This window comes from Panicum virgatum, chromosome 2N, assembly GCF_016808335.1.
Source record: "Panicum virgatum strain AP13 chromosome 2N, P.virgatum_v5, whole genome shotgun sequence".
Classification (NCBI taxonomy): Eukaryota; Viridiplantae; Streptophyta; class Magnoliopsida; order Poales; family Poaceae; genus Panicum; species Panicum virgatum.
In genome coordinates, this window is record NC_053146.1 from 58,376,226 (window position 1) to 58,512,019 (window position 135,794).

Genomic DNA, 135,794 nt, shown 5'->3' on the forward strand with positions numbered 1-135,794 from the left:
GCTTGCTTCTCCAGTCGACACTACCCAACAACAGCTTGCTGCATCTTCTTCTCTGGTGATCTAGAGAGCAGCTCATGCTCCATTAATTTTCTTGCACGTTTCTTTTTCCCAAAAACTTGAGCAGACGAGCAAGCAGTCCATGGCCACCGAGCGAAGCACTAGGGCTCTCCCTCTCTATCTGCAATTTCTGTCTCTCCACAGAGAAAGCATCCAGCACTAGCTTAGTTCACTCGTGCACACCACCGTATCCCTGCTCCCTCCCTCGCCGAAGCTAGTAGCTAAGCAAGCCACTCCGATTTTCACAGCAAGCACGGGCTCCACTCCAAACATCATGCGCCAGCTCTTTTTTCTTCTTGGTCTCACCTGCCCGTCGCTCAGGATCACGACGACGGCCACAGCGAGTGCCGACGCTGCCGACAACACCTAGCCCAAGGAGGCGACGAGCCGGAGCTGCGCCGACGCCGCCGCAATGGCAGCCACGCCGAGCCGGAGAAGCCACGAGGAGTTGAGCGTTGGGCAACCGCCGTCGAGAGCTACGTCGCACGCCAACGGCCGTGACGAACGGAACCGCGAGCCCAAGCACCACCGTGCCGCACCGAGCCTTCGTCACACCAGCCACGCCTACACCGTCGACCCACGGTGAGCGCCGGCCGAATCTTATCCTTGCCAACCACCATGTGCTGCCGGCCGATGACCGATGAACATCGTAGTTGGCCCTAGGAATTCCCTGTCCTACCGTTCTTGTGCAGGAGCCGAACATCGTCGCCATCCATTTCCTGTTGCCGCCTGACGCCATCGCGGCCTGGCTACGCCGGAGCTCCGCGAGCGTCGCGGCGATGCCGCGGCCTTGGCTTTGCTGAATGCCCGTGCACGCACACGCTCGGTGCAGCAGTGCCAGCCCCTTTATTCCTTCTTGGCCACCACTGAGCACACGCGGCCGCCGTGACCTCGGGTTGCTGAGTGCCCGCTCGCGTACGCGCCGAACACCACCTGAGCCGGGACCAAAAGGCCCTGCCTTTGCCTCGCCATCGCCCGCATCCACCCTCGCAGTCGCTGGCCGCCACGAACCGGGATACCGGAACTCTCATGTGTCGGGACTGATCAATATGACCGGCTCCCCTCGCGCACTCTCTGATGTTTACACGAAGGCAAGTAAGAGCATCTTGCTAGTTTCACTCGGTGGATGGAAACACGCACACACACACTTGAGGAAAACAAATGCAGGAACACAAACTCTGAGAGGATCACTAACTCACACAGAAACTCTTCCGTGCTGCACACCAGCACTGCACTTGTATTCACCTCCACACACACACACAGTACAAGCTGATTACACAGTTTAAATAAACACACTCCACACCACTTCCGGTCCCACCACATGGCCGAGCACTCGTGGCCTGACCACGCCTCCCTGTATGCAAGCCACACTTACCTGCATGCAGATCACCACTAACTAACTTGTGCTAACAACTCGTACACGTTGAACAACAAGCTTCAGTCCACTGATGATGCATGCACCCAAATTAACAAGCTGACCTCTTCCTGCTCCTGAACGTGCGCCACCTCACCGCCGCCCCGCCTAGCCGCTGCCTTGCCACCATGCGCCGCAGACCTGGAGTGCCAGGACACTGCGAGCACATGCGCCCGCTTCACCCAGGGCCAAAAGACCGAGCCTTTCGTGGCCACGTGCCAACATCCTGCTCAAGGTGCCCCTCGCGGTGCCATCCCCTTTCGCTGAGCCCGCGACACGCGCGAACCGCACTCATGCAAGTCGCGACACTCTGGCCCCACGATGAGACCGCACATCAATGTCCGGCAGCTTTCGGTGCCACTCCGCACTGTGGCACCATGATGCTTTGCCGCCCGCGCTGGCTTTGACGTCTTGTCACGCGTGTGACGACAACGCCGCTCCTTGCTACAGCGTTGGCTCTATTCTTGCACCAGTACTCCATCACGCCGATGTCGGCCACTGCCTCCTCTTGTTCTATAAAAGGCGCATTCGCGTAGCTCCTCCATCACTCCCAACTCATTTCCAACCGACTCGGCCACCTTCCCAAACCTGGCTCACTCACCCCCTCGGTTCCACTAGAGCAAGATTTTGCTTGTTGCTCTCTCTCCGACCACCCTTTAGGGGAAAATCTCCCGAGCTTGTCGTGCTCTTGGCAAGCACTGCATGCTATCTGGCCTAATTCATCTTCCTAAATTTATCTAAAATCTAACTCTAACGGTCTTTGTTAGTTTTATAATTTATAAAGTTCAGTTTACATTTATCACAATTAAGGACCGAGTTGGTGTGTCATCTTACCTAACTCCATTATCATGCAAACCACTCGACCGTTGTATGGGCAATGGCTTAGCATAAACCCCACTAGTTAGTCTGATAGCCATCAGGAGAGCTGAGAGCAACGGGTGACCAAGGAGAAGGGATAGGCTCTGTGTGACTTATGCCCCGGTTAAACCTCGGTGTTAGGTCGACAACCACTTGGTGGATCCCGTGGGGGCTAGTCAGATCTAGCTAAGGTGGGTAATGACTTTGTTGGGATCTGCACCGATACTAAGATGATCGTGTTGTGGTACCCTGCTTGTGGGTAAAGTTGCACACCTCTGCAGAGTATAGAATCTATTCGAATAGCTGTGCCCACGGTACTGGGCAAGTTACGGTTTGGTCACACAACTAGTGTTTCTTCTGGGAATGGATGGGTTGGCGTGTGTGGTTTTGGAAAAGTGTCTGGCAGTTGTGCCGTGTGCTACGGCGGATGAGGAGTCCGGTAGCAGCTTAAAACTTGGATCCTGTGTGGGTCAACACTACGTGTTACTCGATACAAGAAAAACTTGCTTTGAAAATCCTTTCTTTCTAATGAACCCCTGCATAAAAATTAGCTTTTCGCAAATTAAACCCTAGCCTTATCCTTGATTTACCCTGTGCATTATATTCTGTTTATACCCCTCCGTGGGTGTGGTTGGACTTGCTGAGTACGTTTGTACTCACCCCATTCTTAATTTTTACAGAGGAAGATCCAGACTTCGTTCCCGAAGACGTTGAGTAGAGGTCCCGTCCTGCACCCAACTTTGCCTGTGGATAGGGTCACCCGCAAGAAGTTCCGTATGGCGCAAGACTCTGATGACCCCCTCTTCGTAGTTAATATCGTTGTGTGGGTGTTAGTTTTCATCCTTGCGATAGTGGCGCTTCACTGTCCCCTTCCGCGTAGAGTTGTACGGTGATGTACCATCTGATGTAATAAAAGTGTTATCAGCCTCCTGGGACTGATATTGTATCACTTTTAAGTCTTCTCTTATGAGGAGACGCTTCAGGAACGCCAAAAGGTACTACAGCAGAGAGTACGAGCACCATGGTACCCTCCGCTGCAGGGTGATCCTGGTCATCGCTAGAAGTGACCGCTACCCCGACATTCAGCCATGGCGAGTGACCGCTATAGGGTTTAGGCACCAAGACACCTATCCCTTAGCCGTCAGGAAGGCACTCCATTATCGGTGCCGGATTTTTGAAAGACACCTCGCCCCCACACCAATGAGATTCTTCCCTCCGGCCATTAGAACCCCAGTTTGGGAAGCTCGTATGAGAAGCCTGGAACGGCGCCGCCATGAAGAAGACCCCCTGTACCAAGTGGCTACCTACCTAGCCTCCTTGGATCAGCTCTTTGATGAGCAAGCCAGCATCCTAAGGGAGCATGTGACACCCTAGGTGTCTGCACAATAAAATTACATTTATTTCTTGTGCTTCATGTGTGAATTTGTTTGAGCAAGGGCTTATTTTAAAACTTTAAGGACCTTTGTGTAATTATGAATTGTTCCAAGGTTAACTTTATAGTTTTATTTGAATAGGATGTGTGATTATAGCTTTTGTGGAGGGTTTATTTGCAAAATGTAGTGTAATCATTACTTGGCAGGGAATCTTTCATTTCAGCCTAGATTTAAAGTGGTTTTGCATTGAAAAAGACAAAAGTCCTTTGAATTCAAATCCTCCTTATGTTTTCAAAAATAACTCTTTAACATTTGATCAAATAAATTTTTGCACAACATCAAAGTTGTAGATCTTGAAAAGTTGAACAACTTTCATGTTGGACACTTTTTCATTTGAGCCCTAGATTATAAGTTTTTGCTGGTTTACAGTAAGGTCCCTGGAATTTCTGAAATTGCAAATCGGTACAGATTCTCCTTCCTCCATCCTGCTACTCTGCTCCTCTCACCGCCACCGCGGTTCAGCGCCGCCGCCGCTGTGGAACGGTTGGGAGGCCACCTCCTGCTGCTAAGCTGCTCCACGCGTCGCGCCCAAGCTTCCATCGCCGCTTTTACCTCGCGCCGTGCCCCCTCCTCGCCTTGCCACGCAGCAGAAAACCCCCGCCGACCGCCACCTCGCCGTCGTCGTGGCCCGGCCAAGACAGAGCACGAGAGTTCGATTTCTCGCGCGCACCAGCACTACAAGAACCCCCTCGACCCGTTTCCCTCGTTCTTTTGCTGTTTCCCACTCCGCAACCCCGGCGAGCTCAAGCCCGCCGTCGAACCGCTTCTCTGCAGCTCCTCCGCCCGTGCTGACACTCTAGAGAGTTCCGCCTTGGCCTCGCGCAGCTCACCAACCCCTCCTCCTCGCCAATCCCTCACCAGAGACCCTCGCCGCCGTTGAACCTTCGCCGCCGAACCGCCTGCTTGCGTCGCGCCGCCGCTACAGCTCACCCCGGCTTCGATTCCGAGCACTAGAAGGTGCGCCTTGACCTGGTGAAGCTCCCACGCCTCTTTCCCCTCGCCGCCGCCGACCCCCTCGCCGGGATTAGGCCGATTAACCCCCGCTTCCCTCTCTGACCACGACCGGGGATCTCCCTGCTAGTATTCAAAGAAACCCAGGGGGTTATCTGAATAGCTCAAGACTCAAGTGAATAGTGTCAGCAGGGACTTCTTTGTTATTTTTGCTGTAAACTTTGAAATTCCATAGAAATTCATAGAAAAATCAGAAAAATATAAATCTTGATGTTTTGGAATCCTCTTGAAGAGATATTTGCAGTAGAATCATAATATGTTGGGTGTTAGTTGAGAGTTTTTGCTGTAAAAATAGATTTGTGTTACTAGTGTTTAAATGCTAGTTGTTTTTATCTTTTTCTTAACTGATGATTGAAACCATGTATTGCTGTGAAATTTTTATGGTGAGATGTTCATGTGACTATAGTGTTGTTATAAAAATTTCATGGTCATTCCTTCTGTTTAGCTATTTCTTTGATTTAATGCTTGTTAAGTGATCTTTAATCATGATAAATAGTTTACTTCTTTAGAAAATACTAGTAAAATTTGTAGAACCTTTTTTTAGTCATATGTTACTGTCTGTGAAATATGAGAACCAGTTCATGGCTAGAACAGAAGATGAAAATGAATCTTGTTAGATTGTTGTCAGTTTTGTTTATTTTCTCAGAATAAATTATATGCAGGTTAAATCTTGAAAATTTACAGTAGCTAAGTTATCTCTGTGTAGATCTCGTGTTAAATTTCTAGATTCTAGTTTGCTCTGGTCTAACCTGTATAATTCAATCTTGTTCTAGGAGTTGTCTGAATAAATGATTTGTCCTTGATAAATGGCTGCATATTTTGGTATGAAATTTGCAGGGTAGATCACTATGTTTACCTTCTATTTGATGTAATTTTTTATGAATTTACTACTGAATGTGTGCTGAGTGGTTGATTTATTAGCAAACTATGTTTTACTTGCTATAGGAAACAACTACCACTTGTTTATGAAGTTAGTGAGCTTCTTTTGTGCTGTTGATCATGATGCCTTGTGTAGTTAGAAAAGTTAGTTATCTACTCTATAAACGATTGCCCATATACTAAGTTGTGTTGTTTTTTGTAGACTACAACTTTACCATGAAATGAGCATGTTTGTAATTTCATCTATTGCATCACATATAGATACGACTGTTCTATCGGACGGAACATACGAGCTGGTCCCGGAGTCCGAAGGAGGTGATCACGAAGCCCAAGTGCACGCCGCTGTATTGACTGAAGACCCAGACCAAAGTTCGGAAGAGCCCCAGGCTAACCTAGCTAGCGACTACCGAGAAGGCAAGCCCCGGACATAACCTATATTTCAAATTATTACCATTTATTGTTATTACTTGCTTGTGCATTTACAGTTCTTAGGATTTGAATTGAAACCTTAGATGCATGATCCTAGGAACCTATGTACTGAACACTAGACCTGAGTTCGAATAATTGCTAAGCTTATAGGACCGGTAAAAGTCGAGTGATTGCCTGTCACTCGCGAGCTCTATAGGAATTGCTTGTTTACTTTCTGTTATCAATATAAGGACGACGGACGAGGTTGTGTTCGATATCATGACCTTGTGTGAGGCCCCGTCTGTGTTGATGAACTTGCTAAGGTCGCGGTGTATGGTAGTGCTGGTTAAGTTTTTGAACGTACTAGCCATATGCCGTAAATATGGTACGGGGTAAGCCTAGTAGCCGATTGGACCGGGGAGTGGATATACCTGTCACTCTCTCTTAGGGATAGGTTTTATTTATGTTTATGTTGCGCAACACCACGGCTTCAGGGACGAGGTTGGACCTTGGTGTCCTGTAGTCGGGGAGAGTGATCCTATCCACAAGCCGGAAAGAAAGGTAAACGGTTGTTTGGGAACGACCCGACGGTGTTCCAAACGTGTGTGTTAGGTCTGCCTGGCCAGGTTAACAAATTCGATTCAAATCGTCCGCTTCTCACGGTTTGGGATTGCTTGATCTCTTTGCCACACAGAGTAACAAGAGCAACATTATTATGATCAATTTTGATGTTTGCTTAAAGTTCTACCATGGTTGAATAGTAGTTGCTTACATAGAATGGTTAATCAACTAGAATCTTGGAAGCTAAAATTTGAAAGTAAGGACCTACTCTTTATTGCTTTTCTACAAAAGGAAAACCAGAGCCTCACAGAACCTTGCATAGTCTAGTTAGGTGGGCTACGTATACCCGTTGATGGTTAAGTCTTACTGAGTATTAGAATACTCAGCCTTGCTGTTGAAACCCTTTTTCAGGTATGAGTTTTGAGGACCAGGTCGCTAGTTTGTCTTGGCCCTGCTCTTTGCCTCCTGGCTGGTCCGTAGAGTGGGATCCGTCTTCGGCCGGCAATGACCCTGACGAGTGATACCTTGCTTGGGCTAGCTTGGTATAACTTTGCGATGTGTTGTAGCCATCGTTTTCTCTTTCCGCTGCTTATCAAACTCTGAACTTAAAGTTATGGTTTGTATAACTGTTTACTAAGTTTGGTTTTGTAATAATGTCTTGAATTGGTTGTAATCACTACTGAGCTTGTGTTGTAAAACATGTGGTTGTAATATCTCTGGACTCGCATTCGTGCGGGGTATGCTTGTTCGATCCGAGAACCGGTGGTTGTATCGGGACGTTACCCGACAGACCAAGAATTGTTCCGTTTGAAGTGCGTTTGAGCCGGTGTTGCCTTTATGGTGATGGCCTGCGCACTTGAGCCGGGATAATTCAGGTGGTTCTGCCACAGAGCAGACCCATCGAACTGAGCAAGCAGAGCTCACGGTGAGACTGCAACAGATACGGGCAGCCCAAGCCGAGGCATGAGCCGCAGCCGCGGTCAGCAGCGAAGGCAGGCCCGGGACCGGCGTATGCAAGAATGGACCAGAAGTAGAACGCCAATTCCGGCAATTAGGGAAGACCATGTTCTACTCGGGACGCCCGTCATAGGATGGGGACCACTCTTGAGAACCCCACAAGCCCCGCCCGAGAACCCTGAAGGGTCTACTGCCGCCGTTGAAGGAGAAGCTGCTGCGCAATCCCTAAAAAACGGAAACCTAGAGAGCGGCGAGCAAGGACTGTTCGTTCCCCTGGAAGCACATTCCGCTCCGGAAGAAGGCTCGCCCCGCGAGTAGAATGCCCGATGCCACCCTAGTGTTGTACTCTCCCAGCCCCTTTAGCTTAAGTTGTACCCTTAAGTGTGACCGTGTACCCGGACATGTAGTACGCGTTTAGCCTTGCCCCAGTGTTGTACCCCCCTCGCAGTTATAAAGTCATGTGTGCTTGTTGATTGCTAGTTTGTGTGCTTGTTGTTAGTCTGTGTGCTTTTCGGCGGAAGGTAGATTCTGCCTTTTTAAAAATACGAATTAAACAACTTAAACATCACTTAATCTTAATCTCAATCTCACAAAGACTCTACTCAATCTACAGATGGCTTCCCGAAGCGGTACGAGGGCCTCCCGCAACCGGACCCCTGCAGCCGCTGGCACGGGAGGACAGCCTAATGGACAGAACCCTCCCCAGTAAGAACAAGAAGTGAGCCAGAACGGAGGAGGAAATCAAGGAGAAGTGCCACTGCCACCACCACCACCCCTCGGGGACCTAGCACAGATAATACACAACCAGACCCTAATACTGGAAACACTGGCCAATGCCCTCGTCAACAAGAGGCCACAAGAGCAGACCATGAATGACAAGCTGACAGATTTTCTGAGGACCAAGCCACCCACCTTTGCCGGATCCAGCAACGCCTTGGATGCAGACGACTGGCTACGTGTAATTAATGGAAGCTTGAGCCGTTCGAATGCCAGGATCGAGACAAAGTTCTTCTGGCAGCCCACCAACTCACCGGGACTGCCTTAGCCTGGTGGGAGAATTACTGTGCTGCTGCCGAAGATGCCTCCACCATCACTTGGAAGGAATTTGAGAAGGAGTTCCACCGCTATCATATCCCCTCGGCCACCATGAAGCGCAAGGTGGATGAGTTCCGCGCACTGCAGCAAGGAAGCATGTCAGTAGAAGAGTACACCTACCAGTTCATGGAGCTGGCCCGATATGCACTAGAGGAAGTGGACGATGATGAAAAGAAGCAGGACATGTTCAAGAAAGGATTGAACCCAGAACTCTGGACCTTGCTTACCCCTCAGATCTACCGGACTTCAACACTCTGATGAACAAGGCCATTCTCACAGAAAGGGACAAAGCGGAAGAAAGGAAGGATAACAAGCACAAGTTTCTGGAAAGCAAGGCCCGCCAGCAGGACCGCTTCCAGAAACCAAAGAATTCCAGCTATATGGCACCAAGATATCAGGCCCCAATGCAGTATAGAACCCAGTCACAAGTGACAGGATCCCAAGCCCCTAACACACCATTTAGGAGCCAGAACACCATGAAGGCCCAGCAGAGCAGTGCAAGCCAAGTCACCACCAACAACAGCAATGCTAGGGCCTGTTTCAACTGCCGAGAGACAGGGCATTTCAAAGCTAACTGCCCGTATGCCAACAACAAGCCGGTAGCCTCAGCCTTCTCCAACTCTGTGAATGGACCAAGGCCAGTTCTGTCAGGTGCCAACCGAGTGCCCATCCGCAACAATAACAACACCACCAACAACAGTCAGTAGATGAGGCAGCCCCAGCAGTCATTTGGACGAGCCCGCGTCAACCACATCAACGCGCAGGAGGCTCAAGGAGCTCAGGGCGTAGTGCTCGGTGAGTACCTAGTCAGCTCAGCTCTTGCAACAGTACTATTTGATTCTGGAGCATCACACTCGTTCATATCCTCAAGTTTTGTGGAAAAGCACAATATACCTACGGTACTACTAAAAACACCCCTATTAACCCGGACGCCTGGAGGTGACATCAAGTGTCAACTAGGTTGTCTACGGGTAAGGATCAATTTAAGTGGGGTAGAATTTCTAGCAGACCTAGTAGTACTTAAGTCTAAAGGAATAGACGTGATCTTTGGAATGAACTGGTTAAGCCGACACAATGGTCTCATAGGTTGTTCTGACAAAGTGGTACACCTAACGAACCCAGAAGGAGTACGAGTGACCTGCCATACCCAGGGAAGTGGATCTGACCCAATGGTGTTTAGCATGGAAGCCAAGTCCTTGGAAGAAGTCCCGGTAGTAAATGAATACCCATATGTTTTCCCTGAATAACTTCCCGGAATGCCACTAGATAGGGATATAGAGTTTGTCATCGATCTTGTCCCTGGAACCTCTCCTATAGCCAAGAGACCCTACAGGATGGCAGCCTCTGAATTGGCAGAATTAAAGAAGCAGCTGGAAGAACTACAACGAATTGTCTTCATCAGACCAAGCTCGTCGCCTTGGGGAGCCCCAGTCCTATTTGTCAAGAAGAAAGATGGGAGTATGAGGTTGTGTGTAGATTACCGGGCACTGAACGAAGTTACCATCAAGAATAAGTACCCCCTCCCCAGGATTGATGACCATTTCGATCAACTAAAAGGAGCCAAGTACTTCTCCAAGATTGATCCGAGGTCAGGATATTTTCAGCTCAAGATTAGAGAAAGCGACATCCCAAAGACAGCTTTTGTCACCCGTTACGGGCAGTTTGAGTTTACGGTGATGTCTTTCGGACTCACCAATGCACCTGCTTATTTCATGAATCTCATAAACAAGGTGTTTATGGACGAGTTAGATAAGTTTGTCGTAGTCTTTATTGACGGCATACTTATTTACTCCAAGAGTGTTCAGGAACACGAGCAACATCTGCGGGTAGTATGGGAAAAGCTGAGAGTACATAAGCTATATGCCAAATTCAGCAAGTGTGAATTTTGGCTCGAGAAAGTAGCTTTCCTTGGTCATATTCTGACCGCAGAAGGAGTAGCAGTGGACCCTGAGAAGGTCAAAGCAGTCTCCAACTGGCAGCAACCGACCAATGTTAGTGAAATCAGAAGCTTCCTTGGATTAGCTGGGTATTATCGAAGGTTCATTAAGGGATTTTCCAAAATAGTCCGACCCAAGACAGAGCTGCTCAAGAAGGATAAAAAATTCACTTGGACAAAGTCATGTGAAAGAAGTTTTCAAGAATTGAAGAATAGGTTGACAACCACCCCAGTGCTGACCCTACCGGATATTCATCGAGATTTTATCATTTATTGTGATGCATCCCGACAAGGATTAGGATGTGTCCTCATGCAAGACGGGAAGGTAGTAGCTTATGCTTCCCGACAGCTCAGGCCTCATGAGCAGAATTACCCAACCCATGATCTGGAGTTTGCAGCCGTAGTGCATGCCCTCAAGATTTGGAGACATTATCTAATTAGAAATAAGTGTGAAATCTACACCGACCATAAGAGTTTGAAGTATATTTTCACCCAGCCAAACTTGAACTTAAGGCAAAGAAGGTGGTTAGAACTGGTTAAAGATTATAATGTGGAAATTCATTACCACCCTGGCAAAGCTAATGTGGTAGCTGATGCCTTAAGCCGGAAATCTTATGGACCCAAGGATGCCCATCTGCAGGAAGAAATGGCACGATTGAATGTGCACATTGTACCTTGAGGTTCCATTCGCAAGATGAGCATTCAACCCACTCTGGAGGATAAAATCAGAAAAGCCCAAAGTTCAGACAAGGACTTGATGGAAATCCGAATGCAGAATGGAGAAAATAAAGCACCGGATTTTAGAGTGGATAATGAGGGAACTTTATGGTATAAAAATAGGATTTGTGTGCCCCAAGAAGGAGACTTCCGGCAAATAATCATGGATGAAGCCCATAACTCGGACTAATCCATCCACCAAGGATCCACCAAGATGTATATGGATTTAAAATAAAAATATTGGTGGAAAGGAATGAAGGCGGATATTGCACGGTTTGTCGCCCATTGTGATACTTGTCAAAGGATCAAGGCCGAACATCAGAAGCCAGTAGGATTGTTGCAACCCCTACCCATCCCAGTTTGGAAATGGGATGAGATAGGAATGGACTTTGTAGTGGGTTTGCCCAGAACACAGAAAGGACATGACTCCATATGGGTAATAGTGGACCAACTCACTAAAGCGGCTCATTTCATACCCGTGCGGACCAATTACGGTAGAGAAAAGCTAGCTAAGCTTTATGTGAAAAATATAGTAAAGTTACATGGTGTGCCTAGCAGAATTGTTTCAGATAGAGGGACTCAATTCACCTCTAGGTTTTAAAAAAGGTTGCATAAAGCCATGGGCACCAAATTGGATTTCAGCTCCGCCTATCACCCACAAACGGATGGCCAAACAAAAAGGGTGAATCAGATTATGGAGGATATGTTGAGAGCATGTGTCCTTACCTATGGCAAGGATTGGGAGCAAAGTTTACCCTATGCGGAATTCTCATACAACAACGGTTATCAAGCAAGCTTGGGCATGTCACCATTCGAGGCTCTTTATGGAAGAAAATGCAGAACTCCCCTGATGTGGTCAGAAGTTGGAGAACGTGCCCTAATTGGACCCACACTCATAAAGGAAGCTGAAGAAAGAGTAGCTGAGATTAGAGAAAAGTTGAAGGCTGCCCAGTCTCGACAGAAGAGCTACGCAGACAGGAAGAGGCGAGAAATAAGCTTTAACCCGGGAGAGTTCGTCTACCTTAAGATTTCACCTATTCGGGGAACTCGAAGATTTCAGATATAAGGAAAGTTGGCCCCTCGATACATTGGACCGTACCGAGTTCTGAAAAAGGTCGGAGCCATAGCATACCATTTGGAGCTACCAGAAGGAATGTCAGATATATACCCGGTGTTCCATGTATCCCAGCTAAGGAGATGTTTGAGGGTACCTGAGAAGGAGCATGTGCCAGAAGAAGAAATAGACCTACAAACAGACCTTCGGTACCAGGAAGTACCTGTCAAGATTTTGGACACTGTCACTAGGAGGACAAGAAACTCCGAGGTACGGATTTGCAGAGTATAGTGGAGCAGACACGGAGTAGAAGAAGCTACATGGGAACGTGAAGATGCTCTGAAGAAAGAGTTTCCCCATCTATTTAGAAGCCAGCCGAATCTCGAGGACGAGATTCATTTTAAGAGGGTAGGTTTGTGACATCACGAAAAATCTACCAAAATAAAACATGCGATAAAAATAATTTTCAAAAAACTTTTTCATCGTTGAGCTCAATCATCCCTAAACCCTTAATTTCTTCTCATAAATATTTCGCCGTCCCGACACCCGATTACAATCGTTGCCCCATCTTTTCCTTTTCCTCGTTTCGCGCGACGTGCTGCGTGTCACCCGACCGCTGTAACACCCTAATTTAAATTTCAGTATTTATTAATAAATTTAATTGGCTTTATTTAATTTTCTAAGGTTTATTGTGTTCAGTTGGCATTTAATCTAATTTTTGTTCCTTAATTAATTAAAATTTATCATAGGTTTAAATTTTTGTTGCATTCATGCTGGTGCATAATTTTATTTGAGTGTGGTTTGAATTCAAATTCAAATTTGAATTCAAACTTTGCTTGAATTAGATTTAGAAAGGAGAAGAGTAGGAAAAAGAAAACCCAAACCCTTAACCCAGCCCAAACCCAAACCCAGCAAACCCCAAACCCACCTCAGCCCAGGTCTCCCTCTCCCTTCCCGCGGGCCCACTCCGGCCCAGCAGCAGCCCATCCTTCCTTTCCTTTCCCCGGCCCAGCTCACTCCTCTCTCACTCGGGCCCGATCCACCCGCACGGCCCAGCTCGCCGCGCCCACTCCTCCCTGCTCTCACGCCCGGCCCGCACGCCCCGGCCTGCTCCCACGCCGCGAGCACGCTCCCCTGCCTTACCCTGCTGACCCCCCCGGACCCACTGTCGGCGCCTAACTCCGCAAGCGCCCGCTGCCGCTGACGCCGTGGCCCCAGCTGCCAGCTCCGTCTTCCTCGCGCCCAACGTCCGCGCCGCGTCCCCGTGATCTCCGGCGGCCTTCCTAATCGGGCGCGACCCCCCAAGATCCCCGGCGTCCCTCCTTTTAAACCGCCCTGAGATCCCCCTGCACCCATCCACCCCTCGCGCCGCCCCGCAAACCTAGCTCCGCCCGCCTCGCCTTGCCCTGCCGCGCAGAGCCCCTGCTCCGCCGCACCGGGCCTCTGCGCCTCCGTGAAGCCGCCGCCCTGCCGCTCCCTAGCCCCCGAAATCCACCGCACGAGCTCCGCCCGGAGGCCAAGAACATCTCCGAGCCCGCCGTCGCCCGGCCCCGACTCTGCAGCACGTTTTCGACCGCGCCACCACCTCCGACCGGCCGTCTCCGCTCGACCTCGCCGGCGACCCCCCTTCCGCGACACGCCCCACCCGTTCCAAGACTCGGTGAGGACATTCTCCGCCCGTGCTCCCTTTTTTGGCATGTTACCGTAGTCCGCAGCCCACTCTCGCGGCCCGAGCACCGCGCTCCGACGAGCTCCGTGGCCGCCGAGCCGCCCTCGCCGTCGAGGGCCATGCTCCCAGTCCCGCACCACCTCCCTAGATACCCCAGTGGTTTAGGCGTGTCGCCTAGAGGCTTATAGACCCCAGCCCCGCTCGATTTCCCCCGGGAAGGCCTAGATTGGCGTCTCCGGCGCAGCGCCGCCGCGGGAGCAGAGCTCCGGCGACCCAGCGCCGCCGCCCGCGCCCCCAACCGCCCGTGACCGCCCGATCCTGAATCAACGGCCAAGATTAGATCTCGAGCCGATCTGTTCTAAGCCACCCGATCCGAATCCAAGCGCCCAGATCTAAACGTACCGGTTCGGCCTGCCAGTTTTGCTAAAGAGTCCCTGAAGTTCCTGGGATTCAAGCCGCAGTCTGTGATAGTTCAAAAATATTTCCAAATAGGTCCTGTTTTTAACGCTTAAGCCCCTGGCCTTCTTAGAAATCGAACCCGCGGTCCAGAGTTGTAGTTTTTGCACGTTGGACCCTAGGTCTTTAGTTTAATTGCGTTTTAGTCCTCGGTTTTAGCAGAAAAGTCCCTGGAACTTCAGTTTTCTTACAAATAAGCCCCTAGAACTTGTTTTTGGCCTAGTTTATGCGTTTTAGCTCCGTTTTTAGCGTTCTTTCTATCCACGCGATCGTTGTAACGCGTAGAATAGTTTTAGACTAGTTTTGTGCGCTGTTTTCATGTATTGTTGTACTGTTTCTTAGCTTTTTGTTAGTGTTTGCCTGTATGCTTATTTTGTGCATTGTTTTGGCCATGTGTTCGTGAGTAGACGCTGAGCTACCTGAGGAGCCCCAGTACCAGTATCCGGAGCAGCCGTCTTCCGAGCACTTTGAGCAGCAGCCAGAGCAGTACGAGGAAGGCAAGTATAACATGAACAACCCATCACTTTTAAATACGTTTTCATACTGCATTTTAATACTGTATGCCTATAAGGACTGTCCTAGCCACTTTATATCCTTTATATATATCCTTTGGGTTGCATTTTGGTTAGTTGTGCTAGGTTGCTGCGCTATAACACACTCTGGTCCTTTTTAATTAATTTGATTAATGGTTTACTTGAACTTAATTCTGAGAGTGGCCCTCTGTGTGGATGAGTGGCTCACGTCTCGTTAAAAGATGGTTTTTGTAGAAACATGGTTTAGGGGGCCAGCACGGTGCTTACTGCCCGGTTGGCCACTCTCCATAAGGACCGGTTCATAGAGCGACAACCTGGGACAACAGCGCTACCACAAGGCTAGAATGGGATAGACTTGGCGTAATAACTAGATCTTTTTGGTTTGGAGTAACTTACCTGCGGGGCAAGAGTAGTAAGCTTCAATGGTCCCTGCTCCTCCGGCTTGGTCTGTGCTTGGATTGCGCTCCTGTGCTTGTACCCCCGGAGGTGGGCCCCATCGTCGCCGACCTAACTCTCGCGGTTACGCCTTACCAACGAGATTCTTTCTAAAGGCCTCGTAGTGAGTCGCTGGCCATCTCACCTAAGGAAGTGTGATGAACAACTGGCGTAGCTCACGACTTGTGGGTAAAGATGTGCAACCTCTGCAGAGTGTAAAACTGGTATACTAGCCGTGCTCACGGTTATTAGCAGCCCAGATCCTCCTTTTGATTAGTGAAGTTATCTCCTTCCGACGAGGGAGGTGCTTCTCGGGGTTACCTTGGTGGCTTGGTCGTGGTTTGGTTTTCAGTAGTAGCATGATTAAATTTGATTAATTACTATGTAACTGGGTTAATGGTAATTCATCAACTCGTAGTAAATAGCTTTAATAAAATTTTGCCAACACTTAAAAGCTAATGCAGTTGAGTCAGCCAGCCTAGAGCCTCATAGTTTGTGTTATACTTGTTGAGTACAAGTTGTGTACTCACCCTTGCCTCTTCTCTACTTTTTCCTCTTGGCTACGCTACTGCTGCTCAGTTCCTGCCGACACGAGGGAGTTCGTCCAGCGCTACCAGGACTACGAGGACTTCTAGGTGCTTCGTCTCCCAGTCGACGTCCCTGTGGCGCCCTGCTTCAGCTTCGGAGAGCTTTTATCGTATTTTGTACTTCGCTTCCGCTGTATCAGACATTTTTGTCATTAATGTAATAAATAACATTCGTATTCGCTTTATTATATCTTTTTACGTGATATGTGCTATGATATACTGTTCATTCTGTTGTATATACGTGTGACTTGATCCTGGCACGTATATGATTGCTCGGTTTATGTTCTTTTATAAACCGGGTGTTACAGAGTGGTATCAGAGCCATATCGACTGTAGGACGAAGCCTAGATAGAACTGGTCGAGTTTTAGGACTTCTCCTCACCATTCCTTGTCTGCTGAAACTATTTTACTATTATACCCCTTGACTTTTTTGACTTTTTACCCTTCTTGCCTTGATTTCTCTCTCTGAAGAATAGATTTCGTAGATTTTGGCCTGAATCAGTCATCTGACCACCATGAGTTAGCTAGGTGACCTTTTTATAATAATACGATAGCATGTTCTGCGACGCGTTGTGTTAGTCGAGTCTATTGCTAAACTCGGCTAAGTCGTGAAAATTGTCTGCTTGTTATTATGCTACATGCTTGATTTGGATTTTTGGAATGATTGCATAGCTTAGTAGCTTAAATTTGTTTAAAGGAAATCACTCAGATGTTAAAGTTAACTGATTAATAAAATGAGTTAGATCGTTGGGGGTAAAACAGTCCACTCTATCATGTCTACTTTATCATGGCTGAGTCTTTTTCCGCAAAGAGTTATCATATCCATCTGAATTTATTCCTGCAATATCCTTACTCGTGAAATCTTTTGTTCAAATCAGATGGTGAACACCAGGAGCACCGGTTCCGGTTCTGGCCAGCAGCAGGGTCAGAACAACCAGGGTACTGGGATCCCGATGCCTCCGCCCTTGACTCCAGAGCAGTACTTCCAGCTCCAGATGCAGATGATGGCTACCCTGAACAACACCGTTCAGGCTCTTCAGCACGCTCACACTCAGCCTCCGCCTCCTCCACCGCCGCAGCCTCGCGACAGGCGTGCTGAGTTCCTGAGGGGTCACCCGCCGACGTTTTCTCACACGTCCGACCCTCTTCAGGCTGACGACTGGCTCCGTGCAGTGGAGCGTCAGCTGGACATCGCCCAGTGCGATGATCGTGAGCGCGTCTTGTACGCAGCAGGACAGCTGCGAGGGGCAGCTCTGGACTGGTGGGAGTCCCACCCAGTTCACGACCGCGAGTCTCTCACTTGGCTCCAGTTCAGGGAGCGTTTCCGCAGCCACAACGTCCCCGCGGGCGTTATGAAGATGAAGCAGAAGGAGTTCCTTGCACTGAAGCAGGTAATCTTAAATATAATCGTTCAGCGGTTTCTTTTGAGCTAATGCCCCTTGTTCTATCCTTATGAATCTTGAGTTAATCTTTCGATATCTATCTGTCTGTGAATTCAGGGGACTATGTCGGTCACGGAGTATCGTGATCGCTTTCTTCAGCTGGCTCGCTACGCCCCTGCCGAGGTTGCGGATGACCGTAAGAAGCAGGAGCACTTCATGGAGGGTCTTGAGGACTACCTCCAGTACGCGCTGCTCAACCTCCGCTTCGACGACTTCAACCATCTGGTTGACAGTGCGCTCAACACTGAGCGTAAGCACCTGGAGATGGAGGACAAGAAGAGGAAGGTTGTCCCCGTTGCTTCCGGCAGCAACACTCGTCCCCGACTCTAGCAGCCTCAGCCGTACCAGCAGCAGTACCGGCCTCCTCAGCAGTACCAGCAGAGGCCACCACAGCAGTACCCGCCTCGACAGCAGCAGGCAGGTCAGGGCCAGAGGTTACCGGCACCTCCGGCTCGTGCTCCACCAGCTCCACCGGCACCGCAGGCTCCACGTCCGGCAGCTCCTACCGGACAGCAGGCTTAGGGACCTCCTCGCACCTGCTTTCACTGCGGCCAGCCGGGGCACTACGCCAACGCTTGCCCCCGGAAGGCGCAGGCGGGACAGCAGGGGCGCCCAGCTCAGCCCAGGGCGCCAGCACAGGGCAGGGTGAACCACGTGACGGCCGAGTCAGCGGCCGAGGCTCCCAACGTGGTTATTGGTACGTTCATGGTTAATTCATATCCAGCTACAGTGCTTTTTGATACTGGTGCTACGCATTCCTTCATTACTCAGTCTTTTGTCGAGCATCATGGTATTCATACTAGCACATTAAAGAGGTGCCTGTTAGTATCTTCACCGGGAGGACAGTTGAGGTCTCACACTTACTGCCCGAGAGTCAGTGTTTCTTTGAGGGGAGTAGAGTTCTGTACTGATCTGATGGTGCTAGACACCAAGGGCATTGATGTCATTCTGGGAATGGAGACTCTGGCCAAATGGGGAGTTCGGATAGATTGTGCTCAGAGGACAGTCTTGCTATCAGCTTCCAGCGGCCAAGAGGTTGTTATCAGTGCAGTAGAGCCTTCTGGATTTCTTCATCAGATGGAGGCTAGACCCACGGACGGTATTCGCGTGGTGTCTGAATTCCCGGATGTCTTTCCGGATGATCTGCCAGGTATGCCGCCTGAACGCGCCATTGAGTTTTGTATTGATCTCTTGCCTGGCACAGCTCCTATTGCAAAGCGGCCCTACCGTATGGCGCCTATAGAGCATGAAGAAGTCAAGAAGACTATTGATGAGTTGCTAGCCAAGGGCTATATCCGTCGCAGCTTCTCTCCTTGGGCTTTTCCATTATTGCTGGTAGATAAGAAGGATGGCTCGAAGAGGATGTGTGTGGATTATCGTGAGCTGAATGCAGTCACTATCAAGAACAAGCATCCACTGCCCCGTATTGAGGATCTCTTCGATCTGCTTCGAGGTGCTCGTATATTCTCGAAGATTGATCTTCGTTCGGGTTATTTTCAGCTGAGGATCCGTCCTGGGGATATTCCGAAGACGGCATTCACCTGCAAGTACGGGCTATATGAGTATACAGTCATGTCCTTCGGCCTGACTAATGCCCCGGCTTACTTCATGCATCTGATGAACATGGTCTTCATGGATTATCTGGATGTCTTCGTGGTGATCTTTATTGATGATATTCTGATCTTCTCCAAGACAGAAGAAGAGCATGAGGAGCATCTGAGACTCGTATTGCAGAGATTGAGAGAGCATCAGCTGTATGCCAAGTTCAGCAAGTGCGAGTTCTGGATTGACGAGGTTCCATTCCTCGGACATGTTATCTCTCAGGGAGGCATTGCTGTTGATCCGAGCAAGGTGAAGGATGTACTCGAGTGGGAGACACCGCAGACGGTGAAGGAAGTCAGGTCGTTCTTGGGCTTAGCAGGATATTATCGGAGGTTCATTGAGAATTTCTCCAAGATCGCGAAGCCTTTGACTTCCTTGCTAGAGAAGAATGTGGCATTCATATGGACTGATGAGCGTCAGATGGCCTTTGATGAGCTGAAGAAGAGGTTGACTACGGCGCCAGTCCTGACTCTGCCAGACCAGACCAAGAGGTTCACGGTGTATTGTGATGCTTCGAAGGATGGTCTTGGATGTGTTCTGATGCAGGAGGGCAGAGTGATAGCTTATGCTTCACAGCAGTTACGTCGGCATGAGCTGAATTATCCTACTCATGATCTTGAGTTAGCCGCGGTTGTGCATGCTCTGAAGATTTGGAGGCATTACTTGTATGGGCAGCGGTGTGATATCTACACTGATCACAAGAGCCTCAAGTATATTTTCACGCAGAATGAGCTGAACATGCAGCAGAGAAGATGGCTAGAGTTGGTCAAGGACTATGATCTGGAGATTCACTATCATCCGGGCAAGGCCAATGTTGTAGCAGATGCTCTGAGCAGAAGGAGTTATGTCAACATGGCCGTTGCTTTCCAGATGCCTCCAGAGTTATGCGAGGAGTTCGAGCAGTTGAGTCTGGGTTTCTTGCATCATACTTCCAGTGCAACATTCGAGGCAGTACCGACTCTAGAGTCAGAGATCAGGCAGCATCAGAAAGATGACGAGAAGCTGCAGGAGATTCGTGAGTTGCTCAAGAAGGGCAAGGCTCCTCATTTCAGAGAGGATGATCAGGGTACCTTGTGGTACAAGAATCGGATCTGTGTGCCAGATGTGCATGATCTCCGGAAGTTGATTCTGAGTGAGGCCCATGATACAGCTTACTCTATTCATCCGGGCAGCACGAAGATGTACTATGATCTGAAGGAACGTTTCTGGTGGTATGGGATGAAGCGTTCAGTGGCAGAGTACGTGGCTATATGTGACACCTGTCAGCGTGTCAAGGCTGAGCATCAGAGGCCAGCAGGTCTGTTACAGCCTTTGAAGATTCCAGAGTGGAAATGGGAGGAAATCACTATGGACTTCATTGTTGGATTGCCTCGTACTCAGAAAGGGTACAACTCCATATGGGTAGTAGTGGATCGATTGACGAAGGTTGCTCACTTCATTCCAGTGAACACTACTTACTCCGGTGCTAGACTTGCAGAGTTGTACATCTCTCGGATTGTCTGCTTGCATGGTGTGCCCAAGAAGATCATATCTGACAGAGGGTCTCAGTTCACGTCTCGATTCTGGGAGCAGCTCCATGATTCGTTGGATACGAAGCTGCGTTTCAGTACAGCTTATCACCCTCAGACGGATGGGCAGACAGAGAGAACCAACCAAGTGTTGGAGGATATGCTGAGAGCTTGTGCTATTCAGTATGGTACTAGTTGGGATAAGTGCCTGTCATATGCTGAGTTCTCATATAACAACAGCTATCAGGCCAGTCTGAAGAAGTCTCCCTTTGAGGCATTGTATGGCAGAAAGTGCAGGACTCCTCTCTATTGGGATCAGATTGGTGAAAAGCAGCTCTTTGGCCCTGAGATCATAGACGATGCAGAGCAGATGGTTCAGGCTGTGCGAGAAAATCTGAGGATTGCACAGAGCAGACAGAAGAGCTATGCTGATGGCAAACGGAGGGATCTGACCTTCAGTGTTGGTGATTATGTGTATCTGAAGGTGTCTCCGATGAGAGGAATCCGCAGATTCAATGTCAAGGGAAAGTTAGCACCTCGGTATGTGGGGCCATTCAAGGTGCTAGAGCGGAAAGGCGAAGTTGCTTATCGCCTGGAGTTACCTCTCAGTCTCTCAGGAGTTCATGATGTCTTCCATATATCTCAGCTGAAGAGGTGTCTGCGAGTACCTGAGGAGCAGGCACCCCTGGATGGAGTAGATGTCCAGGAAGATCTGACATATACTGAGCATCCGGTGAAGATTCTGGAGACATCAGAGAGGGCTACTCGGAACAAGCGCATCAAGATGTGCAGAGTTCAGTGGAGTCATCACAGTGAAGCTGAGGCTACTTGGGAGCGAGAAGAGGAGTTGAAGAAGACATATCCAGATCTCTTTGCTAGCCAGCCCAGCTAAATCTCGGGGACGAGATTTCTTTAAGGGGGTAGGGTCTGTAACACCCTAATTTAAATTTCAGTATTTATTAATAAATTTAATTGGCTTTATTTAATTTTCTAAGGTTTATTGTGTTCAGTTGGCATTTAATCTAATTTTTGTTCCTTAATTAATTAAAATTTATCATAGGTTTAAATTTTTGTTGCATTCATGCTGGTGCATAATTTTATTTGAGTGTGGTTTGAATTCAAATTCAAATTTGAATTCAAACTTTGCTTGAATTAGATTTAGAAAGGAGAAGAGTAGGAAAAAGAAAACCCAAACCCTTAACCCAGCCCAAACCCAAACCCAGCAAACCCCAAACCCACCTCAGCCCAGGTCTCCCTCTCCCTTCCCGCGGGCCCACTCCGGCCCAGCAGCAGCCCATCCTTCCTTTCCTTTCCCCGGCCCAGCTCACTCCTCTCTCACTCGGGCCCGATCCACCCGCACGGCCCAGCTCGCCGCGCCCACTCCTCCCTGCTCTCACGCCCGGCCCGCACGCCCCGGCCTGCTCCCACGCCGCGAGCACGCTCCCCTGCCTTACCCTGCTGACCCCCCCGGACCCACTGTCGGCGCCTAACTCCGCAAGCGCCCGCTGCCGCTGACGCCGTGGCCCCAGCTGCCAGCTCCGTCTTCCTCGCGCCCAACGTCCGCGCCGCGTCCCCGTGATCTCCGGCGGCCTTCCTAATCGGGCGCGACCCCCCCAAGATCCCCGGCGTCCCTCCTTTTAAACCGCCCTGAGATCCCCCTGCACCCATCCACCCCTCGCGCCGCCCCGCAAACCTAGCTCCGCCCGCCTCGCCTTGCCCTGCCGCGCAGAGCCCCTGCTCCGCCGCACCGGGCCTCTGCGCCTCCGTGAAGCCGCCGCCCTGCCGCTCCCTAGCCCCCGAAATCCACCGCACGAACTCCGCCCGGAGGCCAAGAACATCTCCGAGCCCGCCGTCGCCCGGCCCCGACTCTGCAGCATGTTTTCGACCGCGCCACCACCTCCGACCGGCCGTCTCCGCTCGACCTCGCCGGCGACCCCCCTTCCGCGACACGCCCCACCCGTTCCAAGACTCGGTGAGGACATTCTCCGCCCGTGCTCCCTTTTTTGGCATGTTACCGTAGTCCGCAGCCCACTCTCGCGGCCCGAGCACCGCGCTCCGACGAGCTCCGTGGCCGCCGAGCCGCCCTCGCCGTCGAGGGCCATGCTCCCAGTCCCGCACCACCTCCCTAGATACCCCAGTGGTTTAGGCGTGTCGCCTAGAGGCTTATAGACCCCAGCCCCGCTCGATTTCCCCCGGGAAGGCCTAGATTGGCGTCTCCGGCGCAGCGCCGCCGCGGGAGCAGAGCTCCGGCGACCCAGCGCCGCCGCCCGCGCCCCCAACCGCCCGTGACCGCCCGATCCTGAATCAACGGCCAAGATTAGATCTCGAGCCGATCTGTTCTAAGCCACCCGATCCGAATCCAAGCGCCCAGATCTAAACGTACCGGTTCGGCCTGCCAGTTTTGCTAAAGAGTCCCTGAAGTTCCTGGGATTCAAGCCGCAGTCTGTGATAGTTCAAAAATATTTCCAAATAGGTCCTGTTTTTAACGCTTAAGCCCCTGGCCTTCTTAGAAATCGAACCCGCGGTCCAGAGTTGTAGTTTTTGCACGTTGGACCCTAGGTCTTTAGTTTAATTGCATTTTAGTCCTCGGTTTTAGCAGAAAAGTCCCTGGAACTTCAGTTTTCTTACAAATAAGCCCCTAGAACTTGTTTTTGGCCTAGTTTATGCGTTTTAGCTCCGTTTTTAGCGTTCTTTCTATCCACGCGATCGTTGTAACGCGTAGAATAGTTTTAGACTAGTTTTGTGCGCTGTTTTCATGTATTGTTGTACTGTTTCTTAGCTTTTTGTTAGTGTTTGCCTGTATGCTTATTTTGTGCATTGTTTTGGCCATGTGTTCGTGAGTAGACGCTGAGCTACCTGAGGAGCCCCAGTACCAGTATCCGGAGCAGCCGTCTTCCGAGCACTTTGAGCAGCAGCCAGAGCAGTACGAGGAAGGCAAGTATAACATGAACAACCCATCACTTTTAAATACGTTTTCATACTGCATTTTAATACTGTATGCCTATAAGGACTGTCCTAGCCACTTTATATCCTTTATATATATCCTTTGGGTTGCATTTTGGTTAGTTGTGCTAGGTTGCTGCGCTATAACACACTCTGGTCCTTTTTAATTAATTTGATTAATGGTTTACTTGAACTTAATTCTGAGAGTGGCCCTCTGTGTGGATGAGTGGCTCACGTCTCGTTAAAAGATGGTTTTTGTAGAAACATGGTTTAGGGGGCCAGCACGGTGCTTACTGCCCGGTTGGCCACTCTCCATAAGGACCGGTTCATAGAGCGACAACCTGGGACAACAGCGCTACCACAAGGCTAGAATGGGATAGACTTGGCGTAATAACTAGATCTTTTTGGTTTGGAGTAACTTACCTGCGGGGCAAGAGTAGTAAGCTTCAATGGTCCCTGCTCCTCCGGCTTGGTCTGTGCTTGGATTGCGCTCCTGTGCTTGTACCCCCGGAGGTGGGCCCCATCGTCGCCGACCTAACTCTCGCGGTTACGCCTTACCAACGAGATTCTTTCTAAAGGCCTCGTAGTGAGTCGCTGGCCATCTCACCTAAGGAAGTGTGATGAACAACTGGCGTAGCTCACGACTTGTGGGTAAAGATGTGCAACCTCTGCAGAGTGTAAAACTGGTATACTAGCCGTGCTCACGGTTATGAGCGGCCCAGATCCTCCTTTTGATTAGTGAAGTTATCTCCTTCCGACGAGGGAGGTGCTTCTCGGGGTTACCTTGGTGGCTTGGTCGTGGTTTGGTTTTCAGTAGTAGCATGATTAAATTTGATTAATTACTATGTAACTGGGTTAATGGTAATTCATCAACTCGTAGTAAATAGCTTTAATAAAATTTTGCCAACACTTAAAAGCTGATGCAGTTGAGTCAGCCAGCCTAGAGCCTCATAGTTTGTGTTATACTTGTTGAGTACAAGTTGTGTACTCACCCTTGCCTCTTCTCTACTTTTTCCTCTTGGCTACGCTACTGCTGCTCAGTTCCTGCCGACACGAGGGAGTTCGTCCAGCGCTACGAGGACTTCTAGGTGCTTCGTCTCCCAGTCGACGTCCCTGTGGCGCCCTGCTTCAGCTTCGGAGAGCTTTTATCGTATTTTGTACTTCGCTTCCGCTGTATCAGACATTTTTGTCATTAATGTAATAAATAACATTCGTATTCGCTTTATTATATCTTTTTACGTGATATGTGCTATGATATACTGTTCATTCTGTTGTATATACGTGTGACTTGATCCTGGCACGTATATGATTGCTCGGTTTATGTTCTTTTATAAACCGGGTGTTACAACCGCCGCGCGTGGACGTCCGTCGCCGCGATCGGCGCCGATGCGATCTCCCTTTCTCTCTTTTTCTCTCTCTTTTTCTCCTTTTCCCCCTTTTTCTTTTCTCTTCCTTTCCTTTTCTCCCTCCTCCTCGCTTCTCCTCTCTCCTTCCTCTGCTCCCTGCCCACGGACGCCCGGCCCCGGCTCCCCGACCATGCCATCCCACTCGCTGCCGAAGCAGCTCGCCGCCGTCCTCTCCCCACGCGCGGCACGCACCTGCTGCCCACGCGCGCGCCCCTGCGCACGCGCGACGCGCTGAACGCACCCGCCGAGCCGCTCGCCGCTCCCTGCCCCGTCCACGCGCACATGTGCGCGCCTGCTCCTGACCGCCCCACGCGCTCCACATGCCTAGATGCCCTCCGCGCCACTCGCCGCTGCCCGACCCATCCCGTCACACTGAGCTCGCCGCGCCGCTCGGCACAGCATCGCCGCCTCGCCGCCTGAGCCCCGCTGCTCGCGAGCAGAGCTCGGCGACAAGCACAGCAGCAGGCCCCCTCCTCCACGTGCACGCCGACGCCCTCGGCGCTCACGCCGCTCCGCGACGCCGACAAGCACAGCAGCCCACCCCCACGCCATTAATGGCGCTATGCCGAGCCCGCCGGCCGGCCACCGCCGTGTTCCCTTCTCTCCACCGCCTTCCACGCTTATAAATAGGCCCCTACGCCACTTCCCCACCACCACAACGCCGACCGCCACCTCTAGCCTCCTCCCCGAGCTCCCAACGCCGCCACCGCCCACCATAGCCGCCGAGCCCCGCCGGCCACCGCGGAGCCGCCTCCTCGCTCCACCTCTGCCCAAGGTAAGGGGCGCAATAGGATCCCCTCGCCTCCCTTCCCCTTTTTCCCTAGCTTCGGGCCGCCGCCAATCTCCACAATGGTGCCGCCACGGTCGCCGTCGCCCGCCGCCGCCCGCCGCCGCGTGTGGACGACCGTTGCCGCGATCGGCGCCGGTGCGATTTCCCTTTCTCTCTCTTTTTCTCTCTTTTTCTCTTCCCCCCCTTTTTTTCTTTTCTCTTCCTTTTCTTTTCTCCCTCCTTCTCCCTTCTCATCTCTCCTTCCTCTGCTCCCTGCCCACGCACGCCCGGCCCCGGCTTCCCGACCATGCCCTCCCGCTCGCTGCCGAAGCAGCTCGCCGCCGCCCTCCCCCCACGCGCGGCACGCGCCTGCTGCCCACGCGCGCGCCCCCACGCACGACGCCCTCGGCGCTCACGCCGCTCCGCGACGCCGACAAGCACAGCAGCCCACCCCCATGCCATTAATAGCCCTCCGCCGAGCCCGCCGGCCGGCCACCACCGCGTTCCCTCATCTCCACCGCCTTCCACGCCTATAAATAGGCCCCTACGCCACTTCCCCACGACCACAACGCCGACCGCCACCTCTAGCCTCCTCCCCGAGCTCCCAACGCCGCCACCGCCCACCATAGCCGCCGAGCCCCGCCGGCCACCGCGGAGCCGCCTCCTCGCTCCACCTCTACCCAAGGTAAGGGGCGCAATAGGATCCCCTCGCCTCCCTTCCCCTTTTTCCCCAGCTCCGGGCCGCCGCCAAGCTCCACAGTGGCGCCGCCACGCTTGCTGCCGCCCGCCGCCGTGGCCAAGCCTCCATGGTCCATCTCCGATCGAGCTACGGCAGGGGATCGCCTCCTCTCACTCCCCTCTTCCTTTTCCCCTCCTCCCGGCTGCCCCGAGGCCCAGGCCGCCGGCGAGGGCCACTGCCGGCGACCCCGCGCTGCTCCTCTATTTTCCAGCGAGGGGAAGGGGAGGAAGAAAGGCAATTTTTCCTTTAGGCCCATGCCTTTCCTTTTAATTTTTAAAGAACCCTCCCACCTCTCTAGTACTCTTACAAAAGAGACCTTCCTATTTTCCTATTCACAAATAAGCCCTCTACCGTATAAACATAATTTTTATTATGCCCCTGCCCTTTTCAGAGTAACCCGATACTTTTTGAAAATTACAATCAAGCCCTTGCCCCCTCATAAATATTTACAAATAGGCCCCTGATCCCGGTTTAACCCCTAAACCTCCCTGTAACCTATCATTTCATGCGCCAAACAATCTCCGATTGATCTGAAACTTTACCACGCCCTTCTTAACATAATTTTGGCCATGCCATTAGAAAACTACCCAGAAATATTACTCCTGTCTCTATATCTTAATTATTTCCGATTCGAGCTCAGCGATAAAACCTTTATTTCTTTTTCTTGATTGTGTGCTTGCTTGTGTGCGTCGTAGATCACGGTGTGAATGAGGGAGAACCCATCGACGAGCAGTACCGCGAGCTAGTGAATGAGGACCAATTCCGCGACCCCGAACCCGAAGGACAGTACCTCGATTAGGACTTCCCGGAAGGCTTTGAGAACGGCAAGTTCAATCTCATCCTTTGATGCATGTTTTGTTCCAGTTTTTATAAACACAACCTATTGGCCTATTTTATAAAACTGTATATATTTTGTCTGCTGAAAATATGGTTGGATAGCCACCCCTTGATTTGTTATAACCATTCCTTGACCACCTAGATTAATGTCTGAATGTAATTTGTTTGGACGTTAATTGCTGCTAGAATGCTTAGGACCTTGAACTCGGTACCACTTGTTTTATAAAAAGGAAATGTGTGAGTGTGTGTGGGAAGGGAAAATGTGGAATTTTCGAAAGATGGGTTTAGACAGGATGGATGGCATTTCTGTGTGAATTGCCAAATAGTGTGCTCGTACCTGTGTGGTTGAGCGAGGAATGGAGATATCCATCTTGTCATAAGTAAGGACTGAGTTAGGGTGTCATCTTGCCTAACTCCACTATCGTGCAAACCACTCGACCGTTATATGGGCAACGGCTTAGCATAAACCCCACTAGTTAGTCTGATAGCCATCAGGAGAGCTGAGAGCAACGGATGATCAAGGAGAAGGGATAAGCTCTGTGTGACTTATGCCCTGGTTAAACCTCAGTGATAGGTCAGTGGCCCCTTGGTGAATCCCGTGGTGGCTAGTCAGGTCTAGCTAAGGTGAGTAATGGTTTTGTTGGGATCTGCACCGACACTAAGGTGATCGTGTTGTGATACCCCACTTGTGGGTAAAGTTGCACACCTCTGCATAGTTAAAACCTATTCGAATAGCCGTGCCCACGGTACTGGGCGAGTTACGGTTTGGTCACACAACTAGTGTTTCTTCTGGGAATGGATGGGTTGGCGTGAGTTGTTTTGGAAAAGTGTCCGGCAGCTGTGCCGTGTGCTACGGCGGATGAGGAGTCCGGTAGTGACTTAAAACTGGGATCCTATGTGGATCAACCCTACGTGTTACCCAGTGCAAGATAATGCCTTTTGAAAACCCCTTTCTTTCAAATAAACTCCTGCATAAAAATTAGCTTTCCGCAGATTAAACCCTAGCCTTGTCCTTGGTTTATCCTGTGTATTATATTCTATTTATACCCCCTCCGTGGGTGTGGTTGGATTTGCTGAGTACGTTTGTACTCACTCCATGCTTAATTTTTACAGAGAAAGATCCGGACTTCGTTCCCGAAGACGTTGAGTAGAGGTTCCGTCCTACACCCAACCTTGCCTGTGGATAGGGTCACCCGCAGAAAGTTCTGTATGGCGCAAGACTCTGATGAACTCTTCGTAGTTAATATCGTTGTGTGGGTTTTAGTTGTTATCCTCGCGATAGTGGCGCTTCACTGCCCATTACCGCGTAGAGTTGTACGATGATGTACCATCTAATGTAATAAATGTGTTATCAGCCTTCGGGGACTGGTATTGTATCACATTTAATTCTTCTCTTATGAGGGGACGCTTCACGGGGACCTCCCGCCACCGGGGAGAGGCGCGGCCACCGCGGAGGGGCTCCCGGCCGGGGAGGGGCGTGGCCGCCGTAGCCTCCCGCCGCCGGGAAGGGCGCGGCCGCCAGGGTCCTCCCGCCGCCGGGGAGGGGCAGGCCGCCGGGGGCCTCCCGGTGGGGAGGGGCGCGGCTGCCGGGGGAGCTCTAAACGGGGAGGGACACGCGCTCGGCCGTCGGCCTCGTGCCGCCTGGGCCCTGCCCTCTCCGGCCGGCCGCGCCGCTCCTTGCTGCCACGCAAGGCCTAGCCCCGCCGGCCATCAGGGAGAAGAGAAAGGGAGACTGAGTGGAGAGAAAGAGATAAGGGAGAGAGAGAGGTGACGGGGAGATGAGAGGGCAAGATAGATAATAAAGAGGCAGTGGGAGCTGATGGTGGGCGATGAAATTTTTCGAACATTGGGCGTGCTCTCCACGAAAATTTTGGGACACTAGCGGGTGCATACATGGCCCGCCAGCACACATGAAGGCTATTTGTGCTAGCGGGTGCTTGTGTCGTAGGCCCAGATCCATTTATGCTGACGGGTGACAACAATGACCGCCAGCATGGTAAATAGAGCACAAATCGTTTGTGGCCTAGTGTGCCCTTCAGGTATTTTGAAGAGTATTGTCATAGATGACAATAACTATTCTATGTAATTTGTAGGTGGACCGTTATTGCTTGTTAAGCATAGCATAACACGGTGTTTTCACCTTTCCCTAACAAGAATTTCAGCTTCCTTCGGGCCCTCGGAATGCTCTCTCTCTCTCTCTCTCTCTCTCTCTCTCTCTCTCTCTCTCTCTCTCTCTCTCTCTCTCTCATAAACAAAGGATGACCAACAGGGGACCACTTCATTCTCGATGAACTGTTTGATCAAACCAATCAATCACTCACGCTAGCAAGTGGCGGCGAGGAGAATGACCTGATTGTTCAAGAGAACGAACAGGTAGGAAGGGGGCGAAGCCACATTCACTCTCACTGCAGGTGCACATGTACCATATGGTGAAAAACAAATTCCTAATAGTTGACTCAACTTTTACCATGTACTAAATTATACCAATTTTGTTCTATGTCATGGAGAATGCACCAGGATCCTATCATCTAGATATCCAGGTCCAGGGTGGGTCAACGGTCGGTCTGGCTAGCTCTTGTCAAAATGCCCAACGCGCGGCCTCCGGTCGCTCCAAGCCATTCATAGTTCCATGGCGCCTCGCCTCACAACCATGCATCTAAAAATGGCATGCAGATGGTCGGCCGGCGCCCACGAACGAGTATATAGCTTCATCTAGCTTGCTAGATTTGCTCGTTGATCGCCCGGCCCAGCCATTCATGTCTGCAGGTTCGCCGTGGACAATGGCGCCGCCGCCTCTCCTCGCGCCGCTGCTGCTCGCCGGGCTCGCGCTGCTGGCAGCCGGCGGCGTCGCGGAGGGCAAGCCCCACGTGAACCACGGCAAGTTCAAGGACGGCCCGTGGACGGTCGGGCACGCGACGTTCTACGGCGGGCGCGACGGGTCCGGCACCACGGACGGCGGCGCGTGCGGGTACAAGGACGCGCTGGCCAAGGACTACGGCGCGCTGACGGCGGCCGTGAGCCCGGCGCTGTACAGCGAGGGCGCCGGGTGCGGCGCGTGCTACGAGGTGAAGGGCGCGGAGGAGGGCGGCGGCCCCAACAAGTCCGTGGTGGTGACGGCCACCAACCAGGCCCCGCCGCCGGTCAGCGGGCAGAAGGGCGAGCACTTCGACCTCACCATGCCGGCGTTCCTCCAGATCGCCGAGGAGAAGGCCGGCATCGTGCCCATCTCCTACCGCAAGTAGTGTACAAAACCCCAAGAGCAACACATCAATGCGTGCCCTTCATTTGACGACGACGATAAAATTGGAACGATCGCACCACATCCAATCGCAATGCATCTGCTGATCGATGATTTCTCCAATCCAACCAGGGTGGCGTGCGTGAGGCAAGGCGGGATCCGGTACACGATCACGGGGAACAAGAACTACAACATGGTGATGGTGACGAACGTGGGCGGCGAGGGGGACGTGGTGGCGCTGTCAGTGAAGGGCAACAAGCGCGTCAAGTGGACGCCGATGAAGCGCAGCTGGGGGCAGCAGTGGACGACGGAGGTCGACCTCACCGGCGAGTCGCTGACGTACCGGGTCATGACCGGCGACCACCGCAAGGCCACCTCCTGGCACGTCATGCCGCGCGACTGGCAGTTCGGCAAGACCTACCAGGCGACCAAAAACTTCTAGGCCGGAGCGCTGCTAAGGCATATGCACCGTTGCATTGTACCTCCTCTCATGCGTAACGATCGACATGCATGAATGGCCTGAACCTCCGTTGCCGCGGAGTTAAAGGGAAAACTAAATAGAAATGCTAAAATCCAATTTAAATTCGTGTTCTTGTGTTGTGCTCACACGCGTCTTCTCCAAGACTCCAACGTATATATAGCAAAGTTTCTTGCAATGTTAAGTTATTAATAGAGTCTGAAAGATCTGGACAGGAAGCCGGCGCCGCAGGCTAAGCCATGGTAGTGATGATTGAGTCATTGAGACATCGCAGAAAGTGGGCGGTACAATTGGTGGCAGGGGTGTCAATTAGTGATTGGTAGGTGCATCTCCAATTTTTTTAGTTTAAATTTTTGTACTAATTCTTCAAAATTTTGACCTCTCAAAAAAATTTCAAAATCAAATCTCATTTTAAAAAATTATTACAAAATTTTAAACTAAATAAGGTAGTCACCAATTTACACCCCGGTAGGTGGGTGGAGTCGTTAACTGATCCAGAATTCCAGATAGATTATGGAGAAAAAGCACTGGGCTTCCATGAGCACAGATCATTTGTCCTCCTAGTAGGCCTCGCGTGGCCCATGAGTTACGGCCCAGTTCACCAATCGTTCCCCCCGGTCGTGTCCCTTTTCTTCCACCCACCAGAGTCCAGCCGAGCGTGAGGGCAGCCACTATTCCAGTACGCCGGCGCTGCTACCCTGCCGCCGTCCGGCGAGGCGGTGACGATTCCGGCAACCGCGCGGCGCGCGACACGTGACTTCACATTCTACGACCCAGGGCGCGAGCTGGTAACCACAGACGCTCTGATCTTGGTGTGGGTTTGTGTTCCCCTTTGATTTAGTTAGGGTTTTCGCCGCACCAGTTGCCCAGTTTCCCCAGTTCACCACCCTTATCAAGCCTCAACATTTTCATTTTTACTAGAGGTTATGCCACGCGAGTGGTTTGGTTCATTCCAATTGGGGTGGGCTGCTGATCTTGCTCCGAAATTTAATTTTTGGGTTCGGCTGGCATAGGAGGATCGATTAGAGGCGCCATCGCTTGGGGTACTGACGTACTGTATTGTGTAAACCTGATGTATTGGGGGTTGGCTGCCCCTCCTGGATCGACCATCACAAACATATCCGATCTTTGGTTTCCCCTAATTTTATTAGAAATGTGGGAAAATGCTACAAGTTTATGAACCCATTTGGATCCAAGTGATAATGGGTGTGAAAGTGCTAAACTTTAGCACTAGCTCATCCAAACGGGAGTGCTAATGGGGTGGGCTATACTTTAGCCAAGACTCAATATCTATCTTTAGCATACATTTGAGTGTTAATATGTGCTAAAGTTTAGTACTCAATTTTAGCTCCTCTAAACGGGCCCTATATCTGATGAACACAATACAGTAGGCCAGATGCTCCAATAGTTGATGTCTAGTGTGAATGCCTATCCCCCATGTAAATTGCACTAAGAGTCTCTGCTTCCCCTATGTACCCCAGTTCGCTGTATTACATGGCTCTTAACTCTTAAGAGCCCCTATCAATGAAAATCAGGTGGGGAGCCTCCCCCTGACCGTAAAAAAATCCTTTTAGTTGACACTCCACAGTGGGTATTTGATCTCTTATTCTCTAAATGCAAGGTGAATCTCTTTATTTGGAATGTTTAGATTTAGATTCAGTACGTGCCGCATGTTCTCAAGTACGAGTAGGCTTTTGGAATTCACAAGGTAACTAGGTAATTATGTGGGCGCATGCATTTGCGCCTAGAAACAGCAGTATCAGCATCACCTATGTCTTGTGAGGTTGGGTTCGAGCAGCTGTAATCACCTGTAGCCACTTAACCACTTTTTCTACATAAAGTACAAAGAGCCATATATCCAAGTTGCTACAAGCAATGGATATGTATTTTAGCGTAGAACCTTGCATCCGTTGGCTGTTGTTGTATTCCTTAATTATGTTTACTATGATACAAGGATGCAATTTGGCTCGGCTATTCACAGTTATTATTTTTTCCTGGAGCAGATTTCTTTTTGCAAGATGACACAGGCAGTGCAGCCACAATCCTGGTCAGATCTCCCAACAGAGCTTGCTGTCCAGGTTCTCTGCCGCCTTCCTGCCTACTCTGACCGTGTCCGCTTTGCTGCTGTATGCCGCCATTGGAGCTTCTCTGCCACACAGCATTGCCTACCTCCACCTGTGCCACACAGCATTGCCTACCTCCACCTGTGCCATGCTTGGCGTTCCCTGATGGTACCTTTTTCAGCTTACCTCACAGAGAAGCCTTCCAATTTCCCGAGAGCATGGGCTATCACAGCTCCTGTGGCGAGTGGCTTGTCTTCTTATGTGATGTCACCTACTCCTTGAAGAATCCCTTCTCCAAGGTCACCTTGACACTGCCTAAACTATCTTGTCTCTGCCCCATTGAGGAGCCTGAGGAAATTGTCAATTTAACTGTCACCCTGGAGGGAAAGATGCCCCAAGAATCTCTGGACATGGATGCTGAGATGTCAGTGTACAAGTTAGTTGTGTGCTCATCCCTCCTTGCTGCTGCCATTATTAACCTTGGGCCTATGTATACCATTGCTTTGTGCCGGCCAGGTGCTGATTCATGGTTTGTAAGTAGACTTCTCAGGAGAGATCAACTCATAGACATGATGTTCTACAGAGGTAAGTTGTTTGTCCTTGATGAGTTCAATAACCTTTTGGCCATTGATGTTGGAGAGGACAACGATAATGGCAAGCTAAGAATCTCTCAGGTTGAGTGCCTCATTGAGACTCGGTCTATTACCATTTTTATGCCGAACGGCGTGTCTTATATCAATGATGTCCTGGTTGAATCACACGGTGCATTGCTTATGATCCGTACAACGTTCTTTGGTATGCCATCTGATGATAACACGGGATGTATGTCAACTAAACCAGTAGGGATTCAATTCAAGGTGTTTGAGGCAGACTTCCATTCGTCGCGGTGGGTGGGTGTGACAAGCCTGGGTGATGACCACACACTGTACATCAGCCAAAGCTACTCCCGATCTCTGTGTGTGTGTCTCAGTACAAGCTAAGGGGGAACTGTATCTTCATCCTGGATGATGGCACTTGCGACTGGTTCTGGAATGGCGAGACAAATTCTTACGTTGTGCACAACATGAGTGCTGGCAGGACCTACATACTGACGCCCTCAGGTTCGTTCAAGGGTGGGAAGGCACCAGTGGCATGGCTCTTCCCTACCTCGTTAATGTGAGAAGTCTTGGAGTTGCAAGTGACCATGTGGCTGATGTTGTATACTATCCGGACTTTCCATTGGCCATTTACTTTCTCCGTATCATATCCCAGGATAATGTAGGAGCTCTGGGCGCTTTGTTTTGAGCCTTGTGGTACTACTGAAAAAATGGAGGCTGGCCATGACCGTCTTCCGCAGCATTTTTATTTTCGGTCATGTGTTGCTATTTGCTACGTCAAGAAGCTGATGCTTGTGTTCTTCTGTGAGCTAAGCTGGATCTGAATCAACTGGTATCAATGCTTAATGCTGTTTGTCAATGATGCATCTGCATGTGTCTGTATAACTCATTATTACTGAATTTGGCTTCATTGCTTCAAGGCACCAGCACTATTATTTACTGAATTAGACATGTCCTTTCTCATGAAATGGCACCAATGAGATTTCATTACTCAATTATAACAGGATGTGCAGAACCACCTTGTCCCAATGACCATTAAATACTTCCCTTACCATTTTTTAACCCAATTTATGGATGTTGTTGCCTCGATTTTTTTAGTAGTCATCTCTCTGATACAAGTTGCTATACTTTGTATCTTTCATATCATTAGATCTGTAACTTGGCCATTTGGACCGAGAGGTTCTTTCGCTGCTTTTACTAAGGACAGATGTGTTAGATGGATGGAAGCAATCTGGAAGTAATCTCTTGGTGATTCTCTAACAAATGCAGCAGGAGTGGCAGTCACCTTTCAGGTTTGGATTCAGAAAAATGCGATGAAGAAAATTGCTGCAAGTAATTAGACCTTAAATTGTGATCAGACATTTATTTATGCAGAGAAGGATGTATATACTGAGCCAGGGAACATGAACACTGGTGCTAACTTGCTTAGCCGCCACCTTCCTTGATCGCTTGCAGGACCAGAAGGCTCTGATGTCCTACTACCTACACTGATGAACTACTGATATACATTCACTGAACTAACAGCAAGCTCTTGCGTAGTGGCACGGCATAGCCATGGTGCTCAGGAACGCCTGCTCTAGCTCGGCAGAGGCGCCTCTCCTGAGCAAGCACATGGCGTACTCCATGACCGCGGTGTCACAGGGCAGCGTGATCCTGCCGTCGTCGCTGCCCCCTAGCCGAACTCCCGCGACATCTGCAGGAGCTCCACGAAGACTGCCGTGCCAAGGCATGCCAATGGCACCTCCAACCGCGCCCCGTCGGCGGTGTACACCGCGCAGTGGCCTTTGCTCGCCATGGAGGTGCAGCACTAGCCGAATCGGCTCCCGTTGCCACCGCCATGGTTAGTTCTTTCTTTCTTTTCTTGGCTGGAAACTGGCGAGCTCTGTTGAGTTCGAAATGCTTTGTTTGAGATGGTGTTCGGAAGCCACCTGACTCTGAATATATAGCTCGCTCGACTACACGGGTGGGATGATTGAGCACGGGACAAGGCCATGAGCACAGTGAGTGCGATGTCGATGCGGTTGCGGGCCAAGGGTTTGGCGCTTGCCGGTGCCGGTGCCAGTAAGTAGTGTTGGAGCACGACGGCCCCGTGCTAGTTGGAGCCAACATGCCACTATGCTGGGTTGCTGGTCGTTGAAGCCAACATGAAGTGTGAGCCTGTGAGGAAGGGACGAGGATCCCATGCTAGTTGGAGCCGACATGAATTGTGACTTGTGAGGGCCACACTCGTTCAGCCAGCAGTTGTGCCATCAGATGCATCAGATGCCACTATTTCAGAGCTGATTTCTTCAGGCTTAAACCGAGGCACTGCACATAGGAAATGGAGACAGGGAAGCATGGACACTATCGCTTGAAAATTTCAAATAAAACGGAGAGGCTGAGAGCTAGTTGTCGACCTGAAATCTTTTAGGTCCTTGTAGGGAACTGACGAACTGTGAGAAGGAGCGGCGAAATGCATGATGTGCTACTGATCCACCAGACCGCAAGCTGAAGAAGTGATATGGAGCTGTCGAGCAACTTGTCTGGGGCGCGTTGAACAGACTTAAACCTGATCGCTCAGAAATGATGTGTTGTGGGCACAAAAACTTTCAGATATCTTAAGATAGGGCACAGCAGAAATCACAGCTAGCAGCAGCTGTACTGACAAATTGGACCCGATACACATGTGGTGCTCAACTCCTTATGACCCATGAGACATGGCAGTATGGCAGCACATTGTGAACTTTGTGATATCCTAGCGATCCGAGTACTTGTACTAGTGGCTCCAACAAGTGCCAAACAGATGGCCCCAGAGAAAATGAGATCAAAATCACACGCTGCTTCTTTCAACACTGCATGTTCCGACTCCATGGCCTTGTCTCTTGCTTGTCTGATATGATTGCTCCACTTGAATTCAATCATCTCCTCTTTGCCCTGACTTATAAATCCGTCATCTTAGCACCCAGCAGTTCACCATTCCATCAGCAAGGCAAGCACTACACCTCTGGCAGCTGAACACCGCCTGATACAAACCGAAGTTCTCTGAATTCTCAGCCAAAAAACCCCGGAGCAGCAACCATGGTCAGTGCCAAGAGGCTCGTTCAAATGGCGAAGAAGTGGCAGAGGATGGCTGCCCTGGCGAGGAAGCGGCTCACGTCGTCGTCGATGCCGCGGAGAGAAGCCGAAGGCTCGTGCGGCGCATCAACGTCGTCGGTGGCAGGCCAGGGCCACTGCGTCGTGTACTCCTCCGACGGGAGGCGGTTCGAGGTCCCGCTGGCGTACCTCGGCACGGCGGTCTTCGGCGAGCTGCTGAGCATGGCGCGGGAGGAGTTTGGGTTCGCCGGCGACGGTGGCAGGATCTCGCTGCCCTGCGACGCCGCGGTGGTGCAGTACGCGATGTGTTTGCTTAGAAGAGACGCCTCCGAAGAGGTCGTGAGGGCGTTCTTGAGCTCCATGGTCAGGCCCTGCCACCACCACACTGTCAGCGGCGTGGCGCCGTCGATGGGACTCATGCGCCAATCAGCTGTTTGTGTATAGCTGTCATTAGCAACTGTGATGTGCAGTAGTAGGTTCCTTGTTTAGCCGGATGTAAGATGATCTGATTGTGGAATCAAATGTTCCTTCATACATGTTCGCAAAAAAATACATATCCTTTTCTGAACTCATCTTGTCCTACCAGGCCCAATTTAACTGCACTCGCAGCCCAAACACACGAGTACATGGAGGAAGAGGGCACACCAGAGTGTTGTTGTATGGGCCGGATGGAGATAGGCGGGCCCACCGATGCAGTCAGCCCCCCTCTTCTCTCGGATTTCAAATCCACCGATCAATTCCAGTTCATCGACGGCAACGGCCAACGGCACAGCATCGCACGGCCTCCCGCCGCCATGGAGGACAGCGACCTCGACTCCGCCGCGCTCTGGGCCGCCGTTGACTACGCCGCCGCCAAGGTCTCCACCCGAGTCCGCGGCGCCGCAAGCGACGATGATCACCGCGGCGAGGTGCTGCAGCCCGCCCGCCCGTTCAAGTCCCCGCGGCTCGCCTCCGCCTCCCACGCCACGCCACCGTCGCCATCGCCATCGCCGCTGCCCCTGCCCCTGGCCCCGCCGACTCACGCCTCTCCTTACGCCACGTCCGACTCGGCGGCGGCGGCGGCGGCGGCGGCCAGGAACCGGCTCGCGGTCGTTGAGAGCCCGCCTCCTCAGCCCTGGTGGTTTTCCACGGGGAGCCCCATCACCACGCCCAACGACGGTGGCCTGCTCCCCTCCCTCTCCGTGGACAACTTCAGAAAGTACCAGGAGGTAGCCCTCTCGGTGAGTCTCTTACTACCCGGGCTAATCAAATTCATTTGCTCCGTGCTCGTGTTCCGTACTGTCCCTGCCGAATCTTACTTTCTCTCGTATCCTTAAAATTTGCAAGCGCATAGAACCTAATTCAGGGATTTAGTTACTGGGAAAGTTTCATCGGGCTGGGTTTTTTACTAATAGTAAGTAATGACATAATTGCCGAGATATGAACCCGTAAGTGGAATTTGCAAATAACGCGATCATACAATCTCCACTGGGGATCATTCACGCCTGACGCCTCGCATCGCAGGTTACAGTTGTGATTTTTTGTATATTGAAAATCAGACAAACAGTTGCACCTCGTGTTAGTTATGTTCTGCTCTGAATGATGACTCAAATAAATGAAGGAGCTTCACTTACTCTCTAGGATTTTCTTTTGGGTGGTATAGAAGTTAATGCCTTACGTATATCCGCTTCTTCTTAGGTGCTGTAGTTACGTATTATCTGTTTGTAGTGATGTTAGAGTTGAGACTAATTATCTGTGTGAATGGTCTATAGCTATATTTGTTTGCTCATTGGGGGAAAAGGCATATTATTAAACTTCTCTACGATATGGTAACTTTCTAAAGTTCAGTAACAATTAATTTTGGTTTAGTTTGCTGCATTGTCTCAATATTAAACAAGATCTTCTCTCATTGCCTCACACGTATGCATTCAGTATGTAATCTTCTGCACCCAACTACATCTTGGTAGCATTACATACAGATAAAAGGTCGAAGTTGGACTATCTGCTTTCTTGATATTATTGTTCCTCAGTGGACATGCTTATTGTTATTCATTGAATCTGACAGCGGATTCCATGTAGCCTAGGATTCTTCCTACTTATGCAAATTCCTAGAGCAGTTCCGATCCTTTTTTTTTAACTTTATGAGTTACGACAGTCGACAACAACAAATATTAGGTTCTTCTGAAACTCTATGTTGGGTTATAACATATTTTCCCCCGCTCATATTCAGATTCTGGAGAAAAGTGACTAGACCTCTATTAGTGGGAATCCATACATAAAGAAATCAGGTCATTAACTTTATTCTAGTGTGACTGTGAGTTGTGATTTTTTTAATGGAATCATCATGATGCTCACTTCTCCAACTCTTTCTAGGGTGGAGAAAAATATCTTGCTTCTTCAGTATATCATTTGAAATCAAGGACCACTCCATTGAGTTTGATGAAAACCGCAATGTCAACCGTGCTGAATTTCTTGTTCGAGCCTCCATGATGTATGTCCTTTTTTTGTGCAGTTGAGAATAATTTTCTGTCAAGTTCACCTGCCCTTGCCACTTCTATTAGCATGTTTTACTGGACACTATTGACTCTTTCTTCCTATTGTATTTGAAGTGGTGGCAGGTTCTCAGATGGTTGGGGCTCGTGTGATCGAAGAGAGAAAAGGTTTAACAAACCAAACCATGACATTCCCAGCACAGCTGAAACCAGAGCTAAGAACAAGGCTTGCCAGGTAAGGAAGAGTTCAACACTTCTCCACATTTTTTGTTTTGCCTCGTTTACTTGATGCTCCCTCCAGTTTGTGATGTAGTTTGAACAAGCAGAAATTCGTTCTTGAGATTTGTTTATATGAGAACTTCCGCACACCAGTAATTGAACAACACAGTGATACTAGGATGTAATAAAGACAACCAGGGAGCAGATGGTCTATTTCCAATCATCAAAGAAAGAATGCCATCATATCTTATATTGTGGGTAAATTTTTTTGGTTCAAGACGGCACCAACTAAAACACTATTATGAGATCAATGCAGATTTTGAAAGACCTAAGGAGCTTTGCCCACAGATTCTTGCTAGATTCATAGTCACCCAAGTTCAATGGAATCTTGCAGGAATGAATGCACCATCTGACTTCTAACTTTATATATTGACATGATTTTGGTACGACCATATACTGATTACATTTGTAGTGTGTGCATACTTTGTTTTTTTTTTCTATTCTCTACAGTGATGTGTCTTCTGACTAGTATGATATGTTTTTCTGTCAGAAAAATCCTTGGAAATAGGTTTTGACAATGTCTATTGTGCCTTAATTGAAATTTTGTATCAACATATTTTGTTTTATTGCATAACTACAAGCAATGTTTGAACCGATAATCATTGTTGTTGTAAATATCTTACTAGGATCTTCTTGGCACTGGAAATAATCGTCCAGGGTGAGATGTGGAAGAACCTTGATGACAGTTTTGGTTCAGATACGACCTCTTCCACTACTGGTCTACTGCCAGAGACTGATATGGCAAACCAAAGGTATTATTGCCTTATACTGGGCTAAATTTGTCCTCTCAGGCCCAGAATGGAACACTAAACATGAGCTGATGCAAACATATGGATACTGCAATGTGATTACTCTTTTTGGATGGTAGAGTAATATGTAAATGATGTTTATTGGCTTTTATATGGGCGTCTCTGTTGAAGCAGCTAGTTGTATGGCACATCAACTGCAGCAGGTGCGTGGAGGCATTTTTTTGTCGTTTTGGCCTGGAAGTTTCTGGAGTTACAAGTTGAGTTTTTTGAATGATGTTGACTGAATGTGGTTTCTGAAAGTGATTAGAGAGCTGTGTGCTAGTATGATGATAATTGCTAAAAATCTATTAAGGATGCATATGCAGGCATCGATAGATTTGTAGTGTGGATTGGATTGTGTATTTTTAGGCAGACTGGATAATTTGGGGCTTAGCTAGGATTGATCTCTCGTCTGCGTCAACTGATGTACTACAATAAACTGGAACCTCCCTGTCTTAGCGGAGTTGATTGAATTGGAGGCTTCATCTTAACCACGAGGAGGATCTGGAAACACAGGAATAATGTATTCAGATGGTATGATCCGATCGTTACAGCACTTGTTGTCTTGTTCAGAACATCAAAGAGGGCATTCTGTTAAGGGAGTTCTAGAATGTTAATTCGTCGTGTCTTTTTTTTTTTTGAACGGCTTCCTCGTGTCTGCTTCTGCTTGTTCAGCTTTTTGTTGACAAATCTTTCTTCATTTCTTGTACATATAACAATGACCAAATTGTACTATGAGGTCCTGATTTTAAAGTGCGAAGGTACGTGTGAAAGAAGTGCAAAGAGACGATTGAGAAGAATCCATCCAAGAAATAACCGACATCCAGTGTCCATGGGAGCACGAGCTTGACCTCCGACAACCTCCCACTTGTCCTTTTTGTACTAGTAACCTTTTCTCCAACTTTTTTAAAGTTATAGCTTATGTAGATGACTTTTTACACGCAACTTATTTGAACTTCTTCTCTGGAGAACTTCTTAGGACAACTTTCTAAAGAACTTTACTAATGAAAGTTTATTTGTATAACTTTCACTATTACAAAAAATGATTTACTGTGATTTTTTTTTTAAATTAACCAAGGCGGTTAACCGCCTCGCAAAATCAGTTAACAGAGATGGTCAGTATTAAGATGATCGCCTCTGTTAATACTCATATTTCCAGAGGCGGGCACGTTATAAAGGTCCGCCTCAGTTTATGGACCGACCCAATAGAACCTCAAATAAACCCGGTTGCTAAGAGTACATAAACGAATCAAAATCCTAACCCACCCACCCCCTCCTCTCCGGCTGTACTCCTCCCTCGGCTCTCTCTCCCTCCCTCCACAGTCCTCTCTCTCTCCCCCCCCTCCCTCCCGCGGATCAGTGCAGCGGCGGGCGCGGCGCAGGCGGCCATTGCAGCAGTGCCGACAGCTGCTCAGGGCCGCAGCGGGCGAGCAGTCCACGCGCAGCCGTGGCGAGCGCGGGGTCGCGGCGAGGGAGCGGTGACGTCACAAGCATGCACGGATTCGGCGAGCGGCGGCCCCAAGCGATCGCGGCTCGAGCGGCGACGACCCCGGGGGAGCGGGTCCGACCGGCAGGGACGCGAGCGGTGGCTCGAGTGGCGACCCCAGTGGCAGCGGCGGCCAATGGGCTTGGCGGGCTCGTGATGGGCTCGATGGGCTTTTCTTTTTCTTTTGTTTTTTTCTACTCGATCAATTGAGGCAGGCAAGAAACCGCCTTAGAAAATAGCTTATTTATTGTGACATTTCCTCAAAGGCGGTTAGAGTTGACCGTCTCTGTTAATAGTTTTTGACCGTCTCAGTAAATGTTTATTGTAATAGTGTTTCTAAAGAACTCTGTCTATCAATATATTGTTTTATAAATTTGGTCAAGAGAAAACTAAAATGATTTATATTATTTTAGAGTGGATAAATTAGCTTAACTAAAAAAAATGATCAGTTGCTCTGCTTTAGTTGATTTCATGCAGTCATATATATTGCTTAAAAGTTTATGCTTTCGTTGGCTTTGGCTTCAACTTACCATTTTAGCTTCCGCAGGGAGGAGTATCACGGTGCATGGGGTGAAGCGCGCGCATCTTATATTCTTATAGATATTAAATACTATATCGTACGCCTATGTTGTCTTAAATACTTATATTTATGAACGCGGAATAGTTGAGACAACATCACTAATTGTCGTCTTCAGTCCAGCAGATGCGGATGCGATAGCACGTATATATATGAGACTACCCACAAGAAGAACAGTAGACTTTTTTTCGAAGGGTGAACAGAGGGGGAGAGAATCCCCCACCTGCTAGCATTTCATTCCAGTGGCTCCGAATAGCCGGCATTCTTTTCCACAGCTCCCAGCAGACTAAGAGCAAGGTCAATAATTTAGCTAACTGCTGACTGTAAAAATTCTTGTAGCCTGCCTCTCAGCCTACTTGTATAGTGGTTTAGTTCTTCATCATTACTACATGGCCCACATGTCTCTCTCACAAAGTTTTTTAATTCTTGTGTCGAAACCGGCTGTAAGCTTACATCCCACTTCCCCTCTCTCTCCTCTCCTCTCTCCACCTCATCATTCAGTCTTCTTACAGCCTGCTATAATACTGACTCTAAGGCCTCGTTTTGTTGTCCGTGTAAAATTGTAAAAATAAAATCTTTGCACATTTGAAGTATTAAACATAGACTAATCACAAAACTAATTACAGAACTCGTCTGTAAACTACGAGACGAATCTAATGAGCCTAATTAATCCATCATTAAAGCATGTGTACTATAGCAATTACTGTAGGCATTTAGTGTCTAATCATAGCCTAATTAGCCTCGCTAGATGCCGCCCCTGCAGGCTTCACGGAAAAGCCCTACGCCGCTCCTGCCCTCCAACGCTGCCGCCTACGCCGCCAAGGCTCGGTCCCCTCTCCTTATTCTTCTCCGGTGTGTCTGCTGGAGACGAGAAGGGGAGGGGACCCATCCTTTTCCTTTTCCCCTAGTTTTATAGTGTCTTAGGGTTTGCTAAATAATTTTTCATTGAAGTCATATGATTCTCGGTTGGGTTTGTGTGATCTGCGATGATTTCGGTGATTACCACGACGAGATCATCGTTGCAAGCATCGATTTCAGCGGCAGGCGGCCAATTTGTGGCCATTATCTGCAAGGGCAGGGGTTCTTCTGGGAGCCCCCTACGAAGACAACGACTCCGGGTCATCGATCTCATCGTCGGTGGTCGCGGAGAGGAAATCATGTTTTGAAGGTGATAAATCTGCATCCCTATGTTATACCCGATGATGCAACCGCCGATATTCTTTCAGCGATTTAGATGTGTTTTGGATTGGTTCCGAAGCGTTGGATCTTGCGGCATGTCCAATGTTTTGGGGTTGGTCGTCGGATTTGGCATAAGGACTGCACTTTGGCTTCGACATTCGATGGCAGTCATTAGGGAAGAAGACGATGGAAGAATCTGGATAGAATATTATGTATTTTATATTTCAAATTTTTTCATGTGTAATTTGGGGATGTACTTTGTCAAGATTTAATATAAGTCTCCTTTCCATTCGCAAAAAAAAATAGCTTCATTAAATTCGTCTTGCAATTTACAAGCAAACTATATAATTTATTTTTTATTTTGTCTAGATTTAATACTCAATGTATGTAAGATTCTCTTTCGATGCGATAGATTTGGAATTTCGAATTTCACAACTAAACAAGTCCTAAGATGACGAAGCTTTTGAGAAGGGGCTGTCTGGGACATGAGCCGGCCGTGGTAGCTTGTGCAGTTCTTGCACCGTGAGGCCTGCAGGTACTTGGAAGCCCAGGGATGACAGAGGCACTGGGCAAACTGACACCTGAACATGATGTGATCTGCATCCTCCACTGGCGCTTGGCACAAGTCACACGCTTCGAAGTGCTTACAATTTGGCCATAAATTCGTAGAACCAGGAAATTAAATGAAACTACGCCAAGCTAGCAGCAGCTCTGATGGGATCAGTAGCGTATCTAGGATTTGGAGAAGAGTATGCCATAATAACTTTTTATATATAATTTAGTATAATCTATATATTACTTGGTAATGGACTCTTAATTTTATGGCTAATGATCTTAGATTAGAATTTTAGGTATGACATGACATATATGACAACCCACTAGAAACGCCACCGCTGGGGATAGGAAATTGTGGGCTGGTATTCGGCATCGAGGAGTTCCACCAAAGATCAGGATATATTGCATGGAAGTTGCATGTGTCGGGATATCCTTCTGGCAAAGAGAAACAAGTGCAAAAGAAAACTGGAGGTGGATGATACTTGCGACATATGTGGTATGGATGCAGAATGCAGTTTCCACGCTGTAATCGTATGCCCAAAAGAACTGCAGCAGCAAAATGCGCCAGCATTGAAGTTTGCCGAATGAAGAATAGTTCCCATATACACAGGCCCGGATTGGCTTCTCTTGTTGCTGGGTCGATGCAAGGATAAGGTTAAGGAAAAAAAAGTCTACATAATCCCTCAACATATATATATATATCGAGAGTCGACTACATCACCCTTTCAACTATTTTAACTCCAACATCTTTGCAAAACCGTTTAAATAAAGCACCCCTAAGACGGTTTTGTATGGTGCGCTGATCAGGGGGGTTGATGATTTCTTTTTCCTCTCCCTCCCTTTCTTCTTCCTTCTTTATTCTCAAAAATGGAGGGAGGGGGAGGGGGGCTCGGGAGGGATCCATTGTTTATAGGTGGGTCTAGTTTATAAGTGGCAGATCATGCATCCCTCTTTTCTTTCCCTTCTCTCTCTTTGTCCTAGCTAAGGAACTGGAGCGTGGAAAACACCAACATAAGGTTTGACTAAGATCAATATAATGTCTTTTTTGCTGAATGCAGGTGTTGGACTTTACCAAAATAAGATCTAAAGACGGTTGGAGGGGCATCTAAGCAAGGGTCATCAACTAACACCCATGTAGGGGGAATCTGGTGGCTAGCAAGTCAATGGTGGCAAATTAAACACCAGTCATCTTCGAATCAGATTTCAAGAGAGTTGTTGACGGGGTCGTAAAATTAATAAGATACTGGACAGGTCAGCAAGCCAATTGGCTTCACAATTTCTGAAGGGAAGGAATTTGCACAAGTACTTGTGAATGGAAAGTTCATCAACAGGGTAAAGATGGAATAATGTATCAAATGAAATGAATTGGATATATATTATTAGCTAGACAGAACACTCATACGACTGTGGGCCAAGATCCAGCTGCACGACGGCCAGCTCCTCCGGATGAGGCGCTCGAAATTCCGACGGGAGCACAAATACCATATTCACATCAGCCGACGGTTTCTCATCGGCTTTTAAATGCTTGGGACGCCACTCCCTCCTTGGAGGGTGCCTTGCCACTTTTTGCGGGCGCCTGACTTGCCCCGCGAGATTCGGGCGCGCCTTCCTCAATACGTCGAGGTACCTTGCTTCCGCCTCTTCGAGATTGCGTAAGCGCTGCACTCTGCGCTTCTACGAGCGACTGAGTCCGTCAGGACACCATCGTGGACGATGATACTTATCCTCCCCTTCGAGCTCAAGATCATCCCTGGATGGCCACTCAACATGGTCGTCGTGACGCGCTTTGGGCCCCAAGCGCCGGAACACCGACGTCTCGCCTGACTGGCGTCCCTGAGGCCTGCACTCCAGGCAATCATCGATAGTAGGCAATCGGCTCATGCCGGAATTCCAACAGTACCTGAAGAACGGGCAATGCTAGTGGTCGCGTATAGCCTGGCGCCTCCCCAGCGTTCTCCCCGTGCGGTGCTCGTACTCCTCCTCTTCCGATTCATACCGACAACGCAGCTTGTACTGATACTAGTATTTTTCAAGAAGCCGATTGGAAGCTGGGAGTTGATTGCGGATGTGACGCACTTGTTCTTCAGTAATATGTTGCTGCTCCGACTCGTCTTCATCCTGGGGCCGTTTGCCAGAATCGGCCTCTTTCCTCTGCTCATCACGGCGGCATACGGGTCCCATCATGTTAATCTGGAACACAAAATTCTGGCCCTCAGGTCTAAGATCTGGCAGCCCCACCACGTTAGCCTGTGGGAACGGTTGACTGTCAACCTTCATCGTGTGTTGGGCCAGAATTAATCGGCCTTGCTCAATAGCCGATTGGATCTGCCGACACAGCTCCTTGCAGTCATTCGTGGCATGGGTGAATGAGTGGTGCCACTTGTAGTACGGCCTCCCCCGCAGCTCTTGCGTCGTTGGCAGCTTGTGATTCTCTGAGAGCTTCAACTGCTTTTCTTTGAGCAGTAGATCGAATATCTGCTCTGCCTTGGCCACTCAAAGTCAAAGCCCCTCACAAGCCCCTTCTGTTTGACCCACTTGCACGGAGCGGGGTTTGCCCCCCGGGTCCACTCTGCCACAGCCACTTCTTGTTCTCCGTTAGAATCATCAGAATCATCTGCTTGGGCCATATTCACATAGCGCTTGAATTTTTCCTGGTACAGCTCAAGGTGATAGTGTTCATACGTCGTGAGCTTCTGCACCATGTGTGCCAGAGAGGTGAATTCCAACTGAAAAGCCAGATCCTTGATCGGCTTAGCGAGCCCCAGAACTGCCAAATCGACTGCCTCCTTTAAAGTGATGCGCAATGAGTAGCATCCATTCTTAACCTCTCTGAAGCGCTGCACGTACTCCGACATACTTTCCCCTCGCTTCTGCTTGACTTGGGCGAGGTCGGCAATCCCGGCTTCAACAGCCTCTGAGTGATACTGGGTGTGGAACTGATCTTTCAACTGCCTAAAAGTGCGGATTGAATCTGAGGCCAATGACATGTACCATCCAAAAGCTGAGCCCGTGAGAGACTGGCAGAAGAACCGGACCCTCAGAGGATCCGATACTGAAATCATTCCGAGCTGCGTTAGGTATCGGCTCACATGCTCGATAGAGCTGGCCCCTTCTGACCCGCTGAACTTGGTGAACTCCGGGAGCCGATACTTGGGTGGCAGCGGGATCAAGTCGTAGTCGCTTGGGTACTGCTTGGAATAGCCGATCGCTTTTCTCTTGGGCAGAATGCCGAACTGGTCCCATAGTATTGCGCTGATCTGCTCCACACTAAGAACTCCTGGGGCCGAGGGCTCAGCACTCGGCCCGGTAGCGTACTTCGCTAGCCATGCTTGTTTCTTCGCATCTGCCCCTGAAGCTCCTGTACTCACCAGCTGTCCCATGCGTGTTGGGTTGATGTTCTCAGGTATGTACACGCACGTGTAGCCGTGCAGGATCTCCTTAGGCGGTTCGCTCAGGAACTGGCCCTCCCCGGGATCACCGCCGATCTTGTAGACAACGTAGATCGGCGAAGTCTGCGGTCCTGGAGTTGTGAGCGAGTATGGCATTGGCAGCCTAGACTGAAGTGGGGCTTCTCCCCTGTGACTCCCCAGGATTGGTCCCGATGGGGAGTACTGGTTCTTGATCACCTCCTAGACGACGCGATGTGCCGCATGCTCGAGCTCGTTCACCAGGCTTTCTGGGTGCCGATGAAGCGAGTGAGCCACCATGTAGTTCATCTCCTGGCGCAGGGCTCTGGTGCGCTCCTCTGACGGTACGGACAAGTCGACGTTGTCGAGAGCGCCTTCGGGTGAGAACCCCTTCCACCTGATGCCGTGGCTGCGGGTCCATTCGAAAGAGCCGATGAGATCAGCTTCGAACTGAGCTTCGACCTCATCATACTTCTGCTGGTGTTCGGGGGTCAGCTCTTCATACGTGACAGGGTTGGTGGCCGGCGGAACCGGCGCTTGGTTCTGAGGTCCAGTCATCCCGGCGGTGGACGTTGTTGCTGATGAAGGTCCCACCGGACGTGCCAGAATGTGTTGTCGGTCAAAACCCACCGGTGAGTAGCAACAGGCAAATCGAAGAGCCGGGAGGCTGCTGGGGCGCTGGCTGGCACCGGTCCCTCGGTCAACGGCCCAGATCCTGGCACATGCCGACGCTTCCGGAGATGCAGGGCGTGCCACCTGACCTATACCCGATCAGAAAGGTGCGAACGTGCTTTCGACGATTTGCCTGCATGCGCAAACACGTGTAAACATTAGTCCGAGCTGTGGTCGGCTCCCCGGGACGACTCTTGCATCGGCTTTAAAGAGCCGATCGAGTCCCGGTGTCAAATCAGATCTGCATATCCGGATATTAATAGATAAAGCAAATAACTGCAAAAACTGCTTCACTTAGATCTAGCTAATCCAATCCACGACGGTAAAAAGTTTCACTGCTAGATCGGAACATCCTACACGTAGTTAGGCCTAACGAGCGTAATAGATAAACAAACCTTAACCAGAATAGAGGCCTAAGAATAAGCGAAAGCCGATTCCTGGATCAATCCCTATTAAGATCAAGGCAAAGCATCTAATACGTCGCTGGATCGTCCAACCCGTTTGCAAGGCCTAACCTAGTAGATATTAAGCCGATTCTTAAGTATAAGAACAAACCATAACAGATTAGATCTACTAGATAGAAAAGAAGCAGGGCGTTATATCTACGCGACTAACTCTATACAACGAGAATTAGCGTAAGATTAATAGATGATCACGCAGATATAACATGATATTCATAGATGATAAACAACAAGAGCATGATAATTCTACTAAAGGTCATGCTACGAACATCAGGATAACTAGCACTACTCGCCATCAAAAACACTTCAGTACGAGTAATACCAAGGTAAAAGCAAGAACAATGCTGCCCTGATCGCAAGAAGTGATCAGGACAGCATGGCGCTTACTTGGATGAAACCCTAGGATTAGGGGTGGCAGTGCGCCGAGAATTATTGTTGCTAGACGTGATGACATTCTTTTTTTACGAATATCATAGGGTACATATTTATAGTCCGGAGACTTGGAAAACAATCTAAACCAACGTGTCCAAATCGGACTCTATCTCTAACCCAAACTGAACTAAATCTAAAGATACATGGCCCAAACACTCACGCAGGAGCCGATTCACAAGCCTTCTTTAATTCCTGCTTTAAGCCCAACTTGCTCGCGGCCCATTAATTAACCCTGTTAATTTATGGTGATAACAGCAGCAGATGCTCGCGGCGAGGCATGCGGATGCAGCGGCGGCATCGGTCTCCCGTCCACCGTTTGCAGCTGGGTATCACTGTTTGGTGCACACGTCTATGCAGCTTCTGTTTCGGTTTATCGGTATTTGTGTGTCTTGGGCAGGGTTCCCCAAACTGTCGGTAACCGGACCGGTTCCGGTTTGGTCCGGTATGAAACCAGTCCAAATTCAAAATTTAAATTTAAATTCAAAAAAATGAAAAATTCCCAAAAAATTCCTAAAAATACTTCAAGGTGCGACGAATCTATTGGTGTCAAATTTTCTCAAAAATTCGTTCATTTAGTATAGTTTGCGGGGATTTGAAGTTAAACAAAAAAAAGCGTGCATACAAAAGTATACAAATACAATGTAAAAGTAGTACAAAAGAGGGTTGGAGGGTTCATTTAGACTAAAATATGTTATACAAATATTTATTTAGTATACTTTGTGGGCATTTGAATTTAAACCAAAAAAGAAAAAAAATTTGAATTTGACCGGTTACCAGTCAAACCGACCGGTTACCAGCCAAACCGGCCGGTATACCGGACAAACCGGTCGGTATACCGGTCTAACCGACCGGTATACCGGTCGGAACCGGTTGAACGGCGAAGTTTGAATTCAAATTTGAATTCCACCGGTTCCGACCGGTAACCGGTCAAACCGGACCGGTATACCGGAATCGGAGCCCGGCGGTTACCGGTTAGCGGTCGGATATGTTAACCCTGGTCTTCGGTGGGGGGGGGCTCCAGCCCCCATACCCCCATGTTGTCCATTGGAGCCCCCATAAGCCCCCCAAGATATTTTGACATAGTGAAGAGGAGGAAGATGGAGAAGAGAGGAAGAAGAACAGAAAAAGAGACCCCCCCATCTAAGCTCTGGCTCCGTCCCTGCCCGTGTCATCTCCGGCGACCTCTCGGTGAGGTTTGTCTATTTCTGCCTAGGCTTAGCGTTTGGGTTGGAGATTCCAGTCCCCTCTTTGGGTTTTATCCATTCCGGATTGCTAGCTCGATCTATTGGCGCGACAGATTTTCTTCTGGGCCACCACTGCTTATTCGTGGCGTGTGGTTCTAGATTGGATTTCTTCCCCAGCTGGTGGAGACGTACGGTTGCTGATGGTCGTTCACTGTCTCTTGCGTGTGCCGGAGTTCCCCAGCTGGTGGAGATGTGTGGGCTGTGCTCGTCTGCACACATATATTGCGGCTTTCCAATGTTTGGGATCGTTCTGCTAGCTTGGGAAGAGAAGCTGGTCCCTTGCCTCGGTGGTCTCCTGGGTCATCGGGCCCTGGTGCTTCGATTCCAGCGAGCTGCGCTGGGCCAAGAGGGATCAAGTTGAAGGCGACGGCCCTGCAGGTTACGTATTTGTGTTTTCGTTCTAGTACTTCAGGATGTTATTGTCCGTAATACTAGTTGAATACTCCGTGCGTTGCTGCGGGATTTCAGGGAAAAAATATTGAAGTTGAGTGTGTTGAAAAGATAGAGTTATGAAGTTGTAGCCAATTTTAACATTGCAGATATATGGCATGTTTATATATAAGAAATGCTTAAATACGGAAGTCGATGTACGTATAAGAAGTTCTAGTTGCATAAACTGATAAAAAGAAGAATCATAATAGTTATGATAAGGATGCGTAAATTTTATTTCGGGAGGAAATGGAAATATCCGCATCATTTTGTGAAGCAATAGATTGGACTTTGTATGGACTCTCTTGGATAAGTGAAGTTTCTATATTTTTTTAAAAAAAATTAAGTGTGAGCAACGCAATTGTGTGAAAAGTTGATAATCGGAAAGAATATATTTTGTTTAATAGTTTTATTAGTACCTATGTTTCATTGGACCAATGTAGATATTTTGAATTGGTTATGGATTCTCCACCATCGTGATCTGTATTACTGTAGTATAATAGGATCTTAGGAATGGGTGTGACAAAAATGAATGAGGGATGTCAGCACTTACATTATTTTGTTAATATTTTGTTGCTAATTCTGTCATAAAAATTATTCATATGGCAATATAAAACCAAGTAAAAATGTAAGAAATTTTAGTGGGTTGCGGAAGGCCAAGATATGAGTTTTCATTCAGATCCAATGGTTGAAATAAAAAAACGATGTGGCTTCACCACAAGTGAGAGAAATAGCTATTAATGACTTTTAGTGGGTTGCACTTATATAAGATATATAGATGGGGTATTTTTTTTGAAGGAAAAATATGGTGTGTGTATTTAATATAATAATCTCCACCCTTCGCCAAAGAAATTATCACTCCCAGTTTACAATGTCATGGCCGGAAATAAATAATGGTGCTTACCTTCTCTCTCTCCTCCCTCCTCTCTCTCTCGCTCTCGCGCTGTCGTTCCCTCCCTCCCGACGACCGAACAAACTGAGCTTTCGTCCATTCATACGAGACCTGATGCCACTTTAGCTAGCTGTTACGTACAAGAGTTTGTCGCCCAGAGAAGTGGATATACGATTGTAGCAATCTGATGGACTTACTTCAGTTCATTCAGCTTACACCTCAAGATGATAAGGTTGAATGGGCTCTTGACAAAACCAAGTCTTTCTCTACTAAATCCCTTTATAGAATGATCACACACAGGGGTGCATGTGTCTCTGAACGCATATGTGTGGAAAACAAAACTACCTATGAAAATCAAAGTATTTGCATTGTTTGGCAGCTTGCTCATAACAAACTTTTTTTTTTGCGGTAGTGCTCATAACAAACTTCAATAGTACAAGGGGGTGGATGGGGGGCATTGGTTGCTGTCTCTGCGGGAGACCGGAAACGGCTTATGACATCTTTTTTACTTGCTCTCTTTCACGGTTATTATATGGAGTTGTCTCCAATCTGCTTTTGGCTGGGGAAATATGCCTAGAGTCCAAAAAGGTTGATTTTAGGATCTTGCCAAAAAAATTTGGGAGATTAAAAGATCCTCTCACCCAACAGTTCCTAAAAATTGGTCGTAAAAAACATAAAAGTTGTGCCAATTCATGAGACCAGCTCTTTGATTCTTTTTTTCGCGGGAGAACTACCGATGGAAGTATGGAACCATCGCTTGGAGTCTTGCAAGGCAACGGCGCCATTAACTGCACGGAGTGCTTTTTTTTTGCGGTTAAAGAGAGCTTTATTAATTAGATCAAAGGAATACAATCGTTTTTTAGAAGATCATGAACGCACACAAGCGCTTGATCTCTCCAGACTGCCGAATGAACGTTCCTTCGAGCTAATTGTGCTAGCTCATGTGCTACTGAGTTACACTCTCTTTTAACCTTGGCTATACGCCAACTACCAAGCAACTGCACGTGTTCCTTCGCCTCAGAGATGATGAAGCTGTGAGACGACCGATCTTCAGCTCCTTGAAAAGCTTCCACCATACGTGCGCAATCCGTTTCCAGGATGATCGAGTCCTGGCACCACAACTGCACGGAGTGCTGACTCGATGGACAGGGTGCAAATTGGTAACTCTCGGGTGCACCTCCAACCCTTTTTAGTTTAAATTTTGTACTAATTCTCCAAATTGATATATCATTTTGAAAAATTAGTACTAAACAGATTTAGAGAGGCATTAAGGGTCACCAATGACACCCTGATGGACGGAGTCGCAGTCCTAGACACGACGACAGCAGGCGCCACCATGGACTCGATGACCCGCAACGGCAACAGTATATCCACAAGGGTCCGGCGGCCTGGTGATCTGTTGGCGCAGCAATCTAAAAATTGGTGCGCGCACAGACATCGATCCTCGGTGCCGGAGGATTTCGATTTTAACGGGGATCAGCTATTGGGAGCGTACTAGAGCTGCGGAAATCTGGCACACTTGACCTTTGTTTTTTGGACGCACGGAAATATTGAGAATACTAAGATGCCCAATACATGCTTCCAAATCCGATTCTGGAAACTAATATGAAAAAAACAGCTCCAACAGTAGCCTAATCCAGTTCCCAATTTTCCCGTACGCCCAAAAATGAAGGTCTCTCGAGCCAGATTTCGTCAGCAAGAATAAATAAAGCTTTCAAAAGAAGCAGAGTTCGTCTCTTTCAAAAGAAAAACTGAGCTTTCGCCTCATGCATCCATGATCCATCGAATCCTTGTCGCGTAGCTTGTCTCTGAACCGTGCTGGCCGCGCTCGGCGCCAAGGGATCTCCGAGACTCCGACATCCAAGTCAAAGCACGGCGGCAGTGCGTTTCTTCAGAGTTGCTTGATCCGAATTCGATTTTCATCATCATGAGAACATACAATCTGAGCATTCGTTTGCTATTGTTCTCAACCATTAATTGCTTCCATCGATTTTGCTAGTTCTTTTCTTGCTAGCATTGATCGTGGCGTGGGAAGATATCGTCAAATAAAAGAGAGGAAAAGGTAGCTAACATATTGCAAATTTCGCTTGCATTTCACCTGAATATAGAGTCAGGTGGAATTGATTATTAGCTTGTACAATCTTTTTTGTACTTGCATCCACATAAACCAGGCCTACAAAGCACAGTGCCAATTCCGCCCAACTAAAACCAGCCAAATGCACACCAAAGTAGAAGGCTAGCGGCAGATAAATTTGCCAGACTGACCACAAGCATCAGATGGTCCTACAATGTACAGCATCAGCAAGCTACGGCTGTTCCTTCCAATATACAAGAATTAGAAGAACTAGCAACCTCTACAATGTATGCCAGCCCTAACTACTGTTGACTGAACTCCACCTGCAAAATACAATGGCAGGCACAAACGTAAGACACAGCGATTGCAGTGCCTACAAATTAAATCTACTTAGTGTTTTAATTCCATGAGCAACTGCCCAGTTGAAATCTTGTATAGGGATTCGGATTTTGCGAATCTGACTATTCATGACAACTAGAGTAGGCACATATTCATACAGCAGAACAACAGCAATAGTTGAAAGCACTTGTTCCTGTGAACCCAACTTTTTCGATAGAATGAAGCATTTTCAGATGTTGGTCAGTATCAGCAAGGGTGAATTCCTTACCTTGGCCTCCTCATGAGCAACCTTCATCCTCCGGTACTCCTGTTGTGCCCGGTGAGAACGAAACAGAGCTTGGACACGTACCACTGATCTGTTAAACCTGTCCTCAGCTTGTTGTCGGCCAACCTGGTAGTAATCCTCCTCTGCAGTGCTTGCTGCTTCTGTATCTGTAGACATTGCTACTGGCATTCCAGTTGCAATGCCACGCAGGCCTTTTCTCTTCTTCCTCCATCGCAAGATAGCTTTCTCCACGACTCCAACGGACCATATTACCTTGCGGTACTGCCTTCTCACTTGGTGACCTCGGTATGCAGCCTGAGCAGATGTTTGAGTCATTAGATCACACGATACATGAGACACATACAGGATAACAGGTTGTAAATTTTTTCAGATGGCAGCGTCTGGTGCTTGCCAACACATTAACAAAATGAATCCCTGGAAAAAGGAAAAGTAGCAAACCAAAACACACAATAATAACAGAAGCTTTACTTGTATTTTTATAGCTTGTCTTCGCATGTTCATGAAGTTCCTCCTCATCTGCCATGTTCGGAAATGACTTTGTATTCGTGCGGCAGCTCGCATCATTTTCTTTCTGTTGTAGTTCCGGAATGCATGCTGAATCCTCATTGCAGCAACTATCGTAGCTGCTTCAATCTCAGGATTGGCCAACTCAATTGCTTTTGTTTGAAGCTTAAGAGTTCGTTCCCTAAGAGCAGCTTGGATATTGTTGGCAGCATCAGCAGCATTACGGTAGGCTGCTAAAGATTCTCGTAAGCACAATTCTTGTTCAGTAAGGTTTTCAAATTCCTTGGAAATTTGTTTTATTGACTGTGTCCTTGATGTTGATCTCTTATCCTTGGATAGTGACATGGCTTCAAAATGAGCAGTCAACCCTTTCTCAGCAAGATATGCAGCTAAGCCATCAAAACCTTGTCTTGCAGCTAGATCAGCAGCAGTGTGTCCACCAGGGTCATCATGAGTAGGATCTGTAACCAAACTCGGATTTGCTCCAGCAGACAAAAGAGCGGCAACCATTTTTTCCCTGGCAAAGGAATAATTAAAAACAAGTAAGCACCAGATGACTATGAAAAACTAAAGATAATTTGATCCCAACAAAAATGTGCCTGAGATAACATATTGTCTACTACCAATAGTAATCACCATGAAGATCAAACAGATGTCCATTGATAGAAAACAAAGTTTTTGAGATCCACTTAATTCAGACATTCCTAACTTAGCAGGTTTTGAAACTAAAGTTTGGCCCATGATTCCTACCAACTGGTATGGTTTCTTGTAAGTTCTGACTAATTGACTATGTTTGACTTCTATAATATATAACATCCAAAGTGCAAGAACTCATACAATACAAGACATGATCTTTTCACATTTTTTCTATTTCATGCAGGCATGTGATAAACACACCCCAGTTGCAAGGACTCATACAAAAATCAATATTTTCTTCATTTTTTTCTGTTCATGTTAGTCTGAGAAAGTAAAGGCGTCAGGAATATCAGAAAATAGAGGATACCTCCCATAGTACGCGGCCCAGTGCAGAGCTGTCCAACCAGAAGAATCGCGAAAATCCAAGGAGAATCCTGACAAAGAAAATAATCGAATGGCCCAGGTATAGCCCAAGAAAGAACACAGATGTATAGGTCCTTGTCCTAGATCGTCACGGTCTGTTGACTTATGTCCTTCAATTATTTTTTCCACAAGCCACTCTTGTAATTTATTCCGCAACACAAGTTCAAGCAAGCTCTCAGTAGCAGGAATGTTAGTGCCTTTAGAATCAATAACGTATTTGAACAGATCCATCCATTCTTTCTCTGCCGATGCTGATAAGAGATTGGAAACTCTGCTACCCTCTACAAGGAACTTTGGCGGTATCTTTTTCTGGCTTGTAGAGAACAATAAACGAGCTAGTCTCATCTGCATCTGAAGCTTCGACCTTTTGGGTTCATCATCATCTGAGCTGCCAGGCATTATACGGTACTCAAAACTCAAAACCTCGCTAATTGGAGTTTTCCCATCCAAAGTCAAATAAAGATTCACTCGTCCAGGCACATGTGGTCTAGCCATGAAACGGTAAACTCCAGTTTGGACAATGTCTGCAGTAACACATTGCTCACCAATAACACAGTATAGATTGGCCCCAGCCAGATGTTTGTAGTTGTCAAGGAAGTATCCAACCACGAGGACCTACAATTAAGTTAACATTAACATTTTTGCATAGTGGTGAAATATAGATCTAAAAACTGATAAACTCACACAGGCATGCATGTAAATTGCTCTCTAAGACTTTTAAAGTATGCAGACCCCACCTCAACCCCCGCTCCACCCAACCAGGAGATACAAGATACTGGTTGTTGTTACAAAAAGCGACCATTTGAGTGGTTCATAGCATATGAAGGTGAAGTAGAACATTTTCCATGCAAACTGACCAACTGACGCGGGGGGGGGGGGGGGCAAGGAAGCATGAAAACTCAGTATGGGATGAAAGGGGAAAAAAACCTTTGTATCATCTGTACAATAAGCCCACTCTGAGGAGATCTCAATGATGTGAAAAGGCTTTTCATCGATCACTGGTCGAGTGATGGGTATGGCTGAGCTTGGATTATTCACTAAACAAGTAATATCATCATCCAAGGACTTCCACAGACCAAGACTGTTCTGCCTAGCAGGCACATCACTAGGCATGTAACTATCCACTGGAGTTTTCATAATAGAATTTGCATGTGGCTTTGATTGAGAATCCAGATCTGATGTTGAAAGGGATGGAGATTGGTTCACTTGGTGTTTCAGAGCTCCATAGTAACTCTCTGATACTTGATTGAGGCCAGGATTGGCAGCATAAGCTTCTGAAACTACATTAGCTGGTGAATAAAGGATAGCCTGCAAAAAAGAAAACAGAGATGCATCTGATCCATCATGGCAGACATAGAACGATACAAGAAAACAAACAATCATGAACCCACGCCAGTGCATAAATACACCATTCTCGAGCAAATTAAGGGCCACAATTGAAGTGCACTAAGAAAAGTAAAGAAAGCTAAAACGGTGAAGCAAAACAAGGGACATAGTTATGCGAATTTCGCAATGCAATGAAATAATTCCATGCAAGATTTCAACTATAAATGTTGCAACTTAAAAATCTTTAATTACTGTGTCTCACTTAAAATACTAGTAGGAAAAAGTATAGAAGAAGCAGAAATTAAGAGTCAGAGTTATAGTGCTTTTGGCAATGTGAGGAAGCAGAGTAACTCCATGCAAGTTTTCATTCATGCACAACTGCAATTGAAAAACCTTAGGTTATGGTGGCAGACTTTGCTCACTTACATTACTTGTGGCATTGGTATTCAAGATATTATTTCCAGAATCCCTCATCCCATAATTAGTCTGCTGATTGGGTGTCAAAGATCCACCTATTTTATGTAATAAGCAGGATTACAATCTTTACAACAGTTTACACCAAAATATTTTTGCAGTTATGTCAAAAAAAAAAAAACCCACCACGGACAGAAGTATCATTCTTCATAGATGACTCCAACAGATCTGCCCAAAATGATTCGAGGCTCGAATCATGATCGTCTGTTTCTGCAATATCACCAAAAACACCAAAACAGGTACAGTAGTATGCCTCTCGGAAATAAAGATAAGACGTAAAATAGCAGACTTTAAAAATTGTGGCATCCATAGGAAAGTATCATAAACTAAACGCTAAGCAGGTCTAGTTATCGAAAACTGTATTTACATATTTCAAAATTTTCAAAAAAAAGTTATAGATGTAGAAACTGGCATAGAAGGACACGTATAATCAATAATTAAGAAACGTTTGGGATCTAAGAATGTCTCACCAAAAGAAATCGCTCTGCCACCATGTGAGTTAATTTCTTCTGGTGCAGCAGCAGCAGCACAAGAAGATAACTCAGTGCGAGCAGAGGCCGAATCTGTTGATGTTAGAGGAGAGGCGTAATGAATAACATTGATTGGAGGCACTTCTGCAACTTCAGCTTCTATATGTGATGGTGGTATGGCATTTTCCTGTTTAGTATAAAATATATTAGCAGACAGAACATAATAAAACATGTACTCCCTCCGTTCCAGAATGTAAGACATTTCAGTTTGTCTAAGTCAAACTTCTTTAACTTTGACCAAGATTCAGAAAATACATTAAGATCTACAATACCAAATAAATGCAGTATCAACATATAGTATGGTGGATTTAATGAACTAAAAGGATGTTGCAGGTGTTGGTGTATTACAAAAACAAGATATAGGTAGAGAAGGAACAAACCAAACCTCAGATGTTTGACGATAATGCACAAGAACTATGCGCTCCAACTCTCTGAATAAGAAACAGCCAAGATTAATGTCAGCAAAGATAACTGGCATGGCATCTGTACCCAAGTTTGCATCTGATACAGAGAATGCAAAAGACTCAAGTCATAGTTGTGGTGGAATAATATAAGGAAATACATGCCACCATAAGCTTCATATTATGCAATCCTTCAACAAAACTCTTGTCTTACTAACAGATCAATTCCACTCAACTGAACATAATGTGACAACAACATGCACTCTTAAGAACTAGCTGGATGGCTAGACATTACGACTTACGAGACATTATCCATCTAACAGTACCGATATTTATCCGATTAATGTATAACTTTGTGCTCTGGCTTGCCAAAGTAAGCAATGTCGAGCCTTTTCCTTTTTCTACCAATTCATGATATTGAATTTACTTAATTTATTTACCACATAGTCCTTGCGGATGTTTCAAGTCTGCAAGTGGACAAGAAGCATAAAGGAATCAAACTAAAATATCGATTATGTTGCATAAAGATAATTCATGATGTCCGCGTTCCGGCATGCTACCTCTAGTATGAAACTATTTTTCAGCTTAAGAGAGTAAGAAAAAAATAAATCTGATTGCTCGTATACAGGACATAAATAAGATTCAGTGGTAAAAAAAAAACTCAACCACGGGCAGAATAGGTCCCCCTGCCTTCGTCTTAAGAGAGGGGAGCATCAAACCCTTTAGGGAGGTACTCAAAGCAACATGCGAGAACCCAGATTTGAGCCCGGGTGGGCTACCTTTCTACTGGAGGCTCCACCGGTAGCTAATCAGTTCTGAGGCTCAGTGGTATAGACATAATCTTGAAAGCTGGGGTTGAAATCTTACTTGTCAAGCAGCCAGTAGCATCTACGAAAGAAATTTGGATCTTCCTCACCTCGAGCATAATAAACATGAACCTTTTCTTCATTACCAATCTACAAAATAAGACAAGTTACCAATAATGGTGGGAGGTACCAGAATAATGCAATGCAACAATAAGCAACCAGCCAATTTCAGTCATTTGCACAAACTACCTTTAATTTTTCATGGGCTTCTTGGACAGTCTTGCCATCCTTCTTTTTCTTCCAATTATGGCCATCTTTACGGAAGTTTCGGACAACTTTACGATCATACAGAACAACAGTACCACCTGATTTAAAAGAAAGTTACAGCGGTTTGGAGTAGCAGACCAATTCTCTGATAGAAATATGGTGGAACTTAAAGATGTAGTCATTATCTAAAGGTAGTGCAATCAGATGTACACGGATGTAGGGACAACTAAGCATAGGAATAGTGGTGCAAAAATATATACAAGTAGCACAAAAGGACAAAATGATTCCCCCATGCAAACCATCTTGTTATAGAAGATAATACAAGTAACAGTGAAAGTGAAAATTTGTTTTAGTGACAAGTATCTGCAAACTCATGGAACAAGTAAGCAAATGAAAGACCAATGTCAATGTGAACAAGTAAAAGTCCTTTCACAGCAAATGACATAGCACCAAAAAAGATCATAGCCAGCAAAGTTAATCTTGAATTTAGTAATTGACAATCAACAACAACAACAACAATAACAACAACATAGCCTTTTGCCCCAAGCAAGTTAGGGTAGGCTAGTCTACAAGCGCTCCTATCCAAAACTACCTCTTTAGAGATATTCCACTCCTTAAGGTCTCTCTTAACCGACTCGTCCCAAGTCACTTTAGGTCTACCTCTACCCCTCTTTACATTATCGACCCGCTTTAGAACCCCACCACGCACCGACGCCTCAGGAAGCCTCCGTTGGGTCCAAAGCATCTCAACTGATGTTGGGTAAGTTTCTCCTCAATTGGTGCCACCCCGACCCTATCCCGAATAACTTCGTTTTGAACTATATCCCTTCTTGTGTGCACGCAAAACCACCGCAGCATCCGCATCTCTGCTACACTCAGTTGCTGGACATGTCACCTTTTTGTAGGCCAACATTAAGCACCGTATAACATCACCGGACAAATCGTTGTCCTATAGAACTCCGCCTGTGTTGACTGGAAGACTTTCTTGAGTCGCCTCAACATAGCCGGTCCCAAGCCCGGGTAAAGGAGGGTTGTGTTAGGTTTGGCGAACCAGTGTAAAAACAGCCACTCTAATGGATATGAAACCCATAAGAAACTCATTGGGGCGTAACCCTCTTGGTAATTGACAATCAATACCATAAAAAAACATGTATATTTCAATGTATGTTTGATCTGTTATGATCCCAGCTATGGTTTGAAGAGTAGAAACTAAAGCACATAAAGACATGTGAAAAAATCAGATGCATAGCTGCTAAACATGAAGGCAGAAGATTATCAAACAGAAAGGAAGAAAACTTTTAATAATTAAGACATGGAAAAGACTGATTGAAGTCAATAAAGTAGGTCTCTCCCGTCCTCCAGAAAGGAAAACGTGCATTCATTCATCTCATCTCTTGTGAATACTAGAACTAGATCAGCCATAGCATTACCTCTCTAAACAATAAACTAAGTGGCCTTGAACTGAGGGATATAAACTATTTATTCCACAAACGAATCAAATTATTCAGCCTCAGAAACACAACCATTGTACAAGGTAATTCACACATGCACACAAACTTCAGTTCTGTTCCCTCTTATTCACATTTGCCATGAATTCAGTTACAGAAACTAAACAATCACAGGTGCAGGGTGCAGCAAGGTCAGGGTTTCATGGTGAATGCAGAACACATACTTGCGGGCTTGTCGATGGGCTGTGCATGGACCTTGAATCTGGCATGGTTCGCCAGCACTGCATAGATCTCATTCGGCCGGAACCAGCGTGTTCCGGCCTCAGCCATCAGCTTGTCAAAGTTCAAGTCTGTTCAGCAGCCACCATGGAAACATACACAAGCAAAAATTTAGTACAAGCAGCAGCGCAAAGCTTACTTCTTTGAAGAGGACATGATTGGAAAGAAGGCAACATAAGTTACTTTTATTTTCATTGAGCAAAGAGAGCTGCCAAATCCCCAAACTTAAGTTAATCGCGAAGATGTTAACTAAGCAGACCAAATTTGGGGAAAACGGACCAAAAAGAAGAATGTGATGGATGAACTGATAAAAATGAACAGCCAGACGCCCATAACGCATTCGATCATCTTCCGACAGAAGCACACGAATACTACTATTCCAATCAAGGGACAAGACCGAGAAACAGGTCGAATCATCGCCAACGCCCAACAGCAAAACCCATACAGCCCGAAATGGGAAGGCACGTGAGCAGCGGCGACACTTGGAATTGGAAGATCCCCGGGACCCCAAAAGTGCCAGCCATCAGATGGAACTAGCTCCGGAGCTCAATCGAACCGCATAAAAGGAAAGAAGCTTAACCCACTGGAATTACAGAACCGCCAGCACCAAACAGTACCGAAAGAAAATAGCAACAAGCGACGAGGAGGCGAGCGGTGAACACAAAACCCGCGCTCGAGCTGGGGGGCGGGGTGGGTCGACCTGCGAAGGTGAGGAAGCCGTGGATCTCGGAGGCGACGAGCGGGTCCCGCGCGCCGGCGCCGCCCGCCATGGCCGCGCTCAGCTGCTGCTTCCACACTCTCCTCCTGCGCGTTTGTCTCTCGCTCTCGCCGTGGGGAGAAGACGACGAGGAGGAAGTAGACTTGAGAAAAACGCGAGAAAAGTCATAAAGGGAAGGGGAAATTTCACCAAAAATAAAAGTACAGGCGATAACCATAATAGAGTAAGAAATTAATAAACAGATTTTTGCTGCTCTGTGTGGGGCCTGCAGGCAGACCCGGGACAGTGGGACCCATATGTCAGGAGGCGAGTTGTGTAGTGGGTGGTTGGGTGCATGTTTGGCACCGACTGTCTTTTCGGTGAGAGCACATGACCTGGCAGTTGGCACGGGAGATCACGCTGACACACTTGAGGCTGGGCTCACTTGTCAGCTTCAAACTTGTGCACAAATAGGGTTTTAAGATTTTTTTTTTCATCGTTTCTATAAGCAAACAATGTATGGTCGCTTACACTACGAAATTCCTTAAAAAGCACTACTTCAATTCATTAAGACTCAAGAGTGTGTTTAGTTGCTTGACCTCATCTATTACTCATTTATTCTACCAAGTCTTCACTGGGATTTTTTTTGTCGTTTCACATCTTAGTTTGCTTTCGATTTGGTTTTGTTTCAGTTCAACTTTGCTCCCAATAGAATACATACTGATCTTATTACATTGACCTCATGTTTATAAGAAATATAAATGTATATTTATCGTCTATCCTCCACATCCTAATTTATATCCATTATATATCTTCCGCATATGAAAACAAAACACCAGAATAGATCGGATCGAAGTACAATGTGAGTTGAAATGGGGCACTATATAGATACTCTAAGTGCCCTTAAGTGGGCCCGCTATGCACCTAATTCATTTGTAGCGGAATTTTGTTTTCTAAATAGGGGAGTTTTTTTTTGCCACTAAACCAGTCATTCATCTCGCATAATTTGGCCTTTGGGCCCGCACTTCAGTGAGATATGCTACTGTAAATAAAGCTAAACCTAATAAAGTAATAAGAATCTTTTTTTTCTCAAAAGCACAGTGGCAGAAGGTAGGAAGCTCATCCTTTTGACCATGAAAAAAAATGTGCCCAATAATTGTTGAGAACAAATATCACAATAAATAATGTAGAACTATTGATGGAACAAATAAACCGATTTGACGAGAGAGAGAGAGAGTATGCAACAAAACAAATGGATGGTGCCAGCATTCCGCGTGGTCACAGCCCACGGATTTGTCCAGCGACGGCCGACGGGTGGCAAGACAACGATACCATAGCAACCCCGGTAAATGATTTTGGGAAAATTCGATTCATGCCACCACAACTCCGTGAATTTTGGTTTTATGTTGGCATGGATTTCAACATGAAATCCAACTTCAAGAAATTGTAGTGGCATGGATCCAACTAACCCAACGATAAATGGGGCAACATGTAGATTTTTTTTTATTTTTAACCTATTTTTCAATTTTATTTTAAAAATAATCCACCTGGATATATATTTGCAGATCTAACTCTTTTGGTCGCACCGGTCTGCGTGGCGTGACAAAAACACGCTGTCGCGCCACATGCATTGGCGTGACAAGATGTGCCACGTTGGCACGCTTCGGAGCGATCGGAAGGCGTCTGCCAAATCATATTCCACGTGTCAATCTTGTCACGTCACTCCCACCGGCGTGACAGTACAGCCTTGTCACGCCACCCCCGCTGGCGTGACAAGGTCTGATTTTAGAAAAATCATGTCTTTTTCATACGAACTCGGATGGAGATGATTTTTATACAAAAATTATAGCTCTCAACGAGGTCTACAACTTTATAGTTTTGAGTTTTTTCATTTGAAGTCATTAAGATGGTTAAATAATTAATTTAAACTTTTGACAGCATATTAAGCATTTTACCTCTATCGGATCATCTCTAACCTGACATATTTATCATGGTTCTATCTATATAATATTTGATATATATGAAATAATATGGACTAAATAATAATAGCTCGATAAGAGATACAATGAGAAATCAAACTATATCATCATTGAATACGGAATATAATGCAACACTCTAGGTATTATTAAGTATAGGTTTAACTTATGAGTTGGTCCATACTAATAGCGTGGCTAGTTTTGTTTCATTTTGTTTTTTTATTATAAATACTTTGTTGTAGCAGGCTATTTTGTTTGTTCCCCTAGAGTTTGTTCTTCAACCACTATATATCACTAAGTCTTATTATACATATTTTCACATTGCCTATCAAATTACGTGCATATACATTATATCTATTTTGTACAAATCAACTTCGAAGTTACATGTGCATATGTACAACCGTTTTGCCACCACCACCTGTATGGAGACTTCTCTACTACCGTTGTGCCGGATTTCTTACGGTCCCTGACGTTGTTGGAAGCCCATATACAAATAAGCATATAAAACAATCAATAATTGTGTCATTCTTTTGCATCCATATATTATGTTGTTTTGACCCATCATCATGCCCCATCATTTTACTTCCATCTATCAGGATCAACCTGACGTGCCATACGGCGTAGTCTTGATTGGGTGGGAAAGTCTGACGAATTTTTGTATTCGGCATGGACTCTATAATTATATTCTAATTTTTTTAATTCTTTAATTATGAAATTAGATATTTTTCAATTGTATATGATATGGCCTCTTGAGTCAGTTTAGATCATTAGTTCTTCGTAAAATTTAATGGTGTAAATCTTTCTCCTTTTTAGATTAATGTATAAATTTTTAGACCCTCTCGACGAACGTGGTGGCTCTCTTTTTTTCTATAACAACACATGCTTACTAATATAATATATATCTAGAGTGGTGGGACTATGGAGACACCTTGAGCGATGATCTTGGCTAGCCAAACCAAGCAGTGCAATCGATAAACGTTGCGCTGACCAAAGGAGATACAGTGAAAAAAAGGCCATAAGATGGAGAATAACAAAGTACTCATTTCGTCTAAACCACTTAATTACTAGTATAAAACTTACACATTTGTACCTTTTTCAAACTGTTATCATATTTTAAGATCTTAATCATTCAAAAAAATACTTGATCTAGCTTATAGCTATAATTAATATCTAAGGTGTTGCATTATATTTCATACACAAGGATGATATAGTTTGATTTCTCATTGTATCTCTTATCGAACTATTATTATTTAGTCCATATTATTTCATATATCAAACATTATATAGAACTTAATTTGTAGAACAATGATAAACATGTCAAGTTAGAGATGATCCGATAGAGATAAAGTGCTTAATATGCTGTCAAAAGTTTAAATCAATTATTTAACCATCTTAATGACTTCAAATGAAAAAAAAATTAAAACTACAAAGTTGTAGATCTCGTTGAGAGCTACAATTTTATATAAAAATCATCTCCATCCGAGTTCGTGTGAAAAAGATATAATTTTTCTAAAGTCAGACCTTGTCACGCCAGTGGGGGTAGCGTGACAAGGCTGTACTGTCACGCCGGTGGGAATGGCGTGACAAGGTTGACACGTGGAATATGAGCTGGCAGACCCCTTCCGAGCGCTCCGAAGCGTGCCAACGTGGCACATCTTGTCACGCCAATACATGTGGTGCGACAGCGTGTTTTTGTCACTCCACGCAGATCGGCGCGACCAAAAGGGTTAGATCTGCAAATATATATCCGGGTGGGTTATTTTTAAAATAAAATTTAAAAATAGGTTAAAAATAAAAGAAAATTCCAACATCTACCGAAGTCTGTCTGAAACCAATCTTGCGCGAGTACGGAGAAACAATTACTTCTTTGCAGGAAAATAGTCTTCATAATTTCTCTTGCAATACGATAGTTTGGACTGCATACCAGCTAAGGAAGCGGATCAGATTCGTACGAATATATATTTAATAATATATTTAGATATTTATTTTTCTATTTCCTTCCCAGTTCCGTAGCAACTCTACATATGAAACACCAAACACGTGCCATGGAGGGACTCACAGTACTAGTGTTCCAGTGCTCGTCACTGCACGGTGGCGACAGTGCTCTACGTTCAGACATGCATCTCGAGGACATGCAGAGACAACAATAGCGTGGCATTCAGAGCAGCGTCCTCTTGGACTGTTGGACAGCGGCGTGCCACAGCTACCAGTACAGCAGCGGCATGTTGCTGATTAGAAGTAATGCCGAGGCTTGATTAAAAGCATTGCTTATTAGATGAACAAATCAGCCGACTTGTAGTACTACCAAGTACCTGCAGTGATTTCACTTCAGGCATGCTCAAGAGTAGAGCAACTAATAATGATATATGAGTGCACTAGTAGTGTAGCGCACAAAGCTCTAAATTCTTCCGCTCGTATTAATTTGGCTTGTTAGTGGAGAACATGATTTAGGATGACATGGAGCTATTCCTAAAAAATCTTAGCTCCCTCAAGTTTGTTTTTTTCAAAAAATAACTGCAAAGGAGAAGTTAGGTGGTTGTTCAGATTTTGTGCTGCACACAATATAATTGGAGAAAAAGTGCATCTGCACTCTACAAATAAAGGCAACAACGGCCGGCTAATAAATTCAATAGCGGCGTGCATGGGTAAAACCTTTGATTTACGGGATAATTAGGACAAATATATGAAATCTGATGTGCACGTGGCGTGTGTGACTAGGCGAGACGCATAATTAGAACAAATCTCACAATAGTTACTGTTTAGTACTGTAACAATCCAAAAATTTGGATTCAAAATAAAGAAATTTTCTTACACGTGGCCCCCACGTGTCATTCTCTCTCCCTCTCTTCTCTCTGTTTCTCCCTGTGCTGCACGTTCGCAGTAATGGCGCCGACGCCTCCCGAAGCCTCCCCACCGCTGTGTCGTGGCCGTCGTGGAGGGCGATCCCGATTTTCCGGCCGCCGAGCGTCGCCAAGTCGACCACGCCCCTCTCCCCGAGCTCGCCACCTGCCTCGCTCCCTCATGCGCCTCGCGTTCCTCTCCTTCTCCTCCCTGAGTTCGCCATGGACGGCGTTTGAGCAAGCTCATCGTCTCCACCCGAATCCGCGAGATCCGCTCCACGGATTTCAAATCCACCGCAACCAAAGCTCGACAACCTTCCTAGCTTCCTCATCGACCCCTCCTTCGCGAGCCTCATCGACCAAATCGCCGGGAACCGAAGCTTTTCCGGCCGCCAGCCATTAAAGCCGCTCGAGCTCCACTCCGCCGTCGAACTCCTACCTCCGGTCCCCGTTCTCTTCGCCCAGCAGCTCAAATCGACCTTAGGTGAGCCACTGGTGCTCATGCTCTCCACGTTCCTTCGCGTTCACGAGGTTTCCACGCTCGTTCGGCGCCATGCCGCCGCCGGCCGAACTGCGCCGCCGCCGCCGTATGCCGCAGGCCCTGCTAGCGCCGCCCTCCCGCCCCGTTTGCGCGCGCACCGGAGTCGCCCAGCCGCGCTGGTGCTCACCCCGCGCCGCCCCGTCGCCGCTTGGCCCCGCCGCCGCCGGCACGAGCCGCGCCGCCGCCTCCTCTGTTTAGCGCCGCCGCTAGGGTTTGCCGGCGCCGACCGCCCCGCCGCTTGGGGACGCGTGCGTGGGTCCTACCGCGCTGCTGCTGTTGCGCCGCCGCGCGGGACGCCGCCGCCGCGCGAGGGCCCCTAGTCTGCGCCTAGCGCGCCGCCGCACGCCGCGCCGTGCGTGGCCGAGCAGGGGAAGAAGCCCCTCCCACTGACCAGTGGGGCCCGCTGGTCAGGGGGGTAAGGGGGGATTTTAGTTATTTTGTGTTTAATTTTGGCTGTGATTTATAAATTCCATATAAAATCAAGGAAAAATGTGAAAAATATGAAATAAATTTTGTTGCATTTGTTAGAGTAAGATCTATGAAGGAAAAATATCCACAGTGGCAAAATGACCTTTTGACCCCTGCAAGAATTTAGATTGTGTTTAGTCTTGCTTAATTAGTTTCTATAGATTTGTTAATCTAAAAATTGTGAAATTTTTGCAGTAGCTTACTTTAAGCATGAGTGATCCACCATAAAATTTTCATACACATAGGACCTAGTTTAGTATATGAATATAAAATGTAACCAAACTTAATATGTGTATAGGAATAATAATATTTTTACATGTAAATTTTTATACAAATTATAAGAGGCAAATAATAATGTCTTTGCTAGTCATATTTTATTTTATAGTAAATCATGCTCTAATTGATAATTTGGCCTCTAATTATTTCTAGCACTAGGGTTAAAGTTATTTATCACCATACTTGCATCCTTTTATGTAAATTATTAATTTGTTTAATGATTATCATCTAATGGCAAAGTCATGTTGGCATTTACTCGTTGTCTCATACGCATGACATTTACTCATTGTCTCATATGCATACATATAGAATCCGCGACCGAGGAAGTCGTATACGAGGTGATCGCGGAGCCGCAGGAGCAGACGGAGCCAGCCCAGCAGGCGTTTCGTGACGACCCGGCCCAAGGCCCAGTGGACCCTAGCTCTGAGCAGCAGCCCGCAGGCAAGCCCCGGAGCATAACCTATTATCTTAACTTATGAAATGTTATATATATATTTACTTGATTATGCATTAAGTTTCTAGGCGTTGGATGAAACCCTAGTTGCATGATTCCTAGGTTCCATTAGTCGGAATACTAGTATGTGTTGTCGTTATCCTTGCCATGCTAAAAATAGGATCCGGTAGAAGTCGAGTAATTCCTGTTACTCGCGAGATATAGGATGTCTTTATGATTTATTTATGGATTATTGGAATATGGATGAAAGGAAATGAATTAGAGACTGGGCGGGAACTGTCTAGCCCCGTCTGTGTCGGTTAAGGACCGTTCGTTGTCTGGCCCTGTGATCGAGTTTTAATTGTACTAGCCGCATACCGGGAGTAGGAGGTAGTTGAAACCGGTAAGCCGAGTACTGCCTCGTTTCGAAAGTACAGAACTTCATCACCACCCCTTAGGGCGAGTCGGGTAGTCGCGGAGAATTGGGATGCATATGTTTACTTTTGGTGGTCTCTCGTTGAGCCCGGCTGACTATATGTAGGTGGGGCAGTTCTGTAGTTCGAGGCGGGGAGGGGAATGGTTGGTCCGTATGGTCCGACGGGGCCAATACGTGCCGTGTTGGTTAGGTCCACCTTGCAAGGTTAAATCGGATCGATTCGCCGACAGTCGCTCTCGGATATGAGCACCTTTATCACAGCACCGCATCGTAGTAATGTGATGGAATTTTAACGTATATGTTGAAGGAAAGGTTAAGATTACTAATTGATCTTCTATTATGATTGTTCTAGAAAGGGGTTCTGCAAATGTCTAGAGGATATTAATTTATATAGAATGTGAGCTAAAATATTGAAAGTAAGGACTCACTCTTAATTGCTTTTCCGTAAAACAACCCACAGCCAGAAAGCCATGCATGTCTAGATATTGGGCTATGTATACCTATAGTCGGATAAGTCTTGCGGAGTATTAGTATACTCAGGGTTGTGGCTCAAACTATTTCAGGTCAGGATGGGATCGACTTCTGCCCTTGTTGTGCTAAGTTTATATAGCTTGGCGCGGATGGTTGGGAGGTGGCCGGACCAGATGTTTAGTCCTTGCTAGTTACAAAATCACACACCCGTGGGCTGAGTGTGTGATTCGATACTGCGTTTCATGTATTATAGACGTCAGGTTTCCATATCGGACTTTGTTTTAAAATAAAATTGCTCTTGTATATTATTTATGTAATTAAACCAGGTCCGTAGAACTTAATGTACTCTACTCGGTATTGTAATCGTATTTATATGTACTCGTTATGTCTGTACTGCCTGCGCTCACCTTCGTATGGGACTACTGGTGTTTGTTTCGATCGGAATGTCGGTTTCGAAAGGACTGCCAAATTAAACCGTTAAGCCAAATATGTCTGATGTGTTCAAATGATGGCCATTTAACTTAATTTGAGTTTTAATTTGGCAGTTCTGTCACAAGTACGCAATAGGCGTAGAAGCTGCACTGCTGCAGTGCCCTCTGTTTCTTCTGTTTAATACGAGACAACTTCTTAAATGATTCGTTGTGTCCTGCCTTGCGTTCAAAAACAAAACAAAAAATCTTGCGCTGCAAAACGATTAGAGTCGGGGGGCTGCAGTGCCCTCTGTTTCTTCTGTTTAATACGAGACAACTTCTTAAATGATTCGTTCACCCTGTTCGGTTGGTGGACAGTCTCTAGCCTCTATAGTATTTTTCTCTCAAACAATTCCAGTTCCAGCCTCCAGCCACCAGCCAGGCAACAGTATTTTTCTCTCACACAACTCCAGCTCCAGCCTCCAGCTCCAGCCTGCCGAACAGGGTGGTTGTGTCCTGCCTTGCGTTCAAAAACAAAACAAAAAATCTTGCGCTGCAAAACGATTAGAGTCGGGGGCTAACACAGTTAGAATAGTTCTAATAATAATCCTGTTATAATTTCAAATTTTTCTACATCTTTTCGTAGCTCTGTGCATTCATTTTTGAGACCAGGACCCAGGCTACAGCCCTGGCAGACCGGGCGTGGCTCCGCGCATCCTGCTGCCCCGCCACAGGGTCGTGCTGTCACGTCGGTTTCTGTTTCACACGGCACATGGCCAGATTTCTTCGACAAATGGAGGAAAAAGAGCACGATAACGACTGTAGCGAAACAAGGAATGGGGCCCCATCTACTGGACCCTGTGAAAGCGATCTTAGCCTGACCGCATCAACTCTTGTCACCGCAGTCCTTTTTTTCTTAGAACATCGGGCAGTTTGTTTGGCTTAACTCACGCAGTCTTTTTTCTTAGAACATCGGGCACTTTGTTTGACTTGTCAGCGAACCGGCCGGCCAGCAGTACTACTCTCACATACTAAATTAGCATCAGCCAGCAGCTACCAGCCAGTCAACAGTACTGTTCTCTCATAACAAATCAGCACCAGCCACCAACCACAGCCAAACAAACACATTAAAATGAGCTTGAGACCAATCCCAGAAGAACACCAGAGATTGGGCTATAATGTAAGAGCCTACTTACATGTTGACAAAGAAAGATGGCAACAAATCTTGCATAAGGTTCGCATGATGATTTAGAGTCCGGCAAGGTCGTTTGCCAACTATCTCAGGCTACTCAGCACGTAAGTTGAACTTTTAAAAAACTTTGTGCGGGTATGTAGCATGTCTCGTAGTATTATAAATTAAACAAACTCAGGTGACAACTTCAGATAAGCCTGATTGCATTATTTTCCCAGATCATCCAAGCAACCACGGCAGCCATCACTAGTACATATTTAGATAACACATCTGTAGGGTTACTTCTCTACACCTCCCATTGGAATGATGATCAAGTCCAAAACAGCCAGGGAAAAGGATTGCTAAATAGGGGGGGGGGGGGGGGGGGGGGAGGCTCCGTTCTGGTGGGAGGACAGCTACAGCAAATGGATCGCTTGCATAAGATAAACAAGATGAACTTCCTATCTAGAACGAGGTATATCCATCAAAAGTTTCGATCCAGAAGACCCCAGAATAAACAAGTGATGAATAAAAAATCATGTTATTTGTGTTGCTGAGGGAATGATAGGTATCCACTGATCCTGCTGTTTACCAATCTTCACATGAAACACCGATGTACCATGGCAGTTCATCGTGCAGGCTTCTTTGGGCTGGGACTGGGAGTTGGTGGCAGCAGGGTTGTGAACTTGAAGTTTCCAGAGAACATAGCATCTTTGTCTGGAGACGAGAAGTATACGGTGTGTTTAATCTATTCAAGAAGAATATGGTTTATGCTTTTATATGTGAGAGTTGCAGAAATCAAACCAGTCAATGATAAACAAGTTGCCTCCCTTCGTGTGTATCTTGCCAATGCCTGATAATTAATAGAATAAGCAGTTTCAGATTTGTCAAAGATGACTATGTTTTGATAGGGCAGTTGTCCCCGTCAGGAAAGGAACTTACCTGGACAGCAGGGGCAGCAGCCGCATCCATAGCCTCTGAACCTTCGTCAGCATAAATATTCCTAACATTCAATAGACATACCCATCACATATAATGTCAGAAGACTTCTAATGTGAAAGAAAGAATGACCAAAACAGTTTGCTGTCTCGATCACTCAAGGGACATTTGGGTAAATGTCCATGGAGGGCCATTGGGAAGTGCTGGTTAACACAGCCTGATACTTACAGCATCAGTGTTACAACCACAGTCAATTGATATATGCCACGTGTGGGCCAAAAAAACGAAGGAAATAATGCTCAAAATTGTTAGGTATGTCCAGGCAGAACATTCCTTCTGTATTGAACCTAACCTTGCAGTAAATTGCTACTTGGGCTGCTAGGTAGAGACTGGCATAATTACCTCCAGATGACGTTTACAAGATCATCCTGACGAGCCTCTGGTCTTATCGCAGCATCGTACTTCACAATGTTTCCATAGAATATTTTCTCTAGCTCTTTCATCCATTTTGTCAAGAGCAAGTTAACCTGTAGATGCATTACCATGTCATCAATCAGCTTTCACAAGAGGAAGAATGCACAAAAAGTAAAGAATCCTCTTATCGTTCAAGAGGAACTGAAGATACGATTGAACACAAGGACTCGGTGCTTTTAGCATTAGGAGTATCGTTCGTGATTAGGAGACAGGTGGTACTAAAAATATGAGAAATATACACATTTCTGTTCTTGGTTTTCTACATGAAAATGAATTACATGAAGCAAACTAATGCTAGTAAGTTGCTATCAGTTGAGCATTCAATCAGTACTGAAACTGCAGGTGATTGCTGTTTCCTTTTTGCTATGCAATCATATCCGAAAGCAAAAGCAAGGGCAGCAAACATTGAGAATCAAAAACAAAAAGAACGGCAGGACAATTTCCACTGTACAATATCCAAATGTTGGTATTCGGATGTGTATGAAAACTATGAATACTGCAACCCCCCTCACCACAAATCCGGTATTCAAGAAATTATCAAACTGTATGTAGGATGGTAAAGCATATTTACCAATCAACAGAAAGCTCATAACAGATCAAGAATCAAGATGATGTAGTGCATACAATCGAACCATATGCATCAGTTCTATAAGAAAACAGCCAAAGAGCTTACCCCAGCTTTTGAAACTCTGATCTCCACATCGTGGTTGTACATTTCATAGATGTACTGTCCAAATTTAACACCATCCTTCCCTTCTTCCTTCAAGCGGCGTAGAACAAGCCACATATGGAGGACAAGCAATGAAAATGTTGTTTTAAATGTTTTCTCCAACTGAAAAACTGCAAAAGTACATAAAACATATTTGTGTCTCAATATATCACGATCATAAAAGGACAAAAGAAGTTAACAAAAGCTCAATCATCATGATACCAATTTCTGCCTGAACAAAGATCACTCCTCTGGTTTGGTAAACAAATTAAGAATTAACTGAGTCCATTGTTCTCATTCAACTTCACTACACCTAATAGCAACTTATAGCGCATGTTGCAGAGCAGGGATAATAGCATTCTTTCATGAAAAAAATTTGTGTGCCAGTAGCAGCTACATATTCGTTGGCTTGTGCCATCCCCCAAAAGCTACTAGTTTTTCAGAGAAACAGCTAGTAAACTTCTGCCAAACAGCTCAGAATGCACAATTATGCATCCGCATATGAATCCCAAGCACTTCAGCGCACCAGGAATTCAAGATCAAGTTCTTATTGCTCTAAACTGATGTAGATCAATCATTCAGATACTCATTTTCACCGCTAGCATATTCTTCTTACAAATAATTAACAGACAGTAGTATTGTAATAAAGAAGAATGAAAGACCAAGAAACAGGCACCAAATGCAAAAACCCTGTAATAAGCAAGAAAGAAACTTGCTTTCAAGCAGGAAGATTTACCATCATAAATAGCAGGAGAATCAACTTGAGAAGTGATTCGATCATAAACAACATTTGCTCCTCTAATGGCCTTGCTTTGCTTGCTGTAGAACAACAACAGTGTGAGCATGAAACGCTTGATGCCTTCATACTGTGGATCTGCTGCTCTAAGAGGGGAGTCAGGTGGCAACGCTAATGAACAGGGCTTGGACAGAAACATAGAATTCAGTCTGACCTGCCAAAGAGAAAAGTAAACATTGGAGTTAAAAATATAAATGTTGATCAAAACTTCAAATCCTTTTCAAAGGGAGTAATAAGTAGCAATGAAAAAAATGGTGATGTATAAGGAAGTAATAATATGTTGGACTCCATATCCTGTATTCCTGTTACTGTAATCTCACATCAAATGTGCATCTTACATGCCATAAGCTTCAAAAGTATATCAAGCCTATGCACATCTCTAGAAGCCATTGAACAATCTAATGATGACAAGGTGGAAATGTGCAGTACAGGTGTCCTTTAACCAAAACAATGGAAGCAACAACATATACAACCGGAATTAGGGCAATACAGAAGCACAGCATTGCCATTTTGCGCACTTTGATCCTGTAAACAGGGTGCAAGCTTCATCAAGGACCTCGTAAGGATGTAAATGTGCACACCACACAGTCCTCTCAATATACAGAACACTGCCGATTTGTGCTACTAACCAAGTTCCAGAATAATAAACCACCGGTTGCAAATAAACACTGGAGGAATTCACGCACCACAACGTGGAATTTTCTGAAATTTCTCCAACTCCACAAGCCAACCTTTCCGCACGAACAGGCCAACAGAAACAGGTGATCCGATAGCTACCTACGTGGATACGCTACAAACGCAGCCTACAATGGCGAGCTCAATTCAACTCCATCCCCTAATCTCAGTAGCTACTCAGAAAAACGAGCTCACCCTAACCATCCAGATCACACGGGCACACACAGGCTGGGCATTGGGCACCCAGAGACCCCAAGTGGCGTGCACCGTGCACAAGATGGGAGAGCGGCAGTACCTCGGGCCTCGGCCCGGCGGAAGCTGGGGCGGCTGCGCCAGGGCCGCGTGATGTGGCGGTGGCGGTGGTGGCGGCGGCGGCGGCGGACTTGGAGAAGGTTCTCGAGAGGGTTTGGAGCGGAGGCGGCGGCACAGTCGGAGATTTCGCGCAGGCCCTGGAGAGGACGCGGGACTCCGCCGTGGCGTTCCGGGATGATGCGGCGGCGGAGATGCGGCAGGCGGCCGCACGCCACCGCGACATGGCTTCCTTCCGCTCGCGCCTCGAAAGCCCCTCCCCGGCGATTCGGCGGACGGCGGCTGCGAGGGGGCGGACCAGGGCCCTGTTGGTTTGGTTCAGCACACGCAGCACAAAAATTTTGACCAATAATTAGAGATATTAAATAAAAATAATTTATAAAACTAACTCTACAGTCATGTTTTACTTCGCGAGACGAATCTAATGAGGTTTTTGACCACACGATTAGAGGATACTTACTGTAGCATCATTGTAGTCAATTATCGATTAATTACTGTCATTAGATTCGTCGTGAAAAATTACACTCATCCGTGAAAAAATTTTATAAATAAACTTCGTTTAATACTCTATATATGTAAAATTCTTTCCTCAGAAATTGTGTGCTACGCTAGAGCTAGATAGGGAAACCAAACAGCGCCAGAAGGAGGGGGGAGATGGCTACGGCCTATGGCTCACCACCAATGGAAGCGTGCGTGGTCACGCGACGCGGGGTCCACCAGCAGATGCGACGCGGCACGCTTCCCTCACTAGCACGTGGGGCTTACCGGCGTCTCCTCCGGAGCCTCAACCTGCGGCTGGGCGCGGTCCACCTCGGCCGGTGTGCCGAGAGCCCCCGCACGGGCTGGAACTGAACGGAACGGGCTGGGTGCCGTCCGGTGGGCTCCTCATACTGGAGGCGAGCCCAAAACCCAAACCCGCCGATCAGCTTATCCCCTTCCGCGCAGGGGGACATATCCTGTCCAATCAAACTTATGGTGCAATCACCCATCCGCAGCACACGACGAACTGCGACTGCGAGACGAGGAGGGGGAAGGCAGAGGCAGTGGCGAAGGAGACAATTGGGGAGGACATGGAGCCGATGCCCTCCTCCCGCTCCGTGCTCTCCTCCTGCGATCGTGAGCCTTCCTCCTCCTCGCTGGCGAGATTGCTTGTCTAGATGCGCACGGTCTTGCTCGTTCCTCCGTTTTCATGCACCACTCCGATTCTGAAAATGGAAATCTGGCTTGCGGTTATTGCAGGGATAGTTGTTCTTGCTCCGTCCGGGAGAGTATCCGCGAGTGCGAAGCGGAAGGAGAAGGGAGTAGTATGGTAAACTGCAAACCCTCGTTCAGCCATTGGAAATGCTTTGCTAATGCCATGTACCCATGTGTGTCGCTGTTGCGCAGTTTGTCTTGGTTGATAACATGCTTTGCTTGGTAAATGGAAAGTGTTTGTTCTTGGCACACATGACACATATTCGTAATAATTAACTGTTCTGTCCTTGACACATCGAGAGACCTCCACTGCACACCCTCTTTTTTTTAATGAAGAATTGCAGTGCTGTTACAGTGCACAATGGTGTGCTGAATGGACATTATTGCTGTGGAAAAACTCTCAGTATTTTGGGTGGTGAGAAGGACGTGGAAGAGGGGAGGATCCGGAGGAGAGCAGCATTTTCCTTGCTGCTGGCTTCGCCGGTGTTGTCAGTGGCGTTCTCGGCCTATGCGAAGAGTAAAAGCATGAACCCTTACGACGAAAGGCGGCTGCTTCAGCAGAATAAGAAGATTCAGGAAGCCAACCGTGCCCCCGAAGACTTCCCAAACTTCATCAGAGAAGGTGAGCAATCGTATTCCTGGTCGTGGCTTACAAGTTATGGGCCATAGACTATGTTATATTGTACGTACTTAGATTGGATGTAATTATATGTTTTAGATGGATTGGATGTAATTCTAGGGAAAACTTGGTATTAAGCAGACGATTTTTCACCACCAAACAAAGTCTGTAATCATGTAGAACTTCTTTTCTACGGTTCTACCCATCGGCTGTTGCTAATGGATTTATGAGTCATAAGAGAATTCGGGAATATCATATTGTCCAAGATTATATATTTTGTAGTTTACGGTGTCACCTTTAATAGTCCCTAGTTTTATATTTCAGTATATGAATGACATGAAAAATAACATGGAGACAGTATATATATGTACTACTGTGCATTTATAGTGAATGCTATCTTGCTGTCTGCATATTGATAAAATTGTAGGTACATCTACTTTTGGTTGTGGTAATAGCGCAACATAATATCTGTTACAAAGTGCATCATTTTTTTGGAAAAACTAAAGAATTTGCAAGTAAGATCAAATTTGTAGTGTCACAAGAGACATTTGATTCTGGGAAACTTAATGATAGTATTATTTTTCTTTCTGTTAAGTGTCACCTAAAGTTTCCATGTAGGAATGTTAGGGTAATACAATGCATTGATATCTCTAACAATAATCTTCACTGATGATCTCTGCACTATGCAAAACAAATGGTAGTGTTTCTTTTTACCTTCAGAATGAATAGAACTGTAAAAATTAACACAGGGCAATGTAATGCATTTCAGGTTTTGAAGTCAAAGTAGTGACATTGGACAACTGCATAACACGGGACTCTGGACTAATGTATGAGGACATAAAAGTTGGTACAGGCAACTCTCCAAAGGATGGTCAGCAGGTTCTTCCTCCAAAGCGTCGATCTTATTTTCTTCTGTTCAGTTACTACTTATTAATGTCTTCTAGATCTATATAATCTTAGTGTTCTGGGATATGAATTAGATCGTTTATTTGTCTATTATTTGATATGGTATATTTGAAGATGTGTGGTTGTGTACCAAAAGATTGATTTGCGCACTTTCACTGTGTTACTACTTGTTATGTTTTGGCTTAGTTGGTTTTATCTAGTGTTCTCCTTAAGGATGGTCAGTGTTATCACATTTTCTGTAAAAATTAGAACTAAGCAAATCATTCTACATTGCTGCGAAATATGTTACTGTTGGAGTATATTGAGCCCATGTATACCATGTATAGAGGCCCATGTATAGGAACTATATATCCCACCCTTCTAGGGTTTGGAATAATACAATTATTATTCTATCTAACATGGTATCTTTTGCCTAGGTTTTTCTCCTCTCCTCCTCTCCTACGTCCCAGGGCAGCCGCCGCCGGCCGCCGGCGCCGGCCCCCTCCTCCTCCTTCCCTCCTCTTTCCTCCTCCTCCTCCTCCTCCTCCTCCTCCTCCTCCCCTGCGCCGGGCGCTGCCTCTGCGTGGGCTGCCGCCGCGGCTTGGCCTCAGATTTGCCCCGCCGCCACCCTGCAGCCCCCTGCCGCCGCCTGGGCCCGACCCGCGGGGTCCCGATTCGCAGCCGCCCTCCCTGCGCCGGACGCCGCAGCGGCGGGATCCGCCCTCAATGGGCCGGGCGCTGCCGCCCACGCGGTGGCCCTCGCCGCTGCAGCCGCCGCCGCAGGTCCGCCCCTGCCGGATCCCGCAGCTGCTGCGCCGCGGGTGCTGAGGACGCGGGGGGAGCACCGCCGCCCAGCAGCAGGCGGCGCCGCGCCACTGCAGCAGAGCGCCGCCGTGCAGGCGCTGCAGGCTCCCCTGCAACCTCCCCTGCAGCGGGCGCTGCAGGCCGGCGCTGCTGCAGCTGCGGCCGCCGCCCAGAGCGCCTACGCTGCCGCCCAGCGCGCCGCCGCCGTCGATCCGACCATCGCGGCGCCCTGGTCACCCGCCGCTGCTTGGCCTGCGGCGCCCTGGCTTCCCGCCGCGGCCCTCGCCGTCGTCGAGACCCTCCCCAACCCACTCCTCCCGCCACCGGCGCCCCAGGACGCCGCCGCCGCTGATTCCGCCGCCCGGGCGTCCCTGGCCGCCGCCGCCCCTGGCGCAGCCGCGACCGCCGCTGCCCACGGCGCTGCCGCCCTTGGCGTCGCCCCTGCCCCCGACGCCCCTCCTCTTGGCGTCGCCCACCCGGCTCCCGGCGCGGCATGGCCATGGCTCCAGGGAGCCGCCGCCGCGTCCTATGCTGCTGGCGGCCCGCCGCCGTGCCAGCGGCCGCTCCTGCATCCCTCGCCGCTGCGCAAGCTCAGGCCGTCGCGACAGCAGACTTGGCCGCCGCCGCCGCCTTTGTGGCCGCCGTCGCGCACGCCGCGCGGGCCGCCGCCTCCCTTGCCGCCGCGCATGCCGTCGCGCCTGCCGCGCACGCCGCGCAGGCCGTCGCACCCAGGGACCCCGCGCGGGCCGCTGCACAGGCTGTCGCGCCCACCGCGCGCGCCGCGCAGGCCCAGGCCGTCGCGCCCACCGCCCAGGGGGGTGGCCCTCGTTCTCAGCCCCAGCCGGCGGCAATGCTCGCCGCTGCTGCTCCCCTGTTCGCGCCATTCTAGACCCCGCCCGCTCCACCCAGCCAGCAGCCGACCTGGCCTGGGGGGTGGGACCAGGCCGCACTGGCGCAGTCCTTCAGCGCCATGGGGCGGACACCGTCGGTCAGCACCGAGTGGATCGCCGACTCGGGTGCCTCCTTCCACACCACCCCACATGCCGGTATCCTCTCTTCTGTTCGATCCCCACACCCCTCTTGTCCTTCTTCCATCATGGTTGGTGACGGGTCTTGCCTTCCTGTCACCGCCGTGGGTTCTGCTCCTGGCTCTTTTCGTCTTCCCAATGTCCTTATTGCTCCTCAGATGGTCTATAACCTTCTTTCCATTTGTCAGTTTACAGCTGACAATTCTTGTTCCATCGAGTTTGATTCTTCTGGCCTCACTGTAAAGGATTCGGCCTCCCGGCGTCCGCTACTCCGGTGTGACAGCACGGGGCCCCTTTACACCCTTCGCCTTCCTCCTTCCGCTGCAACACTCTTGCCTTCTTCTTCGCCCTGGCCGTCTTGGTCTGCCGCTTTTGCCGCGACACCGTCTTCCACCACCTGGCATCGCCGTCTTGGTCATCCTGGCCGCGACGTTCTGGCTCAGTTCAGTCGTAGTACCGATGTTCCTGGTACTAGGGCTCCTGCTGAGCCCCTCTGCCATGCGTGCCAGCTCGGTCGTCATGTACGGCTCCCTTTTTCTTCTTCTTCGCATGCGACGCATGAATTTGACCTTGTTCACTGTGACCTGTGGACCTCTCCTGTACTTAGCCTTTCTGGTTATAAGTACTATCTGGTGGTGGTCGACGACTTCTCGCACTACTCTTGGACGTTTCCTTTGCGCGCCAAGTCTGAGACCTTCCCCACCCTCCTCCACTTCTTTGCCTGAGTGTCCACTCAGTTCGGCCTCACCGTTAAGGCCGTCCAGTGTGACAATGGGCGGGAGTTTGACAACTCCACCTCCCGTTCTTTCTTCCTCTCTCGGGGTGTTCAGCTGCGCATGTCTTGTCCGTATACCTCTCCTCAGAACGGCAAGGCTGAGCGGATGATTCGCACGACGAACGACGTCGTGCGCACCCTTCTGATCCAGGCCTCTCTGCCCCCGCGCTTATGGGCTGAGAGCCTCCACACCGCCACCTACTTGCTCAACCGTCTTCCGTCCACTGCTTCTCCTGCTCCCACTCCACACCACGCTCTCTTCGGTACCCTTCCCCGCTACGACCACCTTCGAGTCTTCGGGTGTGCGTGTTACCCTAACACCTCCGCCACTGCTCCTCAAAAGCTGGCGCCCCGCTCTACTCGTTGTGTGTTCCTCGGGTACTCCCCTGGCCACAAGGGGTACCGATGCTTTGATCTCACATCTCGCCGCGTCCTGATCTCCCGACACGTCGTCTTTGACGAGTCGGATTTCCCCTACTCCACCTACACCACACCTTCTCCTGACCCCGAGCTGGAGTCTCTGTTTCCGACTGACCCAGTGGTTCAGCCACTTTTTCCTGTCTGTCCTTTCTCTGCAGGTTTTCCCGGTACACCGGCACCGTTCCCGGTGATCCCTGCTGTGCCGAGCGCGGCCTCGGTGCCCGCGGTCGCGCCTCGCGCGGCCCCCGGACCTCTGGTCGTGCCGCACACGGACCCGGTGTCTCTCACTGCGCCACGCGCGGCCCAGGTGCCTCACCCTGCACCTGCGCGGTACGCTCTGCCGGTGCAGGTGTACCGGCGTCGCTCCGCGCCGAACCCGGTGCCGCAGCGGTACGCCGAGCCGGTGCAGGTGTACCGGCATCGTTCGGCGTCGACACCGGTGCCGCCTCCTGCTCCGGAGTCCCCTGCGACGCCGGAGCCGTCGCCGCCGCCGCCGCCTCCTCCGGCTCCTTCTCGAGCCGAGCCGGAGGTGTACCACCCGCCAGTCATCCATCGGGATCCTCGGCATATCCATCCCATGGTGACTCGGCGGATGGCTTCTCAGGCCGCGACTCTCTCCGCTATCGAGGGAGAGCCTCGGGTCTCTCCGGTACCCTCCTCTGTCCGTGACGCCTTGGCGGATCCTCACTGGCGTCGCGCGATGGAAGAGGAGTACGCGGCTCTCCTTGCCAACCAGACGTGGGACCTCGTGCCGCGTCCGTCTGGTTGCAATGTGGTCACCGGCAAGTGGATCTGGACGCATAAGCGTCGAGCTGATGGCACACTAGAGCGCTACAAGGCTCGCTGGGTTCTCCGGGGGTTCACCCAGCGGCCTGGTGTGGACTACGATGAGACCTTCAGCCCAATGGTGAAACATGCTACTGTGCGCACGGTCCTCTCGCTCGCGCTCTCTCGCTCCTGGTCTGTGCACCAACTGGATGTGAAGAATGCGTTTCTTCACGGCACTCTGTCAGAGACAGTGTACTGCTCTCAGCCGGCGGGATTTGTGGACTCGAGTCGTCCGGATATGGTCTGCCGGCGCAACAAGTCCCTCTATGGTCTGAAGCAGGCTCCTCAGGCTTGGTACTCTCAGTTCGCCACGTTCTTGCTGACTTTGGGATTCACCGAGGCCAAGGCTGACACTTCTCTGTTCGTCTACCGCCGTGGGAATGAGACTGCCTACCTGCTGCTCTATGTTGATGACATTGTGCTCACCGCCTCCAGTCAGCAGTTGCTTGAGCGTGTCATCTCCTTCCTTCAGCAGAAGTTTGCTATGAAGGATCTTGGTCAGCTCCACCACTTCTTGGGTGTTACTGTTGAGACTCGCCCGTCTGGCCTGTTCCTTCACCAGCGGCAGTATGCACTCGACATTCTAGAGCGGGCTGGGATGACTGATTGCAAGCCATGTTCCACTCCTGTCGATACTCAGGCGAAGCTGTCTGCTGATCTAGGTGATCCCGTGGCTGATTCTACTGCCTACCGGAGTCTTGCCGGTGCCTTGCAGTACCTGACCTTCACCCGGCCGGATCTCACCTATGCTGTTCAGCAGGTCTGTCTTCACATGCACGATCCCAGGGAGTCTCACCTTGCTGCGCTGAAGCGTCTCCTCCGGTACGTCCGTGGCACTGTTGGCTTCGGCTTGGTTCTTCACCGCTCTCCCACCTCTGAGCTGGTGGTCTACACCGACGCTGACTGGGCTGGCTGCCCGGACACTCGCCGCTCTACTTCCGGCTACGCCGTCTTCCTGGACGGCAACCTGGTCTCTTGGTCGTCCAAGCGGCAGCCGGTTGTCTCCTACTCCAGTGCTGAGGCGGAGTACCGGGCTGTCGCTAACGATGTCGCGGAGGCGTCCTGGCTTCGACAGCTCTTGGCGGAGCTCCACAGCCCGCTCGCCAAGAGCACGCTCGTCTACTGCGACAACGTCAGCGCCGTGTATCTCTCCACCAACCCCGTCCAGCACCAGCGGACGAAGCACGTGGAGATCGACCTACACTTCGTGCGCGACAGAGTCGCCGTCGGCGATGTTCGGGTTCTCCATGTCCCGACCACCTCCCAGTTTGCTGACATCTTCACCAAGGGACTGCCCTCCTCAACCTTCTCGGAGTTTCGCTCCAGCCTCAACGTAGCAGGTGGCTAGTTGTGGCTGCGAGGGGGGTCTTTGCCCTTTGTACTTTCTTCTGGTCCAGTCTTGAACACCGCTGCGTCGGTAGTTCAGACTGCGGGGGGTGTTAGCTTTCTTGTTGTCCAGTCTTGAATACCGCTGCGCCGGTAGTTCAGACTGCGAGGGGATGTTGGAGTATATTGAGCCCATGTATAGAGGCACATCTAGAGGCCCATGTATAGAAACTATATATCCCACCCTTCTAGAGTTTGGAGCAATACAATTATTATTCTATCTAACAGTTACTAATATTGTTCAGTCCTTTCAGTTATATTTATAAGCAATTTTCTTTTGCATGATACTGACTTCCGTCAATTCGATTACAAATTATATTTCATTATGTGGGCTACAACGAAGCGGGTCGAAGGATAGATAGCACCTATATTCAAGGTTCCCCTGCAAAAATTCGGTTAGGGAATGGAACACTGGTTCCAGGAAAGTATTCACTGTCTCATTAGTTTCCCCCCCTAGGCCTGTGATGCAACTATCACTATTCTTAGTGCTTTCTGGTTTTCTGCATTTGTAAAACCAGCTTGAAAATATAGCCCTGATGAATTTTCTGCAATGGGGAGCTGTAACAGATTACAGCTGATTTTAGACATTGATACTTCAGGTTTTGAAGAAGGCATACGGGACATGAAACCAGGCGGTAAGAGAAGGATTATAATACCTCCAGAGCTTGGTCCTCCTGTAAGTTACTGTCTTTGTTTGCTTAGCATGCTTGAACTTATTTACTTCCCTTATATAAGTATGGTTGCTTTGTCAGTAATACTCTTTACCCTCTTCCTGACATAAGATGACGAGGACGACAACAACAATAACATAGTCTTTTGTCCCAAGCGAGTTGGGGTAGGCTAGAGATGAAACCCAAAAGACACAAATGTCATGGTTCAGGCACGTTGATAGCTAGTCTCCAAGCGCTCCTATCCAAAGCTAACTCCTCAGATATATCCCAATTTTTAAGGTCTCTCTTAATTGACTCGTCCCAAGTCAGTTTAGGTCTACCTCTACCCATCTTTACTTTATCAACACGCTTTATCACCCCTCTACGCACCGGCGCCTCCGGAGGCCTCCGTTGGACATGTCCAAACCATCCCAACCGATGTTGAGTAAGTTTCTCATCAATTGGTGTCACCCCTACCTTTTTCCGAATAGGTTCGTTCCGGACTCTATCCCTTCTTGTGTGCCCGCAAAACCACCGTAACATCCGCATTTCTGCTACACTCAGTTGCTGGACATGTCGCCTTTTTGTAGGCCAACATTCAGCACCGTATAACATCGCCGGGCGAATCGCTGTCCTATAGAACTTACCTTTTAGCTTTTGTGGCACCCTCCTGTCACAGAGGACACCAGAAGCTTGACGCCATTTCAACTAGCCAGCTGAGATTCTATGCATAACATCTTCATCAATGTCGCCATCCTTTTGTAACATCGAACCTAAATACCGAAAAGTGTCCTTATGGGCCACCACTTGCCCATCGAGACTAACGTCACCACCCTCATGTCTAGATGCGCTGAAATCGCACATCATGTACTCGGTCTTGGTCCTACTAAGTCTGAACCCTTTTGACTCTAACGTGCGTCTTCACAGCTCCAACTTCCTATTTACCCCTGCTCTACTCTCGTCCACTAGCACCACATCATCAGCAAAGAGCATACACCAAGGGATATCACCTTGTATGTCCCTTGTGACCTCATCCATCACCAAAACAAATAAATAAGGGCTCAATGCCGACCCCTGATGTAGGCCTATGTTAATAGGAAAGTCATTGGTGTCGCCACCACAAGTCCGGACAAACGTCATCGCATTCATGTACATATCCTTGATGAGGGTAATGTATTTAGTTGGGACTTTGTGCTTCTCCAAGGCCCACCACATGATATTTCTCGGTACTTTGTCATACGCCTTCTCGAGGTCAATAAAGACTAGGTGCAAGTCCTTCTTCTGCTCCCAATATCTCTCCATCAATTGTCGTATTAGGAAAATCGCCTCTATGGTCAACCTTCGAGGCATGAACCCAAACTGGTTTTGGGTCACACTTGTCACTCTTCTTATGCGGTGCTCGATAACTCTCTCCCAGATCTCATCATCCTTCACTAGAAGTTGATCCGTCCTATCCTTGATGCATTTGATTTGGTTGATGTCCCGTGTCTTCCGCTCGCGGATCCTAGCCATCCTATAAATGTCCTTCTCCTCTTCCTTCGTGCCTAGTCGCTGATACATAACGCTTTGCAGCCCTTTTCGCTAATTTATAGTCCTCGATGTTGGCTGCATTCTTGTCAAGGTGGAGGCGTTTGAAACATTCCTTCTTCTCCTTAATAGCCCTTTGCACCTCGTCATTCCACCACCAGGTGTCTTTCCCTTCCTGTTTGCCTCCCCTACTCACGCCAAGCACCTCTGAGGGTTAAGAGAAATTCTGTTAAAGAAATAAATCATCATTATTCTAGTCTATGTGACATGTCGGCTGCATGAATGGATTGATGTGGCATTTTGTTAGTCTTACTATATTTTTCTCTTTTTTTCATGTTGAAACATTAGGGGAAAGACCTTACTGAAAGGATAAGCGAAAGGACACTTGTTAAAAAGATTTTTACATCAAAAGAAAAGGAAAAGCGGAAACAACAGATAATTTGAAAAGTTTCCAGACTGTTTGTACCATGTCAATGTCAACCTCAACAAGAGGAGACTCTAGATATTAAAACAAGAACAATATCCTCACTTAACCTGTTTGGAAAATGTACAGGTATGTGGACATCCTATTCTTTATGGTACAGGCCAGGCCATCTGAACTAAAAAATGGTTTCCTAAACTAAAGGGATTGGTTAAGTAAGCTCAAGCACTCATCTGGACCTGGTTTAAAGAAGTTGTCCACTGTACCTGATTTAATGCTCCAAATTGATTGGCATATGTGGCTTTTATGGTAGATTGATAGTGAAATTATTGATAGGAAGAACAAAAATAAGTACCAAAAATGAAAGAGGACATTAGCATCTGAGAAATGAAAGAGGAAATTATTTTCTGGCGTACAATGACTCCAAGAGAAGTTTCTCTGTCAGATTATCCCTTTTGAGACCTACCTGATTCTAAATATCATCTCCATAAGTACAAACAGAACTAACGAATTATTAGCTGTCATCATGGTACACTACTCCTGATATACCCATCACATCTGTTACAAGGTCGGGCCATCGACATTCTTCAGCGCAAAGCAGTTTGAGGTGTTCGACGTGGAGCTCCTGGCGGTGCAGGGCTGCCAACAGAGGACCATAGCCTTTTATTCAGATGTTGTGTGCAGCTGAGCATCTGATATCTCATCAAGCCTCCACTTAGCAGCACATTTTACGTCATCGTCCTGCATCTTTGGCTGCTTACAGGATTTTTGCTGGTGGTCGGGGTTGTTGAGTAATTGTATAGCCATCAGTTGTTTCTGCTACAGTAAAGGTTACTGATCCATAACATTGGTAGACTGGTAGAGTATTAGCTCTTCATTTTTGTCCTAAATGTTTGGCTTATCTGTTTTCATCTTATTCCGACTTATTCTCTCTCATAAACACTATTGAATCAGCCGAAATCAGATCGGCTGAATACCCTTTGTTCAGCTGATAGTGGCATATGTGCGCATTTGGTGCGTATTTTTAGAAGGTGGCATGTGTACCTTGATGTTGACGTTACTACTACGATCGAGCTACACACCGTCTCAGCTCCTTACCTATTCAGCTCTGGTCAGTTGTCTTGAACTTCTTGAAGTTACTTACCTAGATTTTTCTTTTGTTGAATTGGGTGGTTTCAATCACGGAAGGAAAATGCTCCTACTCTGATGAGACCAGTAGTATTTCCGAATGGTTTGACCACCTCATAGCAAAAATTCCCCGAACATTGATTGTGACTTGTTTTGAATCTCGTACTACTTCAAGGACTCCATTTCTGAATTGTGGATGACACGTACGTTTGGAGGTTTTGGATTGTGGATGACTCGTACTACAGTCAGTGCTCCTCCACTCAATTATGCGAGGTGCTAAATCCATGAGATAATCCACGAGCGCTGAGGGGGCATCAGATCCAATTCCCATGGAAAAGGCAGGCACGCAGGTCAGCTCGACTGCTCGAGGCGCTTTCCAAAGGATGGTGGATGGATGTGCCATGGCATGATGGCCCTGGGTGAGGCGTGAAAGCGATCGAGAAGGCCCTTGTCCGTCCCATAGCGACCCCGTCCCCGGAGCCCGCCACGACGCGCTATGTACGGGCCCGATCTGGCGTGGGACCCACACGTGCACAAAAGAGTACTACGTACGTACATACGCTAAAATAAAACACCTTGCACCCCTAAAAAAACCAAAATAAACCGTGTGCATCACCGTATTATTTCATATGAAAGATTGCAAAACTCATACGTTGCAACTCGCTCTCTTTTGTTCCCGTATGCCTTTGTGAAGAAAAGTCATTGTGCGTAAAGAGAGTAAAGCTAAAGTAACCATCATCGTCGTTTTGTTACTAAAAAAAGTAACCATCATTTTTTACTCTGGTTTGACTAATCTATGATCAGATTAGATTCTTAGGAAACCATCCACATACGTGGCACGTGTAAAGAGGAACTATGCAGTACACTGTACACAAACAATGAACTGATGTATGAACGCTCGACAAGAAATAAGGAAAAAGCCTAGATGCATTGGGACCTCTCTCGATCGAGCACTAGTCACCGGATATATTCCGACGCACCAAGTCTAACAATTCTTTCCACGAGATTCTACACTCCCATGCTCCAGTCTTGCCAATGGCGCCTAACAAAATTGCGCACACGCTTACGAGCTTCTCTCCAACCGAAGATTGTAGACTCCATAGTGAATACACCAACCAATCTACCATACCAAGCAGAGGCTGCAGTTGCACCGATGCAACTAATATACTGCTAGCTTCAGTTGAGCAGATGCGGATGGCGATGGGTAACCCAACTCAGCCCGTGGTGCGGCAACGGCGAGGTATCGCCAAACCGACAGGCTGGTGACGCAGATCCGCGTGCGTGCAGACAGCGACCACATGACCGCCGCATCCCACACTGATCGCTGCCTGATGACGGCCATCACTGACCGGTGACGCTACCGCCCGGTCGGCGTCGGCTTGATTAGCAGAAGAGGTGCCCGCTTTTGCTTGCCGGTAAGCTCAATTAACTTAACCCTAGGCTAGTGATTAGCGGACCCGAGTCGGTTGGTTCTTCTTAATCTCGTGCCACTCGTCAGTGCGGCAGCAGAACCAACACCTTCTTTGCACCTGCAACATTTTATCTACAGTACTCCCTCCGTTCTAAATTATGAGTTATTTTAAGAATTTTGGAGAGTCAAATTTTTTTAAATTTGACTAAATTTATACTACAAAATAATAACATTTACGAAACCAATTAAGTATCATTAGATTTTTTGTTAGTCATATTTTTATAGTATATCTATTTAATGTCGTAAATATTTGTTTTTTTTTATAATTTTAGTTAAATTTTGAAATAATTTGACTCTCCAAATTTTTTATAATAACTTATAACTGGAAAGAGGGAGTATCTTGCTTGGAGATCTCGGCAACATCTACTACTTTCCGCTGCTCTCCCATCGAGCCCTTCCATCCCCGCGAGGCCGCGATGCGACGCGACACCCACACCCCACGCCGTGCACCCACCCTGAATTTAACCCCCCGCACGCGCCGCACCAACGACCACCTCTCCCTGCCGCCGGGCCCAGCGGATGACGGACTGGTTGGGGCCACAAGTCAGTGACTCTTGCAACGTTCGCTTTTACCTTTCGCCCCCAACGGCTGCCGCTTTCTAAAGCGACGTGGTACCTTCTCTCTCTCATCTCACTTGTCACTTGTGTACTCGCTGGCAGTAACCACTCCGGCCCTCCGCTCTGCTTCGCTTCCACTCTACTCCTCCACTGCGCTGCTCAGCTGCTCGGCTCGGCTCCCTCGAGCGCGCAGGGCGGCGCGGCGGCGCGATGCCGAGCTCACGGCGGACCACCGGCCGCGGCGGCGCAGGTGGAGGCGGCGCGGGGGCGGGTGATGCAGGAGGGGCCGACGCCGGGGACGTGCCGCCGTTCATGGGCAACAACCGCGACCACAACCCGCGGGAGCTGCGCTCCTGGGCGCGCCGCACGGGCTTCCACTCCTCCGCCTTCTTCTCGGGGGAGTCCAACTCCTCAGCCGCGGCACCGCCGCCTCCGCCGGCCACCTCGCGCCGGCCGGCGCCGGAGCGGCGGCGGGACCCGCACCCTGACACGCAGGACGACCTCGAGCCCGCGCCCCCGCTGGACCTGGAGCGCGGGCCCGCGCCCGGGCGCGGACGCGGCGGTGGGCACGGGGGGCGCCCGCGCCGCCGCATCGACCTACGCGGCGAGCTCGAGATCCCGCCGGGCTTCGGCCACGAGGAGGCGGACCCGGACGCGGGGAGGGGAGGAGGCGGGCGCGGTGACGCGCGGAGGAAGAATGGCGGCGTCGAGAGGGATCAGGCGGCGCCCAATGCGGGCCGGAATGGGAACGGCGCGCTCGCGGACGCCGAGGCGCGGAAGAAGGCGGAGGAGGCCGAGGCCGAGGCCAAGCGGAAGGCGGAAGAGGCCGAGGCAAGGAGGAAGAAGGAGGAGGAGGAAAGGGACGCCGAGCTGGCCGCGTATTACCAGGAGCAATGGGCGAACGAGGAGGAGGAGGGGGCAGCTGCGGAAGCTACCGCGGCCGAGACGGCGCCACTGTATGGGGCGTCGGGACTCCGGTGCGGCGTCACCGAGAACCCCGGGTGGGGTGAGTTCTTCGGTCCCCCAACTTTGTATTGCTCCATTTTGCATCGGGAGATACTAATATAATGGCAACTTGCAAGCTGCATTCTGCGCGAGTCTGATGACACTGATGTTACTAGGAGTAATTACTAGTCCCCCTGATAGTGATAGTGGTCATACCTACTGCAATTCATGTCCAGTTATTTGCTACTTGTCGAAGTCGGTTTTGTTGATCATAATTGTCAGTGTCACTGGTTCCCATTATATTTCCTTGTGCCTACTGGGATTCAAAAAAGTTGAAAAATGGAACAAGGTATGTGGTGCAAATTACCTGTAGTTTCTTTAAACTATAATACCTGAAAAGCATTTCTTAGTATAAGAAACTAGGAAATCACTAATTTTAGCTGTGCATTTCCGCTCTATTTGACTATGCATAACATATCTAACATTTTAGATTATGTCATGGAGTAGGCTAGTCCTGCATATACCCGATAGGCTGATACTACTTGAATTCTTTAAATTGCTGTAGTTATTTTGAAACATCAGAGGGAGACCAGCTATTTATTGATCTGTTGATGTTGCCTAGATATCAAGTCTAGTAAACATAGAGATATTTATATGGATTTATATTTCATGTTTTATTGATATAGGGAAAATGATTGTCCATATTTGACATGTGCTTTCAGTGTTTGAAAATTTTGATGTCAATCCAATTATAACTGCTGGGATAACTCTTGACATAATTCTGTTTTTCAATTGCAGCACCCCTTGTATTTTATGGCATACAACATTATCTGTCAATAGCTGGTTCACTTGTTTTTGTTCCTTTGATACTGGTACCAACAATGGGCGGATCTGATGTATGACTCTTTCCTTCCTTTATTGCTCATTTGCTCTTATTTGGATTAAAACTGCATTCAAATAATAAATTCCTTTGATGTGGCAGGAGGACACTGCAACAATCATTTCCACCATGTTATTAGTCTCTGGTCTCACTACAATACTTCATACTTTTTTGGGTTCTCGGCTTCCACTGGTTCAAGGAAGCTCTTTTGTATATTTGGCTCCAGCGTTGGTAATTGCGAACTCCGAGGAGTTTAGAAATCTTAGTGACAATGTATGATTCTATCTTAGAGCTCCTTTTATTTTACTTGCACTTTGCCTCTTGCATCATATAAGGGATTTCTGAGAGATTCAAATGGGATGTCTCATCTCTCATGTAGCATGTCAAGCTCAACTTATCCTGGGATATAAAATGCCAATATATTTTGGATTCAAATTGGTGGCTGTTTGTAAAGTGGGGATTGGATCCAAATCTTTAGGAGTTAGAAGGATTCCTGGAGCAATCTCACCCTTCATACAGAGCCCTTTGTGTTGATGGTGGGAAAGCATCCATTCTTTTTCGTGTACAAGCTTTTCAGACAATGGTGCAGACTATAGAGCTAGCATGCTTAGGTATCTCTGAAGGGAAGTAGTAACTGCATTAAATATTGCAAATGGACATGATATCTCTGAAGGAAAGTGAACAAAAGAGCTATTTCGCAAAGTGTTTGTGCTGCGATAAGTTATGCTTCAAGTAAAAACATCTATTGACACTCAGTTGTTAAATCTTGACACCCTTTCAAGTTTTTGTACTTCCCTTCAAATATATCATTGACTTATCAAAACTGATGGCTAAATCCACTCATTCTTATACTCCTAATTTTGGGGTGATGCTCAACCTCATGTGTCCCTCTCGCAGTAGGACAGCAGTTTATCGTTCACGCTTTAAATTTTTTCCATCTCTACTCCCTAACGACCCTAACCAAGATAGATCCTCACGAGCCAGATCTTCTGACAACAACCACTACCTTCATATAATGATGTATTTATGTGGTCGTATATAAAAGGCTTTGTTGCATGTGGAGTCATGTTGCAAGCCCAATAAATGATGTGAAATGGTTTGTGTTTTGCATTGAGCTATGCTTTAACATTCAGTAATAGTATATTCATCTAACTGAATAAGGATTTAGCCTTGAAGATTGTTACGAGCAAACATTTTCACCTTTCTGATGACAAATGAGTCTAATAATTTAAATTTGTTGTGTGTGATATGCAGAAATTCAAGCACATAATGAGAGAATTACAGGGGGCTATACTTATTGGTTCAGTATTCCAGATATTGTTAGGATATACTGGTCTTATGTCACTGTTTCTGAGGTATGTCAAGAAACCTAGGCACCCAACTTTTACAGTCTTGAACACACAACACAAAATATGGAATATCTTTAACACCTAACTGCATCTTTACAGGCTAATAAATCCAGTTGTTGTGGCACCAACAATTGCTGCAGTGGGTTTGGCGTTTTTCAGTTATGGTTTCCCTCAGGCTGGCAGTTGTGTAGAAATCAGCCTGCCCCTCATTCTGTTGGTTCTGCTGTGCACTCTGGTATATTCTTGCTACTTTTGTTTGATATGATCAAGACTTTTTAATATTTTACCATTTTATCTTCCTTGCTTCTGATTGATTAATGTTTGTTTGTATGTTAATCGTTTCAGTACATGAGAAAAATATCCCTGTTTGGCAACCGTATTTTCCTTGTATATGCGGTACTTTTCTAACCCTGTCCTGTAGATTCATATTACCATTTATGTGGTACTAGGTTGTGTTCTGATTCTGACTGCATTGGGTTTGGTATTGGTAGGTGCCCCTCAGTGTCGCAATTGTATGGGCATATGCATTCTTCCTAACTGCTGGTGGAGCATATAACTTCAAAGGCTGCAGTTCAAATATACCTAGTTCAAACATACTGTTGGATTCATGCAGAAGGCATTTAGAAACCATGAAGCGCTGTCGCACTGATGTTTCTACTGCATGGAAAACTGCTGCCTGGGTGAGGGTTCCCTATCCGTTCCAATGGGGCCCTCCTACATTCCATTTCAAGACGGGTATCATCATGATAGTAGTCTCGCTAGTTGCTTCAGTTGATTCGGTAAGTAGTTTTTATTAGCAGGAGAAACCACTCTTCAATAACTGTTGAATAATGCTTAGTAGATGCCCATGCATTGACATATCGGTACATATGCAGCTTTCATCATACCATGCTGCATCGCTGCTAGTAAATTTAAGTCCACCAACACGGGGAGTTGTCAGCAGAGGGATTGGGCTTGAAGGGATTTCAACTTTCATTGCTGGAGTGTGGGGTACAGGTACCGGATCAACAACATTAACGGAGAACATACACACCCTTGAAACAACCAAAATGGCCAACCGGAGGGCTTTGCAGCTTGGGGCTGCCTTGTTAGTCATCTTCTCATTCTTTGGTATGATGTGAAACTTGTGTATTGCATTCATATCTCAACATTTCTTTATTAGTTGTGGGCTTCCTAAACCTGAATTCCTTGGTTGCAGGTAAAATCGGAGCTCTCCTTGCCTCTATACCTGTTGCCTTGGCTGCCTCCGTTCTGTGTTTCACTTGGGCACTAATCGTCGCACTCGGCTTATCCACATTGCGATACACCCAAGCAGCAAGCTCCAGGAACATGATAATAGTTGGGTTTACCCTCTTCATCTCACTGTCAATCCCTGCATATTTTCAGCAGTATGAACCCAGCTCCACTCTTGTCCTGCCAAGCTATCTTCTTCCATATGCGGCAGCATCCAGCGGACCAGTCCGCACAGCCAGCAGTGGGGTGAGCTCTCTCCCTTCCTCTCGTCTAGCTGGAAAATCTCCCCCTCGAATTACTGCTCTAACAGTACAAATCGCCTTGCAGCTGAACTATGCAGCAAATGCACTCCTATCCATCAACGTCGTGGTGGCTCTCCTTGTGGCGCTACTACTCGACAACACGGTGCCTGGCAGCAGGCAGGAGCGAGGGGTGTACATCTGGTCAGACCCAAAGTCCCTGGAGGTGGATCCTGCGACCTTGGAACCCTACCGGTTGCCCGAGAAGATCTCGTGCTGGTTCAAGTGGGCCAAGTGCGTTGGCATCTAATGGCTATGTGCATATTACTGATGAGATGCAAGGCGGTGAAGATTCTATTTATTCCATTGCTACCACTCTATTGTAGGATTCACTATATGGAAAAATATATATATACGGAGTACATTGGGGCCTCTCTAGCTGCGGTTAGCTTCAGGGCCCTGTTTTCCATGGTTAGGTTAGGACAACCCTTGTAAAGTTTCTATGTTCTATTAGAGAGGAAATGTTATTGCACTTCATCGTTTATGTTAGAGCGGATATGATATTATTGCGTCTCGCATCTGTCTACGAGACGAAGAAAAGCATGGTGAAAACTCACAAACACCCTGCAAGATTCAGGGGCTTCAGGGGCAAATATAGCCGTAACAATTATGAGGCACACCATAATCCTATGTTTTCAGCATTTCAGAAGGTATACGTAAAATCAAACATCACGAACAGAGGAACAGGAGAAACGTCTATGCTGTTTACAGTTTACAAGACACCGGTCACAATCTAGGGTATAACAATATTTCGACAATGAACAGAAAGGTCAAGTTCAGTTGTTGGTCGGGGTCGGCTTGCTGTATGAGCATCCTTTCCTGTTACACACCGTGCGGAACGGGTAGTTCAGGTTGTTGCACTCTGGGCAGGTCCAGCTTCCTTCAGGGGCATCCTTGTCTTTGCGAGATGAACTCATGTTAGCTCCCTGCAAGAGTGGAACAGTTATTACCGCAAAACATTTAAACTTCCTGCTAATTTGCACAATGTTTAAAACTGTAAACTTTTAGTTCATAATGGTTTACAAAATTCATCCATACTGTGACGCATGAAAATACTACAGTAAAACATGGAACATTCTTTAGAAAATAAAAGTTAGTTGCATTGACCATAGTTATAATCATGCTTACAGGAGTTGGCCTCGGGGCTCCACATTTCTTCATGTTGCAGGTGTTTCTGAAGGAAAAGTTAATATTGTCACATTTTGGACAGGTCCAGTCACCCTCAGAATGTCCATCAGGGCCTACAGATGAGAACTCACATAAGAAATAGCTGAGAAATCAAATGAAAAATGGGACAAAACCTATGTTGTTATGCTGGGGGGCAAAGGGGGAAAGAGAACTTCAGCAATTTAAATATGAATGAAATATAACAACAGTTCTAACACAAATGAAAAGGGTAATCTACTCCCTGCAACTCTCAACACAGTGGCCTGTGGAATGAACCGATTGACTAAACATACTCTAGGCTTCAATTATACCTAAAGGCTGCAGAATAATGAAATATGCTTTCCTTTCACCAAATCGTTAAACTGTTAGCCACCAACTTCTGATAATGCAAGTAAATATAATTTGATCTTCAATGTTATGATGCTTATATGTGTCCAAGACATGCTGCCACATCAAGACCGAACTAATCCACTAGACAAAAGATAGAAATTAAAGCATTTAAGGCTGTTAAAAATCATATGAACCATGAGGTTGTAAAAAAATTGTAATGCATAACTTGATGTTCAGCAAGGTCCCAAACAGAGTTAATCAATAAATGCAATTAAAACTACACAAAGGCTGGTGAACCAGAACACAAGGAATCAAAAGTAGAATGACATGAAAAGGAGATTTTTTGCTTACCTCCACGGCGCTTTCGAGAAGCAATGTTATCATTGTTTTCCACTAATGCTCCACCAGACCATGGGCTAGAAACCTATTGCAGACATAAAGCACAATTGCAAGTACGCCCAAGAAAAAGAGGCCAATATAACAAGTTTTGGGTTATAATGAAGACAAACCGGCATTGGAGATCCTCTAAACCCATAGTTATATCGGCCCATCTCAGGTCCAGGGCCATATCCCATGCCTGCAGCATTACCAACAAGAATCATAAGCCAATCAAGTAACTGTTGAATAACTGCAATTATCAACTGTGAAGGAAACACAAACCACCCATCGGTCCAGGTTGACCATACGATGAGAAAAGGCCATATGAACCAGGAGCTCCTACTGGTGGACCATAACCATAACGCATCCCAAGGTGTGGATATGGAGCACCATAGCTACCAGATCCAAGAGGGATTGGAGATGGCGCCCCACCACCCCCTCCGTAAAATAGAGGTGACCGATCATATCCAGCAGGAGGAGGTGCTGGCATCATTCTCTGTACAATAAACACAAGTTAGTAAAAAAGAAAACCTCAAACGCGTTGCTGTCATATAGAACACGCCAATTTTTAAGCAATCAGTGCCATAAGTGTTCATCATAACTTCTTTACTAGTAGATGATGGCAGTTGCTCATATATATCATAAATAGCAGAAGATTTCTAAAACTGTGAATAAATACAAAAACATACACGCGCATAATTTCCCAGGATGCAAAAGAAAGGGGGGAACAACCAAATAAAACTCTGGACCTCCAGTGTTTGACTTATGTTCGCCGAGACACTACAGATCATTAATGACATTACATGGGGAGAAATCTATGACAACTTACTGAACTTGGACTCGGTGATGGACGGGGTGCACCGCAGGCTCCACGGTTGCAAACATTTCTAAAACTGAAGTTGACATTACCACACTGAGGACAATTCCAGTCCCCCTCCCTTACAGACACTGAAAATAGTAGAACCTTTTTGTAACCACCAAGACTCAAGTAAAACAAGACAGTGTAATTAGTTTGCTTTCCCAAAGGGGTGGCAGAAGAAGACAGTAAAATACTCAAAGGACATTTTAACTCTGGGAGTTTTCCTCCCAACAATGCTAAGTAGACCATGAAACTGACAATCAAGTATGAACTTTGCATAGTGACAGAAACCACTGCAAACTAAAGTTGGCATTTCATTATATCACACTCCTCAGGTGATAGCCTCTCAAACTCGAGAAACTAATTTACACAGATATGACATTAACCAGACGTGTGCAATCCACAAGCACAAGGACTATTCAGAACTAAATTTGTTAAAATTCATGGTGCCACCACATATCCGTTGAACAAATGCAAATAATTCAGCATGAGGACTTCGTGCAAAAATGAATCAAGTAAAATGTTGAGCAGAACCCAGAGACTGCGTAACGAGCCTAAGATAAACAAAACAAAACTGAATTCAATGACACGAATCCCCCCCCCCCCAACACCTTACAGAAGACCGGCGAATTTAAGCAATTAAGCAAGCCAATTCTCGAGCACTCATTCTCTTCAGTAAGCTGAACTATTTGCAATTCCCAACTCCCAACTTTAGTCCTTGACAGCAGAACCCTACGCGGAAGGATCTCCAATTCCCAACTCGACCAAACCCTAACCTAACCACAAGGGCGTAGCAGCGAGCGAAAACAGATCACAGCGATTCAGCGAAGGAGTTCCCCGAGAATCTCACCGTCATTGCGCGACCTCTTGGACAGCGCGCCTCGGTTCTCCACCTGCGCGACAGCACCGAACATTACCCAGATGAATCGATCAAACAGACAAAACGTCAGATACCAAACCCTAGGCCGAGGCCAGGGCCACAACCGGTCGGAATTGGAACCGAAGGGCAGGGGAAGTACCTTGGCGGAAGCCATCGGCAAGGCAACGGAACACGGCGGCGGCGGCGGCGGGCGGCGCGAGGAAGGTAGGGAGGAACCGCTGCGGGAGAAGGGGGACGAGAGAGAGAGACTCACAAATTTATTTGTTTATTTATTTTATTTTTATTGATTGATAGGTTGGGGAACGTGAGCTGTACGTGGATTCGCTGCGCTGGCCACGCGCCGAGCCGTGGCGGCGCGGCGCGGTGCCCGTCGCCGGTGAGGTAGTGCGCCGCATCTAGGGTCCCATCTGTCAGTGTCGGTAGCCGACGGGAGAAGCCGTAAGCATATGCATGCGGGCACGGACAACGGGCGTCTTTTTCCCGTGTCCGTGTTGATTTTTTTTCCCAGAAAAACCCCAGCCCAGTCGAGAGACGGCCTCCCCATCGTCTCGCGAGGCGACGCCCCTGTCCCGTGCTCCAAGGCGGAGGAGACAACACAGCTTTCATTGTACGGCATCGTCTCCCAGAGCTGATGGCACACTCGAATCCTGTGCGGGCAGTAACCGATGGCCACACTCAAGCAGATTTGGGCACGCAGGAGTTTTCCGTGCCAAATCCATCTCCATCCCCCCAAATCCATCTCACGGCTCTGACTTCCCCCAATCCAAATCCATCTGCACCTCAATCTGGCCATCACTTCCCCAATCCGCTCATCCATATACACCTCGCACCCTCCTCGTCTCCGATTTGGTACACCTGAGATGTCCAAGCAACTTGCAGCAAGGAAGAAGAAGGGATCCCCACCCTCTGCGGCGGCGGCGGCGGCAGTAGCGGCGCCGGCCGCAGCCTGCACCCTAGGTCGCGGTGGCTTATCGACAACGACAGCTTTCTCCCTCGGCCATGGTGGCAGCTCGGCACCGACGGCCCGGTCTCTCGGACTTGGCGGCGGGTAAGCAACGGCAGCAGCCCGCCCAACCAGCGGCGGTGTCGGCATGGGCGCGGTGACGGCGCCATCCTCCATTGATGGATCCAGCGGAGGTGGCTTCCCCAGCTCGTTGTTGTCCATGGATAGATTTCCGTTCCCTCCTTCACCATCTCCAGCTTGGTTTGATGCGGCCGGCGCTGATCCCTCCTCCTGGATCATGGTAATTAGTCAAAACTCGTACATCACACTGCACTTTTTTCTGTGTGCTCTCTTATTTACTTGGCAGTTGATGTCACCATCTCCATGACAAGCAAGCACATTTTTCTGTGATTATTACTCCACAGTATGTTATCTGATAATAATATACAGCTCATTAGTCTGCAAATGGTTTCATTTTCATCCTACCTGATTATAATTTACAGCTCATACAAATAATGGCTCATATATGCTGCTTCCATTAGCATTTGATTTGGACTATAAAAACAGAATTGGTTATGTGTGTTTGCTTATGGTCGTTATCTTTGAAAGTTGTTTTTTGCTTATGATTTGGGCTATGAAAACAGTCAGGCTGTTTGCATACGGGCAGGTTGTTTGCATGTTTAGTCGTCATTCTCTGTTCTCTGATTTGAGCTATGAAAACAGACAGGTTGTTTGCATGTCTTTTTTACAAGAAAGCTGTATGCTTTGCTTATGATTTTTTTTGTTAAAATAGAAGTACTATATATGTTTCCTGCAGGGACAAAGATCCACGTCCATCTGGTGGAACTTGCTATGTTTTTTTCTTGCTGAATGTGTCCAGGAACTTGCTATGTTTTTTTTGCTGAATTTGTCCAGGAACTTGTTATTTTTCTTACTGAATGTGTCCAGGAACTTGCTATGTTTTTTTTTGCTGAATGTGTCCAGGAACTTGCTGAATGAGAATCCAAGTGCGACCATAGTTCTCCCACCTGAAGTGCGTACAAGCGACAATCCTAATCCATGCTTCGCAGAGGTACTCCATAGAAATTCTGCTATCAAAGCTCGGCCAACACATAGGAAACTCAAGAAGGATCTAATCGAGCACATATGGCAACGCTATGGAAACAAAGGAAAGTAGACCAGAAAGTCGTTTGAACTATGCATAATATAATTATTATTGATGTTTCTAAAAAATATTGTAATTCTGTTGCTCTTATTTATGCTCCATACATTTCTATCAACTAGCCACACAGTGGTATACAAAAATTTACTTACAAGTTGATCCTACCTATATGCAAAGCATTAAACAGCTTTAAAGACAGACTCGGTCTGTGGGTTGTATCATCTATCTTTATATCTGTCTGTATGGTAGATTCGATGGAACCCCGTCTGTGGGTTGTACATGCCCTGATTCATTTTAGGAAGCCATTTAAGTGAGGGGGCATTCAAAAAGAAAGTCCTGCTCCTCTCTAGATGCGTGCTACAATTCGAAGGTAATCTAGGTGCGGCGATTAGAGCAAGTATATTATAATACAAAATATTATAATAGAAGTCTGATACGTGAAGGATAGAGAAACAAAGAGAGAAGGTGACCGGTGTCTCGTGGAGACACTACGCTGTACGCTCGTAGCTATTGGCTGAGCTTGCTGTTGTGCATTAAATTTGCAAAATATGCATTCTGATCCTTCAACTTCATTTCAAGAATCAAGCTCCCTCAAATTTCAAAAAAATCAATTGAGTTTCTCATTTTTACTTTTAGGTCAAATTCATCCATATACTTATGTGATGCTTCGGAATACGAGGGACGAGGGTAATGTATAACATCCTATTTACCTTTAATTATTTTCTCTCCTTCACAATTTCCATGTTGAATACAAAAGAATGCTTCAACGAATACAAGACACAACAAACTAGGAGACAGAACGGTGGATCTATTGTGTCATATCATTATATCCCTTGATTAATTATAGCTGTACAACAATGGAAACTAAAAATTAAAATTCAGTCGTTTGCTATTTAACTATTTATTCGGACTAAATAGCTATTTAAATGAATTAACAGCCATCAAATGGATAAACGGTTGATCAAATAGACAGACCAACTACTGTGGCGTGTACACGCTAAACAGCCGTGTAGGCGAATATTGTTTATGGTGCATCATATCAGTATAAGGATGAATTGATCGAAAAATAAAAGTTAGAGATTAAATTAATCTTTTAAGAGTTAAGAGACGAATTTGAACTAAAGTTGGAAGATCAGTATATCTATTATAAAATACTGGCTCGTCCGCCACTATCGCACGGTGATTTGGCGCGCGTCGCGTCACAGCCGGCAGCCGTCGGCCGGCGAAATCATAATTCTTGCTCTATATATAAGGCGATTAATTTGTAAGACGTGCGTGATTTGGCATATTGCCCCTAGCGCTGTCCTTGCTCCGTGGTGGCCGCCTCCGCCGCGTGCTCGATGCCGCCGCCGTCGTCGCTCCCCTGGCTCTGCGGCTGCTCGGCGGACTCCGTCGCTGCCGCCGCCTCGATCGCCGTGCCCCGCACGAATAGCCATGCGGCATCCGCGGCAGCGGCGGCTTCTTCGTCCTCGGCCGGGCTCGCCTCCGCCGCGCGGCAGATTAGGCAGGTACGCCGGACCGCCTGAGGGCGGACTCCTCATGCTTCTTCTCCCCCCCCTCGAAGTCAACTCGTCTTGATGCTAAGTTGCGAGCACGATAGCATCTTTTCTCTTGGTTTTTTGCGCGATCACACAAGGTGGGTGCACCAGCAGTTTTGCGCGGGGTGGAGCATCGGTTTAGTTCCCTATGTCAATGAGACGGCACGTGAATTTTCTTCCAAGCTAGCACGAGTCTGCATCGCATCTTGCTTCTGGTAAACATGCACGCCTCATGATAAGGCAAAGAATTCTAGTACACGCATGGCCATAGATCACTCTCATCTTCTTCCTGCAGCGATCTTGTTACCATGAAAAATAGCATGGTTTTTGTTTATTTTAGGAAGAAGAGGAGCTTCTAGATCCAATAAAAAAATAGCGAGAGAAAACGAAAGCCAAATATTGACAAAATGGATGTTCGAAGGCCAGCACGAAGCGGCCCGGCCCACTTCTGCAGCCACCAAAAGCCCAGAGGGCCCCCGGCTTCTCGTCTCTTCCGGCTTTCCATTTCTGCCCTTTTCTCTCTCCGTCCCGGCCGTTGCCGTTGCTCTGCGCCGCTCTACTGTCTCCCCACCAGACCACCAGTAGCCGCTGCGAGAGTAGACCCGCCGCCGCGGACATGTTCTCCTGGATCCTCCGCGGCTGCCGCGACGAGTGCTCCGCCTCCGATCAGCTCAAGCAGGTCTACCTCCTGCCCCCGGAATCTGTTTTCCCCATCGAATTTGAAAAAGTCAGGACAGGAAATTTACGCTCTTTTTTCATGTTCCTTTCCGCCATTGGAGAGTGTAGGGGTAGAGACTGACTTCTACATAGATCAGTCACTTCACTCCTCGCCAGACCAAATGAAGGATTTCTGGTAGTGTCCACCCGCCCGCCCCTCGGATTCCTGTTTCGTTTCACCTACTCGGTTGGGGGAGAAATTAACCTTTCTTGCTGGTCTTTTCCTTATCAGACGAAACGCTTTGCGCTGCTGTTGGCCGATGCCATTGTACGAATTGAACAAGGCCTAGATTTGTAAAACAGGAAAAGCAGGCACCCACTGCATGTGTAGATTAGAGCTGCTACATAGGCAATGTCCTGTTCTCTCTCTTTTTCCCCTGCTAGATCCATGTGTGGGTCTTTCTGCTGTTCCAGTTTCCGTTGTAGCTTGTGGCGTTCAGACTTTTAGGGTCGGTACTCGGTACATGATGGTGATGTTAAATTCGAGAATGACAAAAGGTACTAACAGCCTGCAGAAAAAGAAAAGAAGGAAAAAAATGTACTGATAGCTGAGATCCAGCATTGCTGACATAAATTTACATAGTTGTGTGTTCAAATAACAGGTACAAGGAAATAGGGTACAAACATTTTTGTTGTTTGTCATTCCTCAGGCATCCACCATGCAGTTGTTAGGTTTTGTTATTCTTGATCTGAAATGTTGTTTGATTTGTTTCCCACCCTTAACATAGATTGCCTCCTGAGTACTGCTCTCCTGCACTTAAGTTTACTGAACTGAAGGCCCTTTTCATTTTGTCATTTTGTTGAGCTTCTGCGTAAACCTGAAATTACTGACTAGGTCAAGGAATGAGATCTGATCTGATCAATGCATTTCATTTCTTACTACTCAATTGGTCGCTTATAGTATGCTCTGGCTCTGCAGGCTCGTGATGTCTTCGTGGCAAAAGAGGCAGTCTTGCAAAAGAAGATTTCACAAGAGATGGAAAGGGCCAAGGAGTTCACAAAGTCGGGAAACAAACAAGCAGCAATGCAGTGCTTGAAGAGGAAAAAGTACTATGAAAGCCAAATGAGCCAGGTTGGAAGTGTCCAGTTACGCATTAATACTAAGGAGAAAATGATCGCTGATCACATGGGAAACAAATAACACAAAGTGAGATCACACCTCTGGAACTAATGTCTCAACTCACCTTTGTTTTGTTCAGATACGCAATCTTCAAATCTTGTGAAAAGTCAATTGTTGCTGTTCTCTTCTACACTGACACCAAGATTAACATTAAGAGTAAAATGCACCGTGGGCACCTAAACTTGCAGCGCTGTGTCAAATAGATCCATGAACATAAAAACCAGACATCTAGCCCCTCGAACTTGCGAACCCGTTCACCCCAGGTCCAGCCCGGTTTTGCACGGTACTGTGCCGCCGGGATTTGCTACAGTAACCGCGGTTTTGTTTTTTCCTTTTCTAATTTATTTCGGCTGAATCTTCAAAAAATCATACCTCTTCGATACGACATCGGATGAAGATGATTTTTATATGAACATTGTAGCCCTCGACGAGATCTACAACTTTCTAGTGTTGAATTTTTTCATTTGACGATGTTAAGGTGCTCAAAAAAATTATATAAAATTACAGCACAATAATAATCGTGTACTTTTGCTTGTCGCATTAGAAAATTAATATATTTTTTATTTGTTGTCAAATGAAGACACTTTGTATACCAAAATTTTAACACTTTTAATGATCTAGATTCTTGTAGTTTTGAGTTTTTACATTTGAAGTTGTTAAGATGTTGATAAAACATTATAGGGTCAGTTGGATCCATGCCACTCCAATTTCTTGAAATTGGATCTCATGTTGAAAATCATGCCATTGAGTGACATGATTTTCAACATGACACCCAATTTCACGGAGTTGTGGTGGCATGAATCGAATTTTCCCAACATTATAAAGCCTCAACGTCTTTTGCGTACTTAATATGCTGCTTTATATTGTTTTATCGACATTTCAGAAAAGACTTTCCGATTACGTAGCAAAGCAAGACTTATTTGATAGATGATGCTGTTGGATTTGCAGTGATATATAAAAATGTTTTTGAATCCAAATGAGTGGCCCATCTCATGTGTACAGTGTTCATGCTGTGAACCCCAATTACTGCCTTGTTCATCTAGATAAACTGTATTTTAACCGAACGCAAAGTCCATCTGATGGTTTAGCTTCTTTGCACTCTCTATACAGCAAGGTTGTGAATATGGTGTTTTCTTCACTTGAGATGAACGGTGTATATTCCTCTCTTTGCAGACGCTCCTGGGCAGCAAGCGAACTTCCATGACTAGTATAAGTTGAATTATGAAAGAATCAGCATATGATTAGAGCAGGAGTTGCCGACTTGGATACTTGTACTGTTTCTATCTAAGCATCAAAACCCTGAATGTGAATATGCCACCTGAGTGGATCTATTTCAGCCTCCCCTTCCAAATCTGCATTTCCTTTTTTATTCTCTACTGTCTCTGTTTCTGATGCATGCCTTGTGGTGCTGTACAGCTGTGCTACCAGATTTGACTCCATTTTCTAATAAGAGAATGTCCAGCACTTCAACCGATCTTAGACATGTTCTTCTCTTTTGGGTTTTAGACTACAAAGTGCTGAAAAGGGAATTTACTTGAAATTTATTCCAAAACTACTTATCACTTATTTGTTCTTTAGCAAAATGATCTGCAAAATATTATGCTATGTTTGTGTACACCTGCCATTTATTATCCAAAAATGTTCCCTTTTGCAAAATTACTCTTTGGTCATAGCTAACTCCACTGGTAAATGCAGTTTTCCACCAGCTGTTTTGGTGGTTGTCTGACATTCCCTACGGATTGGCGTGGGCTGACATTCCACCAGCTGTTCACAACCTTTCGATAAATTTGTTTCCGTTTCCAGGTTGAACTTTCGTTGGTTTGCACATGCCAAGCTCGTAATTCGTGGAGTCGTTGAGACGCCCCGCACGCACAAAGCTGAGAATGGTCGTTAAATTGGGATGCAACCGGCTACAGCTTAACGATGGGTAGTCCTGTGTCGCCGCCGTACTTTGTATCCTGTGCGTGCAGTCAGAACGTCTGACTGCGAGTAAACTTACGCCAACGGGTAGCAATCACAAGCAGGAAAAACCAACAAATTTCCTAAAACCACCTGAAAGGCAAGACATTTCAACAGGAACCTGTTATGCCACAGCCCCAGATACCGGGGGAGCCGGATCCAGTGACTTTACTCAATGAAGTCACGTTGTAACTTTTGCTCCATCCCAAGCGTCCAGACTCCATCCGACACCTCCGTCCTCTGCCGTAGCCACCAGAAAACTACTCAGCCATAATCATAACAGCACTAATACAGCCATCCGCCATTAACTATTAAATAAATGCAACGTTAAGAGTGATGACCTCCTTGTACATCCCTACCAAAAAAACGAGCAGTTTGGGCATAATACAATAATAACCAAGACTCGCTTCAATGGAGGCACACCATAATTGATGTACAAAGTTTCTTCAACTCTGGCGTCAAAAAGTTTCAATCAAGGCATCAGCAGTTCACAAACGAGGAAAGAGGGGTAAGGACTTCATTGAAACTACGCCGGTGGTTGTCGCCTCCTGCAATACCATGGCGCACCAAATTAGTACTAAATATTTGGACAATAGAAGACAATAAGGATGGAGACTAACGTCGATGACATGATACTCAGTGTAGCTCATGTAGAAGTGCAACATTTGCAGGAGAGTTTTGCAACAGCTTATCCAGTACTAACAGTGTCCATAAGCATGCCTTACATTCCAACTTATGTTCTAAACTTCTAATTGACAAAGAATATCTCCAAAGATATAGAAATGCTAACTAAAACTAGCAGGATAACACAAAACTTTGCAATAATCCAGAGTGACTCAGTTCATTACCTTTTTGGCCGGATGCGGTCCTCTTCAAAATCCATTATTCCTCCAGATTCAGAGAGAAAGTCGTCATGCCCCCGTAAGTCATTGTCTGCCTGCTTAAATTGTTCAACTTCTGCCATCAAGTAAGAAACATGGTTCGGCAACACTATTTAATAAAGTAGTTGCCATTATAAAGAACAACAACAACAACAACAACAATCTAAACAGAGGGCAGTCAGGTGAAAGGAAGTACAGAAATAAGGATAATAAAGCATGACGTCATCATAAGATGCAAATCTATATCCCCTAGAAAAGGTAAATACTAAAAACTTCAGTTTAATCAAGCTCACCTTGATTGATTTTTTGGCTTCTTCCACTCTGTCTTCAAATTCTTTCTGGTGCTTCTTGTTCACCTCACTCATTGTGTCAGCCCACTTGATTTTCTCCTGAATTTGATGCAACAGACTATCTGATGTTCCCAACCTGTGCGATGTGAAAATAATGAGATCTTGTAAGAAGAAACTACAAATTCCTTGAGTTGTGTCATATAATGAGATAAAGATAAGGAATGCAAGTATTTAGTAGATATGACATTGATAGATTGCTGCCAAAACTAAATCATCAACATTGAGACATCACTAGTTCACTACCATATGCCACAGTGAGAAAGATGACAGAGAAACAATAGACCTCTATCCAGTCGAAACAAAAAAAAAAACTTAAGAATAGCATGACACCTTGATTTTTATTTTTTTACTAAAACAGACAACAGCTTTTAGGAATATTGTGCTCACAATTTCAGAACATACTCCTGCTGCAACAAATTATCTCATAAAACTAGTATTAGGTGAGCATCATGTAAGACGCCAAGAATAGTAGAGGAATAAAACAGATAAACAGTTTGTCAATCCCATGACAGATGAGCCAAAATATGTTCTCAGAAGGTTATGCATGAAAAATAAAAAAATGGGATATTATAAAAACATGCATTCACAATTCCTGGAAAGTAGAAACGTTTGCTAACAAGCATTCACATTTCCTGGAATGTAGAAACATTTCTTAAATAAGCATACACACCAGTCAGACAAGGTGTCTATCATGTTGTTCAGCTGATCAGGTGTAAGATCCCTTCCAGCTGCAAATTGTACCTGATGCAAAGAGACGTAAAAAAAAAAAAGGTGATCACTAAACAGAAAGAAACAATATTTAAAAAAATGCTGCAGATAGCAAGATACAGGTTGCATCTTACCTCAAAGCACCTTCTCAACTGATCCAGTTTGCCTCTAACAATACCCTAAATAAACATGCAGAATATTATAAATCTGAAATACTGAGGGTGACATTAATAGTAACATAAAGACCACATAAAGAAGAAAATTCCACCAGGAACCCACAAAGCGGAAGAATATCAGATGAGTGGTAAAGGAAAAAAACTTCAAATGACGCATCTATTGAATTGCCTAAATTGTATGAGGATGTAAGGACTCACTGAGTACATGCACTCATTGATGAGGAAGTCTTCAAGTTCTCTTACATTGGAAACGTCCAACTCTTGCATGAGCTGATCATAAGGTAGTATCTGAAGTTGCAGGGAAAAGAGGAAGTATATTAAGATTTCTACAGGAAAAAAAATATGGCTCGGAGTCAGAGCCAAAAGATAAGGCTGCAAGAATATTTCTTCCAATGTTTAGCTAAGCATAATAATAAACAAGAAAAAAATATAGATCCATGCATTTCATAAGACTAGATTTGACATGCATAGTGTATGGCAAAGTCTTCAGTATTTGACCAAAGAAAAACACCCGTTTCCCCTTCTGAGTTGGTTCCTAGTGGGCTACTACAAAGAACTATTTATCCTTAGAAGAACAAGGGGAACTAAAACCCTAGATAACAAACATGCTAGATGGGTAAGTGTCATTCACATGCTTCATGGCCAAAACTAAGCATCAATTTGTGTTAAAAGAAAGAGATGTTAAAAATGATTGCTCCAAGTATTACACAGGGTTAGTAAGAATTTGCACCTTAGTTGACTCTGCCAGAGTTAGCACACTGAGTTGCTTTAGCTTTCGGATTTGATCAGGCAACAATGCAGGAAGAGACCCAGAATTACCTACACTTACACAAAGATACATTAGCTAACGAAACAATGTACATATATTTCTATACACCAGTACCATAACAACTTCTAAGTAAGGCAAACTTTGACATCAACCACAAAATGCTATGCAGCTGACAACAATGGTAGATCAGTCAAGCGAAAGATTCCAGCAATAACAAGTGGAGTGCATGGTACGATAATAAGCCCATAAGCACATCCCTTACCAACTTTACGAACGGTTAAATACAAATTCATCAACCATGATGGTAGTTGGTAAAAAAGGAAATTTGATCACAGGTCAAGCTCTGTTTGCTAGTGTGGCAATATGCATGTGATATGTTCTCAGCTGCTTGACCAGAAAATCAATTTTAGATTTGAGGCATCAGCAGCATTGGGGCCCTCTAAAATATTGTATGTGATTATAAAAGATCTCATCAATATAGCACCATCACCCACCCAATGACCTCCATCCAGAGTTCTGAAACAAATTTCCGATTCCATACGCCATATTGATCTACCCAAAAAACACAACAGGCCAAACATAGCACCAAGGGAAAGCCACAGGCGCACAGCAACGAATGCAAAGGGCGAAGCAATGTAAGAATTGCAAAGGCACAGGTCGCGATCTTACTCTTATAGTCCTTCAAAGTGCCGTAGGCAAAGAGCCGGAGGACGTCCAGTGACGACGCGTACTGCGTGCCAGCGAGCTGCGCCAACAAACAAACGAAACAGCCAGTCAGATCGAGCCGCACACCACCCAATCGCCCCGGGGGAATGAATAATTAAACCCTAACCCTACCCCAGTGGCGAGCGCCAGGGGATGCAGCAGAGGAGGAGGAGGAGGCCGAAGGCAGGCGTACCTTGGAGAGGGCGGGGAGGGTGAGTAGCTCGGAGAAGGCGAAGAGGGCCGGGTGCGAGGTGGCCTCGAGTACCAGCGCGGCGAGCTGCGGCGCCGACGACAGCGCCGCCGCCTGCGCAGAGAACTGCCCGATCAGCTCCGCCTGCCGCCGCTCCGCGTCCATCGCCATCGCCCCGCCGACGAGTGGGGGGAGCCGCTAGGGTTAGGTTTTGCCGGATTCACCGGCTCCTGGGGGCTGGGGTTTCGCTTTCCGCCTTCGCTCTCGTGTCCTCCTTGTTCTCGTGCGGTTTTCGGCGGTTCGGGGTCCGGGGATTTTTCCTTTTTTGTTTTGTGGGGCCCGGTGGTGTGGTGTTGTGAAAACCAAGACTTTGTTTGCCATTCTTCAAAAATAAGGCGCACATCTTTCGAAAAGAAAATCTCGAAATACTAAATTAAATCTATATGTAAAATTTATTTAGAATTGAGTGTAACTTTTCGCGACGAATTTAATGATGATAATTAATCGATGATTGGCTACAGTGATACTTCAGTAATCATTCTCTAATTGCGCAGTCAAAGGTCTTATTAGATTTTTTAAGGTCACTAGCGCGGGGTTTTAGAGCTGGTTTTATAAACTGCTTTTATTTAACACCGTAATTAACGGTCAAAATATCACTATTTATTAGCACGTTAAAATCCTAGGGCGAATCAAACGAGGCGCAGGTTCCGTGTAGCTGGACTGATGACGTGGAGCTACCGCGCTTGCGTCACCGCGTGGCCGGGAGGGCCGTATGCGACGTTCCGCTTCTCTAATGGGCCACTAAAGAACGGCTATTGGGCCTATTTAGAAGTCAAAAAGAAGAAGAAGCTGTTAAGTGATAATCTCAGCAAAAAAAAAAAAGAAGCTTACGACAATCAACTATAGTTGACCTTAGTTATAGGTCAAGTGGAAGGAAAGTAAACGGTAGAAGAAGAACAAGTCAAACCATAACCATTCACTCGGCATGGAATAAGATAACGGAGGTGTGACATCAATATTTTTTTCCCCTGTGAACATTCTGATCGGATGTTTGAAATGGAAGCGCATTTACTCTTAAAGTATACTGTTCTGAGTCATGACACTATATATATGTATATAACCTTAATATAATAATATAAGCACCTAAATTCTAAGCTATCCATCACACTAGAAGTTTGCGCTTCTGGAGACACCGTCAATTTGGTGTCCGTCAGTCACCTAGGCCTGGTTTTACACACCCATGCATGGAACTTCAAGCCTCGAACTCGAATACTCGATCCAAGACAAAGCACGGTGAAACGAGGGGAATTGGCACAAACCCTTTATACCACCACTCTGTGCAGGGATGGAGGCTTTGTAAGGGCTATACTGGGCTACGCCCCCCCTTGCCACAGAGAATTTTCTGAAGATCTGATGTGCTGCAGTCAGTCCGTCCCAAGAAGTAGCATAGCTAAGGCCATGTTTCCTTAAAAATTTCAAGATTCCTCGTCACATCGAATTTTTAACACATGCATGAAGCATTAAATGTAATTTAAAAAATAACTAATTGCACAATTTAGCTGTAAATGATGAGAGAATCTTTTGAACTTAATTAGTCTATGATTGGACATTAATTACCAAATAAAAACGAAAGTATTTTTTTTTGCGATAAGGGAAGATATATTAATGTGAAGCACAGTACATCCTCCCTTTTTCAACCAGGTACAGAAAGAAAAAGAAAATTACAAGGAAGTCCCTAGGACTCCTATTCATCTTCTTCCTTTCATCGCCCTGTCGATTTCCGCCACTGACACTTGCACCTCCCGATCCTCCAATAGCAGACTCCAAACCTTGGTTAAGCTGCAATAGCCACCACCACGGACCAACCAAGATGGATGTAAAGCGTTGAACGGAAATCAGCAGTCTGGCCAACAAAGGAAGAAGAGGCGCAAACTCCAGGCGCACCACGGCAGGCTTGCCGGAGACGAAGCTGGCACCAACACCTTGACGACGAAGCAGTAGCCCAGCAGCCAACCCGCCGCCAGTGATGAAATCACTAGCGCGGAAACCAAAGCCCCCGGGGAGCACCAAAGATCTATCCCCATCGCAACTGCTAGAAGATAGAACACAAACCTCCACCACGCAGTCTTATTGGGGTAACCACAGCTGCGTCGGAGCACAGGCGTCATCGCTGGCCGCCAGTAGACCGCCGCCGCGGACGAAGACCAAAAGATCCCACACGAAGCTGTCTTCATGGGGAAACCTAGACTACACCAAGGTCTATACAACCTAAGCTAGTAAGTATAGCCGGCGGTCGATTCCGAGCTCCCCTTCTCCTCCGGCGCATAAGAGGACACCGGAGGAAGAAGGGAGCCGCCGGAATCGGCCCCGGAAGTGGCGTCGCCCACCCTTTCGCCTGTCTGTACTGTAGCGACGAGAAAGGAGGGGAAGGAACGATAAACCCTAAAAAAAATTACAGTAGCCGAATCCAAAAAAATTCAAGAAATAAACACACCCTAATTCAGCGCATAAGTATGAGTTGATGAGCCATTTTTATAAGAATTTTGAGATATTTAGCTTCCTTATCTTGGTTCACATTTGGTCGGGTCCACACAGCAGCTGCAGCGGGGGCCGGAGCCGCCCTGCACCGTTCGCGAACCGCGGCGTCGCGTCACGCCGCAGGTGGGTCGCGGTCGCGCGCGGGCGGCGGTGGCGGGCGCCGACCGGCGTCCCACCGACGCCCCCGCCAGCCGGTGCCGCGTCGCCGTCGCCGGTGGCCCCCCCACCGCCAGGGACCTCACCTCCCCGGGGCCGGAAAACAATACCGGCACGCTTCGTTTTGCCGGTTGCTCCGCCCCGACGCCGAGCCCAAGCCGGCCACGCCCCCGATCGAGTGTTTTTCGACCGATCGATCGATAGGAACCTCGCCGTGGCGTGCGGTGCGGATGTCCCATCCCGGCCGCCACTCAACCGTCACGTTAATGCTAATTGCTAATCAGGGCCGTGTTTTTCTATGATTATTATACAGGCGCATGCATGGACGCAACGCAGCGCCCGGCGACATGACTGTGATGTTTTAGGAGTCGCCGTACGTGTATAATAGTAGAATATAGTGGTGGTTTTGGACTTTTGGTATTTTTTTATTTATAATCGGCGGATTGGTCATGTCAGCTGGAACTGGGGCAGCTGCTGGCTGCTATAGGACGGACTAGGGTGGTGGTTTGGGCTTGGATCATCCTGCCTTATCCGTTCTTTATTGGAATTCACAACTATATTCTTCCTAGAAAGAAATATCATATATAGTGGCTACCTACCTTTGTTAACTATTGCATGCAATGATGTTGTGGATATAGTTCCATAATGTGAAAGACTATTGGTACTTTAAAGACAGTGTCTCTCTTTCGCAATATGTTCTAAGTATGTTCTAAGTGTGGTGTTGTAAAGACTATTGGTACTTTAAAGACAGTCATCATCCCTGCCAGTCGAGCGATGGGAGGGTGGCGCTTCGCAAAACGCACGACGCCGGTGAAGATGAACGAACAAAAAGGTGTTTGTAACCTCACCCGCGCAAAGGGGGGTGGCGCTTCACAGAATATATTTGTGCTCTGTCGAAGGGTAAACGCCAAAAAATTACATAATTTATTACGCACAAAGTACAGGTTTATCACACCGCGAAGATACAAGTTATCACACTGTGAAGATACACTTCGCGCGAAGGCACGAAGAAATAAGTTAGTTACATCCGAGGCCTCTTCCTCGAAGACTAGGCGGTCCACCTCAGATATGATTTCCCGAACAGCCACATCTATTATTTCTTCGGCTGTCCGTCGAAGAAATGCTTCGAAGTCGTCCCCTGAAACCGAGGGCAACACAAATTAACTAGAGCTCTCGTCGAAGATGCCTTTGAGTCGGTACATAAATTCATGAGGCAACAGGGGCTCTTCGTCCACCGGCTCCGGCTTCGGCTCACGGAGACCGGCGAGAGCATTATACGGCCTATCGGTATCGAGAATCCGTTTTATTTCGCGACGAAGCGCGCGGTCAGCAAGGATCTTCGCATGTTTTTCGGGATCACGCTGAAATTCGGCAAAAAATGCTTCATGTCGTCGATCCGAAGATCATAAACGCGCTCCCTATCTGCCCAAAATTCTTCAAATGAAACCGAAGGGTAACGAATATGGAACTTCGCCCAGGACGCACCAGCAACATAGAAATTTCCTCGCTTCAGCTGTCGAGGCAGCACGCCTTCGGTCACCTGCACAGGGGCCAACGCAGGGTCCTACGCAGGCACCGAAGGTGTTAGTTTTCAAAAAAAATCATAATTACAACAAGTGGATTGTCACACGACCACAACCCTCACACCTCGCCAGCTGCACGGTGAGAAGAGCCCCCCGTGGCTTGGTCTTCGGCCGCTGGGGCTCGGTCGGTATTTCCTCCCTCGCCGACCACTCCCTCGTCGCCATCATCGCCAGAAGGCGGCGTAGTGCCTCCGCCGGCGCGGTCGCCACCACCTTTGGCATCAGCAGCCGCAGCTTCGGCAAGGATGGGCTCCGCAACAACGTCGGCTTTGGCTTGGAGCTAAAAAATATGAATTCCCAGAGATATAAAGATGCATTTCAGGGCAAAGAAAAGGCGCATAAAAAAATATGAAAGTACCTGGGCCTTCATTCGATCCACTTCGCGATGCACGATCGCGCGGCCTTCGCCCTTGAAGAAGTGGTCCATGAAATTTTTGGCAATGTTCTTCGCAAGAGCGGGCAGCGCCTCCGGGAGAATTGCAGCTTCTTCAGGCTAGGAGAAACCTTCATCGCGGAGGCAACGAAGCTGGACTTTCGTCACAATGCTGGCGCTGGCAGCTTCAGAAGGGGAAAGTTGTACACCGCAGCACTTAGCGTGCGAACGGCGACAACAACGCTAATATCTTTGTTGAAATGAGCACCAACGTCCAGCATAACAATACAGGCTCGGAGCCACTTGATGAAGTCGTCCACCCCGACAGTGTCCCCCGAAGATACATCAGGAACATCAAGCCCGTACTTCTTCAAGATATCCAGAAGCTCTTTCTGAAGCATAGTCGCCCCCACTCTCACCGACTCCTTGAAGGAATGAAAATGTTTGTGCATAAGAGCCCGCTGCCTTTCGACATCGTCTTCGAGCAACTTCGCGGCTTTCGCCGCATCCTCCGCCCTCACCGCCCGGTCAGCTGCCGCCAGCAACTCCGTGGTGAGGGTCGCCTTTTCTTCGGAGGATTTGTCGAGGCGCCGTTGCAGTGCTTCTTTTTCTCTCTCCAGTGCAGCCACCTTCGTCTCTAGATCGGCGACGGCAGCCTTGGAGCTCTCTTCGGCCGCCAACTGTCGAGCGGCACAGCGCGCAGCCACAAAGGCCTTTAGCGACAAATCTTGCGCACTCTCCAGCATGTTCATCAGTCCACTTGCCATCAAGTCTTTTTTCCATTAGAGGGAAGCAAAATGAGCCACCCGCCTCCGCCAGTAATTCACGCTCACGGTCCCGGCTCTCAAAACGAAGAGACGCACGGCCAAGATGCACGGCCGTGGGCTTCGCTCCGAGCTCCGTGGCAGCGGCTTCGGGGTCAGCATTGCACACGAAGAAGCTGCTGCTGTCTGATGTGCTGCTTGACTCTTCGCCAGCACTCCTTTTCGTCCCAGAGCTGGACGCAGTGTTGTGCTCCGGCAACTTCTCGGCATCCTTGCCGGAGGCAGTGACTTCGCGCGGTGTAGACGAGCGATGGGGGGAGTCGACGATGATGTTCACCTCCTCGTCATCTTCATCATCATCGCTCTCCAGAGCGGTGCTGAACTCAAGGTCCAGGTTCGGAGGAACCGCCCTCAAGGGTGCCGCCTCTTTAGGAGCAGAGAAGGGTGGCGCCTCGGCAGCCGCAGGGTTGCTGTAAGCAAAAAAGTGAAGAATAGACATCCATAACAAGAACTTAAGCATGAAAACTCACAGTCGGTCCGAAGGCTGAAGACAGTCACGAAATCAGGCACCGGAATGCCTTCGATCCAGCGGTCCTCGGCCAACCAGCTGGAGATGTCCCAGCTGTAACACCCCGGGTGTTTACACAGTAATTAAATAGGTGTCTACACAGTAATTGTGTTTGTGGCTATGCATCTTGTGCTTGAAATGCGTAAAAAGGATCTTTTTGTAATTATGAAAGGTTATATGTGTAATTATAATTTTATGCAAGGTCCTTTTTGCAGTTGTGTTGAATAGGTTGTGTAATTATAGTTTTAGTGGAGGGTGTTTGTGCAAAATTTCAGTGCATTTAATGCATGGTAGTCATTTTGCTTGTAAGTCTACATTTGAAGTGATTTTGCTTTGAAAAAGACAAAATTCCTAGAATTTAAAATCCCTCTTGTGTTTTCAAATTTAGCTCTCTATCCTTTGGTCAAATAAATTTTTGCACAACATCAAAGTTGTAGCTCTTGAAAAATTGAACAACTTTCATGTTGGGCACTTTTTCATTTGAGCTTTGGTTTAAAAGTTATCGCTGTTTTACAGTGGGGTCCCTGGAACTTTTGGTAATTGCAAAACGAACCTTTTCTTCCACCTCCACCCCCCCTGCTCTGTTTTCTCTCTCGCCGCCGACAGTTCCGCCCGTCACCGCCGTGGAGCGCCTTCCCGGCCATGAATTCGCCGTGCGCTGGCTCCCACGCGTCGCGGGCGAGCTCCTCCCCCTCCTGTTGCCTCGCGCTGGAGCCTCCACCCCTCGCCACGCACCCCCGCCGCGCCCAGAATCTCCCCGGCGGCCGCCACCGCGACGCCGCCGTGGAACGGCCGCTGCAGAGCACGCCGCCCTCTTCTAGCGAGCGCTTAAGCACTACTTAAACCCCAGAGGTCGATTTCGCTCGTCCATTTCCTCTCCCCTCGCTCCCACGCCGCAGAACGCCGCCGCCGCCCCGCTTGAACCCCGGCGAGCTCCACCCCACCGCGGAGCCGCCAACCCAGACCCGCTCCACCCCTACATCCCCCACCATTAGCACCGCCTCGACCTCGCGCAGCTCCCAGGCCTTTTCCCCTCGCCCAAACCTCACCAGAGCCATCCCGCCGCCGAGCTCCGAGCCCGCAGGCCGCCGTCCATCGCCGACCGCCCTCCTCCAACCCTCTCCCGACGCGCTAAGTACACCAGGAGGTCCGCCCTGGCCTGCTCTCCGTTTCCCCCAACCCCACCCTCGCCGCCGGCGATCGCCGTCGCCGGTTTTGGCCGGTCAAACCACCGCCCCTGCTCTGACTCGGCCGGGGACTTGTTTGTTAGAATTAGAGAAAGGCCAGGGGGTTATGTGAATAGACTATGACTCATTTGAATAGTGCCACTAAGGACTGCTTTGTAATGTTTTTCAGTGAACTTTGAAATTCAATATCAATTCGTACAAAATTCGTAAAATAGCAAATCTTAATGTTTTGGAATCCTCTTGAAGAGCTCTATGCAGTAGAACCAGAATATGTTAGGCTTTAGTTGCAAGTTTTTGCTGTAGATTTTGTTTTGTGTTACTAGGTATATAAATACTTGTTCTTTAATCTTTTTCTTATCTGATGCTTGAAAGCTTGTATTGATCTGAAATTTTGGTGGTAGTTTACTCTTGTTACACTAGCTTTGCTATAAAAATTTCATGATCAGTTCTTTGTTGTAGCTTTTTATTTGATTTAGTCCTTGTTTAGTATACTTTATTCATGGTAAATAGTTTTTGTTCTTAATAAATCGTGAAAATATTCCTGAGTGATCTTCTGGAGTATATTAGCTTGTCCAGGAAGTTTGAGCCTTAGTTCATGGCTAGATCAGGGGCTAAAAATAAATCTTGCTAATCTGTTGTCTGTTTTATTTATTTTTCTCAGAATTATTTCGGTGTAGATAAAATCATGAAAAATTCACAGTAGATAGATCATCCCTGTGTAGATCTCCTGTTAAAATTTGAGCTTCTGTTGTGATCTATTTTGATCTGTATAATTCAAGCTTGTACTAGGTGTTGCCTGCATAAATGTTTTATTGTGATTAAATGGCTACATGTCTTGGCATGATTTTTGTAGGATAGCTTAGTCTGTTCATGTTCTGTTTAGGGTAATTTTTGCTAGATTTATTGCTATTTGTGATCTAAGTTGTTTATTTATTTAGCAAACCTTGAGTTAAGTGCTATGGGAATCAACCCCCACTTGTTAATGAAGTTAGTTAACTTCTTTTGTGCTGTTGATCATGATGCCTTGTGTAGTTAAATTTGTTATTTAACTACTCTATAAACGATTGCCCATGTGTGGTTGTACTGTTGTTCTTGCATTACATATAGATACGACTACTTTGTCGGACGGGACGTACGAGTTGATTCCGGAGTCTGACGGAGGTGATCTCGAAGCTCAAGTGAACACTGCGGAACTAACTGAAGCCCCGAACCAAAGTTCGGAAGAGCCTAGCGCTGAAATAGTTAGCAACTACCGAGAAGGCAAGCCCCGGACATAACCTATATTTCAAATTATTATCATTTACTGTTATTACTTGTGCATTTACAGTTCTTAGGATTTGAATTGAAACCCTAGATGCATGATCCTAGGAACCTATGTACTGAACACTAGACCTGAGTTCGACTATCTGCTAAGCTTATAGGAACGGTAAAAGTCGAGTGATTGCCTGTCACTCGCGAGTTTTATAGGAATTGCTTGTTTACTTTCTGTTATCAATATAAGGACGACGGACGGGGTTGTGTTCGATATTATGTCCTATGTGAGACCCCGTCTGTGTTGATGAACTTGCTAAGGTCGCGGTGTGTGGTAGTGCTGGTTAAGTTTTTGAAAGTACTAGTCACATGCCGTAAATATGGTACGCGGCAAGCCTAGTAGCCGATTTGACCGGGGAGTGGATATACCTCCCACTCTCTCAGTAGGGATAGGTTTTATTATATGTTGCGCAACACTACGACTTCTAGGGACAAGGTTCGGCCTTGGAGCCCTGTAGTCGGGGAGAGTGGCACTATCCACAAGCCGGAAAGAAAGGTTAACGGTTGTTTGGGAATGACCCGACGGTATTCCAGACGTGTGTGCTAGGTTACCCTTGCAAGGTTGAATTTCGATTCAGAATCGTCCGCCTCTCACGATGAAATGAGACTGCTTGATCTCTGTGCCGCACAGAGTAATAAGAGCAACAATATTCTTATTAATCTTGATGTTTGCTTAGAAGTTCCACCATGTTTGGTTAGTAGATGCTTACATAGAATGGTTAATCAACTAGAATCTTGAAGCTAAAACTTGAAAGTAAGGACCTACTCTTTATTGCTTTTCAGCAAAGGAAAACCAGAGCCTTACAAAGCCTTGCATAGTCTAGCTAAGGTGGGCTACTTATACCCGTTGTCGGTTAAGCCTTGCTGAGTATTAGAATACTCAGCCTTGCTGTTGAAACTTTTTTTTTTCAGGTATGAGTTTTGAGGATCAGATCGCTAGCTTAACCTATCCTTGCTCGTTGCCTCCTGGCTGGTCCGTAGAGTGGGATACGTCTTCGGCCGGCAATGACTATGACGAGTGATACCATGCTTGGGCTAGCCTGGTATCCTTTTTGCGACGTGTTGTAGCCGTCGTGTTTTATCTTCCGCTGTTTAAACTCTGAACTTACTCTTATGTTTTGTATACCTGTATTACTTAAGTCGGTTTTGTAATAATGGTTTGAACTATTTTGTAATCACTAATGAACTTGCCTGTGTTGTAAAATTTGTGGTTGTAATATCTCTGGACTCGCCTTCATGCGAGGTATGCTTGTTCGATCCGAGAATCGGTGGTTGTATCGGGACGTTACCCGACAGACCAAAAAATTGTTCCGTTTGAAGTGCGTTTAAGCTAATGTTGCCTTTATGGTGATGGTTTACGCACTTGAGCCGGGATAATTTAGGCGGTTCTGCCACAGCTGGCATCAGAGCTACAAGCGTATACCAGAGGTGTTGGAACCTTAAAAATCGCTTTCTGTATAAAATTGGAACAACAGGAATTTCGAAAAGCTACGTTGGATTCGTTAAGGGTTGTGCTTAGAACGTAAAGTCCTAGGGAATTTATGGGAATTACTAGGTGGTTATCTCTGTATGGTTTATGTTATCTAACTTCCAGCACTTTACATTTTGTCAAACCATACTCACAAGCAACTCTTAATTCTTGTAACGACGCACCTACGTGAGGTAAGATGGTAAGGATACTCAGTCAGCTGAGGGAGTCTGACCTTCTCGTCGGTGATGCGAGCCGAACGCTGCCCTCAAGCAGTGGCTTACTTGAGGTGCTTCCAATATATCGACTATTAGTTGACTATATTGGAAGTAAAGTGTGCTCAGTCAGCTGAGGGAGTCTGACCTTCCCGTCGGCGATGCGAACCGAACGCTGTGCTCAAGCAGTGACCTACTTGAGCTGCTGCCAATATACCAATCTCGGTCGACTATATTGGGAGTAAAGGAACTCGTGAATACGCCACTAAGTAGCGTATGTTAACGTTGGCCATACGGCAGAAATTGTATGGCTGCCGCTTCTATAGTGAGCGGTAATGTCTGGGAACACTTTCATGAGTGCTGGCATGAAAGGTTCATTGGATATATATATATATATATATATATATATGTTCTGTCAATCTTCTGCAGGAACACTAACCGCGATTCGATAAGATAAGAACGGTTAGAATGTATCGACTAGCTATATAGGGAGAGCAGTATTTATGTATGCCACCGTGCTAACCACGTAAGCCCAACGATAGTTGGCAGTTGTTTATCTTGTGAGGACGGTCAGGACGTGCATGCATATTTGGTTGATGTTTGATTGGTTCGTAATAGTTGAAGTTGCTACATGAGCTTGTTAAGGAATTTCTAGTATGAATCCTTATAAGATAAGTATTAGTGTGCTTAAAACATGAGTGAGTGAAATTCTGATTGTAGTAGAATGCTTGTAAAATGCTTAGGTTTCCTTAGATGAAAAATATGGTTTCGAGTCATGCCTTCCTCCTAAGCCCCATCTCGTTGTTATAAGGATCTTTTCATTCCTTAGAATCTCAAATGATGAACCAGTACCAATTGTGGTTTATTATTCTTTGAGTGGGAATCGTATCATCTTGTGAATTAGAATCACATTTGTTTTACCGCAGTCTTCTTAAAGCTTTATTTGAGAAGTCTTGAGATAATTGCATTACTCACATTTGAATCCTTTTTGATTCAGATGGTGACTTGTTCCCAGATCTTTTGGGATGAGGAGGGAAATGCTCATACCGATTGTCTGTACTGGGAGGGTTTTCCGAGGATTCTTTGGGATTCACTTCATATCTTCCACTACCCAGATCCACCCCAGTACACGGGACGCTAGTTTTCGGAGGATGGAATTAAGAAGAACAGAGTTAAAATGACCATTCCTCAGCACCCCACCTTGGAGTGGCCACCGATTGAGATCGAGGTGATTGGGTACCGTCTTGTGGATGCGTTTGAGAAAGCAGCTCTCGACGCTATCACCACTTTTTGTGAGCACCATCCTGAGGAGGTTGCAGCATATCCTATTGGTTTGTTTCCAGCAGTCAGTGCTGGCAATGCGGAGTGGCTGTTCAGGGTCACACACTTTGGACACTTGATTGGAGATGTAGCGGATGAGACTATCGAGGCAGTAGTCAGATATATGAATGCTCAGTCTCATTACCAGATACTTCAGCAGCGACACATGGACCAGGTGATAGACTTGGCCCAGAGTTTTCAGCGAGGCCTTCGTTTGAAGGATAATCAGGTTGAGGGACTTCAGGATGCCGTTGCTGGGAGGGACACTGCTATTGCACAGTTTGAGTATCAGGCTATGGAGTATGGTGCTGAGATAGAGCAGCGCAACACGGTTATCGGTTTTCTTCAGGCGCAGGTGAATGAGCTGCAAGCAGATTGGGCTGATGCTTTAGCACATGTTGGTATGCTCCAGGAGCAACTAGATGCCCCAGCTGAGCCGGCAGCAGCAGAGGAGGACCCAGAGGAGATTGAGGGAGTATCTGACTTAGATTCAGAGCACGCACTTGCTGAGCCTAACCCTCAGCCGGACGACTCTTCTTCCGGTAGTGCCTCTTCTGTGGGCAACCTCGACGACTTCTAGGCGTCTTAGACTTGTCCTAGATAGTTGTGTTCTCTTGTTGTAGCATATGTATATAGGGAAGATGTTATTGTAAAATAGCCTTAAGGAGGAGTACCACTTGTTGTATTATATGTGGTAAGGGTGAGTAATATTAGGTTGTAAGAAAAATGCTGCTTTGGATGTAATATAAGTAGCGACTACCAGTTTGGAAATCATAATCTTTCTACTTAGCAAATCTCTTTATTTGTGCATTTTCACGCCGTTTGATGAATACAAGAGGTTGCAAATTTTTGTGACATATGTGCTCATCAAATGTTAGCATGTTGAATCTGTGAGACTAAGTTTTAGTCCAACCCCTTCTATGATCTCTGTTGTTTAGCAACATAGCACATGGCTCTGAAGAGTGAATTGCTAGATTATTTTCTTTACCCTTTGCTCTTAGCATTGAGTATCAATACGATGGAGCATGAAGCTATCTAACAGCTGGCCTGTTCTGAGTTTGGTGGGTTGCGCAGTTATGTTTTGTGCATATTGTGCTACACCGCATCTAGTTATATTTTTGCTGATTTTGTTTTATCCAAATGTATGATCATTGCATGTACCATTGATTTTGGAAGCGAGAAATATGTATCTAATGGATGTCTTCCATGATTACAGATGGTTGGTCATACACGCGGAACGCCTGATGGCTTCGGTTGTGAAAATGGCAGTGGATCTCAGCAACCACCGCCACCCCCGTCGAATCTGGCCGAGTTAATGGCCATGCAAACAGAGCTGCTTCGCTAGCTAGTCCAAGGGCAACAAAATCAGCCACGCCAACAGTATGGAGGAAGGGAGGCACAACCAGCGGGTTACCAGGAATTCTTTGGTACCCAACCTCCACTTTTCAGCAAAGCTGATGACCCATTGGATGCCGATGCTTGGCTTCATACAATCAATTCCAAATTTGCTTTGTTAGCGGTACCATGTATTGATGCGAACAAGGCCCCCTTTGCCGCCCAACAGCTTCGCGGTCCTGCACGTATATGGTGGGATAATTATTGTGAAATGCAGCCTGCTGAACATATCATATCTTGGGAGGAATTCAGAACTGCATTCAGATCACATCATATTCCGGAAGGACTAATTGAAAGAAAGTTGAATGAATTCTTGGCTCTAGATCAGGGAACCCGCACTGTTCTTCAATATGCACAGACCTTCAATCATCTGTGCCAATATGCGGGCCATCATGCTGATACTGATGCCAAGAAATGTGATCGTTTTCGTCGTGGCCTCAATACTAAGCTCAAAGAACGTTTAAACTTGGTTCAGCCCAATACCTATAATGAGCTGGTTAATATGGCCATTACACAGGAAGATTGTATTGCTGCACATCGTGCTGAGAAAAAGCGGAAGGCACCAACGGGACCCTCGAGTGCCCAGCCACCGAGGTATCGTCTGGTGCAAAATACTCCACCTAGGCCTCCACAAAGAAATGCCCCAGTGGGTAGGTTTGTCTTTAGGCCGCCTCAGCAGCAAGGAGGATTCAGACCTCCAGTGCCACAGCAACAGCAGCAGTTTAGCCCAAGGCCGAATGCCCCACAGTTCAATAGTGGGAATAATAATAATCGATGTTTCAACTGCGGCAGTGCTTCTCATTTTGCCAAGAATTGTCCACAACCCAGAAGGAATAATCCAGGGCAAAACTCTAATCAGAACAACAACAACAACAACAACAAGGGCGAGGGCAAGAGGCAAATGGTGCAAGTCCGGCATGGGCGAGTTAATTTCACTACTCTTGCAGACCTTCCAGCAGGAGCACCAGTTATGACGGGTACTTTCTCTATCCACAATAAACCCGCAGTCATATTATTTGATTCTGGTGCAACGCATAGTTTTATAAGTGCCAAATTTGGAGCAAGATTAGGATTGGATTTTTGTCATACTAAGGGATCTTTTATGATAACAACCCCTGGTGGGAAGATAGCTTCCAATCAAATCACTAGATGTGTGCCAATTAAGCTGGGTAGCAAATTGATAAAGACAGACTTGATCTTGCTGAATTTAGAAGGCATGGATGTTATTCTAGGCGTGAATTGGATGACTACACATAAAGTACTATTAGATATCTCTTCCCGAGCTATCGAGATAGATTCACCACATCAAGGAGCCACCATACTTTATCTACCACAACGAGAGTACATTAACTCTTGTGCTTATGCCGCAAAAGAAATTAAACTTGAAGATATCCCTATTGTGTGGGAGTATGCGGATATATTTCCAGATGATTTACCTGGAATGCCTCCTGATAGAGACATCGAGTTTGTTATCGAACTTCAACCCGGTACCGCCCCTATTTCTAAGAGGTCGTACCGAATGCCTCCAAATGAATTAGCAGAATTGAAAGTCCAACTCCAAGACCTTCTTGACAAAGGTTTTATACGTCCAAGTTCTTCACCCTGGGGATGTCCAGCCCTGTTTGTGAAGAAGAAAGACAATAGTTTGAGGCTATGTGTTGATTATCGACCACTCAATGCGGTCACTATTAAAAACAAGTATCCTCTTCCCCGCATTGATATTCTGTTTGATCAGTTAGCTGGAGCTAAGGTTTTCTCTAAGATTGATCTTCGTTCTGGCTACCATCAAATAAAGATCAAGCCTTGTGATATTCCAAAGACTGCTTTCTCTACCAGATATGGACTATATGAATATCTGGTTATGTCTTTTGGCCTTACCAACGCCCCAGCATATTTCATGTACTTGATGAATTCAGTCTTCATGCCGGAGCTGGATAAATTCGTCGTGGTTTTCATTGACGATATCTTGATCTACTCCAAGAATGAAGAAGATCATGCTGAACATTTGCGTATCGTTCTCCAACGATTACGAGATCATCATCTTTATGCCAAATTCTCCAAGTGTGAATTTTGGTTGGACAGTGTGAAATTCTTAGGTCACACTATCTCCAGTGATAGTATATCTGTTGATCCAAATAAAGTACAAGAAGTGATGGATTGGGAATCTCCTATTTCAGTTCATCAAATTCGCAGTTTCCTTGGTTTAGCTGGATATTATCGTCGATTCATTACTGATTTCTCCAGAATAGCCAAGCCTATGACGGAGTTATTGAAGAAGGGAGTGAAGTTTGTTTGGAGTGATAAGTGTGAAGAAGCTTTCCAAACTCTCAAAGCAAGATTAACTACCGCTCCAGTATTGTCTACACCGGACAGTACTAAACCTTTTGATGTCTATTGTGATGCGTCGGGTACGGGACTTGGTTGCGTGCTTATGCAGGACAACCGGGTTATCTCTTATGCATCAAGAGCTCTCCGGGATCATGAGAAGAATTATCCAACCCATGATCTAGAGTTAGCAGCTGTTATTCACGCTCTTAAGATGTGGAGACATCATCTTATGGGAACTCACTGTAATATTTACACTGACCATAAGAGCCTCAAATATATCTTTACTCAAGCTGATCTCAACATGAGGCAGAGACGCTGGCTAGAGTTGATAAAGGATTATGATCTAGAAGTGCACTATCATCCAGGAAAGGCTAATGTGGTTGCGGATGCACTCAGCCGCAAGTCACAATGCCATTGTCTATCTGTAGAACCATTCAATGAAACTCTATGCCAGGAAATGATGAAGTTAAACCTAGAAATGGTACCTCAAGGAAGTTTGAACCATATATCCCTTGAGCCTACACTTCATGATAGCATCATCATGGGGCAATTACATGATGAGGGTATCAAGGTCATCAAGGAAAAGTTATCACAAGGTGAACCAAAGTATAAATGTTTCCGAGTGGATCATAGAGGAGTTTTATGGTTTGAATCTCGACTAGTTGTACCCAAGAATCATGAGCTTAGAAAACAAATCCTTGATGAAGCACATCTATCGAAGTTTTCGATTCATCCCGGTGGTACCAAGATGTACCATGATCTCAAACAAAATTTCTGGTGGACTCGAATGAAAAGAGAGATCGCCAGATATGTTTCTGAGTGTGATGTCTGTCAAAGAGTTAAAGCTAGTCATTTGAAAGTAGCTGGTACTCTCCAACCTTTATCTATTCCATCCTGGAAATGGGAGGACATCAGTATGGATTTTATCGTTGGTTTACCCACTACTCCTCATAAGCATGATTCTGTTTGGGTAATCGTTGATAGACTCACCAAGACCGCTCATTTTATTCCAGTACACACCACTTATTCTGCCAAGAAGTACGCAGAGATTTATCTCGATCAGATTGTTCGTTTACATGGCATTCCAAAGACGATTATTTCTGATCGTGGGCCTCAGTTTATAGCACGTTTCTGGGAGCAAATGCAGGAATCCCTTGGAACAAAATTGATTCGTAGTTCAGCTTATCATCCACAAACAGATGGGCAAACTGAACGAATCAATCAAGTCCTTGAAGACATGTTGAGAGCATGTGTTATTCAATATGGCAAGAATTGGGTTAAGTGCCTAGCACTGGCAGAGTTTTCATACAATAACAGCTATCAATCCAGCTTGCAAATGGCACCATTTGAAGCATTATACGGTCGAAGGTGTCGAACTCCTTTGAATTGGTCACAAGCTGGAGAACGCAAAATTTTTGGGCCAGATTTAGTTTCGGAGGCAGAGGAGCAAGTCAGAATTATCTAGGTTAATCTTAAAGCAGCTCAATCAAGACAGAAAAGTTATGCAGACAAAAGGAGAGATCCTTTACAATTCGAGGTAGGAGACTTTGTATATTTGCGAGTATCTCCTACTAAAGGTGTTCAACGCTTTGGCTTAAAAGGGAAATTAGCACCCCGATACATCGGACCATTTGAAATTATCGAAACTTGTGGACCCGTTGCCTACCGACTTCGTCTTTCATCTCAGTTGGCCGCCGTTCATGATGTCTTCCATGTCTCACAACTTCGGAAGTGCACCAGGGTACCTACTGAGATCCTTGAACCACAGGATATTGAGATTGAATCCGATCTATCTTATAAGGAGTATTCGATCAAGATTCTTGACACCAAAGAAAGAAGTACTAGAAGGGAGAAAGTTAAAATGTACAAGATCCAGTGGAATCAGCATACTGTAGAAGAAGCTACTTGGGAAACTGAAAATTTTCTCCAAAGAAACTTTCCCGACTTCCTTAGAACCAATCCAGGTACCCAGTTTTTGTACCCTTTTCTTTCTGTAATCTTGGGACGAGATTTCCTTTTAGGGGGGAAGGCTGTAACACCCCGGGTGTTTACACAGTAATTAAATAGGTGTCTACACAGTAATTGTGTTTGTGGCTATGCATCTTGTGCTTGAAATGCGTAAAAAGGATCTTTTTGTAATTATGAAAGGTTATATGTGTAATTATAATTTTATGCAAGGTCCTTTTTGCAGTTGTGTTGAATAGGTTGTGTAATTATAGTTTTAGTGGAGGGTGTTTATGCAAAATTTCAGTGCATTTAATGCATGGTAGTCATTTTGCTTGTAAGTCTACATTTGAAGTGATTTTGCTTTGAAAAAGACAAAATTCCTAGAATTTAAAATCCCTCTTGTGTTTTCAAATTTAGCTCTCTATCCTTTGGTCAAATAAATTTTTGCACAACATCAAAGTTGTAGCTCTTGAAAAATTGAACAACTTTCATGTTGGGCACTTTTTCATTTGAGCTTTGGTTTAAAAGTTATCGCTGTTTTACAGTGGGGTCCCTGGAACTTTTGGTAATTGCAAAACGAACCTTTTCTTCCACCTCCACCCCCCCTGCTCTGTTTTCTCTCTCGCCGCCGACAGTTCCGCCCGTCACCGCCGTGGAGCGCCTTCCCGGCCATGAATTCGCCGTGCGCTGGCTCCCACGCGTCGCGGGCGAGCTCCTCCCCCTCCTGTTGCCTCGCGCTGGAGCCTCCACCCCTCGCCACGCACCCCTGCCGCGCCCAGAATCTCCCCGGCGGCCGCCACCGCGACGCCGCCGTGGAACGGCCGCTGCAGAGCACGCCGCCCTCTTCTAGCGAGCGCTTAAGCACTACTTAAACCCCAGAGGTCGATTTCGCTCGTCCATTTCCTCTCCCCTCGCTCCCACGCCGCAGAACGCCGCCGCCGCCCCGCTTGAACCCCGGCGAGCTCCACCCCACCGCGGAGCCGCCAACCCAGACCCGCTCCACCCCTACATCCCCCACCATTAGCACCGCCTCGACCTCGCGCAGCTCCCAGGCCTTTTCCCCTCGCCCAAACCTCACCAGAGCCATCCCGCCGCCGAGCTCCGAGCCCGCAGGCCGCCGTCCATCGCCGACCGCCCTCCTCCAACCCTCTCCCGACGCGCTAAGTACACCAGGAGGTCCGCCCTGGCCTGCTCTCCGTTTCCCCCAACCCCACCCTCGCCGCCGGCGATCGCCGTCGCCGGTTTTGGCCGGTCAAACCACCGCCCCTGCTCTGACTCGGCCGGGGACTTGTTTGTTAGAATTAGAGAAAGGCCAGGGGGTTATGTGAATAGACTATGACTCATTTGAATAGTGCCACTAAGGACTGCTTTGTAATGTTTTTCAGTGAACTTTGAAATTCAATATCAATTCGTACAAAATTCGTAAAATAGCAAATCTTAATGTTTTGGAATCCTCTTGAAGAGCTCTATGCAGTAGAACCAGAATATGTTAGGCTTTAGTTGCAAGTTTTTGCTGTAGATTTTGTTTTGTGTTACTAGGTATATAAATACTTGTTCTTTAATCTTTTTCTTATCTGATGCTTGAAAGCTTGTATTGCTCTGAAATTTTGGTGGTAGTTTAATCTTGTTACACTAGCTTTGCTATAAAAATTTCATGATCAGTTCTTTGTTGTAGCTTTTTATTTGATTTAGTCCTTGTTTAGTATACTTTATTCATGGTAAATAGTTTTTGTTCTTAATAAATCGTGAAAATATTCCTGAGTGATCTTCTGGAGTATATTAGCTTGTCCAGTAAGTTTGAGCCTTAGTTCATGGCTAGATCAGGGGCTAAAAATAAATCTTGCTAATCTGTTGTCTGTTTTATTTATTTTTCTCAGAATTATTTCGGTGTAGACAAAATCATGAAAAATTCACAGTAGATAGATCATCCCTGTGTAGATCTCCTGTTAAATTTTGAGCTTCTGTTGTGATCTATTTTGATCTGTATAATTCAAGCTTGTACTAGGTGTTGCCTGCATAAATGTTTTATTGTGATTAAATGGCTACATGTCTTGGCATGATTTTTGTAGGATAGCTTAGTCTGTTCATGTTCTGTTTAGGGTAATTTTTGCTAGATTTATTGCTATTTGTGATCTAAGTTGTTTATTTATTTAGCAAACCTTGAGTTAAGTGCTATGGGAATCAACCCCCACTTGTTAATGAAGTTAGTTAACTTCTTTTGTGCTGTTGATCATGATGCCTTGTGTAGTTAAATTTGTTATTTAACTACTCTATAAACGATTGCCCATGTGTGGTTGTACTGTTGTTCTTGCATTACATATAGATACGACTACTTTGTCGGACGGGACGTACGAGTTGATTCCGGAGTCTGACGGAGGTGATCTCGAAGCTCAAGTGAACACTGCGGAACTAACTGAAGCCCCGAACCAAAGTTCGGAAGAGCCTAGCGCTGAAATAGTTAGCAACTACCGAGAAGGCAAGCCCCGGACATAACCTATATTTCAAATTATTATCATTTACTGTTATTACTTGTGCATTTACAGTTCTTAGGATTTGAATTGAAACCCTAGATGCATGATCCTAGGAACCTATGTACTGAACACTAGACCTGAGTTCGACTATCTGCTAAGCTTATAGGAACGGTAAAAGTCGAGTGATTGCCTGTCACTCGCGAGTTTTATAGGAATTGCTTGTTTACTTTCTGTTATCAATATAAGGACGACGGACGGGGTTGTGTTCGATATTATGTCCTATGTGAGACCCCGTCTGTGTTGATGAACTTGCTAAGGTCGCGGTGTGTGGTAGTGCTGGTTAAGTTTTTGAAAGTACTAGTCACATGCCGTAAATATGGTACGCGGCAAGCCTAGTAGCCGATTTGACCGGGGAGTGGATATACCTCCCACTCTCTCAGTAGGGATAGGTTTTATTATATGTTGCGCAACACTACGACTTCTAGGGACAAGGTTCGGCCTTGGAGCCCTGTAGTCGGGGAGAGTGGCACTATCCACAAGCCGGAAAGAAAGGTTAACGGTTGTTTGGGAATGACCCGACGGTATTCCAGACGTGTGTGCTAGGTTACCCTTGCAAGGTTGAATTTCGATTCAGAATCGTCCGCCTCTCACGATGAAATGAGACTGCTTGATCTCTGTGCCGCACAGAGTAATAAGAGCAACAATATTCTTATTAATCTTGATGTTTGCTTAGAAGTTCCACCATGTTTGGTTAGTAGATGCTTACATAGAATGGTTAATCAACTAGAATCTTGAAGCTAAAACTTGAAAGTAAGGACCTACTCTTTATTGCTTTTCAGCAAAGGAAAACCAGAGCCTTACAAAGCCTTGCATAGTCTAGCTAAGGTGGGCTACTTATACCCGTTGTCGGTTAAGCCTTGCTGAGTATTAGAATACTCAGCCTTGCTGTTGAAACTTTTTTTTTTCAGGTATGAGTTTTGAGGATCAGATCGCTAGCTTAACCTATCCTTGCTCGTTGCCTCCTGGCTGGTCCGTAGAGTGGGATACGTCTTCGGCCGGCAATGACTATGACGAGTGATACCATGCTTGGGCTAGCCTGGTATCCTTTTTGCGACGTGTTGTAGCCGTCGTGTTTTATCTTCCGCTGTTTAAACTCTGAACTTACTCTTATGTTTTGTATACCTGTATTACTTAAGTCGGTTTTGTAATAATGGTTTGAACTATTTTGTAATCACTAATGAACTTGCCTGTGTTGTAAAATTTGTGGTTGTAATATCTCTGGACTCGCCTTCATGCGAGGTATGCTTGTTCGATCCGAGAATCGGTGGTTGTATCGGGACGTTACCCGACAGACAAAAAAATTGTTCCGTTTGAAGTGCGTTTAAGCTAATGTTGCCTTTATGGTGATGGTTTACGCACTTGAGCCGGGATAATTTAGGCGGTTCTGCCACACCAGCCGCCCCTGACAGGAAAGCAGCCACATGCGACAAACTCTTCGATGATGTCGCGCGTGCTGAAGGTCTTCGATAGTTTCCACTGCAAGACGAGAAGAGCCTCATCTTCGGCTCGGACATGACAGGCGGCTTTCGGCACATCGCCAAGAGCAGCAATGCGGTCGACGACGAGGGGATGGGTCTGCATGACGGGGTCCAATGTCACCTTGTGATAGAACCAGTACTGTAGCAGCACAGTCCAAATTAAACCGGCTTAAATGCACTAACCATCATCTTAATACTTAATCAAGTTACTGTGCACTTAAAACGGTGTAACCTAACAGGCTGTCGGGTAAAATCCCGATTAAACTATTGTACTCCAGGATCACAATTGCACTTAGATCCGTACGAAGACGAGCACAGGTGATACCAGCACACAGAAGTCTTCAAATTAATTTACAACACAGGTTTTACATAAAAGGTTTAAATACAAACAACAGAGTTCAAACGCACAGCGGAAGTTTAAAACTGAGTTCGAAATACAATACGATAGCCACGACGATGATAAAAGGGTGAGCTCCACATCCTGCCCACCGATGTGATGCCAACCTGCCCAATCTTCACGGGGAAGACGGGGCCCACTCGACGGTCCAACCCGGAGGAAGCGGTTGTCCAATCCAGGACGCACAGATCTCCTCGAAGTCAGCGGGAACACAACCTGCTTAAAAGGTTTCAACAACAACCCTGAGTATACTAATACTCAGCAAGGCTTAGCCGACTCTGGGTATACTTAGCCCATTACCTAGACATGCAAGGCTTTTTGGCTCTGGTGTTCTTTTGCTGAAAAGCTGCTAGAAGTGAATCCTTACTTTCAATATTTTAGCTCCATTTAGTGTACCAAGCATTAACTAAATTCGCCTATTCATCGAGAGCACACATGGTGGAACAGATTATCTTTTAGTAACTCACAAACCAATCTTTTCCATTCCTCTTTCATTCCACTTTCTTACTACGATGTGACAAAGTGACCAAGGTTCTCTTAACCGAGAGAGACGGCGAATCGATCCGATTTAACCTTGCAAGGCGGACCTAACTCACACGACACGCGTAAACCCCGTCGGGCCACACACGTCAACTGTTCCCATCATCACCCCGACGTCTGAATCACGCCTGCCAAAACCCGGGTGAAGGGTCCCTCACAACGAACTCCCAGAGAACTAGGAGGCGACATACACTCCAACACCCGCCATCATCCCACTCCCAGAGTAGCAGGTCGCGATTCAAAGTATCGTTGCAAATCAGGTAATTAGCTTACCGATTTCGAATACCTTCTACTTCCGGCATGTGGTTAGTACTGTTCAAACTCAGTCAGCACTGCCAACAACGGTACGGTCCTCAATCGACACAGGCGGACCTTACTTTTCATCCATTCCATACCAAAACCAACTCATTTCCGCCCGGAATCCATTTCTCTTTACTCAACAAGTCATTTCAAAGCCAAAGCTAAGGGATCAAGATCCTAAACTCGCGAGTGACAGTAATCACTCGACTTCTACCGAAATCCTATTAGCAGAGCATTTCTATCGACACCTGCATACTAGTATAGACCCACGATACCTAGGGAAAACATGCATACTATGGTTCCATTCAACTCCTAGAACATAAATGCACAATACTTAAATAAACATTGAATAATTTAAATTATGGTTATGCTCCGGGGCTTGCCTTGCAGGTCAGCGGGGTTAACGAAAACCTCTGGTGCGGGCTCAACGACGTCCTCCTGCTGCTCTCCTGCTCGTGTCTCCTGGACTGGCTCAGTAACTAGCTCGTGGACTGCTTCATACGCGGCGTCTACACGAATAAAATATGCCATGCAACAATTAGAACACAGCGCGATGCATGAGCACTCACGATGCGATGAAAAGATCACACAAATTAGCCTGAAGTGTTTCCTTCAAAAAACAACTACTAACTTTGCTTAGAGCAGCAAGGATTAAAAACGAGACTTACTTTGCTAAGGTTACACATGCATGAAAATAAACAACTAACAACAATTACAAAAAGAAAAGAGTAGCTAGGAGCAAAAATAAAAGCAAAACCTAACATGCATACATGATCTAGCAACACAAATAACCAGCTCAAGCGGAAGCAGTAAAGCATGCCTCACAATTTTTTTTCCCAACAATTATTGCTGCTAGCAAAGTATTTAACTAACCCTAGCAAGGTAAAAGGAACAAAATTAGATCTACACAAAAGTGCATAGCCACAGGTCATGAAACTTTTACAGTGGATTACACATGAAATGAGTAAGCCACTACGAATTTTCCATAATTTTTAGAGCCCTAGAACAACCGGTAATAAATAAACTAGGTTTAACGCAAACTGAATTTTCATGACAGAAAAGGTGACAATTCAATGGTGCAAGTATTTTTCCTCAGAAGCTTATGATTTTAGAAACCTAGCAAAATTTATTTTACATTTTTAGCATTTTTCTACGAATTTCTATGCAATTAAGAACATTTCAGCTGAAAAATAGAATAACAGGAAAACATAAAAGAGGGGGGGCTGACAGCCGGGCCCCACATGGCAGTGGGCGCCGGCCCAGCTCGTCCCCCTCCCCTGCTTCGCTTGCCCACTCGGCCACGCACGCCGGGGCGCGTCTGGCGCACGCGCGCGGCGGCTGCGGGCCGGCCGGCCGGCGGCGCAGCGCTGGCGGCCCCGCGCGCAGGGCCCGCGCGTCCACGGCCCGCGTAGGGGCAGCACAAGGCGGGCCGGGGCGGGGCGGCAGCAGCGCGCCATGCCCGAGCAGCGGCGGCGGGAGTAGAGCGGCGGCGGCTTGCGGCGTTCCAGCGGCGGCGGCTTGCGGCGGCCGCGGGATGGGGCGGCGCAAGCTCCGGTGAGGCCACGCGGCTGCGGGGCGTGCGGTAGGGGCCCGCGGGCTGGAGCAGGAAGCCCCGGCGGCGCACGCGGGCGGCGCTCAGTGCGTCCGCGGCGGCGCGGCGTTGATTCGGCGGCGGCGGCGTCGAAAACAAGCGGGGAAGGGATCGGGGAGTAGGAGTAGGCCGCGATTGAGCTCACCGCGGTTTGATTTGAGGCAGAGGATGGCCGGAAGAGCGGCTCGACGGAGAGGGGCGGAGCTCGGCGGGAACGGCGATGGCGAGCGGCGGTCTGAGCTCGATTTCGGCCGGGGTAGGGCACGATCGCGTTCGTGGAGGGATGGACGAGCTTCGGGGCGAGGTTGCGCAGCTCGGGGCGCGATGAATCGAGGCGGGGTAGCGAGCAGTGGCCGGTGCGACGAGCGACAGTGAGCTCTGCTTGAGCTAGCTCCGAGCGAGCCGAGGATGGGGATGGAAGGGGAGGATGGGACGAGGCAGGAAGCTTCGAGGTCGTCCGCGAGGTGAAGAGCGGCGCTCAGACGCGATGGCCGACGCGTGGAAGCTCGCCGCCGGCCACAGTCGCCGGTATGGCGTCGGGGCGTCACAGTGATGAGCACAGTGGAAACACTGTTTCTTCGTTTGGATGATTTTGACTTGAAATTGACTAGCTGAAACTCCAAATTCCATATGGGAACATGAAATTTGGCCAAAATAAAAGTTGTAGAGGAAAAGAAGATCTACAACTTTCGTTTTGTGCGAAAGTTGATTTGGAGCTCGGATCGATGATAAAAACAAGATCGAAAACGGCTGAGTAGATGTTTACTAAGCGAACGCGATTAGCGCTAACGACGAACTTGAGTCCCTGATTGGCGAATTAACTCGGGATTAGCGAGCATGATTAACACAGGGGTGTTACAAGTACGATGACCAATCGTTGGCCCACTTGTTCTTGCTTGCGGTGACTAGACTCGGAAGGTTCTTGTGAAAGGCGAAGGTGTAATAGCCATATTGGGGAATGGCCGATATCTCCGCACCTCCGGTTGATTGCACAGAAATTTTCTTTGGTTGATAATGCACCCTGAAGGCACGAGCGAAGCCTTCGGCACTGGGAGAATGGCGGCAGGTCTTCGCCAGCCACATGTACAGGTTCAGCTGCACGATCGAGGTAGGTGTCATCTGATGTAAGTACACCTTGTACAGACGAAAGATGTCCACTACCACGGGATCCAAGGGCATCCGAAGGCCGGCGGTGAAAAGATCGCGGAACACGATCACTTCGTCTGTGCGAGGATGAGCGACGGTCTCACCCGTTGGTGGAGCCCTGACACCGTCCGCAGAGACGAAGCCCCGACGAACCAGGTCGTTGAGGAGGGACGGAGTCACCTTCGACAAGCCGAGCACAGTTGTCATCGGCCCTTTTGATTGATCCCTCTTCGGAGCCACCTCCGAAGATGCAGAATGTTCTGAGGTCGCCACCCTTGAAGTTCAGCACCATAACACTTCGAAGAAAAACGAGCTCAGAAAGAACCTTCGCCAAAGGAAAAGCGAGGAGGCAGGGAAGCAAGGGCAGTGAAAAGTAAAAGTAAAAGTAAAAGTCGCGTCGCCAGTATTTATAGGTGGGGGGCGAGCGAGTGGAAAGACGAAAGAACCCCGCGCTGCACGCGTAAGACTTAAGAGACCGAGGGGCAACACTGTCTTTTCAAGTTTACGAATCAACACAATGTTTCCCGCCAAAAGTTTAAATCCGATAATTTGGGCGCGAGCTAACAGTGAGAACATGAAAATTTTACTTCCTCCACCAAACTACAACTTTTTTGCAGATGAACACGGACTGTGCTTCGCTGGCCACCATCGCGGCGCCCATCCCGAAGGGTGGCACTTCGGGATGCCCACGGCGCCCACAGAGTCGAAGCCCCGCCATCCCGGAGATCGGACCGAGGCTCCGAGGGGCTACTGTTGGGGACACCACCTTCGGTCCGGTCGCCGAAGGTGCGCGAAGACAAGACACCAAGAGCACTAAAGCCGACGCTAGGAGCAAGCGCGGAGGGGGACAGTCTTTGCTATTCTTCTGGACGGAACGCGAAGACAGGCGAAGACCGGGCGACGCCAGCTTCACAAGTGGTCCGTGGACCCCGTGGTCTTCATCGGTCGGGGTGAAGAGGACCGCCTGGGGTTGTGGGCCTTACTGAGCTGTACCGCACCCACACTGTAATAGGAAGATCACGTGCATGTCCGGGAATATTCAGGGAATATGACCGTTGTAAGGGGGTAAAAGAGTAATCACACATGGGAGGTATAACACCACCTATAAATACCCCCTGTAATGTGCATTGATGGGACACCTGGAATAGAAAAGAGATAACCTTTCCTCCTTGTTTTGCGTGTGCATTTATTACTGTTGTAGTGTTCCTCCGTTCCGGAGATACTCTCCACCAACAACAACTAAAGCAAACAAGATGAATTGCAAGAATATGAAATTGATACCAATTTGAAAAGTTAGAAACTACTTAACTTACTCGGATGACATTTCAATGCTCATTTTAAAAGCTACCGGCATTTAATTAGTCCTTAGGACGAAATACTTCCGGCTTGATAGCAATTGTGAAACAATGGCTTGTGGCCAATGTAAGACAATTGTGTGGTTTGAACCATATGAGCAATGAAAAAATTTTGTACCTTAGTCCATGGGATTATCAAATTGCACTTCTCCCCCATATTGACTAAGTACCTCCCCCTATCACCATGCATCCTTTTGCATTGCATTTTCCATTCCTCCCCCTTGCTAATGGCATCATTTACTCCAAACTACTTGCTTGCTTTTATGGTACATTTCTCCCCCTTTGTCATCAAACACCTAAAAGCTTCATAACCACTAGCAACAAGGAGCATTAGTAGCAAAAGAAATTGACTAGTGATAGAGTATTATACCCACTAAATTTGGCATATCTCCCTTTGTTTGAACAAGCTCCCCTTTTTTCAAAGCTTGTGGCACTTCCTATCTTAACACCAATTGTGATGCCAATTGTGACTTGTAGGGGTAGTGTTCAAAGAAAATTTGAACTCATAGAGATAGCTCTAGGTGACTACAACAAATAGTACTTGTAAATCATATTAGTCACACAAACACAAGCTATAGAGTTGGCTCCCCCTAAATGTATGCATTAGTGTTTGAATCACTCACAAATGTATGCACTTGTATTACACATAGTGGGGATTTAACTTTATAACTTGCTAATCATGGCATCATAAGCAAGCAATTGATATCAAAAGCATTTTTACCACGAATATGAGAGATATCAAATTGCAAGATGTGCTATGAAAGACATATGCCATGTGAGAGAAACAATTAAGCTCATGTAGGTTGCAACAAGATATGATAAAGCATAGACAACCTACCATATGAAATTTCTAGGAAAGCATATCAAATTAAAGATTCCAATAGTAAAGATAAGATCATGCATTCCTAGAGAGGCATTGAGCTACAATGATGCATGAAGGATATCAAATGAAATTGAGATCATCCTTTTACCTTGCACATTACCTCATATGTAGGGGAGGGGAATTTGGGTCACTAATCTTTAATCCACAAC

General features: G+C 47.0%; 11 protein-coding genes and 2 long non-coding RNA genes across 21 annotated transcripts; 9 read left to right on the forward strand and 4 right to left on the reverse strand.

The window, feature by feature from the left end:
- The first annotated feature begins 29,540 nt into the window (after positions 1 to 29,540).
- LOC120658405 (expansin-A26-like) lies at positions 29,541 to 31,150 on the forward strand. The gene is made up of 2 exons (XM_039936679.1): positions 29,541 to 30,544; positions 30,677 to 31,150. The coding sequence occupies exons 1-2, from the start codon at positions 30,063 to 30,065 to the stop codon at positions 30,984 to 30,986; spliced, it is 792 nt and encodes a 263-aa protein (XP_039792613.1). The 5' UTR covers positions 29,541 to 30,062; the 3' UTR covers positions 30,987 to 31,150.
- A 504-nt stretch (positions 31,151 to 31,654) lies between these two features.
- On the forward strand, positions 31,655 to 34,672 carry LOC120658387. The gene is made up of 2 exons (XM_039936661.1): positions 31,655 to 31,810; positions 33,026 to 34,672. Exon 2 carries the CDS (start codon positions 33,151 to 33,153, stop codon positions 34,063 to 34,065), a length of 915 nt encoding a protein of 304 aa, XP_039792595.1. The 5' UTR covers positions 31,655 to 31,810; positions 33,026 to 33,150; the 3' UTR covers positions 34,066 to 34,672.
- A 1,711-nt stretch (positions 34,673 to 36,383) lies between these two features.
- Positions 36,384 to 37,289, forward strand: LOC120658445 (auxin-responsive protein SAUR36-like). The gene has a single exon (XM_039936727.1). It carries the CDS (start codon positions 36,739 to 36,741, stop codon positions 37,195 to 37,197), a length of 459 nt encoding a protein of 152 aa, XP_039792661.1. The 5' UTR covers positions 36,384 to 36,738; the 3' UTR covers positions 37,198 to 37,289.
- A 7-nt stretch (positions 37,290 to 37,296) lies between these two features.
- Positions 37,297 to 41,064, forward strand: LOC120658414. 2 transcript variants are annotated; one of them, XM_039936692.1, is made up of 5 exons: positions 37,297 to 37,973; positions 38,963 to 39,020; positions 39,106 to 39,223; positions 39,342 to 39,459; positions 40,130 to 41,064. In XM_039936692.1, the coding sequence occupies exons 1-2, from the start codon at positions 37,380 to 37,382 to the stop codon at positions 38,981 to 38,983; spliced, it is 615 nt and encodes a 204-aa protein (XP_039792626.1). In that variant the 5' UTR covers positions 37,297 to 37,379; the 3' UTR covers positions 38,984 to 39,020; positions 39,106 to 39,223; positions 39,342 to 39,459; positions 40,130 to 41,064. The 2 variants fall into 2 exon arrangements, with proteins under 2 accessions (XP_039792626.1, XP_039792625.1); XM_039936691.1 differs by lacking the exon at positions 38,963 to 39,020.
- A 9,033-nt stretch (positions 41,065 to 50,097) lies between these two features.
- LOC120658487 lies at positions 50,098 to 53,661 on the forward strand. Its single transcript, XR_005668700.1, has 3 exons — positions 50,098 to 50,682; positions 52,647 to 52,785; positions 52,870 to 53,661. It is a non-coding gene; the product is annotated as an uncharacterized LOC120658487 (long non-coding RNA).
- A 38-nt stretch (positions 53,662 to 53,699) lies between these two features.
- Positions 53,700 to 62,319, reverse strand: LOC120658275 (calmodulin-binding transcription activator CBT-like). Its single transcript, XM_039936515.1, has 13 exons — positions 62,119 to 62,319; positions 61,364 to 61,489; positions 59,674 to 59,789; positions 59,486 to 59,574; positions 58,603 to 58,648; positions 58,158 to 58,344; positions 57,814 to 57,897; positions 57,640 to 57,725; positions 56,815 to 57,195; positions 55,832 to 56,502; positions 54,793 to 55,345; positions 54,307 to 54,618; positions 53,700 to 54,022 (listed from the first exon to the last, which is right to left on the reverse strand). The coding sequence occupies exons 1-13, from the start codon at positions 62,186 to 62,188 to the stop codon at positions 54,002 to 54,004; spliced, it is 2,742 nt and encodes a 913-aa protein (XP_039792449.1). The 5' UTR covers positions 62,189 to 62,319; the 3' UTR covers positions 53,700 to 54,001.
- A 9,018-nt stretch (positions 62,320 to 71,337) lies between these two features.
- Positions 71,338 to 75,338, reverse strand: LOC120658384 (ubiquinol-cytochrome-c reductase complex assembly factor 1-like). Its single transcript, XM_039936659.1, has 7 exons — positions 75,026 to 75,338; positions 73,996 to 74,209; positions 73,224 to 73,390; positions 72,479 to 72,603; positions 72,080 to 72,140; positions 71,942 to 71,990; positions 71,338 to 71,854 (listed from the first exon to the last, which is right to left on the reverse strand). The coding sequence occupies exons 1-7, from the start codon at positions 75,263 to 75,265 to the stop codon at positions 71,766 to 71,768; spliced, it is 945 nt and encodes a 314-aa protein (XP_039792593.1). The 5' UTR covers positions 75,266 to 75,338; the 3' UTR covers positions 71,338 to 71,765.
- A 497-nt stretch (positions 75,339 to 75,835) lies between these two features.
- Positions 75,836 to 86,606, forward strand: LOC120658409 (peptidyl-prolyl cis-trans isomerase FKBP20-2, chloroplastic-like). 2 transcript variants are annotated; one of them, XM_039936686.1, is made up of 8 exons: positions 75,838 to 75,975; positions 76,028 to 76,155; positions 76,279 to 76,348; positions 76,638 to 76,855; positions 77,622 to 77,731; positions 83,291 to 83,399; positions 83,578 to 83,654; positions 86,145 to 86,606. In XM_039936686.1, the coding sequence occupies exons 2-8, from the start codon at positions 76,110 to 76,112 to the stop codon at positions 86,262 to 86,264; spliced, it is 750 nt and encodes a 249-aa protein (XP_039792620.1). In that variant the 5' UTR covers positions 75,838 to 75,975; positions 76,028 to 76,109; the 3' UTR covers positions 86,265 to 86,606. The 2 variants fall into 2 exon arrangements, with proteins under 2 accessions (XP_039792621.1, XP_039792620.1); XM_039936687.1 differs by lacking the exon at positions 83,291 to 83,399 and having other exon boundaries at positions 75,836 to 75,975; positions 77,622 to 77,723.
- A 2,223-nt stretch (positions 86,607 to 88,829) lies between these two features.
- Positions 88,830 to 93,953, forward strand: LOC120661366 (nucleobase-ascorbate transporter 11-like). Of its 2 annotated transcripts, XM_039940215.1 has the most exons (10): positions 88,834 to 89,739; positions 90,477 to 90,574; positions 90,661 to 90,831; positions 91,813 to 91,913; positions 92,007 to 92,142; positions 92,253 to 92,303; positions 92,399 to 92,686; positions 92,783 to 93,017; positions 93,106 to 93,386; positions 93,468 to 93,953. In XM_039940215.1, exons 1-10 carry the CDS (start codon positions 88,944 to 88,946, stop codon positions 93,687 to 93,689), a joined length of 2,379 nt encoding a protein of 792 aa, XP_039796149.1. In that variant the 5' UTR covers positions 88,834 to 88,943; the 3' UTR covers positions 93,690 to 93,953. The 2 variants fall into 2 exon arrangements, with proteins under 2 accessions (XP_039796148.1, XP_039796149.1); XM_039940214.1 differs by having other exon boundaries at positions 88,830 to 89,739; positions 93,106 to 93,953.
- Positions 93,954 to 93,992: 39 nt separating this feature from the next.
- On the reverse strand, positions 93,993 to 97,348 carry LOC120661367 (ranBP2-type zinc finger protein At1g67325-like). 2 transcript variants are annotated; one of them, XM_039940216.1, is made up of 8 exons: positions 97,193 to 97,348; positions 97,024 to 97,066; positions 96,144 to 96,262; positions 95,597 to 95,810; positions 95,446 to 95,513; positions 95,288 to 95,360; positions 94,568 to 94,680; positions 93,993 to 94,365 (listed from the first exon to the last, which is right to left on the reverse strand). In XM_039940216.1, exons 1-8 carry the CDS (start codon positions 97,205 to 97,207, stop codon positions 94,216 to 94,218), a joined length of 795 nt encoding a protein of 264 aa, XP_039796150.1. In that variant the 5' UTR covers positions 97,208 to 97,348; the 3' UTR covers positions 93,993 to 94,215. The 2 variants fall into 2 exon arrangements, with proteins under 2 accessions (XP_039796150.1, XP_039796151.1); XM_039940217.1 differs by lacking the exon at positions 96,144 to 96,262 and having other exon boundaries at positions 97,193 to 97,309.
- A 341-nt stretch (positions 97,349 to 97,689) lies between these two features.
- On the forward strand, positions 97,690 to 99,358 carry LOC120658933. Its single transcript, XR_005668887.1, has 2 exons — positions 97,690 to 98,297; positions 98,981 to 99,358. It is a non-coding gene; the product is annotated as an uncharacterized LOC120658933 (long non-coding RNA).
- A 1,088-nt stretch (positions 99,359 to 100,446) lies between these two features.
- LOC120661370 (vacuolar protein sorting-associated protein 32 homolog 1-like) lies at positions 100,447 to 104,012 on the forward strand. Of its 3 annotated transcripts, XR_005669872.1 has the most exons (4): positions 101,234 to 101,375; positions 101,483 to 101,549; positions 102,333 to 102,485; positions 103,707 to 104,012. XR_005669872.1 is itself a non-coding variant. In XM_039940221.1 (3 exons), the coding sequence occupies exons 1-2, from the start codon at positions 100,499 to 100,501 to the stop codon at positions 102,552 to 102,554; spliced, it is 390 nt and encodes a 129-aa protein (XP_039796155.1). In that variant the 5' UTR covers positions 100,447 to 100,498; the 3' UTR covers positions 102,555 to 102,560; positions 103,707 to 104,012. The 3 variants fall into 3 exon arrangements, 2 of the variants coding, with proteins under 2 accessions (XP_039796155.1, XP_039796156.1); XM_039940221.1 differs by lacking the exons at positions 101,234 to 101,375; positions 101,483 to 101,549 and adding an exon at positions 100,447 to 100,666 and having other exon boundaries at positions 102,333 to 102,560; XM_039940222.1 differs by lacking the exons at positions 101,234 to 101,375; positions 101,483 to 101,549 and adding an exon at positions 100,447 to 100,666.
- Positions 104,013 to 104,763: 751 nt separating this feature from the next.
- On the reverse strand, positions 104,764 to 108,563 carry LOC120661368 (COP9 signalosome complex subunit 7-like). Of its 3 annotated transcripts, none has more exons than XM_039940218.1 (9): positions 108,275 to 108,563; positions 108,046 to 108,121; positions 107,338 to 107,426; positions 106,806 to 106,895; positions 106,566 to 106,610; positions 106,394 to 106,464; positions 105,667 to 105,799; positions 105,341 to 105,429; positions 104,764 to 105,040 (listed from the first exon to the last, which is right to left on the reverse strand). In XM_039940218.1, the coding sequence occupies exons 1-9, from the start codon at positions 108,440 to 108,442 to the stop codon at positions 105,019 to 105,021; spliced, it is 783 nt and encodes a 260-aa protein (XP_039796152.1). In that variant the 5' UTR covers positions 108,443 to 108,563; the 3' UTR covers positions 104,764 to 105,018. The 3 variants fall into 3 exon arrangements, with proteins under 3 accessions (XP_039796152.1, XP_039796154.1, XP_039796153.1); XM_039940220.1 differs by having other exon boundaries at positions 105,341 to 105,446; XM_039940219.1 differs by having other exon boundaries at positions 105,341 to 105,449.
- Between the last annotated feature and the right edge of the window lie 27,231 nt (positions 108,564 to 135,794).

Bases quoted from the DNA above. Each gene is read 5' to 3' on its own strand.
- LOC120658405 (XM_039936679.1), top strand. From the start codon at position 30,063: ATGTCTGCAGGTTCGCCGTGGACAATGGCGCCGCCGCCTCTCCTCGCG. The intron at 30,545-30,676 runs GTAGTGTACAAA...CAATCCAACCAG, and splicing joins GTGCCCATCTCCTACCGCAA to GGTGGCGTGCGTGAGGCAAG.
- LOC120658387 (XM_039936661.1), top strand. From the start codon at position 33,151: ATGCCGCCATTGGAGCTTCTCTGCCACACAGCATTGCCTACCTCCACC.
- LOC120658445 (XM_039936727.1), top strand. From the start codon at position 36,739: ATGGTCAGTGCCAAGAGGCTCGTTCAAATGGCGAAGAAGTGGCAGAGG.
- LOC120658414 (XM_039936691.1), top strand. From the start codon at position 37,380: ATGGAGGAAGAGGGCACACCAGAGTGTTGTTGTATGGGCCGGATGGAG. The intron at 37,974-39,105 runs GTGAGTCTCTTA...AACTCTTTCTAG, and splicing joins ACCAGGAGGTAGCCCTCTCG to GGTGGAGAAAAATATCTTGC.
- LOC120658275 (XM_039936515.1), bottom strand. From the start codon at position 62,188: ATGGCGGGCGGCGCCGGCGCGCGGGACCCGCTCGTCGCCTCCGAGATC. The intron at 61,490-62,118 runs GTCGACCCACCC...GCTGCTGAACAG, and splicing joins CGGCTTCCTCACCTTCGCAG to ACTTGAACTTTGACAAGCTG. The intron at 56,503-56,814 runs GTTTTTTTCCCC...ACTTAATTGTAG, and splicing joins ATTGTACAGATGATACAAAG to GTCCTCGTGGTTGGATACTT.
- LOC120658384 (XM_039936659.1), bottom strand. From the start codon at position 75,265: ATGTCGCGGTGGCGTGCGGCCGCCTGCCGCATCTCCGCCGCCGCATCA. The intron at 74,210-75,025 runs GTACTGCCGCTC...TCTCTTTGGCAG, and splicing joins CCGCCGGGCCGAGGCCCGAG to GTCAGACTGAATTCTATGTT. The intron at 72,604-73,223 runs GTAAGCTCTTTG...ATGCATCTACAG, and splicing joins TCAGAGTTTCAAAAGCTGGG to GTTAACTTGCTCTTGACAAA.
- LOC120658409 (XM_039936686.1), top strand. From the start codon at position 76,110: ATGGAGCCGATGCCCTCCTCCCGCTCCGTGCTCTCCTCCTGCGATC. The intron at 76,156-76,278 runs GTGAGCCTTCCT...CGGTTATTGCAG, and splicing joins CGTGCTCTCCTCCTGCGATC to GGATAGTTGTTCTTGCTCCG. The intron at 76,349-76,637 runs GTAAACTGCAAA...AAAAACTCTCAG, and splicing joins AAGGAGAAGGGAGTAGTATG to TATTTTGGGTGGTGAGAAGG.
- LOC120661366 (XM_039940214.1), top strand. From the start codon at position 88,944: ATGCCGAGCTCACGGCGGACCACCGGCCGCGGCGGCGCAGGTGGAGGC. The intron at 90,832-91,812 runs GTATGATTCTAT...TGTGATATGCAG, and splicing joins TTAGAAATCTTAGTGACAAT to AAATTCAAGCACATAATGAG. The intron at 93,018-93,105 runs GTATGATGTGAA...CCTTGGTTGCAG, and splicing joins AGTCATCTTCTCATTCTTTG to GTAAAATCGGAGCTCTCCTT.
- LOC120661367 (XM_039940216.1), bottom strand. The intron at 95,361-95,445 runs GTTTGTCTTCAT...TGTCTGCAATAG, and splicing joins TTAGAGGATCTCCAATGCCG to GTTTCTAGCCCATGGTCTGG. The intron at 94,681-95,287 runs GTAAGCAAAAAA...TCTCATCTGTAG, and splicing joins TTCTCGAAAGCGCCGTGGAG to GCCCTGATGGACATTCTGAG.
- LOC120661370 (XM_039940221.1), top strand. From the start codon at position 100,499: ATGCCGCCGCCGTCGTCGCTCCCCTGGCTCTGCGGCTGCTCGGCGGAC. The intron at 100,667-102,332 runs GTACGCCGGACC...CTGGCTCTGCAG, and splicing joins CCGCGCGGCAGATTAGGCAG to GCTCGTGATGTCTTCGTGGC.
- LOC120661368 (XM_039940218.1), bottom strand. From the start codon at position 108,442: ATGGCGATGGACGCGGAGCGGCGGCAGGCGGAGCTGATCGGGCAGTTC. The intron at 108,122-108,274 runs GTACGCCTGCCT...TTGTTGGCGCAG, and splicing joins CCCTCCCCGCCCTCTCCAAG to CTCGCTGGCACGCAGTACGC. The intron at 105,041-105,340 runs GTAATGAACTGA...ATGGTATTGCAG, and splicing joins GACCGCATCCGGCCAAAAAG to GAGGCGACAACCACCGGCGT.